General features: G+C 45.8%; 1 protein-coding gene across 1 annotated transcript; it reads left to right on the top strand.

Moving 5' to 3' along the window:
- Positions 1–62,455: 62,455 nt before the first annotated feature.
- On the top strand, positions 62,456–128,175 carry LOC143989031 (squalene synthase-like). Its single transcript, XM_077489032.1, has 9 exons — positions 62,456–62,611; positions 65,803–65,901; positions 80,447–80,544; positions 81,369–81,552; positions 89,663–89,791; positions 92,702–92,893; positions 118,899–119,075; positions 124,642–124,794; positions 127,634–128,175. The coding sequence occupies exons 1-9, from the start codon at positions 62,525–62,527 to the stop codon at positions 127,742–127,744; spliced, it is 1,230 nt and encodes a 409-aa protein (XP_077345158.1). The 5' UTR covers positions 62,456–62,524; the 3' UTR covers positions 127,745–128,175.
- Positions 128,176–144,179: the final 16,004 nt, after the last annotated feature.

Here is a 144,179-nt window from a genome sequence, read left to right as displayed (position 1 = left end):
CTCCAACAGAGCCCTCCAGCCCGGGTCCGGAGGTTGGTTCACCCACTGAGCTGGGGGATCCCTTCTTGGCACCGCCAGTGCCCATTCCAGTCGACCCTGTTTCCTCCGATCCCGAGTCGATGGGTGCCCGTCCTCAACGACACTGTCGCCCTCCTGACCGGTTTCAGCTTCAAGACCGGTTACGAGACTTTCGACGGGGCCGCCGAAAGTGATCCAATGACATTGTATCCCCGCAACTGTCCCTGGAATCTTGCTCTCACATCTGGATGCAGGAAAAGTCCTGTGCATCTCCTGTGTTTGGAGGACTGTTATTGGACAGTTATTAGTTAATGTTTTGTGCCTTTTCTCGTTTTGTTTTTGTTTGTTTTTTTTTTTTTTGTGTTTTTTTTTTTTAGGGATGGATGGAAGGTGTTATACCTGAAGGGTTTCACATGTACTGCCACTTTAAGGCTGGCTCCACCCAGGAGTGATGCCAAGGGTCAAGGGATATAGTAGCCATCTTGGACACATGTAAGCAGCCTAATAAGATGTTCTGTCCTGAGATGCATGTTGCAGTGTACAGTGAGTACTGGAAATAAACTTCAATTGTTCCAGACCAGAGTCTTCTGTCTCTCACAACACAGAGGATATAACACATATCATAACATGTCTTGTAGCATTAGAAACATGAAACAGAAACAAGAAGCATATGTAGCGCCGGCTCCTGAAGAGCACGCGCTATGCTTTTTGAAAGTTATGGTTACACCTGAACTGCAGTTTGGTTTGGGTACAATTGTTCTAAATTTGGACCTCAGCATCAGTCTGACTGGACTATAGCATGTTCAGCCTGGCCAAAATGGGCACTGTCTCTTCTGGCAGGCATGGAACCACAGTCTGGTTGGGTGCTTTAAGTTTACTCTCTCTCGGAGCCCGCCCAGTGGGAGTGTCTCTCTTACTGTGCTTTCTGGGAGAGGGTAATTAAGATGCGGATGTCACGTGATTCGGGGGTTCCGGTCCAGAAGGACATTCTGACTCCATGGTCCTGGTCCTCCTGACCAGCCCACAGGAAGGCTATGGCCTGGGGTGCTGATCCACCCGACTTATTGTCTCGGAGCTGGCTAGCCCGAGGCAAGTAAATTAAAGAGGGATTCTGAGGTGTTCCGGTGCCGTCTCCGGTAGTTGGAGAGGCCCAATAACTTCATAGCTATCCAGGGGAAGACTCTTCAGAAGATGGCCACCTATGGGTTGGCTTCGTAGCAAGAGCCTGGAAGGGCTGAAGTACCTAAGTGAATCCTGTCTCATGGGTATCGCCAAGCTGGCTGAAAGATTCAGGTATCACACAAGTGTTCCACAAGTGTTAGTTTCCTGAAGTCTACAACACCGTCTGTGGCAGAGACGTATTCCTGTATGTTCTACAACATCGTCTGTGGCAGAGACTTGTTCCTGAGTAAAGCACCTTGTTGGCTGCTAGGCCTTGTGAGAGAGGGACGATCCAACTTGAGTGAACATCCAGTTGTGAATGTGGATCAAAGCAAGCAAGTCCTTCATTATTGACACTAATTGTTCCTGAACTTCCTTCCTAACCCTCTGATCCTATTTTAAGAGACTGTTCGTTGTCTACGTTTGGCCAATAAAAATCTCTTTATTCAGATCTGTCGTCAGTCTCTGAGTTTACTGGGCCATCTACCACGGGAACCCCTAGACACAGATCAAGGAGGAGAAGGTAACGGTAAGCCCAATCAAACCAGCAGCTCCTTTGAGGGTCAGTGCTACACATGCAACAAAGGAACAAAGGTACTTCCTCTAAATACATTACCATAGAATACACATTATAACCCTGCAGTGCCACCTACAGGTATAGATAGGTATAATGCCTACAGTATTGTCAGTTTATTAACAACCATGCTGTTGTTCTTTCCAACACTCCTTCTCAACTGCATGTGCTTTGTCAAATTATATTCAGCTTCTTTTGGGTATAACTATGATGTTCCTTCAACATAGGCTTGGTGAGTGCATCGGCAGTCATCTCCTCCGATGGGCAATATTGAATGTCAATAACACCTAGTCCAGTTAATTTGGGGGTTATGAGCTTGTAACCATAGCATACCCAGGATGATTGGGAACAATGGTGAGGAAATGACATCTAAACATAGCAGTTCTTGGTGGTGTGGCAAGATGTTGGCAGGCAAGGGCTGCGTCTCATGGCTGATGGACCCAGATTTAATACTTGATCAGTCAGCTAGCTGTAAAGAAAGTCTCTGTTGTTTGGGTTGCAGCGGGATTTTATGTTGCTGGGCGAAGGCATGATCGATGAAGCAGCTATAGGCGCCGGAATCAATTATAGCCCGAGCCCCGGAGTGCTCCTCCTGGAAGCTGTAGTGAAACAGGAACAGAAATGTGAGCAGATCTTGTCACGGTGAGGGGACAGGAATCATAAGGAGAAGAATAAGACTTACGGGCTTTGTTAGGGCAAGTGTTGGCATAGTGACCGGCTCCTCCACAGTACAGACAGAGGTTATTCTGGCGACAATGTAGTTTTTCTTCTGACAGCAGTGGATAAAGCAGGCCTAGCTGCATCGGTTCAGGTGCTTCAGTAGTGGCAAAAGGTAGTGAAGGAGCAGGAACAGGTGGATTAGCAGATACTTTTGGTAACATCTACATGGGACAAAACTGGCCTGTTCTGTCAGTTCTTTTCTCTCTCAGACGACGATTAATCTGAATAGATAATTGAATAAGAGTTTCCAAGGAGCTGGGTACCCCAACTTGAGCCAGTTCATCTTTTAGTGCATCTGAAAGTCCCAGGCGTAGTGCGGCATCGTTTCCATCAGAACGTAACCACTTAAAGTCTGATGCATAAGCCTCTGCTGGTCTTCAACCCTGCTGGAGAGTGTGTAAGCTGGATTCAACTGTTGCTGTACATTGTTGATCATCATATAGTTTAGCCATTTCATCCAGAAAGGAGTTCATGGTATTCAGAAGAGGGCTGGCTTGTGCCATCAAGCGGTGGGCCAAGGTTTGAAGCCCCCCCTGGAGTAGCGAGACGATGAACCTCACTTTAGTGCTTTCCAGCAAGAAGGTGCGTGGTTGCAGCAGGAAGTATAACTGACAGGCATTTATAAAGGCACAGAACTTGTTGTGATCTCCTGAAAACTTCTCAGGTGTAGGGACTCGGGGTTCTGGAGGTGGAACCACTAGTGTGGGTGCTTGTGCTGTGGCTGCTTGAGCATAGGCCGTGGGTGATGTGGCTGTCTGGTGCATTGAGGTGGATGGAGAGAGAGACTCTACTCTTTGCTCCAGTTGACGGCAGCCATCCTGCCGGCCTTGGACTGCTTGAGTAAGGGCAGCAATCTGCTGACACAGAGCTTCCAAGGGTGAGAGCCCCCTTTCGGGCTCCATATGGCTGGATTGTACTATTATGTACTTTACTATGGAGCCCGAGGTGATGAGGATGGCCTCTTGCACAATTCCCGTCCAAGCACCCCTGGTAGTGGGGACAGGGGCTGCTAGGGCAGTGGTAGGGTGCAGGCGCCTGGCAGCTGCAGGGGTGAGCTGAAGCTTGAAGACACAGGAGTCGGTAACGTGCTGGCGGTAGGATATGAAATCAGGAGGCAGAGGCGTAGTCATAAGTCGGCATCAGTAATATAAGCAAGAGGCAGGTAAGCAGGCAGGGATGATCCAAGAGAGTAGTCAGAGGAAGACGGGTTAAGGAACCAGGTCAGTAGATAAGAATAAGCGTCAGGAGTACAGGAACCAAGCCCACACAGGTGTGTTAGATAGCAAATTAGTATTCACTATTCTCACACTGAATCACCTCTCCACCAATCAAGAAGTTCGGGTCTGAGGCACCTTTCCCCGATTGGCCAAATGGATAAGTGTTCTGAGGAGGAGGGAGGAGGCAGAAGCCACCGAGCAGGGGAAGGAGAAGCTTCTCGTGATGAGAATCCACCTTCCAGTGTAATGTATTTTGATGTTACTTGTGCAAACAATACTTGTAACCCTCCACCAGTGAAATACCACTCTCACCTTCTAAGGTGGACCCAATATTTATCAGGTCAACTGCATTTTCTTCCCCTTTTTATTATAGGGTTTCTGTAATCCTCTGTATGTCTCCTTCACCATCAGTATAGATGTTGGAAAGCAAATTCACTGTCATCCTGGGTCATCTCAATGAATCCTCAAGTGTTTGGCCCAGAAGAGAATAATACTATTAGTGCTCACTGTATATCAAATACAAAAGATTCCAATCACACTATATATGAAAAAAAGGCCTCTATATGACCATAATGATGCAGCCCCTGTGTACTTCCAACAAAATAGTGTTCCGCTCCCTTTCAGTTGTGGCGTCACATTATCAGCTCCTCCTCCCTATGTGTTATGCCACAATATCACACAACTTCATCAGGTAGCCAACACAAGGTAACCAACCCTCCCGGATGCTTTGAACAGACAGAGGCTGCAGCCCTGCCTGCACTGGAAAAGGTAGGATGCATGGTGTTTGACGCCCATGTGCCCATTGTACACTCTGATTTCCTCCTCCAACAGTACATATTTGCTGAGCCCTGTAAAAACATAGGTGGTAGGAGAAAGAAACCACAGTGTTTAGATAAAAAATAAAAAATAAACCCCCCTGTAATCTGGTCAGTAATGCAATCTGTGTTCCATAAACTGTAGTAAAGGCAGAACTAGTTTAAACAATAGGGCATCAGCCTGGTTATTGCGTAGACTCTTCCATTATTAGGACTTGTGCACAGTATACAAACTGTATCCTGATCAGGCTTCTTGCTTTCCAATAGATTATCAATTACCATAAGGGGGTGACAATCAGCTTTGTAGATAAAGTACTATTATCTATTTTGTTGCTTTTTACTACCAAGCCTGATTTGTGTATGAAATATAACATTCTGGTTAGGGATGCACTGAATGGGTTTTTTGGTGCCGAAACCGATACCGAAAATGAAAAATACACTAGGCCGAAAACCGAAACCGATACCGAAACAGCACCGATACCGAAAATGACTGTTTTTAAAAAATATTTTTATACAGGAGGTGGTCAGAGACTGGGGACATGGTACAGGAGGTGATCAGAGACTGGGGACATGCTACAGGAGGTGGTCAGAGACTGGGGACATGGTACAGGAGGTGGTCAGAGACTGGGGACATGGTACAGGAGGTGGTCAGAGACTGGGGACATGGTACAGGAGGTGGTCAGAGACTGGGGACATGGTACAGGAGGTGGTCAGAGACTGGGAACATGGTACAGGAGGTGGTCAGAGACTGGGGACACGGTTCAGGAGGTGGTCAGAGACTGCATGCATGGTACAGGAGGTGGTCAGAGACTGCATGCATGGTACAGGAGGTGGTCAGAGACTGGGGACACGGTACAGGAGATGGTCAGAGACTGGGGACACGGTACAGGAGATGGTCAGAGACTGGGGACACGGTACAGGAGATGGTCAGAGACTGGGGACACGGTACAGGAGATGGTCAGAGACTGGGGACACGGTACAGGAGATGGTCAGAGACTGGGGACGTGGTACAGGAGATGGTCAGAGACTGGGGACGTGGTACAGAAGATGGTCAGACTGGGGACATGGTACAGAAGATGGTCAGAGAACGTGGTACAGGAGGCATCCCCCATTGCAGGCCAGTGTCCCCCATTGCAGCCAGTGTGCCTGTGCCCCATTGCAGCCAGTGTGCCTGTGCCCCATTGCAGCCAGTGTGCCTGTGCCCCATTGCAGCCAGTGTGCCCCATTTTGCAGCCAGTGTGTCCCCCTTTGCAGCCAGTGTGTCCCCCTTTGCAGCCAGTGTGTCCCCCTTTGCAGCCAGTGTGTCCCCCTTTGCAGCCAGCCTGTGCAGGGAAGAGAGCCGCCTCCGTCGCCTGTTTGATCACAGCGCCGGGAACATCACAGCTTTCATTTCAATAGCTGTGTGTTCCCGGCCGCGCGCCGTCACACACAGCCCCTCCCCCTTGTTCGGGCACTTTGATAGACAGATCATCCGTCCAATCCTGCGGATGATCTGTCTATCTAAGTGTCCGGACAAGGGGGAGGGGCTGTGTGTGACGGCGCGCGGCCGGGAACACACAGCTATTGAAATGAAAGCTGTGATGTTCCCGGCGCTGTGATCAAACAGGCGGCGGAGGCGGCTCTCCTGCGCTATGCACCCCCCATGATGGGCATCACCAGGGGCGGGGGCGGAGCCCCGCCCCCACCCAGGCCACACCCCATTTTCGGCTCCATTATCGGCCGTTTTTCTCTTTCGGCAAATTGCCGAAAAGGGCATTTTCGGCCGATATGTTTCGGCGGCTGAAATTTCGGTGCATCACTAATTCTGGTGTCTGTTTATGAAACTATGATCAGCAGTGATCCCAAGGATCACCCAAGGATTACCGCTGATTTCAGTCCATTAACGGTTTATGAAACAGAGATGATCGGGGAGAACATGTTCTCCGCTGATGATCTCCGCACACTGAGAAGCTGTAATTAACTGACACAGAAATGGGCAGTTTATGAAGCTGCGATCTCAACACTTCACTGGTGATCTGTGTCAGAATTCACACACCCCGATTTACCAGCTCAGAGGTGCAGAATCGGGGAGAGAGAATAGAGAATCCCGGGGGGAAGATTTTTGACTTCCTCCTTTCTCGTTCAGACCCCCAAGCCACTACCATGTCCCCCTGCCATGTCTATGTATATGTGTGTGTATATTTATATTGTATGTGTGTGTGTGTGTCTGTGTGTCTGTGTGTGTGTGTATATATAGTGTAGAGGGACAGATATTTTGTTAACTACGTGGGCGGTCTCCTCTGGGTATGTCCGTGTACTGAACAGTGATAATTTATCACTGCTTAATAAACTGACATCTCTGTGTTTCTGTGAAATTCTGGTACTGTAATCTCGTAAAGTCTCACGAGATTCCAGTATCAGGGGCTGTTCACTGTTTGAAGAGTTTTGTAGATTGCTTCACTCCTCCAAAGCGGAAGCGATCTACACTAGAGGTCGACCGATATATCGGCCGGCCGATATATCGGCCGATATTTGCCGTTTTTTAAATAATCGGCATCGGCCGATTGTGTTGATAAAAAGCCGATTCTACAGCAGGACTTTGAAATGACTTCTGTAAGAAGTCAGTGTGAGTTGCCTGAGTCGTCATAGCAACCCTTTCCTCCTCTCTGGGCAGACTGCCAAGAAAAGAACTAAATGATACATTGTTTACACTTCTGAATGAATGAAATCATCTCTGTGTAGAAGTTCTCAGTTTAACCATTTAAAGACTAAGGCCGCGTACACACGCGCGGACTGTTCGCCCAACTTTGTCCGCTGAACAGTGTTTGGGCGGACAGTCCGCTCGTGTGTGGGCTTTCAGCGGACAGTTTCAGCGGACAGTTTGACGGACAAGGTTTTTCGGAAATTCCGTAAAACTGTCCGCTGAAACCTTGTTTCAGCGAACAGTCCGCTCGTGTGTAGGCTTGTTCGTCAAACAAAGTTGCGCGCATGCTCAGAAAGGATTTTCACGCCGAAAGCTATAATGCAGTGTATAGGACGTCGTATTTTTCGTCCCGTCGTACGTGCCGTTCACGTCATCGCGCACGGTTTCAGCAAACTGTTCGTCCGTCGTGTGTGGCCATGTCCGTCCATGCTAAGTTTGAGCGGACTGTTTGCCGAAACTGTTGGACGGACAAAGTTGGGCGAACAGTCCGCGCGTGTGTACGCGGCCTTAAATCTTTTCTGACACTTGTTGCTTACAAGTAAAAATCCTGTATTTTCTGCCAGAAAATCACTTAGACCCCCCAAAAATTATATATATTTTTTTAGCAGAGATCCTAGGGAATAAAATAGCGGTTGTTGCAATATTTTATGTCACACGGCATTTGCACAGAGGTCTTTCAAATGCATTTTTTTGGGAAAAAAATACACCATTTAAAAAATAAAAATAAAATAAAAACAGTAAAGTTAGCCCATTTTTTTTTTTTTTTTGTCCAAAAGTTTTGACTACCCGTTTTTATTTAATATATAGGTTTTTTTTTTTTTTTTATCTAGATCATACATACAAGTAAACTGATTGGAGGTTTGTTTTGTTGAATAAATGTTTAAAGCGGGAGTCCGCCGGTACTCCGCGTTTTTTTTTTTTTTTTTTTTTAAAGCCAGCAGCTACAAATACTGCAGCTGCTGACTTTTAAAATAGTGACACTTACCTGTCCAGCGCGCCCGCGATGTCGGCACCCGAAGCCGATCTCTAGATCGACACTCGAGTGCTGCCGCCGCCATCTTGGGTATGGGAATCAGGAAATGGAGCCTTTCGGCTTAATTTCCCGGTTCCCTACTGCGCATGCGCGAGCCGCGCTGCGCAATGAGGACGGTCCCCGCTGCCTCTGGGATCTGTGTGTTTCCCAGCAGGCAGCGGGGCACTTGCGGAAGGGGGCGGGCACTTGCGGAAAGGGGCGTAATGTACGCCCCTTTCCGCAGAGAGCTAGCCCGGAAGTGGGTAGAGTTACCTGGATTATCCAGGTAACTGCACCCCCCTCCCCCCTGAAAGGTGCCAATTGTGGCGCCGGAGGGGGGGAGGAATCCGATGAGCGGAAGGTCCATTTTAGGGTGGACCTCCGCTTTAAGTGTAAGAAATTTTCTGTATCACTTATGAAGGCTGCTTTCACACTGGAGCGGGGCAGGCGTTGATGGTAAAACGCAAGTTTTAGCGTCTCTTTACCATCATTTTAGCGGTGCTATTTGGCTGCTAGTGGGGCACATATAACCCAGCTAGCGGCCAAGGAAGAGGTTAAATGCGCCCATGAAGCACTGCTGCCAAATCGCATTGCATGCGCTTCGGCAGTGGTGCCCATTCATATCAATGGGCAGGAGTGGTGAAGGAGCGGTATACACCACTCCAAATGTGCTGCTTGCAGGACTTTTTTTTTTTAAGATCCTGCCAGCGCATCGCCTCAGTGTGAAAGCACTCAGGCTTTCACACAGACTGCAGGGGAGCCATTTTGCAGGCACTTTACAGGCGCTATTTTTAGCCCAAAAGCGCCTTAAAAAACGCCCCAGTGGGAAAGGTGTGTTAGATCAAGGGGGATTAAAAATAAATAAATAAAATAAAATCGGCCTAACATATCGGCCCAAAAAAATCGGCATCATATATCGGCTATCGGCCGCCATGATTTCTAAATATCGGCATCGGCATCGGCCAGAGAAAAACCCATATCGGTCGACCTCTAATCTACACCACTTCATAAACTGGCATCCAGAGGCGAATGCTCTCCTATGTGAATGCCGGAGAATGGAGCAGTAAAAAATTTTCACTGCTTCATAAACAGACACTTCTGTGTAATCAAGAACACAAGTAAATTGCACATTAGTATTGCTGTACCCCATCTAGACTCCTGCCTTCCTCCAATAACTACTAATTTTTCTAGTGAGAAATGCTCACCTTTACTATTTGGCATTGAATGGGAGTCAGATGGAAGGCTGAGTTCCTAAAGGATTTAATCGACAAAATTATTAGCTATTGAAATTAGTATTGAAATCCTGTGCTGTAAGCTTCTTGGATGCAGAGAATACTTTACTGTCATAGAGACATATTGTTATACCTGAAGGGTTTCACATGTACTGCCACTTTAAGGCTGGCTCCACCCAGGAGTGATGCCAAGGGTCAAGGGATATAGTAGCCATCTTGGACACATGTAAGCAGCCTAATAAGATGTTCTGTCCTGAGATGCATGTTGCAGTGTACAGTGAGTACTGGAAATAAACTTCCATTGTTCCAGACCAGAGTCTTCTGTCTCTCACAACACAGAGGATATAACACATATCATAACATGTCTTGTAGCATTAGAAACATGAAACAGAAACAAGAAGCATATGTAGCGCCGGCTCCTGAAGAGCACGCGCTATGCTTTTTGAAAGTTATGGTTACACCTGAACTGCAGTTTGGTTTGGGTACAATTGTTCTAAATTTGGACCTCAGCATCAGTCTGACTGGACTATAGCATGTTCAGCCTGGCCAAAATGGGCACTGTCTCTTCTGGCAGGCATGGAACCACAGTCTGGTTGGGTGCTTTAAGTTTACTCTCTCTCGGAGCCCGCCCAGTGGGAGTGTCTCTCTTACTGTGCTTTCTGGGAGAGGGTAATTAAGATGCGGATGTCACGTGATTCGGGGGTTCCGGTCCAGAAGGACATTCTGACTCCATGGTCCTGGTCCTCCTGACCAGCCCACAGGAAGGCTATGGCCTGGGGTGCTGATCCACCCGACTTATTGTCTCGGAGCTGGCTAGCCCGAGGCAAGTAAATTAAAGAGGGATTCTGAGGTGGTCCGGTGCCGTCTCCGGTAGTTGGAGAGGCCCAATAACTTCATAGCTATCCAGGGGAAGACTCTTCAGAAGATGGCCACGTATGGGTTGGCTTCGTAGCAAGAGCCTGGAAGGGCTGAAGTACCTAAGTGAATCCTGTCTCATGGGTATCGCCAAGCTGGCTGAAAGATTCAGGTATCACACAAGTGTTCCACAAGTGTTAGTTTCCTGAAGTCTACAACACCGTCTGTGGCAGAGACGTATTCCTGTATGTTCTACAACATCGTCTGTGGCAGAGACTTGTTCCTGAGTAAAGCACCTTGTTGGCTGCTAGGCCTTGTGAGAGAGGGACGATCCAACTTGAGTGAACATCCAGTTGTGAATGTGGATCAAAGCAAGCAAGTCCTTCATTATTGACACTAATTGTTCCTGAACTTCCTTCCTAACCCTCTGATCCTATTTTAAGAGACTGTTCGTTGTCTACGTTTGGCCAATAAAAATCTCTTTATTCAGATCTGTCGTCAGTCTCTGAGTTTACTGGGCCATCTACCACGGGAACCCCTAGACACAGATCAAGGAGGAGAAGGTAACGGTAAGCCCAATCAAACCAGCAGCTCCTTTGAGGGTCAGTGCTACACATGCAACAAAGGAACAAAGGTACTTCCTCTAAATACATTACCATAGAATACACATTATAACCCTGCAGTGCCACCTACAGGTATAGATAGGTATAATGCCTACAGTATTGTCAGTTTATTAACAACCATGCTGTTGTTCTTTCCAACACTCCTTCTCAACTGCATGTGCTTTGTCAAATTATATTCAGCTTCTTTTGGGTATAACTATGATGTTCCTTCAACAAAGGCTTGGTGAGTGCATCGGCAGTCATCTCCTCCGATGGGCAATATTGAATGTCAATAACACCTTGCTCTTGATTGTCCCTCAGTAGGTGATACTTGACATCGATGTGCTTAGTCCTAGGATTGACCCTTACTGATTGCATAAGCTTTATACATTCCTGGTTGTCTTCAAAAATGGGAATTGGTTTTGACATGTCTATCCCAATGTCCAGAAAAAGTTGACAAATCCATATCGCTACTTGACATGCGTGTACTGCTGCAATGTACTCTGCTTCAGTTGAAGATAGAGCAACAGTTACTTGCTTTTAACTAGACCAACTTATAGTTCCTTCACCATATTGGAAGATGAATCTACTTGTGGATTTGCAGTCTGTGCAGTCACCGGCCCAGTTTTGGATTGGATGTTGCTGGTAACTGTAACTTCATCTGAATTGTTTGTTTGAGGTGTTATATCACTTTTTTTACCGTGTTCCAGTCACGCTGACAGGGAGCTGAAACTTTCCTGCATAGTATGTCCATTTGCTGTGGCTGATCTTGTCACAGTGTCAACATATAGCAGCTTACCGATTGTTCTGTGATACATATCATTGTTGGGTAGCAAGCTTTCTGCTTCATTGCTCTTTTGATAGCCTGGTTCCATAGGAGTTTTCCCTTCCTTTGCATATGGGATTATTCCAAGATTTCAGAGATGTTCTGAGACTGGTGGAGAAGATAACTTCCATCTTCTCTCGCTATTTGGATTGCCAGATAGTAGTTAATGTCCCCTAGCTCTTTGATTTCAAAATTTTCTTTTAGCTTGGGAACGATCTGATTGTAATCCCCTTCAAAACCAATTATAATGTCATAAACATAGATAAGGATGTACCCCCTTCTTGATTTTTTTTTTGTGCATATTTCTCACACTTAAACGATTCAGATCATCAAACGCATTTTAATATTACACAAAGATAACCTGAGTAAATCCAAGTTGCAGTTTTTAAATTATTATTTCATTTATTAAGGGAAAAAAGCTGTTCAAACCTGCCTGGCCCTATTTGAAAAAGTTTTATGCTCAATCATGAATGAACTGTGATTAACCACAATTTTTTGGAAAGCTGAGTTAAATTTCACTTCCAGATCATAGCTTTTGGTCCACCTAAAAGCACCCCTGTCAGTGACTAAATGAGTGTGTTTTGAGTTGTCACTTATGTTTTTGGGGGGAAGATGCCCTTGTTGTCTCCCCTGTTGGGGCCAGAGCGAGGGTACCCTCCCTTTTGTGCATTGTGGTGGCTTGGCTGGTGCCTCCTTTTTTGGTGCTTCCCTGTTGAAAGAAGATTAAAAATTTTGTTTTGGGGCATAGGTGGTTAGCGCCCTATACTGCTTAGATTGAGGCCTAGATTGGGAGCAGCTTATGAGTTAAGACAGACATTATGTTTTGTCTTGTGTTCTCTCTTGCAGGCATCATATCATTTATCATGATGGATAAATTTGCTGCGCCTGATTTTTTGCCCCAATTCATTAACCTGTACCAGGAGCTGCCCTGTCTCTGGAAGGTCAAGAGTCGAGACTACTCAAATAAAATCTTGAGGAAGGCAGCGTTGGAGAAACTGCTTGAGTTGATGAAGCCAGTGTACCCCAGGGCAGACATCAGCCATGTCAAGACAAAAATATCAAACCTGAGGAGTACTTTTTAAAGGGAGCACAACAAGGTCATGGACTCACAGAGAGCTGGAGCATCAGCGGATGACCAATATGTCCCCAGGCATAGCCTGCATTTTTTTTTTGTTCAGTAAATTTTTATTGAAAGCATATTGTACAATACAATAAAATGTCGCCAACAGACGGTGCTTATAAACTTGTGACTAGGGATGGCCGAACGGTTCGCCCGGCGGTCGTTTCGCGGCGAATTTCGGCTGTTCGCCTTCCGCCCGATCGGTGAACTATTGCCGCCGTTCGCCCGGCGGACTTCCGTGTTTACTGTGTAAAAGAACTTTGACCTATGATGACACATCCATCATGGGGTACAGGACAGCCAATTGAAACATTACAGCACATGGACACTTGGACATTCCCCCTAACTTATAAATAGACCCGATCCGGCAGCCATTTTACATTCTTTCTTCTGTCACTATAGGGAGAGGTTGCTGTGTGGAGCAGGGAGAGACTTCAGTGACCCAAATCGCTAGCTATTAGGTCCACAAAAGTTCTTTTAAGGACTGGTATCATGGTATAGGTGTTAGGTGTAGTTCAGGATATAGGTTTGAGCCAGTGCTGTGCTAGTGATTGTTGCAGAAGCCTGAGTGTCTTTTGTCAGTGTAGAGAAAGGGACAGGACTCTGTGTGCTGCAGGGACAGTCTGTTTAATCATTAGCTGTTACTATTAGGTCCACAAAAGTGCTATTCAAGTTATTGTTCCAGCAGCCTCTGTTTAGTCAGTTTAAATAGGGACAGGCAGGAAGCTGTGTGTGAGGCAGTGAGGGACAGTCAGTTTAATCAGTAGCTGTTACTATTAGGTCCACAAAGGTTCTTTTCAGGATTGGTATGGTAATAGGCTTGTACACGTATAATATTCTTTCTTCCAAATATAGAAAGAATATTATACTTGACTGCTGCCCTTCTGCTGCAGTAGTCCTTTATCAGTATAGGGACTGAGGTACAGTCTGCTAATCATTCACAACCTACTTGTTCCACAAAGGTCCTTATAAGGACTGGTTAGGTCTAGGGTACTACAGTACATAGGGTTGAGTGAGGTACAGTCTGCTATTCCTTAAGGACTGGTATAGGTCCACAATATATAGTGTTGAGGTGCACTACTGCTGACTGCTGCCCTACTGCTGAAGTAGTCCTTTATCAGTATAGGGACTGAGGTACAGTCTGCTAATCATTCACAACCTACTTGTTCCACAAAGGTCCTTATAAGGACTGGTAAGGTCTAGGGTACTACAGTACATAGGGCTGAGTGAGGTACAGTCTGCTATTCCTTAAGGACTGGTATAGGTCCACAATACATAGGGTTGAGGTGCACTACTGCTGACTGCTGCCCTACTGCTGCAGTAGTCCTTTATCAATATAGGGACTGAGGTACAGTCTGCTAATCATTCACAACCTACTTGTTCCACAAAGGTCCTTATAAGGACTGGTAAGGTCTAGGGTACTACAGTACATAGGGTTGAGTGAGGTACAGTCTGCTATTCCTTAAGGACTGGTATAGGTCCACAATACATAGGGTTGAGGTGCACTACTGCTGACTGCTGCCCTACTGCTGCAGTAGTCCTTTATCAATATAGGGACTGAGGTACAGTCTGCTAATCATTCACAACCTACTTGTTCCACAAAGGTCCTTATAAGGACTGGTAAGGTATAGGGTACTACAGTACATAGGGTTGAGTGAGGTACAGTCTGCTATTCCTTAAGGACTGGTATAGGTCCACAATACATAGGGTTGAGGTGCACTACTGCGGACTGCTGCCCTACTGCTGCAGTAGTCCTTTATCAGTATAGGGACTGAGGTACAGTCTGCTAATCATTCACAACCTACTTGTTCCACAAAGGTCCTTATAAGGACTGGTAAGGTCTGGGGTACTACAGTACATAGGGTTGAGTGAGGTACAGTCTGCTATTCCTTAAGGACTGGTATAGGTCCACAATACATAGGGTTGAGGTGCACTACTGCTGACTGCTGCCTACTGCTGCAGTAGTCCTTTATCAGTATAGGGACTGAGGTACAGTCTGCTAATCATTCACAACCTACTTGTTCCACAAAGGTCCTTATAAGGACTGGTAAGGTCTGGGGTACTACAGTACATAGGGTTGAGTGAGGTACAGTCTGCTATTCCTTAAGGACTGGTATAGGTCCACAATACATAGGGTTGAGGTGCACTACTGCTGACTGCTGCCTACTGCTGCAGTAGTCCTTTATCAGTATAGGGACTGAGGTACAGTCTGCTAATCATTCACAACCTACTTGTTCCACAAAGGTCCTTATAAGGACTGGTAAGGTCTGGGGTACTACAGTACATAGGGTTGAGTGAGGTACAGTCTGCTATTCCTTAAGGACTGGTATAGGTCCACAATACATAGGGTTGAGGTGCACTACTGCTGACTGCTGCCCTTCTGCTGCAGTAGTCCTTTATCAGTATAGGGACTGAGGTACAGTCTGCTAATCATTCACAACCTACTAGTTCCACAAAGGTCCTTATAAGGACTGGTAAGGTCTAGGGTACTACAGTATATAGGGTTGAGTGAGGTACAGTCTGCTAATCCTTAAGGACTGGTATATCACGGTGCTGGTGTCAGTGCTTTATGTCACGCTGCTGATGTCAGTGCTCTCTATCACGGTGCAGGTGTCAGTGCTCTATATCATGGTGCTGGTGATCATCTCCTGCACCCTCTTCTTTGCCTACCCTGACCTTCCCTCGCCTCCATTGTCTCAAGAGTCCTGAATTGTCAGAATTTCACATATAATAAAAGAATGCTTGTAGTTGTCGATCCCAGATTCACCTCATACATGTGTTATGTCATTGGCCATGTGGTGGGACTATGTGTGCACAGCTAGTAATTATTTTGTGGCTGCAAATATGACCTGTAGGTTTGTAAAGTTCACCATCCCTGTGCTATGCTGACTTCCTCCTGGGGCTGCTTATTATGAGGGGCTCCCACCATCCCTGTGCTCTGCTGACTTCCTCCTGGGGCTGCTTATTATGAGGGGCTCCCACCATCCCTGTGCTGTGCTGACTTCCTCCTGGGGCTGCTTATTATGAGGCGCTCCCACCATCCCTGTGCTGTGCTGACTTCCTCCTGGGGCTGTACCTCTGCTGTGCATATTATTAGGGGCTCCCACCATCCCTGTGCTATGCTCATTATGAGGGGCTCCCACCATCCCTGTGCTATGCTGACTTCCTCCTGGGGCTGCTTACGGTGCAGGTGTCAGTGCTGTATATCACGGTGCTGGTGTCAGTGCTGTATATAACAGTGCTGGTGTCAGTGCTGTATATCACGGTGCTGGTGTCAGTGCTTTATGTCACGCTGCTGATGTCAGTGCTCTCTATCACGGTGCTGGTGTCAGATCACTCTATCATGGTGCAGGTGTCATTGCTGTATGTCACGCTGCTGATGCCAGTGCTGTATATCACGGTGCTGGTGTCAGTGCTATATATCACGGTGCTGGTGTCAGCGCTTTATGTCACGCTGCTGATGTCAGTGCTCTCTATCATGGTGCTGGTGTCAGATCACTCTATCACGGTGCAGGTGTCAATGCTGTATGTCACGCTGCTGATGTCAGTGCTCTCTATCACGGTGCTGGTGTCAGTGCTGTATATAACGGTGCTGGTGTCAGTGCTTTATGTCATGCTGCTGATGTCAGTGCTCTCTATCATGGTGCTGGTGTCAGATCACTCTATCACGGTGCAGGTGTCATTGCTGTATGTCACGCTGCTGATGTCAGTGCTGTATATCACGGTGCTGGTGTCAGTGCTGTATATCACGGTGCTGGTGTCAGTGCTCTCTATCACGGTGCTGGTGTCAGATCACTCTATCACGGTGCAGGTGTCAGTGCTCTATATCATGGTGCTGGTGATCGTCTCCTGCACCCTCTTCTTTGCCTACCCTGACCTTCCCTCGCCTCCATTGTCTCAAGAGTCCTGAATTGTCAGAATTTCACATATAATAAAAGAATGCTTGTAGTTGTCGATCCCAGATTCATCTCATACATGTGTTATGTCATTGGCCATGTGGTGGGACTATGTGTGCACAGCTAGTAAATATTTTGTGGCTGCAAATATGACCTGTAGGTTTGTAAAGTTCACCATCCCTGTGCTGTGCTGACTTCCTCCTGGGGCTGCTTATTATGAGGGGCTCCCACCATCCCTGTGCTATGCTGACTTCCTCCTGGGGCTGCTTATTATGAGGGGCTCCCACCATCCCTGTGCTGTGCTGACTTCCTCCTGGGGCTGCTTATTATGAGGCGCTCCCACCATCCCTGTGCTGTGCTGACTTCCTCCTGGGGCTGTACCTCTGCTGTGCATATTATGAGGGGCTCCCACCATCCCTGTGCTATGCTCATTATGAGGGGCTCCCACCATCCCTGTGCTATGCTGACTTCCTCCTGGGGCTGCTTACGGTGCAGGTGTCAGTGCTGTATATCACGGTGCTGGTGTAAGTGCTGTATATCACGGTGCTGGTGTCAGTGCTCTATATCACGGTGCTGGTGTCAGTGCTTTATGTCACGCTGCTGATGTCAGTGCTCTCTATCACGGTGCTTGTGTCAGATCACTCTATCACGGTGCAGGTGTCATTGCTGTATGTCACGCTGCTGATGCCAGTGCTGTATATCACGGTGCTGGTGTCAGTGCTATATATCACGGTGCTGGTGTCAGTGCTTTATGTCACGCTGCTGATGTCAGTGCTCTCTATCATGTTGCTGGTGTCAGATCACTCTATCACGGTGCAGGTGTCAATGCTGTATGTCACGCTGCTGATGTCAGTGCTCTCTATCACGGTGCTGGTGTCAGTGCTGTATATAACGGTGCTGGTGTCAGTGCTTTATGTCACGCTGCTGATGTCAGTGCTCTCTATCATGGTGGTGGTGTCAGATCACTCTATCACAGTGCAGGTGTCATTGCTGTATGTCACGCTGCTGATGTCAGTGCTTATGTCAGTGCTGTATATCACGGTGCTGGTGTCAGTGCTGTATATCACGGTGCTGGTGTCAGTGCTGTATATAATGGTGCTGGTGTCAGTGCTTTATGTCACGCTGCTGATGTCAGTGCTCTCTATCACGGTGCTGGTGTCAGATCACTCTATCACAGTGCAGGTGTCATTGCTGTATGTCACGGTGCTGATGTTAGTGCTGTATATCACGGTGCTGGTGTCAGTGCTGTATATCATGATGCTGGTGTCAGTGCTTTATGTCACGCTGCTGATGTCAGTGCTCTCTATCACGGTGCTGGTGTCAGATCACTCTATCTCTGTGCAGGTGTCATTGCTGTATGTCACGCTGCTGATGTCAGTGCTCTCTATCACGGTGCTGGTGTCAGATCACTCTATCATGGTGCAGGTGTCATTGCTGTATGTCACGCTGCTGATGTCAGTGCTCTCTATCACGGTGCTGGTGTCAGATGACTCTATCACTGTGAAGGTGTCATTGCTGTATGTCACGCTGCTGGTGATCATCTCCTGCACCCTCTTCTTTGCCTACCCTGACCTTCCCTCTCCTCCATTGCCTTCATGCGCTCCACAGTCCTGAATTGTCACAATTTCACATATAAAAAAAGAATGCTTGTAGTTGTCGATCCCAGATTCACCTCATACATGTGTTATGTCATTGGCCATGTGGTGGGACTATGTTTGCACAGCTAGTAATTATTTTGTGGCTGCAAATTTGACCTGTAGGTTTGCAAAGTTCGCCTCCCATTGAAGTCAATGGGGCCCGCCGCGAACATTACGGTTCGCGAACTATCGGCCACGTTCGCGGTCCGCGTTCGCGAAACATCCCGTTGGAAGTTCGTCCATCACTAATCTTTACATTATTGTATAGCTAGAGTAAGGACAGTTCAGATAGCATCAGTGTAGTGACGGTTGAACACAGTCTATTTGACTGCGTTACTGCCAGTTTAACGCCATATAGTTCTGTGTGCAATACTGCCAGTTTAATGCCATATAGTTCTGTGTGCGTTACTGCCAGTTTAATGCCATATAGTTCTGTGTGCATTACTGCCAGTTTAATGCCATATATTCCTTTGTGCGTTACTGCCAGTTTAACGCCACTTAGTTCTGTGTGCGTTACTGCCAGTTTAACTCCATATAGTTCTTTGTGAATTACTGCCAGTTTAACGCCATATAGTTTTGTGTGTTACTGCCAGTTTAACGCCATATAGTTTTGTGTGTTACTGCCAGTTTAATGCCATATAGTTTTGTGTGCCTTACTGCCAGTTTAATGCCATATTGTTTTGTGTATGTTACTGCCAGTTTAACACCATACAGTTCTGTGTGCGTTACTGTCAGTTTAACCCCATATAGTTCTGTGTGCGTTACTGCCAGTTTAACGTCATATTTCTGTGTGCGTTATGCCAGTTTAATGCCATATAGTTCTGTGAGCGTTACTGCCAGTTTAACGCTATATAGTTGTGTGCGTTCTTGCCAGTTTAACGCCATTTACTTCTGTGTGCATTACTGCTAGTTTAACGCATATAGTTCTGTGTGCATTACTGCCAGGCACTGTTTGTTTGGCACATTATATTGCAGTAAATTATAGTATATTCGTGGAGTGTCTGTGTAGGGTGAGATCTCAAATTAAAGTGCACCAAACACCACTTTACATTGATTAAAGTGCATCCACGTACAGATTTCAACTTCTTCTTTAACTTCTTTATTTGCTTATAAGTACCGGCCCCTCCTTCCCAATGTCTGGGAGGACAACAAGGGGAGACAGACATTCCCTTGGCACTGTAAGGGGGCCAGCAACAAATGTGTCCACAGGCAAAGGTGGATGTGGTGGTCAGTCTTCAGACAGGGCATAATTTCCTCTGTTTAGTGAGTTTGCCCATACTATCCAGCCACAGCATGCAGAGGAGGTGGTGGACTTGCTTACTAAACCTCCCTCATCCTCCACATCCTCTGTCACACAAGCAGAGACAAGTGTGCAGTCCCCTGCAGTTGCCAGAAGGGGGCAGAATCCACCAAACTGAAAGGCAGAAGTTGGAGAGCCAACAGCTTTGACAAGCTTTCATTTAGAAAAAGCTGAGCATGTGGGTAGCAGGGACTGTATATTCTCTAATCATCTGCCAGGGCAGCATCCGAGAGATAGGCTCCTCCTCCCTGAAACAGGAAACACAGTCCATTATAAATTTCACATTCTTACCTGCGTACCAGTTGTTTGTGTTTCCTCCGGACCCACAGGTGCTGCAAAAAAAGTTTATTATTTTACCTTGTCTCTGTGCTAGTTGCAGGAGACATCCCATTCAGCCCAGCGGGCCTTTGGAGTGTGACCAGGAGCAGCAAATTTGAGCAAAAAACTTGCTTTGCCTGAGATTTCACCCATACAGAGGGGTCTGCAATCATCCCCCCAATCTGAAAACAAATGCCCTGACATTTTTCCCAATACCGCATGCTGGAGGTGTGCGATAATGGCTCAAACCTCCTGTTCCGCTCTTAGATAGGGAAAGTTGACACTTGTGCCATGCCTGGCACATGTCCTCAATTTGGTGGTGCAGCCTTTCTTAAATATGTACCCAGGGTGGCAAGATGTGCTGAAGCTGGTCAGAAGAGTCTGTAGCCATTTCAGGCAGTCATACACAGCCAGTGCTTGGTTGGTTGAAATTCAGGGGGAAATCCACCTGCCCATAAACCGCCTGATTTGTGACATGTCCACCAGGTGAAACTCTACTTTGGCAATGCTGCAGTGGCTAAACATGCAGTAGAGGGCCGTCAATGAGTACCTGTGCGAATACAGCACAATGTCAGGCTCATGTCGCCTCGGCTTTTTTTTCCCCATGCCAAATGGCTGATCATTAAGGATGCATGCACTGTATTGTCACCATTTGAGAAGGCCACAAGGATGGTGAGCTGTGACAGTGCATGCATCAGTGACACAATCCCTGTAGTGTTCCTGCTGGAGCAGACTCTGCGTGGCATTATGGACAGAGCACTGGAGGCAGAGCAGCAGGTGGAAGAGGAGGACTTCCTTTCCTCTCAAGGCCCACTTTTTCCAGACACAATCATTCCTATGTCAAAGAACACACAGGAAGAGAGAGGAGAGGAGGATGAGAAGGATGATTCTGGCACTTTCATAGGCTTTGAAGAACAGGAAGATGTGTCAATCTGTAAGCGATGGCTTTCCAACCCCAGGACCCTTGGGAGTAGTACATGGCTGGAAGGAGGAAGTTCCAGATGCTTCCACATCCCATCGGCAGCGTCTGCATCACATGGTGGATGATTACCCCGGAGACAAAACAGATGGAGAGCTTTCCAGCTGACGATCCACTGACTTACAGAGTCATGAGAATATACCACTGCCCAGAACTTGCCCAGTATGCTATGCTATTGAGTTGTTGGGCTGCCCTGCATCCAGCGTGCTTTCAGGATGAGCATTCAGTGCTGCAGGAGGTTTCGTTACTGATCATAGAACGCGTCTGTCCATAGACTCCATGGACCATTTGACTTTTATAAAAATGAATCAGTCCTGGATTACCAGCTATGAAGCCTCTGATTACAATGTTACTGATTAAGTCATTTTGGGATGTGGAATCTCTGCAGGACTTCGAGGCTACCTAGCTTTGAGGGTGTTCAATCATTTCATCTGGAAGAATGATTTTGGTATAAGTTTAATTTGCACAATTAACACCCAAAGACCAATTTTTCAGCACCTGTTTGACAGGTGCATTCCATTGCAATTTTTTTTTGCCTTCATCAAGAGCACCTCTATAGAGCTATTGTGGGATGGCGCCCCCGACACCCAAAGAGTAATTTTTCTGCACCTGTTTGACAGGTGCATTTCATTGCAATTTTTTTTTTTTGCCTTCATCAGCAGAACCTCTATAGGGTTATTGTGGAAAGGCACCCTCCACACCCAAAGAGTAACTTTTCTGCACCTGTTTGACAGGTGCATATCATTGCAATTTTTTACAGCAAGGCCAATTCTTGCTTTCATCAAGCGTACCTCTATAGGGTTACGGCGGGAAGGCACCACCGACACCCAAAGACCAATTTTTCTGCATCTATTTGACAGGTGCACTCATTGCAATTTTTAACAGCAAGGCCAATTCTTGCTTTCATGAAGCATACCTCTATATCTCGTGGGCATGACTGGATGTCGGGGTGAGAGGTCGATGCGTTCCCAGGCCTCCCGCCCGCTTCCACGCCTGATGCGCTGAGGTGGAGGAGGAAGGGGGAGAAGGAGACGCTGAGAGACGGCTGACCGGGGAAGAGTGGAGCAGCGGAGACACGGCTGAGGAGTGCTGCGAACCCCCCTACAGCTCTCCCGCGGTGGATCAGCAAGCGCGCACCCCTGTGAGAGAGGGAAAAGCGGCGCATTCGCGGGATAGAGCGATAGCCCTCTAAGAACGTGGACTTCAGACTCCAGGTATGACCAGGAGAAGGGGGGTGGAGGAGGCAGCCACACAAGATAGAACACAGACGCTGCGCAGCTCTAAGGAGAAAACAGGCCAGGCATCAGGTCAGACTGCTGCTGCATAGGGATAAGCTTCGTGTTCGAGTCGAACATACGTTCGACTCGAACAGCGGCTGTTCGTCCGTTCGGCGAAGTCCGAACATTTTGGTCCGTTCGCACCAAATTCGTGTGGCGCTCACGGCCCACAATGCACTGCGATGGCGCAGTGCATTGCTGGCTTATGATTGGCCAAGCATGCACTGTGACCCCGCATGCTTGGCCAATCGCAGCGCCAGCAGCGAGGAGAGCCGTGATTGGCCACAGGCAGGATGCCTGTGGCCAATCATAGCTCAGGCTGTGTAGTGCACGCCCCACACTATATAAGGCCGCCAGCGCGGCGGCCTTGTGTAGTGTGTTGGCGTCTGAAGCAGTGGGTGTTCTGTGTACCTTCAACACAGTACACACCGATCGATTTCGGCCGATTTTCGATCTTGCTGTTGTGTAGTGGTTATTGTCTGCGTGCCCTGACCGCAGTATACACCGCTATATTCACCCCACCTATATAGCTAGTGATCTATCTTTTATAATAGAGCTTGCAGTCAGTAGTGTTAGGAGATAGTGCGTGCTGTCTGCATGCTCTGTACCCAGTACACACCGCTATATCCACCTACATAGCTGTTCTCTATTTGAGCCCACTTGCCATCTGCAGGAGTTATTGGAAGTTGTGTGTGCCTCCAGCACAGCACAGTATACATCTGTATATACCCCTTTATCTCTGGTGTTCTATAATAAAGGCATCTGCAGGAGTTAGTGGGTGTTGTGTGCCTCTAGCACAATATACACTACCCAACTGCTTTTTTACCCAACTCCCTTCAGGCCATTACCATGTCTGGAAGGCCAGCAAGGAGAGGCAGACAGGCGCAAGCCGATAAAAGAGGGCAAGCAGGCTCTGTGTCTAGAGACAACAGTGCTGGTCGTGGACGCGGTGCATTGTCATCAGCACGTGGCCATGGGACACGCTTGTCTTTCTTTTCGGCAGCTGGACATGTTGAACCGCAACATGCCAGCGACTTGGTAGAGTGGATGACCAAGCCCTCTTCATCCTCCTCATCCTCTCTCACCCAGTCTCAGGGTACTAGCAAAGCAGCTGCCAACGCATCGTCTTCCCTCCTCTCAATGTCATCATCAGTTACTCCTTCCCTAGACCCACCACGTTCTCCTGAGGAGTCTCCTGAACTCTTTGAACACAGTGTTGGGTACATGCTCCAGGAGGATGCCCAGTGTTTTGTGGGCTCTGATGATGACACTCAGCTAGAGGAAGGCAGTAGCGTGAGCGCAGAGAGAGGGGATGCTCAAGAAGGACAGCAATCTGGCAGTCATGTTCCACAAGCTGCAGCATACTGCCAGGTTTGCTACAGCGATGAAGAGGGAGGGGATGATGAGGGCACTGACTCCACGTGGGTGCCTGGAAGGAGAGAGGAGAAGGAGGAGGAGGAGGAGGAGGCAGGATGCCCTCCGGGGGCCAGCTTAGGGGCAGCACACCGACTGAATCACACCGCAGAGCTCCGCCTGTGCAGAGCGCTGCCTCTGCGCGCTATTCTAAAAGTTCTTTGGTGTGGGCCTTTTTTTAGACGAGTGCATCAGATTGCACCGCTGCTATTTGCAACATATGTCTCAAGCGTATCTCACGTGGCCAAAACATCAGCCGCTTGGGCACCACATGCTTGACCAGACATATGTTGACCTGCCATGCAGCTCGTTGGCAAGCGTACCTCAAAGACCCACACCAAAGAACAAAGCGGACCTCTCCTTGCTCCTCATCAGCTGGCATCTCCAACCCCACTAGACCTTCAGTCCTCTCTGAAACCTGCTCTGAGAGGAATGAAGGTGTAGAATTAGGTGTGTCACAGCCAAGTGCTTCCCGGGAACTCTGCTAGCGGTACACTCACGTCCGATTATAGCAGGCAAATGTCCCTGCCCCAGCTGCTGGACCGGCGAAAGAAGTTCACTCCCAGCCATCCACATGCCCAGCGGTTGAATGCTAGCTTGGCTAAATTTCTAGCACTTCAACTGCTGCCTTTTCAGTTGGTAGACTCGGCCCCCTTCCGTGAGTTTGTACAATGTGCGGTTCCTCAGTGGCAGGTCCCCAAACGCCACTTTTTCTCACGGAAGGCGATTCCGGCTCTCTACCGGCATGTGGAAGGCAATGTCCTTGCCTCGCTGGACAGGGCGGTCAGCGGTAAGGTGCATATTACCACTGACTCATGGTCCAGCAGGCATGGACAGGGACGTTACCTGTCTTTCACGGCCCATTGGGTCACTCTTCTGGCAGCTGGGAAGGATGCAGGACAAGGTGCAGTAGTGTTGGAGGTTGTTCCGCCACCACGCCTCCAAAATGCTACTATTGGTTGTGACACACCTCTCTCCTCCACCCCCTCCTCTTCTTCTTCCTCCATGGCCTCTTCCAGTGCTCTGTCCTCAGAACCAGCGGTGCTCCGTAGGCGTTCCAGGGGCTATGCAAGTACGCAGGCAAAACGATGCCATGCCGTGCTTGCGCTGGTTTGTTTGGGGGACAGGAGCCACACTGGGGCGGATGTTTTGTCAGCTCTGCAGGGGCAGGCCGAGAGGTGGTTGACGCCACACCAGCTTAAGCCAGGAATGGTCGTTTGCGACAATGGCACCAACCTCCTCTCCGCCCTCTGACAGGGACAACTGACCCATGTGCCCTGTGTAGCTCACGTCCTTAACCTGGTGGTGCAGCGGTTCTTGGGCAGGTATCCGGGCTTACAGGATGTCCTGAAGCAGGCCAGGAAAGTCTGTGTGCATTTCCGCCGATCATTTAATGCCTGTGCTCGGCTGGCTGAGCTCCAAAAGGAGTTGAACCTGCCCAAGAACCGCCTTATATGTGACATGCCCACCAGATGGAACTCAACATTGGCCATGCTGCAGCGGCTGCACACGCAGCAGAGGGCCATCAATGAGTACCTGTGCGACTACGGCACCAGGACAGGGTCAGGGGAGCTCAGTTTTTTCTCACCACGCCAGTGGGGCATGATCAGGGATGCATGCACTGTCCTGTCACCGTTTGAGGAGGCCACAAGGATGGTGAGCAGTGACAGTGCATGCATCAGTGACACTGTACCTCTTGTCCACCTCTTGGAGCATACGCTGCGTGGAATAATGGACAGGGCACTTGAGGCAGAACAGAGGCAGGAAGAGGAGGACTTCCTTGCCTCTCAAGGCCCCCTTTATCCAGACAGTGTTCCTGCTGTGCCACCCATCACACAGGAAGAGGATGAGGAGGAGGAAGAGGAGGAGGAGGATGATTGTGTCAGCATGGAGGTGGAGGCTGGCACTCAGCATCAGCAGCAGCAGCAGTCTTGTAGGGATGATTTACAGTCCCAAGAAACACGTGGACTTGTACGTGGCTGGGAGGAGGTAGCTGCGAATCATGTTGTCCTTAGTGACCCAGAGGACTCCGGACCGAATGCCTCAGCTAACCTACGCTGCATGGCCTCCCTGATCCTGCAAAGCCTGCGGAAGGATCCTCGTATTCTTCGGATCAAGGAGAGGGACCATTACTGGCTGGCCACTCTCCTTGATCCACGGTACAAGGGTAAGGTTGCCGACCTTATCTTGCCATCGCAGAGGGAGCAGAGGATGAGACATCTCCGGGAGGCCTTGCAGAAAGGTCTGTGCAACGCGTTCCCAGAGACTGGGAGGTTACAAACTCCTGGTCCTGGACAACGTGTTGCTGAGGCATCGGTCAGAAGGAGCGGTGGAGAAGGTGGCCGTCTGACTGATGCTTTCAGACAATTTTTTAGTCCGCAGCCCCAAGGTATGATCGGTTCCAGCACCCATCGCCAGCGTCTGATTTACATGGTGCAGGAATACCTAGGTGCAAGGTCAGACTTGGACACCTTTCCCACCGAAAATCCTCTGGCTTACTGGGTCTTGAGGATGGATCACTGGCCAGAGCTTGCACAGTATGCAATTGAGCTGCTGGCCTGTCCTGCATCCAGCGTTCTTTCGGAACGCACCTTCAGTGCTGCTGGTGGCTTTGTTACCGATCACAGGGTGCGCCTGTCCACCGAATCAGTTGATCGACTGACCTTCATCAAGATGAATCAGTCTTGGATCACCCACAGCTACCAAGCACCTGAAGCTGATGTAACAGAATAATTTGTTTTGAAATATCACATCCCTTCAAGACTGCCTATGCTGATGCTGAGTGACTGTCCTGTTATGTTGATTGTCTATCCTCTTCCTCCTCCGCTGATATGTTTAAAGAACATTTCTGGTTCTGGGTGATGCCATCAGCCCAATTTTTCTGCCCCTGTTTAACAGGGGCGTTTAAGTACAATTTTTGATGCAATGCTTTGCAGCAGGGCTAATTCCTGCAATCAAACAAGAGTATATGGGAGAGATTGCAGTGTGGTGGCACCAGCACCAGTGCCTAAGGCCCAATTTTTCTGCCCCTGTTTAACAGGGGCGTTTAATTAAAATTTTTGATGCAATGCTTTGCAGCAGGGCTAATTCCTGCAATAAAACTAGAGTATATGGCAGAGGTTGCAGTGTGGTGGCACCAGCACCAGTGCCTAAGGCCCAATTTTTCTGCCCCTGTTTAACAGGGGCGTTTAATTACAATTTTTGATGCAATGCTTTGCAGCAGGGCTAATTCCTGCAATAAAACTAGAGTATATGGAAGAGGTTGCAGTGTGGTGGCACCAGCAGCAGTGCCTAAGGCCAAATTTTTCGGCCCCTGTTTAACAGGGACATGTAATTACAATTCTTGATATAATATTTCACAGGAGGGCCCCTTCCTGTGCCCACCCAGAGTAACGGTGAGGACTTATAGTGTTGTGGCACCAGCACCACAACCACCAAAGGTCAATTTTTCTACCACTGTTCAACAATGGCATGTAATTACAATTCTTGATATAATCGTTCACAGCAGGGCACTCCAGCGCCCACCAAGAGTCACTTTGAGGGCTTACAATGTTGTGGCAAAACCAGCACCTTGTTCCGCCATTTCTGCAGAGCATATAGGGCAGGCCCCTACTTTCAAACATCCAACTTACAAACATCTCCTACTTGCAAACGGAAGGAGACAACAGCAAGTGAGATGAAAAAATATGGATGACAAAACAAATTATACAGGGGTTATAACCCTTCCCTATGTTTTCCAAAAAGCTTAAAGCGGAGGTCCACCCTAAAATGGACCTCCGCTCATCTGATCCCTCCCCCCCTCCGGCGCCACAATCGGCACCTTTCAGGGGGGAGGGGGGTGCAGTTACCTGGATAATCCAGGTAACTGCACCCACTTCCGGGCTAGCTGTCTGCGGAACGAGCGTAGGTTACGCCCCCGTTCCGCAATGCCCCGCCCCCTTCAGCAAGTGCCCCGCTGCCTGCTGGGAAACACACAGCTCCCAGAGGCAGCGGGGACCGTCCGGATTGCGCCGCGCAGCTCGCGCATGCGCAGTAGGGAACCGGGAAATGAAGCCGAAAGGCTCCATTTCCTGATTCCCATACCCAAGATGGCGGCGGGACCCGGCAGCCGAGCGAGCGATCGGCTTCGGCTGCCGACATCGCGGGCGCGCTGGACAGGTAAGTGTCACTATTTAAAAGTCAGCAGCTGCAGTATTTGTAGCTGCTGGCTTTTAAAAAAAAAAAAAAAAAACGCGGAGTCCCGGTGGACTCCCGCTTTAAAAAATGTTTTTTTGACTGGAGCTACACTTTAAAAATGTACCAGTTGAAAATTACAAACAGATTCAACTTAACACAACAAACCTACACAGTCCCTGTCTTGTTTGCACCGCCTGTATACTGCTGTTCTGAGTATATAGGGCCTGGGGGCCACACGCATTTCCTTTTTTTAAATATGGGTACAGGGTTCCCCTTAATATGCGTACAAGACCCAAATAGGCTGGTAATGGCCAGGGAGGGCTACCCATGCCATTTTTCTCAATGATTTTCAATCATATTGCAGGAACCAGATATAACATTAAAACTGCAAGCAGTTTTAAATGGTGATATTTCCGTTCAATGTCATTTTGTGCAGGGACTGTTCTAAACACGGGAAACACGTGGCACTTCACAGGCATCCTACAGACACCCCCCAGGCACCATATTTAAATGAATATTGCACTTTTTTTTTTTCACTTTAATCGTCATTAAAATCGGTGCTCCCGCCAAAACGGCCATTTTTAAAAACATTTTAGGCATTGACCCATGTCCCCTGGGGCAGGAGCCAGGTCCACAAACCCTTTTTAGGACAGTATCTTGCATATTAGCCGTTAAAATTAGCACTTTTAATTTCGAACGTTCGAGTCCCATAGACTTCAATGGGGTTCTAACGTTCGTACGAATTTGGGGTCCGTTCGAAAGTTCTGGCGCGAACCGAACCGGGGGGTGTTCAGCTCATCCCTACTGCTGCAGATGCTACCAAGTTACACCCAAGAAAGGTACTCAAATGAGAGAGGTGCAGCAGCAGGCTACAGCAGCAGCATAAATGGCTGGGAGGAAAAGCCAGAGTTCGGTGGCAGAAGTATCAGTGAAATCTGCAATCAAATCAATTAAAACGGCAGCGCCAATAGCTATCTCAGTACTAGCGGGTGTAGCAACAGAGGTACCGGAACCAGTGATAACGGCACCCATAGCAACGGATAGTGGACAAGGTTCAAATAAGGGTGCAGGTGGATGTATTATTGCAACAGAAAAAAGAGCCATCTTTGAAGGATATTTTATCTGCGATTAATAATTGTAAGTTATCTTTAAATGATCTATCAGACCAATTGAAGCATATAAGGGAGGATGTGTTACTACTGAAAAATTACATACAAGAGGTCTCCACCCGGACTATAGTTCTTGAGGGGAGAGTCAGCCAGGTAGAGGATGAATTATATCCGTTGACACAGGAGATGCAGGTGATGCGGGAACAACTGAGTATGTGCATGGACAATATGGAAAACGGGATACGCAGGAAAAATATAAGGGTACTAGGCCTCCCCGAGAAAAGTGAAGGAAGCAATCCTATAGAGTTCATGGAAACATGCATAAAATATCTGTTTGGAGGAGAGGCATTTTCCAGGGATTTTGCGATTGAACGGGCACATAGAATCCCTTTCAGGGTATTGTCTGTAAGAAACCAGCCAAACCAGTGGCGGAACTACCGCCATAGCGACCCACGCGGGCGCTATGGGGCCCGCAGCCGAGTTGGGGCCTGGGGAGTGGTGTTAGCGGGCGGGTGCTGGCCGCTCCGGGTGACACCCGCCAGAGGGGTGACACACTGGGGTAGCGGCAGCTGCCCGCATCACTAACACTGCTCTCCGCTGTACCTCGTGCCGGGACAGGGACACAGCAGCACGGACCTCAGCCGCCTCCCCCTCCTCTCTGTTTACATCCACAGAGGAGGAGGAGCCTACGCTCGAGGGACACACACTGCACTGTGTATCAGCGCTGTTCTGAGGTATGTAGGGGGGGTCTGCACTACTGAGGGGGTCTGCATTGAGTGGGGGTCTGCTGCACTGAGGGGGGTCTACACTACTGGGGGGGTCTGCACTATTGAGGGGGGGTCTGCTGCACTGAGGGGGGTCTGCACTACTGGGGGGGGGGGTCTGCACTACTGAGGGGGGTCCTGCACTGGGGGGATCTCCAGCACTGAGGGGGGGTCCTGCACTGAGGGGGGTCTGCACTACTAGGGGTTCTGCACTACTGAGGGGGGTCTGCTGCACTGAGGGGGGTCTGCACTACTGAGGGGGGACCTGCATTGAGAGGGGTCTGCACTACTGAGGGGGGTCTGCACTATTGAGGGGGGGTCTGCTGCACTGAGGGGGTCTACACTACTGAGGGGGGTCTGCTGCACTGAGGGGGGTCTGCACTACTGAGGGGGGGTCTGCTGCACTGAGGGGGGTCTGCACTACTGAGGGGGGGTCTGCACTACTAGGGGGTCTGCACTACTGAGGGGGGGTCTGCTGCACTGAACGGGGTATACACTACTGAGGGGGGTCTGCTGCACTGGGGGAGTCTGCACTACTGAGGGGGGTCTACACTACTGAGGGGGGTCTGCACTACTGAGGGGGGTCCTGCACTACTGAGGGGGGTCCTGCACTACTGAGGGGGGTCCTGCACTACTGAGGGGGGTCTGCACTACTGAGGGGGGTCTGCACTACTAGGGGGGTCTACACTACATAGGGGGGTCTGCACTGAGGGGGAGTCTACATTTCTGTGGAGGGGGGTCTGCACTACTGAGGGTGAGGGTCTGCACTACTGAGGGGGAGGGTCTGCACTACTGTGGGGGGAGCTTGCACTACTGAGGGGGAAGTCTGCACTACTGAGGGGGGGGTCCTGCACTACTAGGGGGGTCTGCACTACTGAGGGGGATCTGCACTGAGGGGGATTCTACATTACTGTGGGGGGGTCTGCACTACTGAGGGGGAGGGTCTGTGCTGAGGGGGGGTCTGCACTACTGTGGGGGGAGCCTGCACTACTGAGGGGGGGTCCTGCACTACTAGGGGGGTCTGCACTACTGAGGGGGGTCCTGCTCTGAGGGGGTCTGCACTACTAGGGTGGTCTACACTACTGAGGGGGGTCTGCACTGAGGGGGAGTCTACATTACTGTGGGGGGGTCTGCACTACTGAGGGGGAGGGTCTGCGCTGAGGGGGGGTCTGCACTACTGTGGGGGGTGCCTGCACTACTGAGGGGTAAGTCTGCACTACTGAGGGGGGGTCCTGCACTACTTTGGGGGTCTGCACTACTGAGGGGGGTCTACACTACTGAGGGGGGTCTGCACTACTAAGGGGGGTCTGCACTACTGAGGGGGGTCTGCACTACTAGGGGGGTCTGCACTACTGAAGGGGGTCTGCACTACTGAAGGGGTCTGCACTGAGGTGGGGAGTCTGCACTACTGAGGGGGGAGCCTGCACTGCTGGGGGGGGGTGTCTGCACTGAGGGGAGTGTCTGCACGGCTGGGGGGTCCTGCACAGAGGGGGGTCTGTAATGGGGGGGTTGTCTGCACTACTGAGGGGTGTCTGCACTGAGGGGGGTCTGCACTACTCAGGGGGGGTGTCTGCAATGCTGGGGGGTGTCTCCAATGCTGGGGGTGTCTGTAATAAGGGGGTGTCTGCACTGGGGGGTGTCTGTACTGCTGGGGGGTCCTGCACTATGTGGGGGTCTGTAATGGAGGGGTGTCTGCACTACTGAGGGGGGTCTTCACTGAGGGGGAGTCTGCACTACTGAGGGGGGGTCTGCACTGAGGGTGGGTGTCTGCACTGAGGGGGGTCCTGCACTGAGCGGGGTGTCTGCACTGGGGTCGGTCTGTACTGAGGGGGTGGTCTGGCCTGGGGGGTGTCTGCACTGGGAGGTATTTGTACTGCTGGGGTGGTCCTGCTCTGAGGGGGGGGTCTGTAATGGGGGGGTGTCTGTACTAAGTGGGGTGTCTGCACTAGGGGGGTGTCTGCACTGCTGGGGGGTCTGTACTACTGAGGGGGGTCTATACTGCTGGGGGGTCCTGCACTGAGGGGGGTGTCTGCACTGGGAGGGTCTGCACTGGGGGGGTGTCTGTACTGCTGGGGTTCTGCACTGAGGTAGGGGGTGTCTGTACTGCTGGGGTTCTGCACTGAGGTAGGGGGTGTCTGTACTGCTGGGGGGTCTGCACTGTACTGATGGAGGTCAGCAATCTGTGTCCTTCAGGGGCTGCATACAGTATACTGCATACTTTGTTGTTCGAAATGAATATAAGCTGTTGCCTGGGTACTGTGCCACATGGGTGTGGTAATCTGTTGTTCAATGGCATTAGTTATTTTTTTTTGGGGGGGGGCCCCATACAACATTTTGCTATGGGGCCCTGTGATTTCTAGTTACGCCCCTGAGCCAAACCCTTAATTATTAAACTCTTGTGTTTTAGAGACAAGACTGTTATTCTTCAGAAGGCAAGAGAACTGAGAAATATACAATACAAAGGCGCAAGGATCTCACTATATCCTGATTTTTTCCCCTGAGTTGCAAAGACAGAGAGCTAAATTTACAGAATGTAAACACAGACTGGAACAGCTTAAAGTTAATTATGCTCTACTTTATCCGGCGTGTTTAAGCCCTTGTACACACGGTAGGACATTCTGCCAACCAAATCCGTCGGATTTTGTACGACGGATTGTGTCCGAAACTGTTGCATACACACGGTCGGACCCAGCTGTCGGATTTTGCGGTTGCCAAGAATGCGGTGACGTAAGCCGTGTACGGTGGGACTAGAAAAGGGAAGTTTAGCACCACGTCCGGCACCCTTTGGGCTCCTTCTGCTGATCTCGTGTTAGTAGAAGTTTGGTGAGAGACGATTCGCGCTTTTTAGATTTGTGATTCAGATCGCTACTGCTCTTCGGTTTGTGCTTGTCTTTGCGTATCTGATAATCAGTGCGTGCAGTCAGTAAGTATTTGTTGATCATTGTGGACTATATCTTGGTATAGTACGCTTTGAAAGGCATTTTTTATTGTCTGCTTGCTTCTGCTATTCAGGTTGTTCTTTCAGGCCTTGCTGTTTATCGGTGCTTTCTGGTGTCCGTTCTGACGAGCCGACTGTTTTCAAACCATGTTTCGTCTACGGACTCGTCGTAGAGTTTGTGCTGTGCAGGGGCTTCATGTTGGGGTTGTTACTTTGACACAAGCCCGGTCCATGAACAGGGAGGGGAGGCGTTTGTGGACCAAGAATTGGTTGCGCCAGCATGACCAGTTCTCGCACATGCCTTTGCTCCGTGAGATCCGCGAGAATAATCCTGATGATTTCAGGTATTATCTCCAGATGACGGACCCCGTTTTTCACCGTCTGCTGGCTTTGCTGACCCCTTATATTACCAGGCAGGATACCTGCATGCGGCAAGCCATCACTCCGGAGCAGAGGCTCATCGCCACATTGCGCTACTTGGCGACTGGGAGAAGCCTTCAGGACCTCAAGTTATCTACAGGCATCTCCCCCCAGGCTCTGGGGATCATTATTCCAGAGACCTGTTCTGCCATCATTCAGGTCCTGCAGAAGGACTATATGAAGTCCTTTAAAGTTTTATCCTTTAAAATCACATTCTATGTATTTCATGATTGCTAATGTCTTGCATTTCTTGCCTCATTCCCTAATTACCATCACTGCAATATGCTCTAATTCATATGCTCTGCCCCTTTGTCCTCAGGCATATTTGCCTCACTAACTTCCCCACCATGCTCTTCTTGGCCCATAACACTATAGTCTAGTCACTTACCAATGTCTTTTGTCAGCTCCATAGTATTGCTTTCCCCTATAATGTCTACAAATGTGATGTGTATGCTTCAATTCATGTAGAGTGACATTTTTTTTTTTTTGGGGGCCAAACTCATTAAGAACCCCCTCTCCCCCCAACTGCTAGCTCAGCTGATAGCAATCCTCTATCTGCTGACTTTACCAAACCTAATACGCACTCTACCTACCTTTTTGATGCTCACATTTATGGATGAATTCACCAAAGCATGTAGTGCAAGGGCCTGCCTCAATACTTTCAAATGCTATATTTTTTTTTTTAACCTATTAATTATCTGGATATGTAATAGCAGAATGTCAAAAAGTGCTTACATTTTGGTTTCTTTTTGTTATTATGACACTTCTTACCTGTCCGGTGGGCTGCAAATAGTGTAACTAAGGAGGGGCTTCCCAAAGTAGCGCACATTATTTAGCCATTCAGCTCTCAATCAAGTGGAGAGGGTTACCTGTCCTAAAACCCCCCCTCATTTTTGAGCAAGGGCCCAACAGATGGGGGATATGGGGGTGGGGGAGGGATGGGGGGGTGATGACTCTCATAAGAGGACATTAGACTTAAGGCTTTAAATACTCAGTTCCCAAAATGTTATATTAATTTTGACCAAAAATGTTGGTGTCTAATCTGCTTGCAATGTTGATTTGTCAAATTACTAATTTTTGTTCTTGTTTCACTCCACAGTGTCCTTCAACGCCACAGGAATGGCAGACTGCGCCCTCCCACCTTGCCAGTCGTTGGGACTTTCCCAATTGTGGAGGAGCAATAGATGGGAAGCACGTCCGCATCGTCCCACCACCCAACTCGGGGTCGTACTATTATAATTATAAGGGGTTTCATAGTATCGTGATGTTGGCAGTGGTGTCTGCGACATATGACTTTTTGTATGTGGACGTGGGGCAAAATGGACGGATGTCAGATGGTGGAGTCTTCGCACGGACGGAGTTCTACTGGTGTCTCCAGAGTGGCAGTCTGGGCTTGCCACCACCAGAGGAGAATCAGGAAGGACTCCCGTTCGTCTTTGTCGCGGATGAGGCGTTTGCCCTGGTGAACCATCTGATGCGGCCTTTCCCCATGAGGACCCTCACCCCAGACCAGAGGATTTTTAATTTCCGCCTGCCCAGAGCCCGAAGAGTGGTGGAGAACACTTTTGGTATACTGGCCAGCTGGTTCCGCCTTTTTCTTACGCCTATTCACATGGCGGAATACAAACTGAATCACATAGTGCTGGCGTGCTGTGTTCTGCACAATTTTCTTAAAAAAGTTTCTGTGAACTATGCGGTCTCAGTTGGCCAACAAGAAGCAGACTTGCTGGAAAATGAAGATAACCTCAGGGGCCTTGAACATGCTCATCCTGGCTTGCCCCCCCAAAGCGCCCGTGAGGTTAGAACACAATACATGGACTACTTTGTGGGTAGGGGGGCCATTGATATGCCAGACAATGTCTGAGTGGCATTTTAAGAATACATTTTTATCTGAAACTCCTTCATTTACTGCTTGGCTTGGTTTTAGGTGTCTCCTAGGTATATTTAGGTTTTTTCAAGTTGTGCCTTTTTCACCAACAGTGCAAACCCAAGTTCAGAGCGAGATGTGGGGACAGTCTCTTCTTCAGATAATCTTATTATGTTGTGGGTCTGCTACACACACACCTTGTTTTTGTAAATAATGTATGTAGTGCATTACTGACCAAAATCGTGCTCATTTTCTGCACCATGGCAGGAAAATGGCATGATTGTCCAAATTTACACCTCACTGTGGGCGTTTTTTTTTTACTAAAGGCACATCCACTATGCACTATAAGTACACTGCAAAAGTACACCTGAAACTGCACTTGGAGTGCAAAGTGGAGTTGCCTTTAGTAAATCACACTCCTTCTCAGCACAAACTAAAACTAAAATTGTACTACAAATACATTTTTGGTGCAATGAAAAAGGAAGCCACACATTGTTGATAATTCAACTTTTTAATCCAAGCACATTCACATGTGCGTTTCGAAAAGGTTTTTACAACAAACCAAGAAATTGTGTGTTTCAAAAACAGAGTTTAATCAAAATTTGGTTTATCAGACATGAGTATGTACAAACTGGGCTGATATTGCTTTCATCACATGGGGTGTCACCCCTGAAAAAAACAAATTTGGAAGATGCACACAGTGTGTCAACATGTGCTATCTCCCATCATGGGGGATCAATGTACATGCTTTGGGGCTGCAACCCCTTCATCTCAGACACTTTACACAAAACACGTACATTGATCCCCCATGAAGGGAGATAGCGCATGTTTACACACTCTGTGCATCTTCCAAATTTGTAATTTCGAGAAATACAACATTTTGTTTTTAAAATAGCAAAAATAAAACCCTATCTAGTTTTTGGTGTTTCACACTCTCCCCAAAACATCAGTGATGTTCTTCATTTTATTTTTAACATCATTGATTGAGCAGGATATTTTCCAAATCCCGATTGCACCCCATTATCTCCCCAATCTGGATCTGGGCACTTTCACTGGTAAAACGGGAATCTTCTTCCACATCACCTACAAAACAAAGCAAAAAAACACACCATGTAATAAAAATATTGTGACATACATTGATGAGCTTACCGGAAGCTGTGTTCTCCGACACTCACCTGTTGTGGTGGGAATTTGCCCAACCTCCACGATCTCTTCTTCCTCCTCCTCCTCCTGCTCCTCTGTTTCTGCTTTTGGAAGTTGGCCTTCTTTGGGAGGGGTGTGGTCCCTGGTGTCCTCATACTTGCCGAGTCTTCTCTCCCCTATGATAATTGAAAAAAATAAAGAATTAGCACACAGAGGGCAGAATTAACAATATGAAACATTCTTTGGAAGTGTTGTCCAATTGTTTATTTTGGCCGAGCTTCAAGGTCATAACATTATTGGGGACACTGTGTTCAGCTAGAATACTTATCTGCAGAACGATGTTTCCTACGAACGAATGAAACCATGAACTTGAAAGTGGCCATTTTAAAATGCACAACATGAAATCAAAGCACATGGAGCAGGATGCAAGCAATAATAATCATATGAACACACGACAACTACTTACTTTTGTCAAGAACACGCTTGATCCTTAGGTACTGCTCGTGCTCCCTCAGTTTCAGGTCTGACCAGCGTTTTCTCAGTTGATCCATGGATCGGTGTACCCCAAAATTCTTATGAAGACTCTTCACAACTTTATTCATGATCTTGGCCTTTCTGATATTTGAGTTTGGCTAAGGTCCATACTTCCCATCATAGTCGGTCCTGTTCAATATGTCGACCAGCTTCAACATCTCTCCAAAAGACATATTTGAGGCCTTAAATCTTCTCTTCCTGGATCGGGGCGTTTCAGGCTCCGGGCTTTCCTCACCCTCCTCCTCGTTAGTGGAACTATTATTAGTGCGCACCTGTGTTCTCTCCGCCATGTGCTCTCCCCACTGCACCGGAAGCGAAGGGGCGGGGAATAGTCTGGAAAGAACGTCAGGGGCGGGCGGAGTTTCACGCATGCGCACTGTATATAAAACGCAACACGCGTGTGTCGTCCGTACGATCGGTGAACAGAGAGAGAAGCTGACACGACGAACGTGCAAACGAAGGTAAAATTTTGAACTTGGTACATCACTAGGCTACACTGCTTCTAGATTGAGGCCTGCATTAGTGGAGTTTAGACTGACATTAGGGTTTGTCTTGTGTTGTGTCTTGCAGACATTATGGACGGCTTCAATGACCATAGCTTCCTCCCTCTGTTCATCAATAAACACAGAGACATGCCCTTACTGTAGCAAGCAACACACCCACTATATAGTAACAGACAAAAGAGGCAGGCAGCAATGTTGCAACTGGTTGAGTTTGTGAAGCCGGTGGTCCCCAGGGCAGACGTCAAATATTTAAAAAAGAAAATTGGTAGCCTCAGGAGTACATATATGAGGGGGGGGAGCAAGGTGCTGAAGTCCATGCAATCTGGAGCTTCAGCAGATGACGTTTATGTTCCCACCCTGTGGTATTATGACAGGATGCATTTTCTGCCAGACCAGGCTGATGTCAGGGAATCCCTCTCTACTCTTCCTTCCACGCGTCCTTCTATGCTCCATTCCACATCCGATGAGTCTTCTGACGCCCAACCTGGGCCTTCCACTCAGGAAGAACTGTGGGAGCCCAGCTTGAGCCAGGTATAGTATTGTTGTACATATTTGTGGAGTCAAAATGAATGATGTTAACTTGATTTTTGCTCACTAATTGCTGAGTTTTGAAAGTGTTTCACATATCAATAGACAGTAGTGGCCAAAACCTTTGGGACAAGAAAGAAAAATGCTGGGCTCAGAATGATAGTCTTTTCTATTGGTTAACAATTTGCAACAGTGTTGATGTGAAAAATGTGTGTGTTTGATGAACCAAAAACTCAAACTATGTCCCTTTTTCATACACAGGAAGAACTCAGCCAGGAACAGGAAGGTGTGGAATGCAGCAGCCAGGAGCTGGCTGTGGAAAGTGGCAGCCAGGAGGAGGCAGGGGTAAGCGGCAGCCAGGCGGTGGGCAGCCAAAGGAGCCTCACTGAATGCCAGGTCCCTCCCCTCCACCTTCCACGCAGAAGGGCGAGAAAGGGGGGGAATGTTGAGGAGTCGGCCCTGAGGCTGATTGGTGAGGCTTCTGCGGCACTCCAAGCAAAACCCACCGACCAAGAGGCCTTTGCCGCCATGGTTGCATGCAAGCTTGATAAAATGGAGCAGGGCAACAGATCTTGTGTGAGGAGGTTATTCTCCACACCCTCCACAAGGGTCTGTTGGGCCAAATGACACCAGAAACACACTTGTGTGATTTGGCCCATGCCCCTCCTCCTTCTCCTCCTCCTCCTTCTGCCACACGCCCAGCACCACAGCCACAGCCTGGAAGGAAGCAAGGAAGGAAGACCAGAGAGTGATGACCTGGGTTCAGTCTGGTCTGACAGAAGATGCAGCCTGTTATAGTACCACAGCCTGGGAACATAGATGTCATCTACTGCTGTTCCGGGTTTCATGGACTTCAGGACCAGACTTCTCTCCCTCAGTCATGTACTCCTCAGGCCACCAATTTTTGCGTTAAAATAGTTGATGTGTGCCCTAGGGGCCAAAGGCTTCGCTAATCTCCCCAGTTTCAACATTGCTGCTTCCCTCTTTATTTGTTACACCGAAATAAAGGTATTTTTTTGTTTGAAGAAATACTTGCGTATGTGTTTTCCTTCCAAAAGCCCAGCTTATTTGTGAGCAGGCAGGTACATTTCAAAAATACAAAGTGAAATAAATAACAAGGGGTACCAACACTAAACAACCTCCTCTAGATTAAAAAAGAAAAACAAAATATCAAAAATAGAATAATGTTGTTGTGGTAAGTTTACACACCAAAAAAAAAACAAAAAAAGGAGAAATGAGAAAACTGTCTTTAAAGGAGATTTTTAGGGAATCCAAAAAAAAAAGCATCCAAAAAAGAATAAACAAAATCTAAAATTGTGTAGATGTGACACAAACTAAAATTGGATTGCTGAAATGGTTAAAAAAGAGTAATGAAATACGTTCGGGAGAAGTGTGTGTGACTATGAGCATCAAAAGAAGTTCCTTCTTGCAGCATTGTAAAGAACAAGAGAATGCGCTTAATTAAATAATTTTTAACATTGCAGCGTGACGAATGTGCTATATCGATTACGAGCAGTAGTTTTACCTGAACGAGCGCTTCCGTGTCTGAATTTGAATGTGAGCATGCGTGGCACCTTGTCCGTCGGAGTAGGCTACACATGATCGGAGTATGTCCGATCGGACCAGTTTGTTGGAAAATATTTCCAGCAAGTTGGAAAACTTGGTCCGACGAATATTCCGACGGAATCAGTCCGATGCATTCCACACACAGTCAGATTATCCGACAACACGGTCCGATAGGACACATTCCGACGGATTCTTCAACCGTGTGTACAGAGGCTAAGAGTAATGGCACTTGGGGAAACCAGGTTCTTTAATAATCCAGCAGAAGTGACATTATGGTTGGAAAAAAATGAACGTCAGATACAACGGGGGAGGAGATATGAAGAAGAGAGGAAGGAAGAAAGGAAGCTGGAATTGGATATAGATTGCGGAGTTGACTGTTAAAAATTATTATATATTATTTTTTTTCTTCTTCTGCCATGCCTTAAATTATTAAGAAACCAGGCTAGAAACGGGCTTGGTGACCAGAGACTGGGATCGTGGTCTTTTTTGTTTTCTCTCTTTCTCCTTTTTTTGTCTTTCCCTCATTATTAATAAGATATGGATATATTTATAGAGAAATGGGAGTGGGGGAGGGTATGTGGGAAGGACATATCACCTTGGGAGGGAAAAACGGTCAATTTGGAAGCCCTCTAAATGTGCCCCGAGAGGGGCGGGGAGAGGGTGGGAGGGGATGGAGGGGAAGGGAGGGGAAAATTGGAGGAAGGCGACCCAAAAGGGGGGTGGAGAGAGAATGGGGTAAATGTAAGGCCGCGTACACACGGGCGGACTGTTCGCCCAACTTTGTCCGCTGAACAGTGTTTGGGCGGACAGTCCGCTCGTGTGTGGGCTTTCAGCGGACAGTTTCAGCGGACAGTTTGACGGACAAGGTTTTTCGGAATTTCCGTAAAAATGTCCGCTGAAACCTTGTTTCAGCGAACAGTCCGCTCGTGTGTAGGCTTGTTCGTCAAACAAAGTTGCGCGCATGCTCAGAAAGGATTTTCACGCCGAAAGTTATAATGCAGTGTATAGGACGTCGTATTTTTCGTCCCGTCGTACGTGCCGTTCACGTCATCGCGCACGGTTTCAGCAAACTGTTCGTCCGTCGTGTGTGGCCATGTCCGTCCATGCTAATTTTGAGCGGACTGTTTGCCGAAACTGTTTGACGGACAAAGTTGGGCGAACAGTCCCCGCGTGTGTACGCGGCCTTAGGATGAAAGGGTAGGTGTGCGAAGGTATTAGTATGATAAGAATGAATGTCAGAGGAAAGGGGGGTGGGTGGAGGGGGTACAAGGATAAAAGGATGTAAAGGAAAACACGGTAAAGGTTTGGAGGATACACGAGAGGTTAAATCATTAAAAACACTGGATAGGAAACACAGGAAACAGAAGGGAAAAGAAAGAACACTTTAGAACACAAAAAAAGGATGGTGCACGGAAAAGAATCAAGGAATAATTTTGTTAAAAGAATAAGTGAAAAAATTATGAATTAATGGAAAATAAGGAATTAAGAAGCAAAGTTGTAAATTTTACCAAAAGAGTTAAAATATGCTCATGGAACAGGCGGGGGGGGGGGGGGGGGGGGGTAAAAGACCAAGCCAAAAGGCGGGCAATTTTTTCTATATGTAGCACGGGTGATTACGGAATTCTTTGCCTGCAGGAGAAGCATCTTGAAAAAGAAACAACCTGTGTTGTTTCAACACAGGAAATATAAGATACAATACCACTCCACGTATACCCCCTATTCAAGAGGAGTGAGCATTTTGAAATATTCTGGAATAGGCTTCTCCTGCAGACAAAGCATGGTAGATGATAAGGGTAGATATGTTTTTCTTTTTTGTAGGATGGAAGATAAAGAATGTGTTATAGCCAATGTGTATATTCCTCTGCCATTTAATACAGAAATCTTATGTGATCTGATGAGGTTCATCGTGGACAAGCCGGGGGTGCCGGTCATAGTGGCAGGAGACTTTAATATGACAATGATTTAAAATATAGATAGGTTTCCACAGAAGGTACCCGGAAAAGCAGGACCCAGTGGCCCATTATATCAATTTTGTGAAGAGACAGGGATAGTGGATATATGGAGGAGATGGTACCCTACAGTAAAACAGTACTCCTGCCACTCTAGGACGCACTCTTCCTTGTCCAGGATTGATCTGGTATTATGTAATGAGGAGACCTTGAAGATAATAGAAAAGGTGGATTATGAACCAAGGGGAATTTCAGACCACTCACTGGTAACCCTCTCAATAAAAATAGGGATAAGTTACAGCAGAAAGGATTGGAAGGTAAACCCTTTCTGGTTATAGATAATGGAGAATATGGAGGAGGTCACAGTTAGTTTGAAGGAATTTATAAGATTTAATGCAGGGTCTATGTCATTGGGGATAATGTGCGATACTGATAAAAAAATCTCAGGTTAAGAAGCAGTCAACATCCAAAGAAACAGTAGCAAAAGAGAGTGTAAGGTGGGCAGAAGTGAGGTATTTGAGGGTACCGACGGTAGATAGTCACAGGGAGTGGGTGGAGAAACTAGTAGAATATAAGAGATTAATATTGGAGAAAGGAGAAAAAAAAGGCTATTTCAGAGGCAGAGTTTTTTTGGAGAGGGGGAACAGCTTGGGAGAATCTTGTCTTTAATAGCCAAGGCAAATAGTCCATCTGCTATCATACCAGCGGTCCTAGATAGGGAAGGTAAAATCAAGAGGCCGACCCCGGAAATAGCGAATTAATTTAAAAAAGATTATGAGGAACGGCATAATGTCTCAAACTCTAATGTAGAAGGAGAAATGTGGGATTTTTTTCAAGAAAATAAAAGTACCCCAACTAACGGAGGAAGATAGGGAGGGATTGGAGGCCCCACTGACGCTTGAGGAGTTAGAAAAAGTAACAGCAGAAATGGCAAATCAGAAAGCTCCAGGACCGGACGGACTGCCAATAGAGATTTACAAAAAATTTGGGGATATATTATTACCCAATCTGTTCCAGGTGTTCAATGGAGCCTTTAAAGAAGGGAAGTTACCATTATCAATGACTGAGGCTACAATAGTTGTATTGGCAAAAGAAGGGAAAAACCAGCTGGAGACAACTTCATACAGGCCTATATCATTACTGTGCTCAGATGTAAAAATCTTGGCAAAAGCACTTGCAACAAGAGTAAATAAAATAATAGCTTAAGGTGGTGCATCCAGACCAGACGGGTTTTATACCAGATAGATCCACAAGCACGAATGTAAGACGTACGTATTTAAATATGCAGATTCCAACAGAAAATGAGGGAAATACAGCAGTCTTGTCCCTTGATGCGACTAAGGCCTTTGACAGCCTGGAGTGGCTTTATTTATGGAAGATTCTAGTAGAATTTCAGTTTGGGCCGAGGTTCGTACAATGGATAAGATTGCTATATATGGGACCCAGGGTGAAGGTGAGGATAAATGGAGAGTGCTCTGATTGGATCCAGCTGAGGAGGGGGACAAGACATTGTCACCCCTGCTTTTTGCCCTTGCAATGGAGCCATTGGCCAATGCTTTAAGAGAGTCACAGGAGATACAGGGATTTAAAAGGGGACAAGGAGAGGAAAAGGTCGCTATGTATGCAGATGATGTGCTATTGTTTCTTGGGCATACAGGGTCCTCATTGGTGGCAGAAATGAGGACGGTTAATGAATTTGGATATTTTTCTGGATTAGCAATTAATTGGGAGAAAACAGTACTTTTGCCAATAGATCCCTTAAAGGAACCATTGCTACAACAGGTAACTCAAATAAAAATAGTTAGCAAAATGAAATATTTAGGCGTGAATATGACAAGAGACCCAGGGCAGTATATAACAGGGAATATGGTTCCACTTATGACAAAGCTGAGACGTAAAATCAGAGTATGGAAAAACCTCCCCCTCTCAGTAGCTGGTAGGTGCAATCTAATCAAAATGGTGTGGATGCCACAAATACTATATGTGATACATAACTCCCCAGTCTGGATCCCGAAGCACTGGTTTAAGAAAATAGAAAGTATGTTTAGAGAATTAGTATGGAAGAATGGGGTGGCAAGGATTCGCCTACATGTGTTGCAAAGGCCAAGGGAAATGGGAGGCCTGGCATTACCAAATATGAGGTATTACTTTCTGGCAGCCCAATTACAGTATATGAAGGGAAGTAACTAATCGGAAGAACAGGAGGTAGGCAATAAGCTTCTGTTGAATGATACCCCTCATGATACAGTACTCGGCTGGCTGAGCTCCAAAAGGAGTTGAACCTGCCCAAGAACCGCCTTATATGTGACATGCCCACCAGGTGGAACTCAACGTTGGCCATGCTGCAGTGCCTGCACGCACAGCACAGGGCCATCAATGAGTACCTGTGTGACTACGGAACCAGGACAGGGTCAGGGGAGCTCGGATTTTTCTCACCATGCCAGTGGGGCATGATCAGGGATGCATGCACTGTCCTGTCACTGTTTGATGAGGCCACAAGGATGGTGAGCAGTGACAGTGCATGCATCAGTGACACTGTACCTCTTGTCCACCTGTTGGAGCATACACTGCATGGAATAATGGACAGGGCACTTGAGGCAGAACAGAGGCAGGAAGAGGAGGACTTCCTTGCCTCTCAAGGCCCCCTTTATCCAGACAGTGTTCCTGCTGTCCTGCCCATCACACAGGAAGAGGACAAGGAGGAGGATTGTGTCAGCATGGAGGTGGAGCCTGGCACTCAGCATCAACAGCAGCAGTCTTGTAGGGATGATTTACAGTCCCAAGAAACCCGTGGACTTGTACGTGGCTGGGAGTAGGTGGCTGCGGATCATGTTGTCCTTAGTGACCCAGAGGACTCTGGACCGAATGCCTCAGCTAACCTACGCTGCATGGCCTCCCTGATCCTGCAAAGCCTGCGGAAGGATCCTTGTATTCTTCGGATCAAGGAGAGGGACCATTACTGGCTGGCCACTCTCCTTGATCCATGGTACAAGGGTAAGGTTGCGGACCTTATCTTGCCGTCGCAGAGAGAGCAGAGGATGAGACATCTCAGGGAGGCCTTGCAGAAAGGTCTGTGCAATGCGTTCCCAGAGACTGGGAGGTTACAAACTCCTAGTCCTGGACAACGCGTTGCTGAGGCTTCGGTCAGAAGGAACGGTGGAGAAGGTGGCCGTCTAAACGATGCGTTCAGACAATTTTTTAGTCCGTAGCCCCAAGGTATGATCGGTTCCAGCAACCATCGCCAGCGTCTGATTTACATGGTGTAGGAATACCTAGGGGCATGGTCAGACTTGGACACCTTTCCCACCAAAAATCCTCTGGCTTACTGGGTCTTGAGGATGGATCACTGGCCAGAGCTTGCACAGTATGCAATTGAGCTACTGGCCAGTCCTGCATCCAGCATTCTTTTGGAACGCACCTTCAGTGCTACTGGTGGCTTTCTAACCAATCACAGGGTGTGCCTGTTCACCGACTCAGTCGATCGACTGACCTTCATAAAGATGAATCAGTCTGTGATCACCACCACCTACCAAGCACCTGAAGCTGATGTAACTGAATTATTTTTTTGGAAATGTCACATCCCTTCAAGACTGCCTATGCTGATGCTGAGTGACTGTCCTGTTATGTTGACTGACTATCCTCTTCCTCCTCAATGATCCCACTGATATCTGGGAAGAACATTTTTGGTTCTGGGTGATGCCACCGGCCCAATTTTTAAGCTCCTGCTTAACAGGGGCATGTAATTACAATTTTTGATGCAATGCTTTGCAGCAGAACTCATTCCTGTACTCCAAATAGAGTATATGGGAGAGGTTGCAGTGTCGTGGCACCAGTGCCTAAGGCCCACGTTTTCAGCCCCTGTTTAACAGGGGTGTGTAATTACAATTTTTGATGCAATGCTTTGCAGCAGGGCTCATTCCTGTACTCCAAATAGAGTATATGGGAGAGGTTTCAGTGTCGTGGCACCAGTGCCTAAGGCCCAATTTTTCAGCCCCTGTTTAACAGGGGCGTGTAATTGCAATTTTTGATGCAATGCTTTGCAGCAGGGCTCATTCCTGCACTCCAACTAGAGTATATGGTAGAGGTTGCCGTGTATAGGCCCAATTTTTCAGCCCCTGTTTAACAGGGACATGTTATACAATTTTTGATGCAATGCTTTGCAGCAGGGCTCATTCCTGTATTCCAGCTAGAGTATCTGGGAGAGGTTGCAGTGTAGTGGCACCAGCAAGCAGTGCCTAAGGCACAATTTTTCAGCTCCTGTTTAACAGGGGCATGTAATTACAATTCTTGATATGATATTTCACAGCAGGGCCCCTTCCTGTGCCCACCAAGAGTAACTGTGAGGACTTATAGTGTTGTGGCACCAGCACCACCACCACAACCACCAAAGGCCCAATTTTTCTACCACTGTTCAACAATGGCATATAATTACAATTCTTGATATAATCGTTCACAGCAGGGCGCTCCAGCGTCCACCAGAGTCGCTTTGAGGGCTTACATTGTTGTGGCAACACCAACACCTTGTTTCGCCATTTCTGCAGAGCATATAGGGCAGGGCCCTACTTTCAAACATTCAACTTACAAATGTCTCCTACTTGCAAACAGAAGGAGACAACAGGAAGTGAGATGAAAAAAGACGGATGGCAAAAAAAAATTATACAGGGGTGATAACCCTTCCCTATGTTTTCCAAAAAGCTTAAAAATAGTTTTTTTGACTGGAGCTACACTTTAAAAATTTACCAGTTCAAAATTGCAAACAGATTCTACTTAACACAACAAATCTACACAGTCCCTGTCTTGTTTTCACCACCTGTATACTGCTGTTCTGAGTATATACGGCCTGGGGGTGTCACGCCTTTCCTTTTTTTTATTTGGGTACGGGGTTCCCCTTAATATACGTACAAGACCCAAAGGGGCTGGTAATGGGCAGGGGGGCTACCCATGCCATTTTTCTCAATGATTTTCATCCATATTGCCGGAACCAGATATTACATTAAAACCGCAATCAGTTTTAAATGACTTTTTTCCGTTAAATGTAATTTTGTGCAGGGACTGTTCTAAGCACGGGAAACACGTGCCACTTCACAGGCATACTATAGACACCCCCCAGGCATGATATTTAAAGGAAAATTTCACTTATTTTTTTTTTCACTTTAATCGTCATTAAAATCAGTGCTCCCGAAAAAACTGCCATTTTTAAAAACAATTTTGGCATTGACCCATGTCCCCTGGGGCAGGAGCCAGGTCCCCAAACCCTTTTAAGGACAATATCTTGCATATTAGCCACTAAAATTAGCACTTTTTATTTCGAACGTTCGAGTCCCATAGACTTTAATGGGGTTCTAAAGTTCGCTTGAATCTTTGGTCCATTTGAAAGTTCTGGTGCGAACAGAACCGGGGGGTGTTCGGCTCATCCCTAATTGAGGCTGAGGCTGAGTGCCATATGCAGAAGGGTGGCAATCAGTGGTGTAGTATAGTCCTTTTGCAGATCACAGGGTATCTGGCAAGCGGACACACCAGCCACTTCCAGGACTGGATCTTAAATACTCTCTTTAAAGGACATGCCAAGTGTCATTTTAGGAAACTGGCAGGAATTTTGCAAGTACCATTGAAGTGCTGGGAGGGCATTTGTGAGCACCACTGGAAATCTTGGCAGTAATTCTGAGTGCAAGAGTTCTCAAAGTCCAACTACAAGCACCATAGGAAGTACTGGCAGAGATTGAGAAGTCCTAGCAGAAGGTCAGGTGGACCTGGAGTCCCTGGGAATCCTGTGTAGCACCCCAATAGGTTACCATTGTTAAAATGTATCTTTTTTTTTTTACCTCCCTGTAGACAGGGAGAGCAATGTCTTTCAATAGTGTCCGTTCTAAGTCCTGTTGGTGCAAGCTGCGTTACTTTCCCCTGCATCCCACGGTGCTATGAGATATAGTGTGGGAAAGGACTCAGACCCTGGCCTGCATATTAATACTTCTCCAGCCAATCCTTGGTCAATGAAATGAGTTATCAGCAGGGACTGAGAGGGCTAGGATTTAGAACAGAGGTCTCTTGTTCTTGGGGGAGTAAGTACCAGCCAGGAGGTTGCGGCATTGCTTGGAGACAACTTGAAGCTACAAGAATCCTACTTGTGGTCTCAGCTTCTGTTTGTCTGGGGGACATCTGGCCTAGCCTCCTAAAAATTGCAGAGAGCTCATCTAAGGATCCAGGACATAGGCAAATCAAGTACAGAAACTAACTGATACTGCAGGCAGCTACACAGTACATAGTATTCAGGAAACGGCATCAGCCTATTGGACTTGGAGGTTTTCTTTAGCTTGATTTGGGAAAGCTTATTCTTGGTACATCCAGGACTATTCTCCTGTTGAGGAGTACCTGTTTAGTACCACCACCATACCTTCATTTTAAAAGGGGGTGCAGACAGTGCAATAGTTCAGATTTAGTGTCCTCTACTGCAAGTTGTTAAAGTTTCTTGAAGTATCCTTAGCTCGCCCTCAACCTATCCCAGTTCTTTAACAAAAATAAAACTATAAAAAGAAATGTACAGACTGTTCCATGATTTGAGTGACTGTGGATTACAGTGTGCCTATCAGGGAAAAGAACCTGGGACCAAACAGCAAGACAAGTCCTGGCTCTGCGCTACACCTGGAAATTGAGAGATGGTAAGTATAGAAGTGTGCCCTGGAAATGCAGAGGAAGGTGATAAGACAAATCTCTTCCTCCACTGACCATCAATATAAAAAAACACTGCAATGACCATTTAAGGGGGCACTTCACCACTAGGCACCAACAGAAAGGGGCACTTCACCACTAACCACCAATATAAGACGATCCTAGTAACAATCATTGTAAGGAGGCAATACACTGACTATTGCTGTAAGTGGACAACAACTAACATTAATTCATACACATGTAGCACCGGCTCCTGAAGAGCACGCGCTATAAGTTTTTTTGAAATTTAATGTTACCCTTAAACCGCAGTTTGGTTTGGGTTTCATTACTCTAAATTTTGACTTCAGCATCAGTCTGACTGGACTGAAGGGTGTTCTGCCTGGCCATAGGGGATGCTCTCACTTCTGGCAGGTATGTAAACACAGTCTAGTTGGGTGCTTTAAGATTACTTTCTCTCGGAACCAGCCCAGTGGGAGTGTCAGTCTTGCTGTGCCTTCTGGGAGGGGGTACTTAAGATGCGAATGTCACGTGTTTCGGGGTTCCGGTCCAGAAGTTCCATGGCCTGGGGTGCGGATCCACCGGACTTTACATCTCGGGGCTGGCTAGCTCAAGGCGAGGAAACTAAAAGGAGGATTCGGAGGTGGCCCGGTGCCATCTTGGTTAGTGGAGAGGCCCAGCAACTTTGAAGTTATCCAGGGGAGGACTCTTCAGGAGAAGGCCACGCAAGGGTTGGCTTCTCAACAAGAGCCTGGAAATGCTGAAGGACCTAAACGAATCCAATCTCGTGCGGTATCGCCGGACCGGCTGCAAGCTATTGGTACCACACGAGTGTTCTACAAGTTTCAAGTTTCCTTTACATATTCTATAACAAAGTCTGTGGCAGAGACTTATTCCTGACTCAAGCACCCTGTTGGCTGCTAGGCCTGGTGAGAGAAGGACTATTCAATTAGGGTGAGGATCCAGCTGTGAATGGCTATTCTCTGGATTTATTCAAAGTAAGAGAGTTATTTTTCATTTTGACTTTGATACTTAAGAGTACCTGGACTTTTCACCTAAACCCTCTGATCCTATACTGAGAGACTGTTTACTTTTTGCAAATAAAAATCCCTTCAATGGATCTGTTGTCAGTCTCTGCAGTTTTTGGGCCATCTACCTTGGGAAACCCCTAGACGCATATGAGATGAAGAAAGTAACGGTAAGCCCAATAAAATCGGCCGCTCCTTCGGGGGTCAGTGCTACACAGGGCTGATGCGATCTCCAATAAACGTGCTTTGAAATGAAAAATAATGCCATGGTAGCATGGTTCACATAAATGAGTCCATATCTTTACTCACACTTGGGAAATCCTCAAGCACTTGGCGACTAGACATGTGCAGAGTAAAATATTTTGTTTTGGAATTTCGTTTTCGTCCGAAAAATTAATTTATTTAGTTACTCCCGAAATTCGTTTTTATTTATTTCGTTTTTCGTTCAAAAATTGCATTAGTCCGAAAATCCACATGAATTACGGTCGAATCTGTCTTTAAAGGCTTATGGTGTCTGTCAAATGTATAAAGAAGATTCAACGGAGCTAGTATATAGCATACTTCGTGTGAAGTTTAGAACCATATTAAAGTCTATGGGACTCCAACGTTCAAAATCTAAAGTGCTAATTTTAAAGGCTAATTTGCAAGTTACTGTCCTAAAAAGTGTTTGGGGACCTGGGTCCTGCCCCAGGGGACATGTATCAATGCAAAAAAAAGTTTTAAAAACGGCCGTTTTTTCGGGAGCAGTGATTTTAATAATGATTAAAGTGAAACAATAAAAGTGTAATATTCCTTTAAATTTCGTAGGGGGGGGGGTGTATATAGTATGCCTGTGAAGGGGTGCATGTTTCTGGTGCTTAGAACTGTCCCTGCACAAAGTGTCATTTATGCAGGAAAAAAGGTCCTTTAAAATCACTCGCAGCTATTATGAATTGTCGGCTCCGTAATACAGAGAACACTCATTGAAAGTCATTGATAAAAAAAATAATAATAATAAAAATAAAAAGTGTGGGGGTCCCCCAAATTCAATTACCAGGCCCTTCAGGTCTGGTATCGATATTAAGGGGAACCCCGCGTCAAATAAAAAAAAAAATTGACGTGGGGGTCCCCCTAAAAATCCATACCAGACCCTTTATCCGAGCACGGAACCTGGCAGGCCGCAGGAAAAGAGGGGGGACGAGAGAGCGCCCCTCCTCCCTCCTAAACCGTACCAGGCCACATGCCCTCAACATTGGGAGGATGCTTTGGGGGTCTGTGACCCCTCAAAGCACCTTGTCCCCATGTTGATACAGAGAAGGGCCTCATCCCCACAACACTGGCCGGTGGTTGTGGGGGTCTGCGGGCGGGGAGCTTATCAGAATCTGGAAGTCCCCTTTAACAAAAGTACCCCTACCATTTCACAAAGAAAGTGTAAAAAATAGTTAAATAAGACAAACACACTTTTGAAAAATTCCTTTATTAAAAATAAAAAAAAATAAAAAAAATATTCCAGCGGTGGTAATCCACTCTTGCTATCCAGCGACCGACGATCATCTCTCCGGGGTCCAGCGATGGCTCATCTGAATCAGCGCAGCGTATCCATCCATCTTCTGTCTCCACTGAGGAGACACTGCGGGGATTCCGGCGGCCTGACGTTTGTTATATGCAGAGGGCGGGTCCACCCGTCACCTGACCCGACCCCTCTGACGCAAGGGGAAACCCGGGCTTCCCCGGGATGTATGGGTGACCCCACCCCCCTCTGATGTAACGGAAACCTGCCTGTGTTACATCAGAGTAGTGCGGGGTCACCCATACATCACGGGAAAGCCGGGTTTCCCCTTGCGTCAGAGGGGGGCGGGGTCTGGTGACGGGTGGCCCCTCCCTCCACATATAACAAACGTCAGGCCGCCGGAATCCCCGCAGTGTCTCCTCCGTGGAGACAGAAGATGAATGGATTCGCTGCGCTGATTCAGATGAGCCATCGCTGGACCTCGGAGAGATGATTGTCCGTCGCTGGATAGCAAGAGTGGATTACCACCGCTGGAATCTTTTTTTTATTTTTTTTAATTTTTAATAAAGGAATTTTTCAAAAGTGTGCTTGTCTTATTTAACTATTTTTTACACTTTCTTTGTGAAATGGTAGGGGTACTTTTGTACCCCCTTACCATTTCAAACAGGGGGGGCCGGGATCTGGGGTCCCCTTGTTAAAGGGGGCTTCCAGCTTCTGATAAGCCCCCCGCCCGCAGACCCCCACAACCACTGGCCAGGGTTGTGGGGATGAGGCCCTTCTCCGCATCAACATGGGAACAATGTGCTTTGAGGGGTCACAGACCCCCCAAAGCATCCTCCCAATGTTGAGGGCATGTGGCCTGGTATGGTTCAGGAGGGAGGGGGGGCCGCTCTCTCATCCCCCCTCTTTTCCTGCGGCCTGCCAGGTTGCGTGCTCGGATAAAGGGTCTGGTATGGATTTTTAGGGGGACCTCCACGTCAATTTTTTTTTTTAATTTGACGCGGGGTTCCCCTTAATATCCATACCAGACCTGAAGGGCCTGGTAATTGAATTTGGGGGACCCCCACGCTTTTTTTTTTTTTATCAATGACTTTCAATGAGGGTTCTCTGTATTACGGAGCCGACAATTTATAATAGCTGCGAGTCATTTTAAAGGACTTTTTTTCCTGCATAAATGACACTTTGTGCAGGGACAGTTCTAAGCACCAGAAACACCCCTCCCCCTCTACGAAATTTAAAGGAATATTACACTTTTATTGTTTCACTTTAATCATTATTAAAATCACTGCTCCCGAAAAAACAGCCGTTTTTAAAACTTTTTTTTGCATTGATACATGTCCCCTGGGGCAGGACCCGGGTCCCCAAACTTTTTTTAGGACAGTAACTTGCAGAATCTTTTCTCTCTGTCAAATCTTTTTTCTCTGTCGAATATTTTCTCTATATAATCTTGGACTAATAGAGGTAAGGTTAGGCACATTCGACCACAGGTTCTATAGACACAGATTGTTATTGTCAGAGTCACGTCGAATCTCCTATTCTATATCGAACTGTTGTAACAATGAAAACGAAAATAAAGCATTTATTTATGTCGGATCTTTCATTTTTCGGATTCTGTGCTTTCGTTATCATTTGTCAAAACGAAAACGAAAATAGCTGAAATTCGGACGAAAATGCATTCGGACGAAAACGAATGCACATGTCTATTGGCGACTATTCTTCTTGTTGTCCATGAATTTCCAGTCAGGCAGGTACAGTAGATTGTGAACGTTTTTCAGAATGGGGATCTTGGTCTCCAGACTGATAGCCCTCACAACCAGGTAGAAGATACAGAATATGTGCCTAAGGAGTACAGACAGAAGACATCTCCTTACAATCTAATAATACAATTGGTGCAACCCATTGCAATCCGCCCTCTAGTGATGCTCACTTCTGTTTAAATCACTAGTACATGCTACTTCTGTTGTTGGCATCCTAGGGTGGTATTTCCAGCTACTTAAAATGAAATACAATGCCCATAGGCTAGATGGACCCCATCAGATGACATGTTGCTAAGTGCTAAGTGCTAAGTGCTAAGGCACTGATGCTTGTGCAACAAAAAAATTTTTAAATAAATTCCCAAATTTTCGAAAAACAGTATTTTCTAAAAATCGTATTTAACAGACAATACAGACAATACACTCACCGAAGTTCCCCTTTCGAGGCCTGGGTGACTGGCGAGTAGCTCCTGCCTGTCTCCTTCAAGTGTTTGTAGCAGGTCTGCCAGCTGTCACTCATGGGATCCTGTTGGAAAAGAGAATGGATGGAACCTACAAAGCAATTGTACACAGCCTTCTATGAGCAGTTCCCTCTCCCGCACCCTGATGACTGCCAGTAATGACCACTGATTCTGCACTTCCGGGTCTACAGCGCACACGTGCGGCGCCGCCAGCCCGCTCCCACTGTGATTGAACACAGCGAAAGCCTATCAGCGTGTCCGACGGACCCGATGTCTGCCGTGACCCGACAATCATTCCCAACAGAGGCAGAACGGTGGTCTGTCTATGTAAACAAGGTAGATTGCCGTTCTGTTAGTAGGGAAGACGGAGATCCTGTGTTTCTGCTAAGCAGGAATAGGGATCTCTGTCTTCCCACAGTTAAAGCACCCCCCATACAGTTAGCAAGCACTTCCTAGGAACACATTTAAACCTTTGATCGCCCCTGATGTTAACCCCTTAACTGCCAGTGTCATTAGTACAGGGACAGTGCATATTGTTTAGCACTAATCACTGTATTGGTGTCACTGGTCCCCAAAAATGTATCAAAAGTGTAATTTAGGCTTCGATTTGTCCACTGCAATGTTGCAGTCCTGCTATAAGTGGCTGATCGGCACCATTAATAGTAAATAATAAATAAATAAAAGTTCCATAGAAATATCCCATAGTTTGTAGACGCTATAACTTTTGCGCTAACCAATCAATATACGCTTTTGTCATTTTTTATTTACAAAGATTTTTATTACATTTTCAAAGAAATTGGTAAAAACAATTCTGTGATGGATTGTTGACAATTCAACACAGCAAAATGTTCTAATCAGGCACGGTTAGATATACACAAATTAAAGGATCATAGTCTAAACATAAGCACTTGTATCATCGCTCTCGATATTCTATAACTTTACTAACACGAGTAACAGTGTACAACAAAGAATAGCAGGTGAGTAGCAATAATTTTTTGTGTGAAATTGAGCTATCTGTGTACCGCAGGTATAAGTGGTAGGTGTCACCAGACTGCCCAACGTATGGGTCTGGTTTTCTTAGGAGGAAGGGGGGCTGAACTTACTAAGGTGGTGGGTAAAGGGGTAGCTGAGTGGTGTGGCGAAAAGATGGAGGTAAGGTGGTGGGTGAATGTTGTGTATGGAGAAGAGGGATGGACAAGGGTCTGATGTGGACCTAGGGGGGGACCCCCACGGCAATTTTTCGGCGTTGGGGTTCCCCTTTAAGTCCATACCAGGTGACGGGGCCAGCGACGCCTCCTTCGCTGGCCCCGGCTACCTGAAGACGCGCTCAAAATGAGCGGACTTTTCTCAGCGCGGGAAAAGTCCGCTCATTTCAAAAGTACGGCGGACTGGCACACACACGGCCGTACTGTCCGCCGAAAAGTGAGTCCGGCGGACAGATTGGAGTGCAAAAATACTTTCTTAGTACGCCGGACTTTTGGGTAAAAAAAGTCCGCCGGAGGCTACACACGGGTGGATTGTCCGGCGGACTTGCGTTTGCCGGACTTTTCCACCAGATTGTTTGATCGTGTGTACACGGCAGTAGAAGTCATAAGACTGCTATATACTGCTGATGGGAAAAGGTATTTAGCCGTTTATATTTACTAAAATAGTTGCATTTCCACATTCTGTGTACTGTGGGAGATCAGATATAGTGAATGCAGGCTCCTGGGTTTAGTAACAATTTAAAGTGATTCTAATGCCGCGTACACGTGATCGGACTATCCAGCGGGCTTAATTCGTCCGTGTGTGGGCTCCGGCGGACTTTTTCTTCCCAAAAGTCAGACGGACTTAGAAAGAAGACTTGACTCAAAACTGTCCGGCGCACAATCCGCTCGTCTGTATGCTAGTACACCGGACTTTTCAAATGAACTTGACTCCAGGTAGACGGGACTAGCAAAGGAAGTCAATGTTCCCGCCTCCATTGGCGAGATTGACACCTTGCTAGCCCCATCGCCTGGTATGGATTTTAAGGGGAACCCCTAAGCCGAAAAAATGCCATTGGGGTCCCCCCAAAGTCCATACCAGACCCTTATCCGAGCACGCAGCCCGGCCGGTCAGGAAAGGGGGTGGGGATGAGCGAGCGCCCCCCCTCCTGATTCGTACCAGGCTGCGTGCCCTCAATGCGGGGGGGGTGGGTACTTTGGGGAAGGGGGGCCCTGCGGTGCAGCTCTGCATAGAAACCAATCAGCTTCCATGTTTTAGGGCCGGTTCACACTTGTGTGATGCGAGCACCCTGCGAATCCACTGTGGGTTCCCGCATCGCACCTGACACGCACGGCAGTTCACACTACCATACGCAAACTGCTGGGGATTGTCATTATATGTTAACGACACCCCCATTTCAGCTCGCATATCGCACTACAAACTAACAGTTCGGACATGAATCGGATCGCATATGTGTGATCCGATTCTGGTCCGAACAGAAAAAAGGGTCCTGTGTGTGTTTGGACCAAATGCGGTGCGATATCAGCCATACTATGGGGGTTATTTACTAAAGGCAAATCCACGGCTGGGCTCTTAAAGAGCAACGTACCTGTAAATGCCATTTTGCTGACATATATCGGCGTGAGGCCGTCCTTAAGGCCGCGTACACACGCGCGGACTGTTCGCCCAACTTTGTCCGTCCAACAGTTTCGGCAAACAGTCCGCTCAAACTTAGCATGGACGGACATGGCCACACACGACGGACGAACAGTTTGCTGAAACCGTGCGCGATGACGTGAACGGCACGTACGACGGGACGAAAAATACGACGTCCTATACACTGCATTATAGCTTTCGGCGTGAAAATCCTTTCTGAGCATGCGCGCAACTTTGTTTGATGAACAAGCCTACACACGAGCGGACTGTTCGCTGAAACAAGGTTTCAGCGGACAGTTTTACGGAATTTCCGAAAAACCTTGTCCGTCCAACTGTCCGCTGAAACTGTCCGCTGAAAGCCCACACACGAGCGGACTGTCCGCCCAAACACTGTTCAGCGGACAAAGTTGGACGAACAGTCCGCCCGTGTGTACGCGGCCTAAGTGGTTAAAGGTCGGCCGAAAAACCCACCTGGAGCTAATGAACTTCGCCGTCGCCAAGCTCAAATTATTTCCTTCATCCATGTGTTTTTCAACTCAATCAGTAGTTCTGTCACAAGTCAGGAACAAATTTCCCTGAACTAACATATTATTTGTTATTGTCGAACAAAAGCTGCAATAATAAAACTTGCCATTTAAACAAACTATTTACCCACTTCTTAAAGGGCAATATGGCACTGCGTTACACGGACCTGCAACGTTGTACCCAAACAAAATTGGCGTCCTTTTTTTCCCACAAATAGAGCTTTCTTTTGGTGGTATTTGATCACCTCTGTGGTTTTTATTTTTTGCGCTATGAACAAAAATAGAGAGACAATTTTGAAAAAAATGCAATATTTTTTACTTTTTGCTACATTAAATATCCCCCAAAAATATCTAAAAAAAACTTATTTTTTTTCCTCAGTTTCGGCCGATATGTATTCTTCTACATATTTTTGGTAAAAAAAATCGCAATAAGTGTTTATTGATTAGTTTGTGCAAAAGTTATAGCGTCTACAAAATAGGGGATAGTTTTATGGCATTTTTGTTAATATTTTTATTTTTTTACTAGTAATGACGGCGATCAGCGATTTTTATTGTGACTGCGACATTATGGTGGACACGTCGGGCAATTTTGACACATTTTTGGGACCATTGGCATTAATACAGCGATCAATAAGATTAAAAATGCATTGATTACTGTAAAAATGTCACTGGCAGTGAAGGGGTTAACACTAGGGGGCATTGAAGGGGTTAAGTGTGACCTAATGTGTGTTTCTTACTGTAGGGGGGCGTTGCTTGGCATGTGACATCACTGATTGTCGTTCCCTATAAAAGGGAACAGACAATCAGTGACAGGCAACTAGGAAGCACAGGGAGAGGTTTGTTTACACTTACCTCTCCCCGTTCTTCAGCTCTGTGACCCGATCGCGGGACACCGGCGGTGATCGGGTCCGCAGGTCCCGCGGGCATGGTCACGGAGCTCAGGACCGGGTCGTGAGCATGCCGCCGGCTGCGCGTGCACGACCCACGGCTGGGCTCTTAAAGAGCAACGTACCTGTACGTGCCATTCTGCCGACGTATATCGGCGTGAGGCGGTCCTTAAGTGGTTAAAGACCGGCCAAAAAACCCACCTGCAGCTAATGAACTGCGCCATCGGCAAGCTCAAATTATTTTCTTTCATCCATGTGTTTTCCAACTCAATCAGTAGTTCTGTCACAAGTCAGGAGCGAATTTCACTGAACTAACATATTTGTTATGGTCAAACAAAAGCTGCAATAATAAAACTTGCCATTTAAACAAACTATTAACCCACTCCCTAAAGGGCGATATGGCGCTGCGATTTTTATTTTTTGCACTATAAAGCAACAATTTAGAGAAAAAAAACAATATTTTTTCATTTTGCTATAATAAATATCCAAAAAAAACAATAACACATTTCTTCATCAGTTTAGACCAATATATGTTTTACATATTTTTGGTAAAAAAATCGCAATAAGTGAACACGCCCCCTATAGCCCTTAAAGCGGCCGCTGTACAGCTATGACAATTCGTACAGGGGAGCCAACCTTCAGGTCTGGTATGGATTTTAAGGGAAACCCGCGCCAAATTTTTTTTAAAAATGGCATGGGGGTCCCCCCCAAAATCCATACCAGACCCTTATCTGAGCACGCAATGGGGGAATGAGAGAGCCCGGTTTAAAAGAATAAAATCGCAATAAGTGTATATTGATTGGATTTCACAAAAGTTGTATCGTCTACAAAATAAGGGATATATTTATGGCATATTTAGTATTATTTTCTTTTTTTACTAGTAATGGTGGTGATCAGCGATTTTTAGTGGGGACTATGACATTGGGATGGACAGATCGGACACTATTGACACTTTTGTGAGACCATTGACATTTATACAGCGATCAGAGCTAAAAATAGCTACTGATTACTGTGGCAGGGAAGCGGTTAACACTAGGGGGTGACCAAGGGGTTTTAATGTATCCTAGGAAGGTGTTTCTAACTGTGGGGGGAGTTTACTGACAGGGAGTAGAAAGAGATTGCTGTTCCTGATCACTAGGAACAGCAGATCTCTCTTTACTTCCTTGACAGAATGGGGATCTGCCTGTATACATTGACATATTCCCCCTTCTGGCTCCTGAGGAGTGATCATGGGTCTCCAGCGGACACACGCACATGCCCCCTATAGCCCTTAAAGTGGCCGCTGTACAACCATGGCAATTCACACAGGGGAGCCAACCTGCTGCCGTATAACGATGGCGGATGGTTGGCAAGCAGGGATGAGCCCGATGTTCGAGTTGAACGTGAGTTCAACTCGAAAATCGAGTGTTTGCCCATTCGCTGAATACTGAACATTATGGGGCGTTCCCGGGAAGTCCGTCAATGCACTGCGAGGTCGCAGTGCATTAACGGCTGCTGATTGGCCAAAGCATGCACCTGACCTGCATGCTTTCCAATCATAGTGTGCTCTGCTGTGAGAGCCATGATTGAGCAAAGGCAGGGTGCCTTTGGCCAATCGTGGCTCAGGGGGCTGAGTTCCCGCCCCACACTATGTAACGGTGTTTACACAGCAGCTGTACATAGTTTTATGAATGAGAGCAGCAAAATGACATTTGTAAGGGAAAAAATGTCATATAAAACTGCTCGCGGCTATAAAGTATTGCCAGATCCCAACAATATAAATAAAAATCATTGAAAAAACAGCATGGGTTCTCCCCCCAGTCCAATACCAGGCCCTTTGGGTCTGGTATGTATATTAAGGGGAAACCTGTGCCAAAATAAAAAAATAATGGCATGGGGTCCCCCCAAAATCCATACCAGGCCCTTATATGAGCACGCAATGGGGGATGAGAGAGCCCCCCCTCCTGAACCATACCAGGCCACATGCCCTCAAGATGGGGAGGGTGTTTTGGGGTCCCCCCCAAAACACCTTGTCCCCAGGTTGATGGGGACAAGGGCCTCTTCCCCACAACCTTTGCCTGGTGGTTGTGGAGGTCTGTGGGCGGGGGGGGGGGGGGGCTTATCGGTATCTGGAAGCCCTCTTTAACAAGGGGAACCTCAGATCCCGCCCCTCCTATGTGAATGGGTATCAAGTACATTGTTCACCAACACATTCACCAAAAAAAGTGTCAAAATGGTAAAAATGACAATAGACAGTTTGGGACAAGTTCTTTGTTAAAAAGGGGGTGTCAGAAGGGGGTGGGGTCAACCGTTTACATCACAGAGTGGCCCCCCTTTAAGCTATATAAAAGCTGTCATTGCAAAAAGCCTGCAGTCGCGGGACAACTCCCATTGAGGCGGAGTTTTTCTGTGTTTTTTTCTCGGGTCGTCTGTGCTGTCATCGAAGATGGAGTTACATCACGGAACACTTTTTTGTTTTAATAAAGGACTTGTCCCAAACTGTCTACTGTAATTTTTGCAATTTTGACTCTTTTTTTGGTGAATGTGTAGGGGTACAATGTACCCGATACCCATTTACATGGGGGGGGGGGCAAAATACCAAAATACCCTCCCCATGTTGAGGGCATATGGCCTGGTATGGTTCAGGAGAGGGGCGCTTTCTCATCCCCCCTTTTTCCGCTGCCTGCCAGGTTGCATACTTGGATAAGGGTCTGGTATGGATTTTTGGGGGGATCCCACGCAATTTTTTACAATTTTGGCACGGGGTTCCCCTTAAAATCCATACCAGATCTGAAGGGTCAGATATGGATTTTTGGGGGACCCCCACTCAATTTTTTTTTACATTTTGGTGAGGGATTCCCCTTAATATTCATACCAGACCCAAAGGGCCTGGTAATGGACTGGGGGGGGGGGGGGGGGGGGTGGCATGCCATTTTTTTCAATGATTTTTATCTATATTGCCGGGATCCGACCATTCATTACAGCCGGGAGGCACTTGTCTTGGTCTCGGCCGTGGCATTTACCTTTCCACATCATGGCTGGGTAAGACTGAACCCCTCCGCAGCCTCTGACTGCCTCTTGTTGCTCTCCTGTACCATGTAGGCGCAGCCTTTGACCACCCCCTGTACCATGTCTGCACAGCCTATGACCACCCCCTATACCATGTCCACACAGCCTATGACCACCTCCTGTATCATGTCCGCAGCCACTGTTCACCTTCTGTATCACATCTGCAGCCTCTGTTCACCTCATGTATCATGTCCGCAGCCTCTGTTCACCTCCTGTATCATGTCCGCAGCCTCAGTTCACCTCCTGTAACATGTCCGCAGCCTCTGACCATCTCTTGTCTTTTATCATGTTTGCAGTCTCTGAGGGGGAGTCTGGAGAGGAGAGCGCCGCTGGGATGGGGGTCATAGGAGGAGTCAGTCGTCTGTGGACTGTAGAGAGGACACTATAGGATAAAACCAGAGCCGCCAAGCTGGAGCCATCTGACTGAGCCCTGCACGGTGCACCTGAGAGGAGGTCGGTAACAGCGCCGCCAGGCCAGTCTGAGGTGGGGGGTCTCTGATGTACGGGGTGAATGAATACAATAATGGAAGGGGGCACTGATATAAAGGTTCCCCCTATATTAGTAACCCCCCTTAGTGTATTCACTCTGCGGAAGGTAGTCTCTAGTCACCAGAGCCCCCATTACAGTAGATCATGAACTGCTGTGTTTCCCTTTACATGAGAGTTTCCTTTCACTGTAAGGGGAATTCCTTTAGACTCTGATGTAAAGGAGAACCCTGTGCCAGCTGGGTTATAGTAACCTGACCTTCATGTCAATGGAGAAATATGTTTTTTGACTTTTGTTTAACTTGGACATATTGCTAATAGCACTAGTGATGTGTTTATAGTTTAAATATTGATATTTACACTGTTTAGCACTGAAAACTGTAATTTTAGGTACTTTTTTGCAGTGTCAGTGTGTCAGTAAATTTCATGATTTTTGCCAGTAAAAAATTGGTGCAGTTTGTAAATTTTGGCATCCTGCCAGTAAACTTCACTTCGGGGGGTTGGCAACACTGGTTATCGGGGCCCAGCCAATCACAGATGTGGAGAGCTTTATGTACTGACAACTGCTCCATCTCTCAGCTCAAGGTGATACATTGAGCAATGTAAGCCACAGGAGATGCCGAGATGAAAGGAAGGGTCCGATACGGCATCCATTCTCGGGTAGCAGACAAATAGCCACATCTTAGATTGCTGCATTTATCTACATTAATGGATCAAGTGATGCTGAATTCCCAAGAGCCACCACTGAGAGTGTAAATCTGACCACTTCTGCCCAGATTGGCTCATGGCATCTAATACTTCACTTGGAGCATACAAACTAATTTTCAACAAAGAACAAACAATAATGACATTATCCATTGCAAATTAAGATATAAATCACAAACCACATACAGTATATACAATATACCTAAACGCAAATTGTACCAAAACAATCACAGGTTGCATACCCAATACAGTATGTGTGTGAATAAAAATTGTCTACAAATGATGAATAGATAAATAGCAGAAAATAAAAAATATAACAAAAATGAATGATATACAAAAAGGAGGGGGGACAGAGGACACCACTGGGAGGGGAAAGAAGAAAGAAGGGGACTATAAATCACTGATAAAACAATTTAGATCTATCTCCAGCCGCTCTCCTCGCCCAATCTAAGGGCTACAGTAGGAAGGGCTGAGATCCCCCTCTGACATTAGCCGGGAGATCACGTGACCACTGTGCTGTCCGTTCAGCTTCTCCCACCATAGTACTTAGATGGGGTGAGGAGGAACTAAAATGATCTGAAATAAGGTGTTTTGAGGCATAATTTTATAAAGACATTTACACTGTGTAGTATATTTGTTCTTAGAACAGAGAGAGGCTGGCATAATCTTTCTTTGACCTTACTGCCAGCTACTAATAGGGGTAGGAGGGGAGGGGCGGGGAGGAGATCGCTCACACACAGGAGCTGACAGGCAGGGAGAGAGGGGAGAGAGGAGAGCAGTGGGATTATGGAGGCACATAATCTGAATGAATGAATGAATGAAATACTTGTATAGCGCACAATGCGAACTGAATCGCCTCTAGTCTGATCATGGTATCATGGATCAGCAGCCATGATTATCGTGGTCAGCACACTAAGGGGAAAACAGGAACAGGCAGGATCATTTAGGTATTTTACAGTTTAGAAAGGGACAAATTAGACAGCACCATCACTATGCTGTTTAACCTGCCATAAGGGAACATGGTTTTTTTAGGGTCCCAACTACTTTAAGTATATTTGACTGCATTAAAAAAAAAATCATCATCCTCCGTACAGTTTCTTGTCACCCTGGGAATTGTCCTCCGGGGATGTAAGAGAGCCAAGCAGGATGTTAAATACGGGTCTAACATGTAACCTTACCAAGGAGAATTTATCCTTTAACCAGCTCAGCACAGCAGGTCAGGAGCTACAGAGAGCAGCTGCAGTCAGTGTTTTCTCACTCCCATTCTTAGCCAAGCAGCTGGCTACATTTCTGATATCCATCAGCTCAATAAATGAAGAAATTCCTTGAGAAATCCTTCTCCTGGGTTTGTGAGTGCATTTTTTTTTTTTTTTTTAACATCTATATGGGAACAATCTAACGATTCCAGTCTCTCACCACGAGGATACATAATAAAAGCTGAGCTGGTGCTGCCCATGGCCATCGATGTGCTGTCTCCTCCCCAGAAACATGAAGAATGCAGCTACACAGAACTCAGGATTTCCTGCCAGTCTCCTGTATGGCTGCACCCGCGCACTGCAACCTGCACAGTCTCCACGCCTCTACATCACCCCTCCGCACAGCCATTGGCTGCTGATGACAGATGAGGGCAGGATGGCTGCTGCTACTATAAAAGTGGCAGGAGCGTGTGGATGCAGCAACTGCAGAAAGTTGATCATCCCCGGTCATGGAGTTCCCGAGGTCGCGCTTCCACCCCAAGGTGATCTACAACCTCATCAGTTACAAGATGGGCAGCCTGGCCAAGGTGGAGCAGGTAAGGCTGAGCAGATGGGCACATATTGGAAGAGGACAATGCTTGCTTATAAGGTTATTTGCTTTTTTTTCACCAGATTTATTGCATTTATAAATTGGGTGTGATGCCCACTAAAGTCAAATTCACCCCCATTTGCCCAACATCTAGATTTATCTTCTTCCATTTGGAGTCTCTATTAAAGTTGCTGTATTTATTATCATGCTCGCTGTTCACTTTTAGGGCGTGGGAAGGGGGTAATTGAAGCAGGTGTTAGAGATGCAATTTTTCTGCCCATCTAAAGAAGGACATGCGGCTGCTCAGGGTAGTACACATGCCACAGAAAAAGAAGAACAAGGCACACCAAACAAAGTGCAGCATTTGTGGCGAACAATTTATTTAGGGGTTAAAAAAAGCCAAATGGCCACTCACATAAAGCCATGTGAGTAGCCATTTGGCTTTTTTTTTACTTATGAATAAATTGTTCACCACACATGCTGAACTTAGTTTGGCGCGCCTTGTTCTTCTTTTACTTATTTTCCAGAGTTTGTTTCTACTCCCGCTGCTGCTGGTGCAAATAACTGACCCCCTTCATCAACTGCTGGGACTAGTATTCATCATTATTATTATTATTATTTATTTTTTCATCGACTATTATCTTATCTAGACTGCTGCTATTGTTGATATATTGTTTGGTTGGTTCTTGTGCCATTTTTTTCCTTTTCTGTCACAGACATGCCACAGACCCTATTCTTTGCGTTGAAAAAAAATAAATCACCATGGGTGAATCAGGAGTCCCATTTTTTTTATTGTAAAATTGTATAATGTTTTATTATTATTCAGGTCTGCAAATAATTGATTTAATCAATCCATTATCTCAGTAGCACTTACATTTTGTTAGGCCTACCAGAAAAGAAGACTAGAGATGTATGTTTAAATGTGTATTTCTATATTTTTGGTATAAGTGTAGCACTAACCCCCGAAGGAGCTGCTGGTTTTATTTGGGCTTACCGTTACCTTACCTGCTCGCTTCTGCGTCTCAGGGGTCCTGTTGGAAAGTAGCCCAAATGATGATGAATCCGACACTTTTTTTAACATCTATTCAGGATAAGCACAAACGTCCTTCAATAGAGGGTCAAAGGGTAAAGGGGGAGTTCAGGCACCTAGTAATTGCGGGTTAGAGGTATTGGTCAGATCCAGAGGACAAACAGCTCCACAAACTGGATCCAGCAACCATCACATAGGCCCCTCTCACTTGACCTAGCAGCCGATGAGGTGCTCAACAAAGTCTCTGCCACAGACTTGTCAATTGAACTAAGAAATCTTGAGAGTTTTAAAGAACTACCATATAGTATCAGTTTCTTTCAGCCGACCCGGCGATACTGTATGGGTGTTGATCCGGGTTGCATCCTCCAATTGAGTTTCTAGGCTCCTCCAGAGACACCAGCCTTGCGCTCGGTCCTCTACTAGAAAAGTCCTCCCCTGGATCCTCCAGTTTTCTTGGCCTCTCCCCACAAGTGAGACAACACAGGACCACCCTTGGATCAGTAGGCCCCAAGACTTTTTTGGGCCTACCCTCTCAGTTGCAGAGCCTCGGGCCAGCCAGCCCTGAGGCGCAGGACCATGCGACACAGACCCCAGGCCAGGAGGGCCATGAGTTCAGGATAGCGGACCCTGGAAAACAAACCACCAAAAATGGCGTCGGTACCTTAAATACCCTCTCACAGAATGCATAGCAGGGAAACCACTAGAACGATTGTACAGATATATTTTCTATATGTCAATTTTACACACGTTATATCATTGAATAACCTTCTATATTGTATTTTTTTTTATTGGAATTCTCTAATTCTACCACAATTTACCTCAAATAAAAAAGTTTGTAAAAAATAAATAAATAAATAAATCACATGCTATATTTGCCAGGCAGTACTGCCACTAAAAACAACCCATTTAGATGTATGGAGCCGTGCTGCAACTGCCATGAACTTCATGAAAAATGCCCTCTGAAAAGCAATGCACCAGATATAGTTGTTGAGATGGGTAGCATGGGCTGCTGCACTGGAGAATGAGCCCTTAAAGGGGTTGTAAAGCTTATTTTTTTATTTTTTAAATAGGTTCCTTTAAAGTGGTTGTAAACCCCTACAACACACTTTGACCTACAGGTAAGCCTAGATTAAGGCTTACCTGTAGGTCCAAGAAATATCTCCTAAACCTACACGGTTTAGGAGATATTTGCCGAAAGACAGGCCCGGCGCGCAGGTGCACTGAGCGCGCCGCGGTCAACGGCGATATGCCACGCGTGGCGGCTCCCGTGCGCATGTGCGGGAGTGACGTCATCGCGGCTTCGCCGAATGACAGCGGCGGAGCAGCGAGACCCACCGAGAAGATGGATGCTCCGGACTGCAGGGGACAGCGGTGACTTCGCTGGCTCCTGTGTCAGGTAAGTGACACATAATGGACTACTATGCGATGCATAGTAGTCCATTATGCTTTACCTTTGCAGGGAATGAAAGAGGAAGTAAACTTATCAGGGTTTACTTCCTCTTTAAGCTAGTGCATTGTTGGTTCACTTAACTTTTCCTTCGATTTCCCTTCTAAATGTTTTTTTTCTTTGCCTGAATTTCTTACTTCCTGTTTCTCCTCAGTAAACTTCACACCATCATCTGAGCAGTGTTTAGTCAGCCATAACAGCTTACTGAACAGCTTACTAAGGAGGAACAGGAAATGAGAAATTCGAACAAAGAAAACAAAGAAAAAAAACATTTAGAAGGGAAATCGAAGGAAAAGCTAAGTGAACCAACAATGCACTAGCTTAAAGCAGTGTTTCTCAACTCCAGTCCTCAAGGTGCCCCCAACAGGTTATTTTTTCAGGATTTCCCTCAGATGAAACGGCTGTGGTAATTACTAAGGCAGTGAAACTGATCAAATCACCCGTGCATAATAATGGTAAAAAACAAAACATGAACTGTTGGGGCGCCTTGAGGACTGGAGTTGAGAAACACTGGCTTAAAGGAAACACTGGCACTTTCCTTCTGTATCTGCTGTGCACTCATGTACAGTGCAGGACTGTAAGCTTGTAGAAGGAGTCTGGATAGTGCTGATTGGCCCTGCGCTGATCACATGCACCATCCCAAGAAAAAAAAACAATCTCTCTAGCAATACACACCAAACTGAGCATGTTCAGCCTGTCCCCTAATGCTTTGTTCTATCAGGAAATGGTCTGGAGTCAGTGGAAGAAGAGGAGGATCTCTGGATACAGGATTACACAACCTTTATACACGACGCAGGGAATTAACGTCTTAGGCTCCACAGTGAGTATAACAAGCTTGCTCTTATGCATATACAGACTGATTTTACTGTTGTGGGTTTAGTAACACTTTAACCACTTTAGCTCCAGAAGATTTACCCCCCTTCATGACCAGGCCATTTTTTGCGATGCGGCACTGCGTTATTTTAACTGACAATTGCGCAGTGGTGCAACGCTGTACCCAGATAAATTGATGTTCTTATTTCCCCACAAATAGAGCTTTCTTTTGGTGGTATTTGAGCACCTCTGCGGTTTTTATTTTTTGCGCTATAAACAAACAAAGACCGACAATTTTGAAAAAAATATATATATTTTTTACTTTCTGCTATAAAACACATCCAATAAAAAAAAAATGAAAAAATCGAATTTCTTAATAAATGTAAGTCAATGTGTATTCTACTACATATTTTTGGTAAAAAAAAATTCCCAAAAAGCCTTTACACTTTACAGCCTTCACCAACATCAACCCTAAACTAAACAAGGCCAGCCAACGCTGGGAACAGGGGCTTTCCATAGACCTACCATTGGAGGCGTGGGAACACATCCTCACCTACATCCACATAAAGGCTCTGCCAACGTCTCAGCCCAGGAAAATGGTTTTAAGATATATTCCAAGTGGTATCGAAACCCAGATTTAATGAACAAATTCTGTCCCACCGTCTCTCTCACTCTGTCCCACCATGGCTCTGTAACATAGAGAAAGGCTCTTTTATCCATATATGGTGGTCCTGCCTTTTTGGAAGGAGGTCCACCAACGCATCTCCAGTAGGGATGAGCTTCATGTTCGAGTCGAACATATGTTTGACTCGAACATCGGCTGTTCGCCCGTTCGGCGAATTACGAACATTATGGGCCGTTCGTGCCAAATTCGTGTGGCGCTCACGGCCCACAATGCACTGCGATGGCGCAGTGCATTGCTGGCTCATGATTGGCCAAGCATGCACTGTGACCCCGCATGCTTGGCCAATCACAGCGCCGGCAGCGAGGAGAGCCATGATTGGCCACAGGCAGGATGCCTGTGGCCAATCATAGCTCAGGCTGTGTAGTACACGCCCCACACTATATAAGGCCACCAGCGCGGCGGCCTTGTGTAGTGTGTTGGCGTCTGTAGCAGTTAGTGGGTGTTCTGTGTACCTTCAACACAGTATACACCGATCGTTATCGGACGATTTTTCGTTCTTGCTCTTCTGTAGTGGTTGTTGTCTGCGTGCCCTGACCGCAGTATACACCGCTATATTCACCTATATAGCTAGCGATATATCTATCTTTTATAATAGAGCTTGCAGTCAGTGTTAGGAGCTTGTGCGTGCTGTCTGCGTGCTCTGAACCCAGTATACACCGCTATATCCACCTATATAGCAAACTATCTTGCTCGTTTTAAATAGAGCTTGCAGTCAGCGATAGGAGCTTGTGCGTGCTGTCTGCGTGCTCTGAACTCAGTATACACCGCTATATCCACCTATATAGCAAACTACCGTATTTGCCGGCGTATAAGACGACTGGGCGTATAAGACGACCCCCTATTTTTCAAGTGAAAACATAGGTTTTGGGCAATACTCGCGGTATAAGACTACCCCCCTTCTGAGGCAACACCATTTAAAAAAAAAAACATTAAAACCATTAAAAAACACAAAGCAAGAATGCCAACTACTCATCCGCCATGCTGTGATATGTCATAAAGTAAATCAAACAATAATAACACAAACAGATCTGTGGAATGCCACAACTCTGGAAAGTCGAATTTTTCACTAACCAAACCTATACCACTTTTGGGTTACATTCTATGGGAATTGTCCACCAAAATGCATTTAATAACCCCCTGTCATATGTCCCAAATTTACCTGTCCCTCTTGGGTGCCTGGGACCTCAAAGGCAAACAGCAGGATGTATAGTAGTAGGAGATCAGTGAATGGATTTACCCAGGGAAGTATGGTAAGCGGTGTATTATTTAATGAATACAACGCCTGCTTGGATTGGCAGAGGCTGTAGCATTATCAGCCCTTGCCTCTCTCTCTCTCTCAAAGCCAATCCGAGCAGGCTACTCTATGTTCATTAATAGAATACATCGCTCGCCGGTATTGGCTCAACGGCGTATACTGTTTGTAGCTGAAGCCACATACAGTATTAGCAGACATTTGGGGGCTGACATCCATCGGGCAGCATTGTATACCCGGCGTATAAGACGACCCCCGATTTTTGGGCATTCTTTTTAAGTGTAAAAGGTAGTCTTATACGCCAGAAAATACAGTATCTTGTTCGTTTTAAATAGAGCTTGCAGTCAGCGGTAGGAGATTGTGCGTGCTGTCTGTGTGCTCTGAACCCAGTATACACCGCTATATCTACCTATATAGCAAACTATCTTGCTCGTTTTAAATAGAGCTTGCAGTCACCGGTAGGAGCTTGTGCGTGCTGTCTGCGTGCTCTGAACCCAGTATCCACCGCTATATCCACCTATATAGCAAACTATCTTGCTCGTTTTAAATAGAGCTTGCAGTCAGCGGTAGGAGCTTGTGCGTGCTGTCTGCGTGCTCTGAACCCAGTATACACCGCTATATCCACCTATATAGCAAACTATCTTGCTCGTTTTAAATAGAGCTTGCAGTCAGCGGTAGGAGCTTTTGCGTGCTGTCTGCGTGCTCTGAACCCAGTATACACCGCTATATCCACCTATATAGCAAACTATCTTGCTCGTTTTAAATAGAGCTTGCAGTCAGCGGTAGGAGCTTGTGCGTGCTGTCTGCGTGCTCTGAACCCAGTATACACCGCTATATCCACCTATATAGCAAACTATCTTGCTCGTTTTAAATAGAGCTTGCAGTCAGCGGTAGGAGATTGTGCGTGCTGTCTGCGTGCTCTGAACCCAGTATACACCGCTATATCCACCTACATAGCTCTTCTCTATTTGAGCCATCTGCCATCTGCAGGAGTTAGTGGAAGTTGTTTGTGCCTCCAGCACAATATACACTGCCCAATTGCTGGTTTTCCCAACTCCCTTCAGGCCATTACCATATCTGGAAGGCCAGCAAGGAGAGGCAGACAGACGCGAGCCGATAAAAGAGGGCAAGCAGGCTCTGTGTCTAGAGACAACAGTGCTGGTCATGGACGCGGTGCATCGTCATCATCAGCACGTGGCCATGGGACACGCTTGTCCTTCTTTTCGGCAGCTGGACATGTTGAGCCGCAACATGCCAATGACTTGGTAGAGTGGATGACCAAGCCCTCTTCATTCTCCTCATCCTCTCTCACCCAGTCTCAGGGTACTAGCAAAGCAGCTGCCAACGCATCATCTTCCCTCCTCTCAATGTCATCATAAGTGACTCCTTCTCTAGACCCACCACGTCCTCCTGAGGAGTCTCCTGAACTCTTTGAGCACAGTGTTGGGTACATGCTCCAGGAGGATGCCCAGTGTTTTGTAGGCTCTGATGATGATACTCAGCTAGAGGAAGGCAGTAGCGTGAATGCAGAGAGAGGGGATGCTCAAGAAGGACAGCAATCTGGCAGTCATGTTCCACAAGCTGCAGCATACTGCTAGGTTTGCTCCAGCGATGAAGAGGGAGGGGATGATGAGGACACTGACTCCACGTGGGTGGCTGGTAGGAGAGAGGAGGAGGAGGCGCATGTCCAATGAGGCAGGATGCCCTCCGGGGGCCAGCTTAGGGGCAGCACACCGACTGAATCACACCGCAGAGCTCCGCCTGTGCAGGGCACTGCCTCTGCGCGTTATTCTAAAAGTTCTTTGGTGTGGGCCTTTTTTGAGACGAGTGCATCAGATCGCACTGCTGCTATTTGCAACATATGTCTCAAGCGTATCTCGCGTGGCCAAAACATCAGCCGCTTGGGCACCACATGCTTGACCAGACATATGTTGACCTGCCATGTAGCTCGTTGGCAAGCGTACCTCAAAGACCCACACCAAAGAACAAAGCGGACCTCTCCTTGCTCCTCATCAGCTGGGATCTCCAACCCCACTAGACCTTCAGTCCTCTCTGAAACCTGCTCTGAGAGGAATGAAGGTGTAGAATTAGGTGTGTCACAGCCAAGTGCTTCCGGGCACTCTGCTAGCAGTACACCCACGTCCGATTATAGCAGGCAATTGTCCCTGTCCCAGCTGCTGGACCGGCGAAAGAAGTTCACTCCCAGCCATCCACATGCCCAGCAGTTGAATGCTAGCTTGGCTAAATTGCTAGCACTTCAACTGCTGCCTTTTAAGTTGGTAGACTCGGCCCCCTTCCGTGAGTTTGTACAATGTGCGGTTCCTCAGTGGCAGGTCCCCAAACGCCACTTTTTCTCACGGAAGGCGATTCCGGCTCTCTACCGGCATGTGGAAGGCAATGTCTTTGCCTCGCTGGACAGGGCGGTCAGTGGTAAGGTGCATATTACTGCTGACTCATGGTCCAGCAGGCATGGACAGGGACGTTACCTGTCTTTCACGGCCCATTGGGTCACTCTTCTGGCAGCTGGGAATGATGCAGGACAAGGTGCAGTAGTGTTGGAGGTTGTTCCGCCACCACGCCTCCAAAATGCTACTATTGGTTGTGACACACCTCTCTCCTACATCCCCTCCTCTTCTTCTTCCTCCATGGCCTCTTCCAGTGCTCTGTCCTCAGAACTAGCGGTGCTCCGTAGGCGTTCCAGGGGCTACGCAAGTACGCAGGCAAAACTATGCCATGCCGTGCTTGCGCTGGTTTGTTTGGGGGACAGGAGCCACACTGGGGCAGATGTTTTGTCAGCTCTGCAGGGGCAGGCCGAGAGGTGGTTGATGCCACGCCAGCTTAAGCCAGGAATGGTGGTTTGCGACAATGGCACCAACCTCCTCTCCGCCCTCCGACAGGGACAACTGACCATTGTGCCCTGTGTAGCTCACGTCCTTAACCTGGTGGTGCAGCGGTTCTTGGGCAGGTACCCGGGCTTACAGGATGTCCTGAAGCAGGCCAGGAAAGTCTGTGTGCATTTCCGCCGATCATTTAACGCCTGTGCTCGGCTGGCTGAGCTCCAAAAGGAGTTGAACTTGCCCAAGAACCGCCTTATATGTGACATGCCCACCAGGTGGAACTCAATGTTGGCCATGCTGCAGTGGCTGCACACGCAGCAGAGGGCCATCAATGAGTACCTATGCGACTACAGCACCAGGACAGGGTCAGGGTTTTTTCTCACCAAGCCAGTGATGATCAGGGATGCATGCACTGTCCTGTCACCGTTTGAGGAGGCCACAAGGATGGTGAGCAGTGACAGTGCATGCATCAGTGACACTGTACCTCTTGTCCACCTCTTGGAGCATACGCTGCGTGGAATAATGGACAGGGCACTTGAGGCAGAACAGAGGCAAGAAGAGGAGGACTTCCTTGCCTCTCAAGGCCCCCTTTATCCAGACAGTGTTCCTGCTGTGCCACCCATCACACAGGAAGAGGATGAGGAGGAGGAGGAGGAGGAGGAGGAGGATGATTGTGTCAGCATGGAGGTGGAGGCTGGCACTCAGCATCAGCAGCAGCGGCAGTCTTGTAGGGATGATTTACAGTCCCAAGAAACCCGTGGACTTGTACATGGCTGGGAGGAGGTAGCTGCGGATCATGTTGTCCTTAGTGACCCAGAGGACTCCAGACCGAATGCCTCAGCTAACCTACGCTGCATGGCCTCCCTGATCCTGATCCTGCAAAGCCTGCGGAAGGATCCTCGTATTCTTAGGATCAAGGAGAGGGACTATTACTGGCTGGCCACTCTCCACGGTACAAGGGTAAGGTTGCCGACCTTAACTTGCCATCGCAGAGGGAGCAGAGGATGAGACATCTCCGGAAGGCCTTGCAGAAAGGTCTGTGCAACTCGTTCCCAGAGACTGGGAGGTTACAAACTCCTGGTCCTGGACAACATGTTGCTGAGGCATCGGTCAGAAGGAGCGGTGGAGAAGGTGGCCGTCTGACCGATGCTTTCAGACAATTTTTTAGTCCGCAGCCCCAAGGTATGATCGGTTCCAGCAACCATCGCCAGCGCCTGATTTACATGGTGCAGGAATACCTAGGGGCAAGGTCAGACTTGGACACCTTTCTCACCAAAAATCCTCTGGCTTACTGGGTCTTGAGGATGGATCACTGGCCAGAGCTTGCACAGTATGCAATTGAGCTACTGGCCTGTCCTGCATCCAGCGTTCTTTCGGAACGCACCTTCAGTGCTGCTGGTGGCTTTGTTACCGATCACAGGGTGCGCCTGTCCACCGAATCAGTTAATTGACTGACCTTCATCAAGATGAATCAGTCTTGGATCACCCACAGCTACCAAGCACCTGAAGCTGATGTAATATTTTTTTTTGAAATATCACATCCCTTCAAGACTGCCTATGCTGATGCTGAGTGACTGTCCTGTTATGTTGATTGTCTATCCTCTTCCTCCTCCGCTGATATGTTGGAAGAACATTTTTGGTTCTGGGTGATGCCATCAGCCCAATTTTTCTGCCCCTGTTTAACAGGAGCGTTTAATTACAATTTTTGATGCAATGCTTTGCAGCAGGGCTAATTCCTGCACTAAAACTAGAGTATATGGGAGAGGTTGCAGTGTCGTGGCACCAGCACCAGTGCCTAAGGCCCAATTTTTCTGCCCCTGTTTAACAGGGGCGTTTAATTACAATTTTTGATGCAAAGCTTTGCAGCAGGGCTCATTCCTGCACTAAAACTAGAGTATATGGGAGAGGTTGCAGTGTCGTGGCACCAGCTCCAGTGCCTAAGGCCCAATTTTTCTGCCCCTGTTTAACAGGGGCGTTTAATTACAATTTTTGATGCAATGCTTTGCAGCAGGGCTAATTCCTGCACTAAAACTAGAGTATATGGGAGAGGTTGCAGTGTCGTGGCACCAGCACCAGTGCCTAAGGCCCAATTTTTCTGCCCCTGTTTAACAGGGGCGTTTAATTACAATTTTTGATGCAATGCTTTGCAGCAGGGCTAATTCCTGCACTAAAACTAGAGTATATGGGAGAGGTTGCAGTGTCGTGGCACCAGCACCAGTGCCTAAGGCCCAATTTTTCTGCCCCTGTTTAACAGGGACATGTAATTACAATTCTTGATATAATATTTCACAGGAGGGCCCGTTCCTGTGCCCACCAAGAGTAACTGTGAGGATTTATAGTGTTGTGGCACCAACACCACAACCACCAAAGGTCAATTTTTCTACCACTGTTCAACAATGGCATGTAATTACAATTCTTGATATAATCGTTCACAGCAGGGCACTTCAGCGCCCACCAAGAGTCACTTTGAGGGCTTACAATGTTGTGGCAAAACCAACACCTTGTTCCGCCATTTCTGCAGAGCATATAGGGCAGGCCCCTACTTTCAAACATCCAACTTACAAACATCTCCTACTTGCAAACGGAAGGAGACAACAGCAAGTGATATGAAAAAAGATGGATGACAAAACTAATTATACAGGGGTGATAACCCTTCCCTATGTTTTCCAAAAAGCTTAAAAATAGTTTTTTTGACTGGAGCTACACTTTAAAAATGTACCAGTTGAAAATCACAAACAGATTCAACTTAACACAACAAACCTACACAGTCCCTGTCTTGTTTGCACCGCCTGTATACTGCTGTTCTGAGTATATAGGGCCTGGGGGCCACACACATTTCCTTTTTTTAATATGGGTACGGGGTTCCCCTTAATATGCGTACAAGACCCAAATAGGCTGGTAATGGGCAGGGAGGGCTACCCATGCCATTTTTCTCAATGATTTTCAACCATATTGCAGGAACCAGATATAACATTAAAACCGCAAGCAGTTTTAAATTATGTTATTTCCGTTAAATGTCATTTTTGTGCAGGGACTGTTCTAAACACGGGAACCACGTGGCACTTCACAGGCATACTACAGACACCCCCCAGGCACGATATTTAAAGGAATATTTCACTTTTTTTTCACTTTAATCGTCATTAAAATCAGTGCTCCCGCCAAAACTGCCATTTTTAAAAACATTTTAGGCATTGACCCATGTCCCCTGGGGCAGGAGCCAGGTCCCCAAACCCTTTTTAGGACAGCATCTTGCATATTAGCCGTTAAAATTAGCACTTTTAATTTCGAACGTTCGAGTCCCATAGACTTCAATAGGGTTCTAAAGTTCGTACGAATTTGGGGTCCGCTCGAAAGTTCTGGTGTGATCCGAACCGGGGGGTGTTCGGCTCATCCCTAATCGCCAGTATCATGACTAGGGATAAGCTCGTGTTTGACTCGAATGCATGTTCGACTCGAACACGGGCCGTTCGCCTGTTCGGCGAATTCAGAACTTTGTGGACCGTTCACACCAAATTAGTGTGACACGAAAGGCCCACAATGCACTACGCCATCGCAGCGCATTGCTGGCTCATGATTGGACAAGCATGCACTCTGACCCCGCATGCTTGGCCAATCACATCGCCGGCAGCGAGGAGAGCCATAATTGGCCACAGGCAGGATGCCTGTGGCCAATTATAGCTCAGAGGGTTTAGTACACACCCCACACTATATAAGGCCGCAAGTGCGGCGGCCTTGTGTAGTGTGTTGGCGTGCAGGGAAAGAGCAAGATAGGCAGGCACAGTGTCTTTTTGCTTGGGAACCTAATGCTGTTACAGTGGATGTTGTGTGCCTCCTGCACAGTATACACCTGAAGCTACCCCTTATTGCTGGTGTTGTTCTTTTTCTGTAATACAGGCATCTGCAGCAGTTAAAGCGGGTGTTGTGTGCCTCCTGCACAGTATACACCTGAAGCTACCCCTTATTGCTGGTGTTGTTCTGTTTCTGTAATACAGGCATCTACAGCAGTTAAAGCGGGTGTTGTGTGCCTCCTGCACAGTATAAAAATCAGAATTTTACGAGGTATGTATTGAAGTCCGCTTGTTAATAGCCAACATCCCAAAATAGAATACTATAGAAGTTTTCCCCTTAAAAAAGGCGGGACTTTTTAGGCATAGACTGTGACACCAATTATGGCTTATTGAAAATATATAAAAATTACTTTTATTTAAACATAGAAAAAGAGAACAAGTTCTATATATACATGCATTTACAGAAGAAGAAAAGAAAACATTACTTCCTCCATATAATCATATTCATAAAACCAAATAAATGTTTTATACTTATTTTTCCGGAAACATACTCTTATCACATTGTATATAAGCACATTCGGAAAATGTACAGACAGTAGAACAAAATTGAGCAGAATAAATATTGTGCGTCCAATGTAACCTACGCGTTACGGAGTCATACACTCCTTCTTCAGGGATGATTCATTTTTGCACATTTAATTTGAAAAAAAGTAGAATCTACAAAACATAAGAAAAAGATATATATACATGCGTACAATTCTTCAATGAAAGAGGAGGGGAAAAAAAAAACACGCACCACCTATACGTTCTTCGCCCCAAGACGTAGATATGGGCCCAAAGGGGGGTCAACTCACTGGATGAAAACCAGGACCGCAGTGATAGGTTAACTGTGGGGGAGGAGATGTGAGAGTATATATAGAATATAGTATAGTAGAGTATAGTAGAATAGATGCATGAAAATTTCACATGCCTAAATTCAAATAAATGTTACATATATTTTACTGCAACACATTATAGCTATGGAGAGTTTTGTATGCATTTACCCTCCCAATTGGCTCCCATCATTGTCCTTACAAAAAGAGGACACCCTTGAAAAAGGAAATTATATATAGAAAGCTATATTGTAATGACAATCCCCTAAACCGATAATATCAAGGTACCTTTCGCTGATCTTGTACCGGAAGCGTCTTTTAAGATGATTTCATATGTCCAAACACGACTGAGGTTATCATGCTCAGAACATGTAATTTTGGAGGAGATTCCCCAAATTTATTGTTCATATGTACGAATGACGCTATATACTGACCACATCTGGATGTGGGTCAGATATATTGATGACGTTTTTATGATCTGGGACGGGCCGATAGAGATCCTTCCCGACTTCTTGGCAAGGTTGAATAGAAATCATTTCAATCTTATGTTCACTATGTCTCACCATCCTGACGAGATAACATTTCTGGATGTCAAGGTCCTCCGGGGTGAGGGCAATGCCATCCAGACGTGTCTCTTCAGAAAGCCCACAGCAGGAAATTTGATCCTGCACGCATCGAGTTTCCATCCGAAGTCTCTTATAGCATCTATACCTTTTAGTCAATATTTGAGGACTAGGAGAAATTGTTCAGACGAAAAAAGTTTTCAGGCTGAAGCCAAAGACCTACAAATCCGCCTTCTGGAGAGAGGATACTCCAGGACTTCTCTCAAGAAGGCATACAAAAAAGCCTTGGAAAAAACAAGGTATGAACTTCTGTATTCTCAGAAACAGAAGGCTGACAAACGTGGAGATAACGAGAGTGTGAGTAGAATCATACTGTCATACTCAAATCAGCATAATAAAATACGCAATATTATAGAAAAATATTGGCATCTTCTACACATGGATCCAAATCTGGGGAGATTTGTACCAAACAAACCACCAATCACCTTTAGACGCGCAACGGCAATAAGGGACAAGATTATTCAAAGCGAGTTCAAAGGGGAAAATCGGAAAGATCCGTGTACAGTCAAGGGAACATATACATGTGGGGGCTGCACCTTTTGTAAATATTGTGGGGGCTGCACCTTTTGTAAATATCTGCAGGTGGGACCCATGTGTGTATTGCCCAATAGAAAATCCCTGAAAATGATACATTTCGCCAATTGTAAGACGAAAGGAGTGATATATCTACTTCTATGTGAGTGTAATTGTTTCTATATAGGAAAAACCAAATTGGAATTGCGATCACGGATATCTAAGCATATATGGAGCATGAAAAAAGCTATTCCTGATCTACCCCTGGGAAGGCATGTTATCTCACTGCATGGAGGTACCTTTCCCAGGGTTAGATTTATGGTCTTAGATAGAGTGCACCCCAATAAAAGAGGGGGGTTTGGAATAAGGCTTTGCTGCAAAGAGAATTAAAATGGATCTTTCAATTACAAGCCACAACCTTCCCCGGCCTAAATGAGGCGGTAATCTATAGACCCTTCTTGGAAGGCTTCGTATCAGGGGGTATGGAGAAGTAGATATATGAAGATACAATAATCTCCCCTTTTTTTTTTGTTTGTTTGTTTGTTTGTCTGTCTTCTCCACCCGTATTTCTCTTCTCCCTTCGACGAGAAGGGTCCCCTTCTTCTTCATATCATGGGGGTCTGCTTTGGATGGGATCCTGGCACGCACAGGCCACCATGGGTGGGATGACACTGTCTTTGATTGATTTCAATTGGCAGGTACTGTTCCGTCCTGGTGGCCTTTCTTTTCGCAGTTCTGTTCACTTTTTGAACAGCGATGAGATGGGTGTTACATCACCCTACCCTCCTGTTTCTTTCTCCCTCATGGGTTTTGTTTACGTCCGCCCTGTAGACACCTTGGGCGGACGTATTAGTTGAATGTATTGACACATCTGACATGAGTGCGCAGCCGCCAGTCTATTCAACACCACTCGTTGTCCATCTGTAGGGTACAAGGAACGATCTGCGCATGCGTGTCAGTGGGAACATGACGCATGACGTCACTCCTCCCACGGTGCCATTTTGGATGTGGGCACGGGGCGACGCCATGCGCCGCGCACCCGGGGGACCGCCCTTAGATGTGATAGGCTATACAGGTGAGTGATACCAACTTCACCTGTAAGGGGAGGTAAGAAGGCGGGGTTGTGGGATATATTAATGGACCATGAGCGGTCTGTGTTCAGTCCGCAATGGTCAACGAGGAGGCGACTTACTAGAGATACAGCTGAAGGTAACAAATCTATTTTTCACGCCGCTTTGTATGCGTTTCTGTTTGATAATGAAGGGGAACTAATGGATGTAATATCCTTTCCTTAGGCTGGACTTGATGTGTATGCCCCAGGTGTAATCCTCTATACAGTGCTAGAAACTCTTTGACCACTTAGGCGCTGCGGCGAGTGCAAGTTTTATACTACCAAAGTATGTAAACAGACTGCTTTGTGCACCGAAGTCTGTGAACAATACATTTGGGGAATTTCCTCCAAAATTACATGTTCTGAGCATGATAACCTCAGTCATGTTTGGACATATGAAACCATCTTAAAAGACGCTTCCGGTACAAGATCAGCGAAAGGTACCTTGATATTATGGGTTTACGGGATTGTCATTACGATATAGCTTTCTATATATAATTTCCTTTTTCAAGGGTGTCCTCTTTTTGTAAGGACAATGATGGGAGCCAATTGGGAGGGTAAATATATGTAACATTTATTTGAATTTAGGCATGTGAAATTTTCATGCATCTATTCTACTCTCACATCTCCTCCCCCACAGTTAACCTATCACTGCGGTCCAGGTTTTCATCCAGTGAGTTGACCCCCCTTTGGGCCCATATCTACGTCTTGGGGCGAAGAACGTATAGGTGGTGCGTGTTTTTTTTTCCCCTCCTCTTTCATTGAAGAATTGTACGCATGTATATATATCTTTTTCTTATGTTTTGTAGATTCTACTTTTTTTCAAATTAAATGTGCAAAAATGAATCATCCCTGAAGAAGGAGCGTATGACTCCGTAACGCGTAGGTTACATTGGACGCACAATATTTATTCTGCTCAATTTTGTTCTACTGTCTGTACATTTTCCGAAAGTGCTTATATACAATGTGATAAGAGTATGTTTCCGGAAAAATAAGTATAAAACATTTATTTGGTTTTATGAATATGATTATATGGAGAAAGTAATGTTTTCTTTTCTCCTTCTGTAAATGCATGTATATATAGAACTTGTTCTCTTTTTCTATGTTTAAATAAAAGTAATTTTTATATATTTTCAATAAGCCATAATTGGTGTCACAGTCTATGCCTAAAAATTCCCGCCTTTTTTAAGGGGAAAACTTCTATAGTATCCTGCACAGTATACACCTGAAAATACCCCTTATTGCTGGTGTTGTTCTGTTGCATATCTTGCATATTAGCCTTTAAAATTAGCCCTTTTGTTTTCGAACGTTCAAGTCCCCTAGACTTTAATAGGGTTCTAAAGTTCATACGAATTTTAGGTCCATTCAAAGGTTCTGGTGCGAACCAAACCGGGGGGTGTTCGGCTCATCCCTAATCATGACTTACACGCTAGACTACTGCCCAGCCCAATATCTCTTACATCGTACATCTCTGTCGCACACCGCATACAACCGATCACTGACACTCTACCTTATTAACACAGCAAAAATGTGTATACTTACTCTTTGGCACACACAGTCCCTTCCGTCACTAGTCGACTGGGTTAACTGCATCAAGACTATTGCAGTAATGAAGGAGCTCATACACCATGCCAAAGGGACACCTTCCAAATATTAGAGAACCTGGGCATGCTGGATAAACTTTATGAATTCCACAGAATTCTCTCAAATCATGGACATTTCCATGCAGAACCCTCGACCCTGAAATGAACCGGGGGAAAGGTACCCTTCTCCCTTACCCCGTCTCCCCCCATCCCTCTTCTCCATACACAACATTCGCCCACCATCTTACCTCCATATTTTTGCCACACCACTCGGCTAACTCTTCACCCACCATCTTAGTAAGTTCAGCCCCCCTTTCCTCCTAAGAAAACCAGACCCATACGTTGGGCAGTCTGGTGACACCTACCACTCAGTACCTGTGGTACACAGATTGCTCAATTTCACAAAAAAATGATTACTACTCACCTGCTATTCTTTGTTGTACACTGTTACTCGCGTTAGTAAAGTTATAGAATATCGAGAGCGATGTTACAAGAGCTCATGTATAGACTATGATCCTTTAATTTGTGTATATCTAATTGTGCCTGATTAGAAAATGTTGCTGTATTGAATTGTCAACAATCCATCACAGAATTGTTTGTACCAATTTCTTTGAAAATTTTATAAAAATTTTTGGAAATAAAAAATCCCAAAAGCGTATATATTGATTGGTTTGCGCAAAAGTTATAGCAAACTTTTATTTATTTATTTTTTATTATTAATGGCGGCGATCAGCGACTTATAGCATGACTGCAACATTGCGCTGAACAAATCAAACACTAAAGGACACTTTTGATACTTTTTTGGGGACCAGTGACACCTATACAGTGATTAGTGCTAAACAATATGCACTGTCACTGTACTAATGACACTGGCAGTTAAGGGGTTAACATCAGGGGCGATCAAAGGGTTAAATGTGTTCCTAGAGAGTGCTTGATAACTGTGTGGGGTGCTTTAACTGTGGAAGACAGAGATCCGTGTTCGTGCTTAGCAGAAACACAGGATCTCTGTCCTTCACTACTAACAGAACAGTGATCTACCTTGTTTACATAGGTAGACCGCCATTCTGCCTCTGTTGGGAATGATTGTCGGGTCGCGGCTGACATCGGGTCCATCGGACCCACTGATAAGCTCCTGCTGTGTCCAATCACAGTGGGAGCACGCAAGCGGCGGTGCAAGTTCAGAATCAGTGGTCATTACTGTCAGTCATCAGGGTGCGGGAGAGCGGGCTGCTCATAGAAGGATGTGTACAATTGCTTTGTATGTTCCATCCATTCTCTTTTCCAACAGGATCCCATGAGTGAGAGCCTACAGACCTGCTACAAATACTTGAATGAGACAGGCAGGAGCTACTCACCAGTCACCCAGGCCTTGGAAGGGGATCTTCGGTGAGTGTATTGTCTGTTAAAGTGGAGTTCCAGGCTTTTTATGTTTATTAAAAGTCAGCAGCTACAAAAAGTGTAGTTGCTGACTTTTAATAAACAGACACTTACCTATTCCATGGTCCAGCAATGAGGCCGAATGGAGGGTCGCTCCTCTCCCCTTCCTCTCCGCTGGCGCCTCCATTGCCACTCTGGGCACCCGGCTGTGACAGCTTTCGGCTTCACGGTCGGGCACGCACAGCACATGCGCGAGTCCCGCTGTGCTGCTGGAGTGGACAGGCGATCTCATGGGACCTGTCACGTGTCCCAGGAGATCGCCTAGAGAGAGCGACCGCCTAAGGCGAAAGGAGGAGTCGCCTTGGCGGTCCCTGGGCGGAAGGATGAAGTGGGACAGGAAGTCCCCCTCCTAATAAAGCCCCCAAAAATGGGGACGAGGAGTGCTTAAAGCGGAAGTTCCATTTTTGGGTGGAACTCTGCTTTAAATGCGATTTTTAGAAAATACAGTTTTTGGAAAATTTGGGCACAAGCATCAGTGCCTTAGCATTGATGGGATGTCATCTGATGGGGTCAATCTAGCCTATGATTGCTGTATTTCATTTTTAATTAACTGGAATAGCACCCTAGGATGCCATCAACAGAAGTAGCGTGTACTAGTTTATTTGTATTTCATTTTTAAGTAGCTGGAAATACCACCCTAGGATGCCAACAATGGAAGTAGCATGTACTAGTGATTTAAACAGAAGTGGGCATCACTAGAGGGTGGGTTGTATTAGGTTGCACAAATTGTATTATTAGATTGTAAGGAGCTGTCTTCTGTCTGTACTCCTTAGGCACATATTCTGTATCTTCTATCTGATTATGAAGGCTATGGACACTGTGGAGGATGACATGACTATCAGTCTGGAGACCAAGATCCCCATTTTAAAAAACTTTCACAATCTCCTGTACCAGCCTGACTGGAGGTTCATGGACAGCAAGGAGAATAGTCGCCAAGTGCTCGAGGATTTCCCAACTGTGAGTAAAGATAGGGACTCATTTATGTGAACCATGCTACCACGGCATTATTTTTCATTTCAAAGCACATTTATTGGACTAGTCAGTAGATCGAGTTATGACTAATTTCTGATTGGGACTCTAAAGCCTTGTACACACGGTCGGAGAATCCGTCGGAATGTGTCCTATTGGACCGTGTCGTCGGATAATCCGACTGTGTGTGGTATGCATCGGACTGATTCCGTCCGAATCTCCGTCGGACCCAATTTTCCAACATGTTGGAAATATTTCCCGACCAACTGGGCCGGTCGGACCTAATCCGATCATATGTAGATCATGTGTAGAGCATTTTGATCAGACCAAGTGCCACGCATGCTCAGATCAAATTCCTACATCAAAGCTATTGGCTAGTTGCCTGAATGTAGTCCCATCGTAACAAAATTACGTCATCACGTTCTGAAAGATCGGATTTTTCGCCAACTTTGTCCGACTGTGTGTATGCAACAGTTTCGGACAAGATCCGACGAACAAAATCCGACGGGCAGAATCCGACGGATTTGGTTGTGGAAATCTCCGACCGTGTGTACAGGGGCTAAAACAAAGTTAATACTGTAGGAACAGATTCACAGGACTCAATCACTGTGTTTAAAATGTCTGCTCAATGTCAAAATGTATTAATACATGTTATTTTATACATAGATAAGAAAGGGGTGGTGTGAGATATTATTAAAAACGAACAAATAGAAATATGTTATTAAAAGCTAACAAATAGAAATATATTATTAAAAGCTAGCAAATAGAACAATTGCAAAAGTAAAACCTTGAGAGGGGAGGGGGGAGTAGAGAGCTTCTAGCAGAAGATGTTTCTGTGTGTTAGGTGAAAGTTACAGAACACATTTCAACAGTGAGAACAAACTGGAGTCTCTTGTGCTTAAATGAACAATACAGTGAATGTCCATGCCATTTCCCTCCTTTTGTTTATTTGACACCATTCTTCTCCAAGTTACATTCAGCCGATTGCTGGTAACTCCTGTTACATTGGCGCAAAGAGAGACAGCATCCTGTTCAGATCTCTCCTAGCTTTATCACAAAAATAGGTTCATCGGGGCTGGTGGACCATTTGTTGGTGTAGGGAGTAGTCACACAGAGGCATAGCCTGATGAGGAAGTAAATGACAAATATGAGAATTAAGAACATCACAATGTAAGCGCCTAGTTTCTGTAACCATGTTGCTACGCCATATAAAAAGTCACCAAAAACCTCCTAAACCCTTAAAGGGGTTCCACCAATCTTTAGCAATATCTCTGGCCTTATTCTGTAGTTCTCTTATCTTAGCAAGATGCCCTTTAACCACTTGCCGACCAGTGCACGACGATGTACGTCGACAGAATGGCACGGGCAGGCAAATGGGCGTACATGTACGTCCCTTTAAATTTGCCGCCCTGCCATCGGGAGCACGCCGCCGGCGGCGCGCTCCCGCGCTGGTCGGGACCTCCGTGAGTCCGGTCGCGGGACCCGCGGACTCGATCGCCGCGGGCATCCCCGCGATCGTCTCACGGAGTGGCCGAATGAAGAAATGCCGTTGTAAACAACATTTCTCCATTCTGCCTAGCAACTAGTGATGCTGATCTCTGCTCCATGTGATTGGAGCAGAGATCAGTGTTCACTAAATGAAAGCCCACCCCCCCCACAGTTAGTAACACACCCCTAGAACCCCTACACTGCCAGTGTCATTTACACAGGAATCACTGCATTTATATAGCAGTGATTATTGTATAAATGACAATGGTCCCACAAATGTGTCAAAAATGTCCGATGGGTCCCCCACAATGTCGCAGTCACAATAAAAATCGCTGATCGCCGCCATTACTAGTAAAAATAAAAATGCTATAGAACTATCCCTATTTTGTAAACGCTATAACTTTTGCGCAAACCAATCAATAATCACTTATTGTGATTTTTTTAACCAAAAATATGTAGAAGAATACGTATCGGCCTAAACTGAGGGAAGAAAACGTTTTTTTATATATTTTTGGGGGATATTTATTATAACAAAAAGTAAAACATAATGCGTTTTTTTTTTAAATTGTCGCTCTATTTTTGTTTATAGCGCAAAAAATAAAAACCGCAGGGGTGATCAAATACCACCAAAAGAAAGCTCTATTTGTGGGAAAAAAAGGACGTCAATTTTGTTTGGGAGCCACGTCGCACGACCGCGCAATTGTCAGTTAAAGCGGCGCAGTGCCGAATCGCAAAAAGTGGTCTGGTCTTTGACCAGCAAATTGGTCCGGTCTGAAAGTGGTTAATAATGTCCTCATTATCAGAAATGTAAATACAACAGTCTGTGCGAAATACCTTACACATCCCACCTTGAGCTGCAGTGAGATAATTTAGCGTTAATCTGTGCTCAAATACTACTTATTTAAGCTGAGCCATTTCTTCACTTAATAAACCTATATCCGTGGTGGTAAGGTTAACAATCTCATCTACAATTTTAGTGTAATTATTTATTCTTTTCATTGCTTCAATTCCCCATCCTGTCCAGGAAGGGAACCATGACCATGCCATGTCACCTTCAGTGAACAGCTCTATTTTGAACAATAAAAGGGTATACTGGACTTTGATCTGGTCACACTGTATCTTTGCGTACAGCCAAAGCAGGTGCTGACTTCCCAATATAGCATGTTCCTGTAACATTAGTAGGAAGCCAGGCGTAAGCTTTATTTCCACATATATAATATAACCCTCTACGTATGGACGGTACACCTGCTCCTAAAAAACTGGAAGCAATAACATGGAATCTCAGGTAACTGATATTTTCACATATTGGGTACTGTGAGCAATTTGTACTATAAAGGGTTCTATTTAGTTCTGGATCTGGAATATAATAATATTGACCATGGCATTGCTCTCAAGGGTATTGTTCCTGTTTGGGGATGTAAGTGAGAACACACCCAGAAGTTACTAGCATTGCTATGGGTTGCATACAATTTTAACATTTGGATGAAAGAGTTATTTTTACATGTCGCAGTCCTCACAAACAACAAAAATAAAAGAAACATCATCATCGTTTTTTCAAAGGATATCATCACTTCAGGATTTTCTTGCAGTGACTGACATGAATTCAGGTGGGCTTTCCTTACAACTTAAAGCGGTAGTAAACCCGCTAATTATTTATTTTTATTTTTTTACCACCTGCAAAGCAAAAGGCATAATGAGCTAATATGCACCACATACTAGCTCATTATGAAATACTTACCTTAGAACGAGGCCCCGACATCTGGCCCGATCCACGCCGAGGGAGCTGACATGCTCCCTCTGCGTTTCTTCCGGGTATCACGGCTCCGGCGCTGTGAGTGGCCAGAGCCACGATATCGCCACTCCCACGCATGCGCGCGGGAGATTTCATCCCGGACGGGTCCGGCCACTGCCGGACCTTCAGCCGAGAATCCCCTTGTGCGCATGCGCCGCTGCAGTCAGCGGCGCATACCGAGGGGAATATCTCCTAAACCGTACAGGTTTAGGAGATATTTTTTTTACCTACAGGTAAGCCTTATTATAGGCTTTCCTGTAGGTAAAAGTTAAAAAAATGAGTATACAACCACTTTAACCGGTTGTCAAAACCACCAAATGGGGTCAGTCAAATTTTGGTTCTAGCGGCTTTTTGACATGTCGCTTGACCACGACCCAATCACCTGGTTGGATTCTGTGAATACTTGAAACAGAATCTGGGTCGGGGATAGATTTATAAACACCTTCATGTATTTTATTCAATGTTCATTGCAAAATCTGTGTCAGGGCAGGGCTCAGCCCTTCCTTCTCTGAGCTGACCACTCGGCTGTCAGCTAATTGCCAACTCCCATCTCTCTCCACAGTTACCCAGCTGTTGTTGATTCTGCTTGTCAGTCCTGCCTACTTAAAGCCATCCAGCTCACTTGATCTCTGCATTTGCCTTAGTCACATCACAAGAAACTATCTCCTGCATTTCTGTTTAAAGACTGGCTTTGCTGACATCCCTCCTGGCTCCTTATCCTGCTTGCTGTTCCTCTACTTGGATCCCTGACCTCTGGCCTGGCTGATTACCCGATCTGGTTACAGAATTCTGTCTTGGACTCTGGCTATGCTTTGACTACACTTACTCTATTTACCTTTTTATTTTTATTAATAAACAAGTGTGATTTTACTGTACTTCTGTCTCGGTCTGGTTCATGGTTTCTGACAATCTGAACATATTCTAACAAACTAGAGTGAGAAGCCTGCAACTGTTGTGGAAAATATAGCCCTGTTTTGGGTGGCCCTCCAAATAAAATCTAATTTTATAAAATCTCATTTTATAAAATCTGAAGGGGACAGCCCATGTGGCTGTTTAGGGGTAGTTCGTGCAGAATATAGGGCTAATTGCAAAGCTTCCACCCATCCTTTTTCCTGTATCTGCTTTAATTTTTGCACATCTGTTTTTTCAAAATTCCATTAAGTCTCTGAACTTTGCCACTACTTTGTGGATGATAAGGTGTATGGAAAGCTTGCTGTATGTGAAGGGCTTCCATTACCTCTTTCATTACTTTCCCAGTAAAATGGGTTCCTCTGCCACAATAGTTTCAGAAACTCCATATCTACAAACTATTTCATTCAAAATTTTCTTTGCTGTTGTTTTTGCTTTAGCTACCAGGCAGCACTCAGGCCAACCTGAGAACATGTCAACACACACTAAAGCGTTCTCATAGGTGCCTATTTTGGGCATCTGAATGTAGTTTATTTGAATTCTTTGGAAAGTGAAATCTGGCTTAGGAGAATGCTTTTGGGGAACATGGATAGACCTCCCTGCATTGTACAAAGCACAAGTGAGACATGAAGCACAAAACTGTCTGCAAATGCGCTAAATCCATGTGCTATCCAATAGCAATCAGTAAGTGCCACCATCGTGCCCTTAGCAAGATGACTGATGCCATGTGGCAGTTGTGCTAAAGCTGGGTACAAACTCCTGGGTAGACACCACCTGTTATCAGCACTCCACAGGCCCTGCTGATTTTGGGTAGCATTACATTTGATCCACTTATCCTTCTCTTCATCAGGGGCCTGCTTCTGCAACTGAATTAAAGTTTCTACATCCCACTGCTACCTGGGGGACCCCTACAGCGGGCGTGACTCCAAATGCCATAAGGGCAGCATCCTTTGCCGCTTGGTCCTCTAAAGCATTTCCTCTGGCTGTCATGTAATTTCCCCTCGCATGTCCTTTTACCTTTAAGATGGCAACTTCTGCTGGTTTCTGAAAGGCCTCGAATAGCCGCTCTATGAGTTTTGCATGTCTCACTGGCTTCTCTACACTAGTCAGGAAGCTCCATGCTTTCCAAATAGGCCCAAAATTGTGAGCTATTCCAAACACATATCTGCTGTCAGTGTCTCTAGGAGATGACATGCTTTGACTACAGCACACAACTCTGCTTCCTGTGCTAACATCAGGGGTATCAATGCTTCCTGATGTAAAATGGTGTTTGTAGTGGTTACAGCAAACCCTGTGTGTGGCTGACCATCATCAGTCTGGAACCATCTACGAATAAGTGTGTGTCACAATCTGATAAAGGCTCATCTTTTGCTGGTGTGACGGAGGCCCTTTCTACCTCCATCAGAGCCATACAATCATGAGAAAAACTCTCATGTTCTACATCAGTACCATTTGTTGCATCTTCAATTATAGGAAGAAGAGTAGTCGGATTTAAAGTAACACATTGTTTGATTGTTAAATTTGATGGAGCAAAAACAACAGACTGGTACTTGTCAAATCTACTGGCAGACACATACAGGGTCAGAGCAGAATCTAGTACAAGCTCCGTTACTTTGTCTAGCAGCAAAATGCAGGCTGCTATGGCTTGCATACAACTGGGGGAGCCTTTGATGACAGGGTTTATTGTGGCTGATGCATACATCACAGGCCTCTGTTTGTCTCCATGTAGCTAAGTGAGTATACCTGCAACAAATCCATTGACTTCATGATAGAACAATGAGAAAGTCGTAGTATAGTCAGGAAATCCAATGGTGGGAGCTTCAGACAAAATTTGAATAAGCTCCATCTGCAATTCATTGTCCCATGTGAGCTTGAAAGGGTTTCTAGTTGTAGCCTCATATAGAGAAGCCATAAGTTCTGATGCATTTGGAATCCAGTCTGTACAATATCCCATTAACCCCAGGAAGGCACTTGGTTGCCATACATTTCTTGGCTTTTCAAAGTTTTGTAGAGTTTTAACTCGATCTGGGGTTAGGTGACGGATTCCATGTGAAATGCTGTGACCCAGGAAGATCACTTTCTCTTGGCAGTATTGTAGCTTATCTTTGCTAACTTTGTTGTTACTGTTATAGAGAACCATGAGAAGGCTTACTGTTTCTCTGCTACAAATGCCCTTTGTATCAGAACAAATAAGCAAATTGTCTATGTATTGAAGCAAAACGTTGTTTGTTTGGGTGTGATGGGGACTATTGGTCCAATACTTGCTTTAACACAGTATTATATTCAGAGGGGCTACTCACGCAGCCTTGGGGCAATCTTGTCCATGCTAACTTTTGGGCATCATGAAGGAGAAAATTGAGTACTGTCCATGATACTTTTTGTGTTTATACTGATCTGGACCCAAATGTCCTATGCCTAGTCCCTACTGTTAATTACTTTGTATGCTAAATTGTGTTATTACCATGGTTAATCAATGTATTGCTTGACAAGTTACCAACCCTATTGGGTGACAATATATTATGTTTGCCTTGATTATCTGGTTTGGTTCCTGTTTTTTTCTTTGATATAGCACTACTGTTGCTTACCAAGTATTACCTTTCAGTGAATTCCTGTGATATTGTATTTTTGTACACTTAACCAGGCAAAGAACAGAGGATTTATCCTATCCAGCGACTCCTACAGTAGTAGCACTACAGAAGTTTCCCTAGATCAGTGATGGTGAACCTTGGCACCCCAGATGTTCTGAAACTACATTTCCCATGATGCACATGCTTTATGCAGTGTAGTGGAGCATAATGGGAAACGTAGTTCCAAAACATCTAGGGTGCCAAGGTTTACCATCACTGCCCTAGATGATACTACATGGAAGGTGTTTTGTCCTTTTCCCAATATGGTATGGAGCAACATTTTGGCCTTGAGCACCCTTAAGGGTCAAATCTTGGCATTAGCCAACCATTTACATTGACCGCTGGCCTCACTCTTTTTGATAAGGGCTTTGTTCAGGGGATGGCTCTCATCGCTGCCCCTTGTTATACATCTGTGTAGCCTTGGTATCCCATTTTTGGTCTTGGTGGCTTTACAAAAGCCTCCCTTTGTGTCTACTTTGGATATCCTCTTGGCTGACTTTACTCTTGAGGTTTTTTTTCTCGTGGCTATTACGTCAGTGAGACTAGACCCAGAATTGGTGGCCTTTATCCTGCAAAGAATCTTTCCTTATTTTTCATAAAGACAAGGAGAATTTTGGAGCCTCTGGCATACTTTCTGCCTAAGTTGGTTTCCTCCTTCCACCTTGTTGAGGACCTAGTCCTGCCATTGTTTTGCTCCAAAGCATTCCAAAGAGGTCTCTCTACATTGTTTAGAAGTAGAACATGCGGTGCGAGTTATCTTTCATCCACTGTGTTCATCTGTACTTCAAATTCTCTGTTTGTTCTGCCTGTGGTCTCTCGCAAGAGCTGTCCTGCATTTTTATTTCCCCATTTCTAGGTGGCTTAGGCAGGTTATAAGTAAGTCTTACACCATGAGGGGTAGGAATACTCCTTTCCCTGTTAAGGCTCACTGCCTTCATATAGCCAGTGTCTCTTGGGCTTTTCAGCACCAGGCATCTGTTTCTCAGGCCTCTGCCCATGTCACCTTCAGCTGTGTTCTGTTCTTTTCATGGAATACAGTACAGGACACTCTGCCCTCTGTCCTGGTGTTTTCCTCTGATTGCCTTCTAAAAGACTGAAAATTGATGTGAGTGGGAGGGTTTATATGGCACTTCCTAACAACTTTGTTTGCCAGTGTCCTCAGTTGAATGATGTAAAGGTTCTAGAGTCCTGTACTGTACTCTCAAAATAAAAATTATTTTACAAATAAGTAAAACATCCTTATTATTTGATAATACTTTGTTTTCTTCTGGTCTGTTCTCAGATCTCTCGGGAGTTTAGGAACTTGGCTGTGGCCTACCAGGAGGTGATTGCCAATGGTGCTTGCGAGATGGCGGCTGGGATGGTGGAGTACCTACAGAAGAAAATAGAGTCTGTACAAGATTGGGAGAAGGTGAGAAATGACATTACTAGTGCAAAGGACACTTACAGTATTTGATTACTTCCACATCCCATCTGTTTAATCACTAGATGAGTTCATCCCCCACACAGATGTAGCCATAAAGGACTATAATTGAGGGAAAAGGGGGGAAGTTGGGACTTTAAATGAGGTTATGGTCTGGTAAGGTCATGTGCCTCCATCCCTTTCAATTTAAGAAGTGGTGGGTATAAAATGATTTATTATTCTATAAACACATATTTACATACGTTTAATAACCATATACATAGAAATGCTTACCTGCATATTGTCAATTTCTAAAGCAGTGGTAACTGATCATAACATGATTAAAAAATGAATCGCATGATAAGGTTTGAGGATTCCACCAAATTTTAAGATTGGATATACATATATTGTACGATAGCCCCTGCATGGTCTATGATCTTTCTAACCCCTGTCACAATATATAAGGTTAAATGTGTATTGGCACAATGATCTGATATAAATGTAATTATATAGTACATGGCCTCTGGTAGCTTGATGCGTTTTGTGACTTTGTTGTCTCTGAAAATGGAAAATATGTTGTCTAGGTAAGGTAACTTGTATCAGTAAAGGAGAGGATAGGTCAACAAACACCCCCTCCCCCCCAAAGATCACTTACAAGTATCTGTGCACTTGATGGCACAATGTCAGGGACTGTAGGCAACCCGAGGGCATCAATATTGGGAGCTGAGGCGGCGTGTTCAGTGGTGGCAACTACCACAGGCAACAGCCCGGGCGGATCTGGGCACACAGAGCACTCCTGGTATTGTGATCAGAAAATAAACCAAGTAACATATTTTCCAGTGTCTGTATTTTTTTTTTTTTTACAGTGCTTTCTTTTTTTTTTGGGGGGGGGGGGGGGGGGGGAGTGGACGGTTTCAGTGTTTATACATTTTTTTTTTATAATCAACCCTGTTGGGATGGGGGGCTTTGGTGAGATATCAGGGACCCCTAAACAGACCCTGACATCTCCCTTTTGAGACAGGGAAAGGGACTGAGGACACAGATTCCTGTTCATTAATAAACTAAAGCATCATAAACTCTGCTTACAATGCTCAGTTATAAATGAACAGTCAATGATCACTGACTGTGCATTCGGAAAAGGAAGGAGCTGGTAAATTACGCTCTCCATCCTTACAGATCCAGGACAAGGGTGGACTAGAGGAGGAGACGGGGAGGACACAGGGGACAACCGGGGATAATTGGTGCATTGGTGGGGGGAGTTACAAGCACCGATCACCCTGACAGCCATGGGGGGGGAGAGGAGGAGGAGCTATACAAGGGGATCGGTGCTTGTAACTGCCCCCACCACTGCACCGATCATCTGTGAGGCTGTCCTGAAGATGGCAGCAGCAACTACAGAGAAATGTGGGGGGCACATGGATGTGGCTCAACTGGAAAGCAAGTGTGCCATATCGCTGTGTAATAGCTTTTGTTAGCGTATTTTGTTTTTTACATGTGATCACATGACTTTAAAGCTCCAGGTCCTCTCTGCAATAGCTGCAGTAGTAAGGGGGCATGGCTTGGTCAGAGAACAGGCTGATGTTGCCACTCCATTCACTCTCCTAGGATCTCTCGGATGTACGGCATTAGGGGGCACCCCTTTCCAAGTAGTAAGCATGCCAGAGGGAAGTTGCAACGACCACCATTGTATTCTCCAGGGTGTTTGCTAAAAAAACATATATAATGTTTTGGGATTCTATGTAATTTTCTAGCAAATAAATGATGATTTTTACATGTAGGAGAGAAATGTCAGAATTGTCCTGGGTGCTCCAGAACGCCTGATGGCGCTCCCTGCATGTTGGGCCTCTGTATGTGGCCACGCTGTGTAAAAGTCTCATACATGTGGTATCACCGTACTCGGGAGTAATAGCAGAATGTGTTTTGGGGTGTAATTTGTGGTATGCATATGCTGTGTGTGAGAAATAAACTGATAAAATGACAATTTTGTGAAAAAAAAAAGTTAAAAAAATCTTGATTTTGCAAAGAATTATGGGAAAAAATTACAACTTCAAAAAACTCATCATGCCTCTTACTAAATACCTTGGAATGTCTTCTTTCCAAAAAGGGGTCATTTGGGGGGTATTTGTACTTTTCTGGCATGTTAGGGTCTCAAGAATTCAAATAGGCCGTCAGTACTTCAGGTGTGATCAATTTTCAGATATTGGCACCATAGCTTGTGGACTCTATAACTTTCACAAAGACCAAATAATATCCACCAATTTGTACTTATTTTTACCAAAGATATGTAGTAGTATAAATTTTGGCCAAAATGTATGAAGAAAAAAATGACTAATCTGCTAAATTTTAAAACAGAAACAAAGAAAAATTCATTTTTTTACAGAATTTTCGTTATTTTTTCTTTTATAGCACAAAAAATAAAAAAACGAGCAGTGATTAAATACCACCAAAAGAAAGCTCTATTTGTGTGAAAAAAAAGGACAAAAATTTCATATGGGTCCAGTGTTACATGACTGAGTAATTGTCATTCAAAATGTGAGAGCACCGAAAGCTGAAAATTGGTCTGGTTATTAAGGGTGTTTGAGTGCCCAGTGGTCAAGTGGTTAATGACGTTCAGGGGTACAGAACTATCAAGGAGGTGTAAAAAGGTGTAAGGCTTCAAGTGGGCTGCATATAGGTAGTAGAGGCTCTGGCAAGTATAAAATAAGATAAAAAGGCTGCTAACCTAGCTTAGAGCCATCTACAAAACCGTTAGAAGCAGTAAAAACGAAATAATTATACTGTATTTCCCTGACTATATAACTTTAAAAAAATGTTGATTAGTAATTTTATTTTTTAAATACCGAACATAATAATGCAATAAAATGCATTAAAAATCACTTTTTGTTTCCTGTAATGTCTTTCATCTTTCATCCCCCACAGTACTGTGACCGTGTATCCGCTTCGGTAACACGTGGCATGTCAGTAATATTCGTTGTCATGGGGCTGGAGGATCCCATTGTAGGAGAGGATAAGAAGCTCTCCACTTCTTTTGGTTTGTTCTTGCAGAAACCCAACATTATCCGTGATTTCCTGGAAGACCTGCTGAATGGCCAAGAGTTCTGGCCAAAAGAGGTGAGTACAGTCTTCTTCCCACTGCTGAAGAAAAAGTTGGTACAAAATAGTGTAATATATATATATATATATATATATATATATATATATATATATATATATATATATATATATATATAGATAGATAGATAGATAGATAGATAGATAGATAGATAGATAGATATTATTATTTTTAAACACACTTACTTTGCTTTACACTTTTTTACTCCTCTAGCTAAGGGGGGAAAAAAAAGAAAACCACAGGCGCTCTGTACAGTGATAGCTAATCACAGGCTATCACAGCGCTCATGTAAATAGAAATTCTGCCCTCCAGCTATAAACTGTGAATTAAGCTGCAAGCAAAAAGTGGATCACTCCATATGAATATAAGAGCTGCAGTACAAAAAATATGAATGTGTAACATGTAATATCATCTATAAAAATAAAACTGCAACTAGAAAAGTAATGTGGCAAACACTCCAAATGAATAACAAAATAGCAAGTGCAATAATAAAGTGTACACAACCAAATATAAATATGAATAACATAACATAAAACCATCCATAAAGAGGAGAGAGGTGGCTGCCTGCAGGCTATTGGTTCTCATCCATCCAGTGGCACACACCACTCCCTACTTAGGACAGCAGTGCTGCTTCATAAGATTTATATTAGCATACCTCCCAACATTTGAAATTGACAATCAAGCACAGCCCGAAAAGTGGATGTGGCTAAATTGCGTTGTATATTGCACGTAGCCTAAAGGAACATAGTTAACCACTTGCCGACTGTCTTACACAAATTTACGTCAGCAAAGTGGTTCGTTACCGCAAAACGATGTACTGGTATGTCAGCCCCTTTAAAAGCTATAGCAGGCTGGTGACCTGATGCGCTTGGCCAGCAGGCACGATCGCCACCGACCATCCATGATCGTGGGCACGAGAGCCAGAGCAGGGATTTGTGTGTGTGTGTGTGTGTGTGTCCCCCAGTTCTGACAGGGGAGAAGAGACATCTGCTGTTTGTAGTAATTACAAACAGAGATATATCTCCTCCCCCAGTCAGCTCCATCCCCCCCACAGTAAGAAACACTCATGGGGGAACATGTTTAACCCCTTGATCGCCCACTAGTGTTCACCCCTTCCCTGCCAGTGACATTTACACAGTAATCAGTGCATTTTTATAGCTCCGATCGCTGTATAACTGTTGTATAAATGGTCCCAAACATGTGTCAAGAGATAAGTGGGGCTTCTTTAGGGTAGAGCTAGGCCGGAAGCTTACTGTATCTAATAGAAGTTTTTTTACAAATGTCTGTACTAGCAGAGCAGGGGATTACAATGAGAAGAACAGCCTGTTTATGTGAGTAGGGCACAGATACAGAAAATACCTCTTCCATGGCTTCTCAGCAATGGCTGTAGCACTTTTCTATGATGGCCGGGAGGGGGGATTAGAAGTAGCAATATGCCCAATCCAGACTCTGCATGTACACAACACAGCACAGCACAAGGAGATCCTCCACAAATACAGCAATCCCGATCAGGAGCAGAGCAGGGGGAGAGGAGGGGGAGGAGAGTGGCTACAGCACACAGCTCCTCACTACAACCACTGTGTGCAAAACTGGGCTTACTTGTGATAAGAGACCAAGCAGAACAACAGCACAATGCTGCTGAGAGATAAAGACAAAGTCAAGAGATGACAGCTGCAGAGTTCCACTGGCGGGACACTACTGAGATCTGCATGATGGGACTCTGCTCAGTTTCCGGGACAGTCCCGCAAGATCCAGGATGGTTGAAACGTATGACTTAGGCTCTCATCTCATTACTTGTGATTGTGTGTGTTTTTTTTTTTTTTTATATTCAGCAGTGAGCACTATATTTTTGTATTACATTTTTTGAGCCTGGATACTAATATTATCTCAGTCATTGAAGGTGATCTGCTTGAACTGGCTGGGCTGATATTGGAGATCTTTGTGATGAGGGTAATATGAGGTGGTATCAAAAAGTTTCCGGACTAGCTCTGTTTACAAGAAAGTACTTTATTTATCTACATTTACACAGTACCACCTTCAAAATTCCAAACATACAAAATCAGCACAAACCCCACAGACAACTCTTGAATAAATACCAGTATGTGTAAAATTTCTCTTGGTCTAGGTGTTGCAGCTCTTTCAAAAATCCACTGGGTGGCAGACTAAAATCTGAAACACATGAAGAGAAGGAGAGAGAGACAGCACAGTATAATACTGTTTTATTAGTTAATATCATAGGTAGAAAATATTTCACTCACAAACGGAGAACGATTCTCGCATGGACACTGTCAGGAACCATGAAACAGACAGAGACAGAAGTGCAATCAAATCACACTTGTTTATTAATAAAAATATAAAGGTAAATAGGAAAAAGCGTAGTCAAGCAAGTCAGAGTCCAGTAGCCAGATCAGGTAGTCAGCCAGTCCAAAGTTCATAAACCAGATCGGGAAATCAGCCAGTCCAGACATCAGGGGTCTTGAAACAACAGCAGGAGATGGTTTATGGTGATGTGACCAAATGTGAAGGCAATGGAGAAATGATCTGAAAGACTTTATATAGGCAGGCTAGACGAGCATCATCGGAAACAGCTGGTAACAGTGGAGAGAGAAGAGAGCTGGCAATTAGCCGACAGCTGAGCGGCCAGCCCAGAGGAGGAAAGGCTAAGCCAGCCCTGGCAGACACCAACAAATAGCCTCCTCTTCCGGGCCTGTATGACTAGATAAGCTCCAGGACCCGATGAGCTGTGTGGAATGTTTATCCAATCCTAGCTGCAGCATCTTGCTGAGTGGTACAAGGAGCTGCCAATGCGCCCAGGCCAGCCGGCGCTGCATAACATCACTCGCGGTCGAGAAGGGGAGTGGTGGGAGTGGATCGTCTCCTCAGGCGGGCGGGCGGTTGCTATGGCTACATGTTTCGAAGGCTCGGCCTCCTCCTTCTTCAGGGTGACCATACCTATCTCTACCCTCACCAATATATGGAACCCCAGGCCTCTCCCCCAGAACAAATGTATCATGAACCAGGCTGGTAGTATGGAGTTCACAATAGGAGATATAGAGAAGGAGGGCCGACGATTAGCAAACTGGGTTAAATTGTTAACAATTAATTATGCATTCATTTACAATTAATAAGAACAATCACATCCTCTATCAGAAAGTTTAGAATGTGAAATATAAAATGTGAAATATAAATCACGTTTCAATAGTATTAGTGACAGTATTCATATAAAATACATTGAGAAAAAACAAACACATATATTTACATTTACAGGAAAATATCCTTATTAGATTTTCCAAAACTCATTCATAATCCATTATAATGGCATTACTTTTAATGTATACTCAATACATTTATTTAATTTTTAATTCAATATATTATAAAATGATTAAATTAACTAAAATTAAAATTAGGAGTAAAATTAAAATTAAAACATAACAGTCATTAACCAATAATAATACATTTTAAATTGTAATTAATTTTCAATTATAATTAGTGTCAGAAGACACCAACCAATAATTGTAAATATAAAAGAAAAATTATTAAATTATCAATAGACCAATATTCAAACACTCAATCATTTAATGAATTGATACGTTGATAATTCAATAAACTAACCAATCGGTCGATCAATCAGTTCATAAATGGTGGGTTGATTAGTAGACCTAGGTACCCAAAATAAAATCAATTATTAATAATCAATAATCATTTAAATTATTATTAAATCAGTGCACCTATCTCTAGTTCCTCGTTGAGCCCCTCAGGTGTCATACTATTCAAAGTAAATATCCAGAAGGATTCCCATTTACACAATTTACCCATTTACACAAATGGGTAAATATTACAGCTTCTGGAATTGACATAGATATAAACTCCATGCTAAACAGTTCCAAGCCCTCTGTACTGCCCCTATGTTTATGTTTAAATGGCATTAAAAGGTGCATGCGTGGAGCCGACTGAGATGGCCGTCTGAGCTCGAAGCTCCGTCCCATTCCACTCATCCGACGCTTCCTGCACGGAGCAACATCACCCAAAACAGGACCTAGCGGAACCGGATTACAGGGGAAGCCTGCGGGCATACTTTCATGCTGGTGGGAACGGTGAAGAGAAGTCTGGAAGCCCAGTTTCTATCCGCCTCAGAGACCTCAGCAGATTCCAAGATGGCGGCGGAACGGCCGCTACATGAGGCAGTCACCTCAGGGGCATCTCTCTCCTCTCCATGGTGGGACACCCTTCATGAGGAGGTATGTGGCAGAGCTCCAACCACCACCCCCACTGGGGGACCTTTATCTCCAGCCACCACAGTGTCTCTTCTTAATCATACCCTGGATGAGATGCTGATGTCCCCCTCAGCTGCAGCATCCCCTGGATAGACTGTGACATACCAGGACAGGGAGCCTCACCTCCAAGCACCAGGATATCTCTCTCATGTTTGCCAGATTTACTGAAATGTTAGATAGGGGTTAGCAAAGACTGCAGCCAGAATCACCACTGACATTAAAATGGATCTCCAGATGCTAGGCACTCGCATTGAAACCATTGAGAACAGAGTGGATTCCGCAATCACAAGGGTCGATCAAAATACTGATCGTATCCAAGACATGACCAGCTAGACACTGCCATGACTAAAATTGACGACCTTGAAAATAGGTCCAAAAGGCTTAACTTCTGCATCAGAGGCCTGCCTGAGACTGTTACAGATATACAGGAAGCAGTGCACTCCCTCATTAAATCCCTCGTTCCTGATGTCAGAGCGCACAAAATGGAGCTTGACAGGACTTATAGAGCTCTGGGACCTGATGGTTTACCCAAGATATTGTGGTCAAACCACACTACTATAATATCAAGGAAGAAGTTATGCAGAAAGCTCGTTCAACCCCGCAAATCCAAATAATGGGTTAACCCAGTTCAAATTTGCGCAGACATCTCGCCATACATGATCCAGAAACGGCGGGTGCTTAAACCTCTACTAACGGTACTTACGCAGAAAAACATCAATTACTGGTGGTTTCTTCAGTTTGAAGTTTGAGTACAATAACAAGCCCTTCAGATTTCCCTTGTTCCAGGAAGGTGAACATTTGCTACAGAAACTGGGCCTCATTTCTACGGATCCACCCTCTCCAATGCAAACCTCATCTTCAAGTTTATCCAAGCGTCCACCCTCATCTAGCCCACTCACGTCACTATGGCAGAAGCCTAAAAGCAAGAAGGCCAAAGAAGGACTACCTCCCTGAGTTAGTGGTCTGCACTTCATCTTTTCTACATTCCCTTCTCAGGGACTGGGTCCAATTGACCCTCTTGGCATTAATGCCCACCTGGACTCTCACATGAAGTGACCTCAGGGGGCTCACGCCCTCACTCTATGGTTGGAATCTACTGACCCCTGATTCTCTAATCCCCACCCATTGATTACCGGTTTGTAAACTAAACGCCTACAAGAACCCTACTATCTGGGTTATGGACACGCTCAAGATTTTCCTAGACTTCCTGGACTTTCTGAACTCTGCTTTAACCCTCACGCCAAGGTTCGAAATTTTTTCTAATTGTTTTTTTTTCCTCAGGCCCGGGTGGCTATATTCCGCATCCACCCTGAGGATTATCTCCCTAAACTTCCCTTTTCTCTCTCTTTTCTATTCACTTTTACATGTACTAATTATTTTATTCTTCCAGTGACGTGTGTGAACTCATGCTCCCGCCGGATCCTGGAGGCTGCTTCCCCTGGCATTGCTGTCTATCTGAACCCCGGGCATCCCACTGAGCTGAAGGTGGGTGACTGGGAATCACTAGCAATGATCTCTGTTCTGCTCCATGACTGAACACGCCACACCCCGCTTCTCTCTGCGCATTGCTTCACATAATATTCGGGGGCTAAATTCTCCCGTCAAACGGCAGAAAATTTTCCAGTCCTACCATGACCATAAAATAGACATTTTGTACTACCAGGAAACGCATTTTCCCTAATCATATTCTCCCTCCTTTATATTTACCGGGCAAATTCTGACAACAAATCTAAAGGAGTGGGCATATTTTTCTCCCACAATACCCAGTTCTATCTTCTCTCAGAGTTTAGGGATCCGGAGGGCAGGTTCTTGCTGGTTAAAGGTTTCATTGATGAACAGCTCTATTCCTTCATTTCCTATTATGCTCCAAATAGGGGGCAATCCAAATCTTTCAAGAACCTCTTTCACACCTTGAACTCATTTACCGAGGGCCTGACTGTGTACAGAGGAGATGTCACGATCGTCCTGGCGTCTCGTTTGCGCACGAGAGACTTACCCACAGAAGCTTGTTGTCAAAGACCCGTCGTGCTCCGTTAACGCGCGCTAGAGCGATCGGACGCACTCGCGTCGGCTTGAACGAACGCACGCGTGCACGTGGGGGCACGAACGGGCGCACGTCCACTCGCACACGCTGACTCGTCGTGCGACCGTTTGGCGCCCTACAGTCTTCTTAAGGCACTTGCTCCCTTCCACCCGTGCTGACCAGTCTACAGCGTGCTCGGAGATCCTGCTATCCTATACCCGTATCTGTTACCTTGGTTCCTGTTACCCGGCTTGACCTTGACCCTGATCCGTTGCTGCCTGCCTACGACCCCCTGCTTGTCTGACTACGCCTCTGCCTCATCCCTCTTGTACCACGTTGACCGCTACCTGCTGACCCGGCCTGTACCCGACTCTGCTGTTCCTACCTACCTGTTGGATATCCTGTGACTGCTGTACCCGCTGACGTCCGTCTGCCAGCCAGTCTACCACTTGTGCCTGCCTACACCAGTCTATTGTCTTCAGCTCCATCTACTCGCTGTTGGTGTCCTGCTGCCCATCCGGACCAGCATCTACCTGCCAGGCACTTGTGCCCCCTGAACTTTTGAGCTTCTGTTACCACCTCCAGGGGTTCTTTAGCCAGGGGCTACGAGGGGCCGCTTCCTGCATTCTGGGCTCGCCTACTAGGTACGTGACAGGAGACTCTAATACTGCCTTTGACTCGGGACTGGATAAATCCTGCCCACCAGGCAGGGACCGTCGGGACACGGTAAAGGGTTTTGTTGGAGACTTAATGCCTCAATTTTTAGTAATCTCACTCATGCTCTTGAAATTGAAAAGGTATTGCAGCAATACTTTTTATTAAATTATGTCAATAATATTTCCCCCACTACACTATGGGCAGCACACAAGGCCATTATTAGGGGTAAAATTATCTAAATAGCCTCTAGGATTCATAGGGCTCGCAAAGCAAACATTGAAAGGTTGGATAAGGAATTTCAGCTATTAAGTAAACTGCACAAGCGCAACCCCTGTCCAGTCTCAGCGAAAAGACTTTATACGGCACATACCACCCTGAATCTCTCCCTCACCGCCATAGAGGAAAAAAGTCTGCGCTGGGAGGGGAGGGGGGGGGGGGCGGGAAGGATAGGACGGGTACCTTCCTAGCTAATAGGCTGACCCCTAAAATCAAATGTCACGCCTTGCCCAAAATTAGACTTCGTGATGGCACCCTCTCACAAAACCTTCAAAAGATCCTGGAGGTCTTCCACAGCTTTTATAGCTCCCTATATAGTAACAAAGGAAAGGTAGCTTCCTCTATCTTTCGGGACTCAATTCTTGACTCCCTAAACATACCTAAGATCACAGACCAACACAGGGCTGAATTGGAATCTCCAATCTCAGCTGAGGAAGTGACTCAAGTTATTAAGAACTTCTGAAATAACTCAGCCCCTGGCCCGATGGCTTTTCCATTCCATACTACAAACATTTTTTAACCACCCTAACACCATTTTCTAGTTAGATTCTACAACCAACTACAAGCGGGAAGGCTTGATAAGGCCTTAAACTCCGCCTTCATCACAGTTATTCCCAAACCTGGCAAGGACACTAATTGTCCTACAAACTACCGCCCTATATCATTAATTAATAATGACTTTAAAATTTTGACAAAAATTTTAGCAGACAGAATCTCTAATTTTATCAGTCTTTACATACATAAGGACCAGGTCAGATTCATACCTGGGAGACAAGGCCCTGACCAGATCAGGAGTGCGATCAACATTATCTCTCTTCTTCAGTCAGGATGGGATGGGGGTCCTCCTCAGGCAGGGTTCCTGCTCTCATTAGATCTGATGAAAGCATTTGATTCTGTCTCCTGGTCTTAGCTGACTTCAATTCTGCAGAGGTCGGAATTCGGAAAATTCTTCCTTAACATAATTTTGGCCCTCTATGCCAACCTGAAGTCAAAGATCAAAATGCAAAGCTTTTACTCAGAATCCTTCCCACTCCACAAGGGTATGAGTCAGGGACAGGGCAGGACTTAGCGTGGTGGGGGCCCCTGGGCTTGGGTCACTTTCGGGCCCTACCTTCTATACATTACTGTACTTATTGGCATATAACACACGTTGGTGTATAACACGCACCCCAAGTTTAGGAGGGAATTTTAAGGAAAAAAACTTTTAGGAGGGAAGTTTAAGGAAAAAACTTACATTTAATTGCCCATCAATGCAGCCTTATCAGTGTCAATCTTCAGCCTTGCCCATCCATCTGCAGCCTTGTCCAGTGTCATTGCAGCCTTGTCAGTGTCATTTGCAGCCTTGTCAGTGTAGCCTTGTCATTTGCAGCCTTGTCATTTGCAGTCTTGAAGTTTAAAAATGGAGCTGCCGAAATACATAGTCTTTATCTCGGCGGCTCTCGGGTCCTCTCAGCGGCTCTCGGCGGCTCTCGGCGGCTAAGGGTCCTCTCGGCGGCTGAGGGTCCTCTCGCAGTCCCGAGCAGAACTGAGAGTAGCCGAGTGTACTTGGCTCGGCTCACAGTCACGCCCAGTCCCTGTGTTATGTCCATCATAGAGCGGGACTAGGCGTGACTGTGAGAGGAGCGGAGCAGAGTACACTCAGCTATGTATCTTGATTGGGGCCCACGGGGCCCCCTATTGGGCGGGGCCCATGGGCTTGAGCCCAGTCAAGCCCAATGGTAAGTCCAGCCCTGGTCAGGGATGTCCCCTTTCCCCACTGATTTTTTCCATTGTCATTGAGACCCTAGCCATCGCCATAAGGGACAACCCTGATATCAGCGGAGTGAGTTGTAGGCCCAAGACTCATAAATGTGCCCTGTTTGCTGATGATGTACTGCTCTTTGTCACTTTGCCATTAACTTCACTACCAAATATCTGCAGGGTAGGGTGCTCAATGACTTTGGTAAAATTTCTGGTCTTTGGGTTAATTATGCAAAATCTCTAGCCTTGAACATTAACATACCTGCCAGCCTGGTCACACAACTCAAAGAAAACTTCCAATTTCAATGGCATGACAAGGTGATCCCTTACCTAGGGATTAACCTGACGGCCTCAAATGACAGTCTATATGCTGCTAACTTCCCCCCAATGTTTCACAAACTAGGTAATGACCTTAAACAATGGGATACCCTGGGGCTTTCATGATTGGGTAGGGTTAATTCTATTAAGATGACCCTCTTGCCACGCATTTTATAATTGTTTAGGTCCTTGTCCATCCCTATTCCTAGGGACCAGATTAGAAATTTCCAATCTAAGATAGTCCGTTTTATTTGGGGAGCGAAAAGACATAGGGTGGCTTAGGGGACCCTCTATCGCACCAGAGATCAGGGAGGGGCTGGACTACTGAACCTTCTCTGGTATCATCACGCAGCCCAATTGTCTCAACTCTCTGTTGTTTACTCTAAAATAGCACACCCTGACTGGGTACATATGGAGCGGCAGGCAGTTCCCTAATATACCCTGGATTTCCTCCTATGGTGCCCTGCCAAAACTATACCAGCCGTAATGGCCCCAACGCTGTCCTACCTCCTAAGTCTTTGGGACTCACTCAAAGGAAACCCACTTTTGATATCACATTGGCACCCGCTTTCACGTATCTTCCGAGACCCTCTCTTTCCCCCGGGTATGGACATTAAGGCGTTTCAATGGTGGCTGGATAGTGGGCTTCATAGAATTGGACACTTTGTCAGCCCCTAACACCTGCACATTGCTCTAGCAAGCTGGAGATGCCCAGCACGGAGAGGTTCAGACTCCACCAGATCTCTCATTTTGTCCATTCTCTGGAGTCCTCTAAGCCCATCTCTATGATGGTTACGACATATGAAGTGTGGTGTGGTCAGGCTATGGAGCAGCGGTGAAGGGATAACAGTGATATACCGATCACTTGCCTCAGCTTATTCCAAAAATCTCTACATGAGGGAATGGTAAAAAGACCTGGGACAGAGCTGGAGTCTGGAGGAATGGCATAAAGCATCAACCTTCAAATACAAGGGCTTATTGCAACATAACACTGATTGAGGCTAATCTGAAAGTTCTGATGAGGTGGTATCTCGTTCCACTAAGAATTGAAAAATTTTACCCAAATGCATCTCCACTGTGCTTCCATAATTGCGGACACATGGGGTCGATGCTACACACCTGGTGGGAGTGTCCTAAGCTCAGAAGACTCTTGAATAAGGTTTTCCAAATCGTTAGGAAGCTTACGCCGGACCCATCTCTCAAACTCCTGAAATAGCTCTTCTTAACTTCTATCACCCAGGAACACCGAAACTGACTCAACGCCTCGCCTCATTATGTTCATTCTACTTGGTACTAAACTGACCATTGCTCGAGCCTGGAAGCAGCCTTCAGTTTCTCTCATCATGGTTAAAAGAAAAATTTAATGGATAATGACCCAGAAAAAGACAACTAGCATCCTTTTGGATACAGTTGCCAAACATGATGCCATATGGGAACCCTGGATTAAATACACGTCCCTGGTACCTGCCACCTCGACTTCCTCTGGTGCTGAGTAGGCAAGCGGGTTTTGCACCATCACTGAAGATCTTCTTGCCTCTTCTCTCCTTCTGTCTCTCTTTACTTTCCCCCTTTTTTCTTCTTCTTCTCTCCCTTCTCACTCTCTTATCTCCTCGGGTCTCTTGACCCGTGCTCTCCTCTTGATTGTTCTTTGGTTCTGTTTTGTTTTATCTCACGTGATTTATCATGGTTGATGCACAGGATTAATCTTTTAAGAACAGGCCTGTATCCCCTGTCTGATGAGAGCAGCAGAGGCACCACGGTTGGGTCAATTAATGTGACCGCTAGCTAACAGCCGCACTGATCACCAGACTGGCACCTATTGGCCCGCAGACGTACTTGCCTACAACCTCTGCTGGCTCGCAGTGGACAATTGGGGTATTTGGTAATTGACATCACACAAGGTGCATCTACGTCCTTCTCATATGGGCTCAGTCACCAATACACTTATTGTTTATACAGCAATATCCACCATTGATCACTCTGACACCTTTTGGATCTCCTGATCTGATTCTGGAACGACCATTTTCACAGTTTTCAAACACACAGAGTGCATTTGATTAATGGTCTACTATAGCTTTGGCCTGGACCAGGTCCATATCATTCCTCTTCCTCAATGTTACTTCCTTGGGGGGGGGGGGGGGGGGGCGGCCCTCTCCCCTGGCACAGCTAGATCCCATTGGGGGTGCCGGGGGGGAGCTGCTACCTGACTCGCCCATTTTTGAGGCACGATTGGGGACTGTGTCAGAGTCAGGCGGGAGACCACAGTATACTGCTGTATTTCTGGTGAATACTGATTGTTCTTTATGAACTTTTTGTCTTAAAAAGTTTTTTTTGTACCTGTGTATCTATGTTGCTTTTGATAAACTCAATAAAAAACTATTGAAAGTAAAAGGGCATGGAACACTATGCTGCTCAGTTTTCTTCTCTATAAACCTACGATGCTCACCAAAGCTCGTACGCATGGCTCGCACCGTCCTACCTACATAAAGAAACCCACAAGGACACCTCAACCATTGTATAATAAAGTGGGTGTTACAGTAAATGGACTGTTTGATATGGAAGACACGTCCATCTCTACTGCTAAAGGATTTTTGGCCATGGGAAATTAACTTGCAAGTTTTGCATTTTCTAAGTTTGCACTTATGGCACCAAACATATCTTTTGAGTAGGGATGAGCCGAACACCCCCCGGTTCGGTTCGCACCAGAACTTTCGAACGGACCGCAAATTCGTATGAACGTTAGAACCCATTGAAGTCTATGGGACTTGAACGTTCAAAATAAAAAGTGCTAATTTTAATGGCTAATATGCAAGATACTGTCCTAAAAAGGGTTTGGGGACCTGGCTCCTGCCCCAGGGGACATGGGTCAATGCCTAAAATGTTTTTAAAAATGGCTGTTTTGGCAGGAGCACTGATTTTAATGACGATTAAAGTGAAAAAAAAGTGAAATATTCCTTTAAATATCGTGCCTGGGGGATGTCTATAGTATGCCTGTGAAGTGCCATGTGTTTCCCGTATTTAGAACAGTCCCTGCACAAAATGACATTTAAAGGAAAAAAAGTAATTTCAAACTGCTTGCGTTTTTAATGTAATATCTGGTTCCGGCAATATGGATGAAAATCATTGAGAAAAATGGCATGGGTAGCCCCCCCTGCCCATTAACAGCCCCTTTGGGTCTTGTACAGATATATAGGGGAACCCCGTACCCATATTAAAAAAAGGAAAGACGTGGGGCCCCCAGGCCCTATATACTCAGAACAGCAGTATACAGGCGGTGCAAACAAGACAGGGACTGTGTAGGTTTGTTGTGTTAAGTAGAATCTGTTTGTAATTTTGAACTGGTACATTTTTAAAGTGTATCTCCAGTCAAAAAATCTATTTTTAAGCTTTTTGGAAAACATAGGGAAGGGTTATCACCCCTGTATAATTTGTTTTGCTGTCCATCTTTTTTCATCTCACTTGCTGTTGTCTCCTTCCGTTTGCAAGTAGGAGACGTTTGTAAGTTGGATGTTTGAAAGTAGGGGCCTGCCTATATGCTCTGCAGAAATGGCAGAACAAGGTGTTGGTGTTGCCACAACATTGTAAGCCCTCAAAGTGACTCTTGGTGGGCGCTGGAGCGCCCTGCTGTGAACGATTATATCAAGAATTGTAATTACATGCCATTGTTGAACAGTGGTAGAAAAATTGGGCCTTTGGTGGTTGTGGTGCTGGTGCTGGTGCCACAACACTATAAGTCCTCACAGTTACTCTCGGTGGGCACAGGAACGGGCCCTGCTGTGAAATATTATATCAAGAATTGTAATTACATGCCCCTGTTAAACAGGGGCTGAAAAATTTGGCCTTAGGCACTGGTGCTGGTGCCACGACACTGCAACCTCTCCCATATACTCTAGTTGTAGTGCAGGAATGAGCCCGGCTACAAAGCATTGCATCAAAAATTGTAATTAAATGCCCCTGTTAAACAGGGGCTGAAAAATTGGGCTGGTGGCACTGGTGCTGGTATAGGTGAATATAATGGTGTATAATGCGGTCAGGGCACGCAGACAACACGCATAATCTCCTACAACTGACTGCAAGCTCTATTACAAAAGAGCAATATAGCTAGCTATGTAGGTAGATATAACGGTGTATACTGCGGTCAGGGCACGCAGACAACAGGCACAATCTCCTACAAACTGACAGCAAGCTCTACTACAAAAGAGCAATATAGCTAGCTATATAGGTGGATATAATGGTGTATACTGCGGCCAGGGCACGCAGACAACAGGCACAATCTCCTGCAGATTGCTAACAGCTCAATTACAGAAGAGCAAGAACGCAAAATCGGCCGATAACGAACGGTGTATACTGTGTTGAAGGTACACTGTGTTGAAGGTACACAGAGAACACCCACTAACTCCTACAGACGCCAACACACTACACAAGGCCGCCGCGCTGGCGGCCTTATATAGTGTGGGGCGTGTACTACACAGCCTGAGCTATGATTGGCCACAGGCATCTTGCCTGTGGCCAATCATGGCTCTCCTCGCTGCCGGTGCTGTGATTGGCCAAGCATGTGGGGTCACAGTGCATGCTTGGCCAATCATGAGCCAGCAATGCACTGCGATGGCGCAGTGCATTGTGGGCCGTGAGCGCCACACGAATTTGGCGCGAACGGTCCATAACGTTCGTATTCGCCGAACGGGCGAACAGCCGATGTTTGAGTCGAACGTATGTTCGACTCGAACACAAAGCTCATCCCTACTTTTGATGTATGTTTTTCTCTGAGGCGACTAGGGACAATAAGGCTTTTAACATTTGTAGCCTGTCTGAACACTACCTGAGGTTTTTTGGGGAGAACTCTTCCTAGCGCTTTATCCTGCCCAAAATGGGCCAATGTTTTTGAACCGCTTTCTTAAAGCGGGAGTCCGCCGGGAGTGCGCGTTTTTTTTTTTTTAAAAGCCAGCAGCTACAAATACTGCAGCTGCTGACTTTTAAAATAGTGACACTTACCTGTCCAGTGCGCCCGCGATGTCGGCACCCGAAGCCGATCTCTCGATCGTCTCTTGGGTATGGGAATCAGGAAATGGAGCCTTTCGGCTTCATTTCCCGGTTCCCTACTGCGCATGCGCGAGTCGCGCTGCGCAATGAGGATGGACCCGCTGCCTCTGGGATCTGTGTGTTTCCCAGCAGGCAGCGGGGGACTTTCTGAAAGGGGCGTAATCTACGCCCCTTTCCGCAGAGATCTATCCAGGAAGTGGGTGCAGATACCTGTACTGTACAGGTACCTGCACCCCCCTCCCCCCTGAAAGGTGCCAATTGTGGCGCCGGAGGGGGGGAGGATTCCAATGAGCGGAAGGTCCATTTTAGGGTGGACCTCCGCTTTAAAGGCTCAATGTTGGTCATTGTATCTTGTAATAAACAGGGTACCATAGTGTTCCTTATCAGATGTGGGCCCTTCTATATTGGTAATACCCTCTGTATATCGGTCAACTGCCTTCTGAATGTGTTGAAGATCGTACCCTTTTTCTAGAAATTTTATGGTAAGTATGACGACTTGATCATCATAATCCCTCCCTATTGTTGGTTTTACGCACCTGGTAGAACTGGTATATTTTCCTTCCACTTTGAATGATGGCAACGCTTTCGATGGAGATAGGAGTTGCCAGCTGTTTCCTTGAAGTGGGTTTTGGATGTGATGTTACCATCTACATCACTAGCCATTCAAGGTCTAAGAAAACTAAAGATTTGGCATCCACTACATGGGTAAAATGTATGCCAAACTTATTGGAATTACAACACAAAACAAAAAATTGGCCAACAATTTCAAGGGAGCCATCCCAAATAATGAGGACATTGTCGATGTACCTCCCGTAATATACCAGATGTCTAGCAAAGGGGTTCTAGGACCAGAAGTGAGACTTCTCCCAGAACCCCATAAACAGATTGGCATAGCAGGGTGCAAAGTGTGCACCCATAGCAGTGCCTGATGTCTGTCTATAGAATTGACCCTGGAAAGAGAAATAATTCCTCTCCAGGGCAAACTGAGTGCACTGGAAAACAAACTCTGATTGTATTGGATTAATGTGATTTATCTCAAACAGGAAATATTCAACTGCCCGCAATCCACCATCATGGGGGATTGATGTGTATAGCAAACTTACATCCAAAGAGAGCCACAAGTAGCCTGATTCCAACTTATAATGCCATAGGGCATCCAAGACATGGGCAGAATCCTTAATATAAGCAGGCAGGGAAGTGACCAAGGGTTGAAGAAATGTGTCTACATACTGGGACACCCAACTGGTAATTCCATCCATACTGGCCACTATTGGCCAGTATGCCAGCACTGGCACTAGCGTTGAGATAGAGGTCACTGATACCAGCACTGAGAGCATTCCAGCACTGACACCAGCGTTGAGATAGAGGTCACTGACTCCAGCACGGAGAGCATGCCAGCACTGACAGCAGCGTTGAGCTAGAGGTCAGTGACTCCAGCACCAAGACAGAGTGCACTAAGAAAGTGCCACTGGCACCAGCTCCAAGTACTGAGATAGAGTGCCCCAACACCAGCACTGAGAGCACATACATGCCAGTGCTGAGAAGGTACACTGACACCAGCACTTTTAGGTTCTTAATATATGCAGTTTATACAGTTCATTTTTATTGCTTACACTTTTTTTTCCATTATGGGAGTGGGTGGGGCCCCATGTCTAAGTTTTGCCTAAGGCCTTACAAACCCTAGAGCCGATTCTGCCAAAAGAAACCTACCATCAGGGTCTCTGATTTCCTGTTTAAGAGTGAAAGAAACATGTTTTGAGAAGCATATAGACACCCCTTTAGTTTTATCAGTGGAATTAGTCATAAAGAATAGTGGGTATTGTTTGTGGAGAAAGGACCGTCAGTAAGACTTAGGAAAGTGAGTTTCTTGTAGAAGTATATCAGCCTTACAAGAATGATAGTATTGAAATGCCTTCCCGCCTTTAGTAGGGGAATTCAGGCCTTGAGTGTTGTGAGATATCACCCTGCAGGTGAGCCTCAGATGACTAAGGGTACTCATGGTGCGCAAAGGTAACAAGATCTAAATCGCCACTCACACCGTCACAAAGTATGGATTCCTGCTCGGGATAGACACTCATCGCGAAACATCCAGGATGTGACCTAATTCTCCAAATTGAAAAAAAAAGAAGACAGCTAAAAGAAATTAAAATAAGGGGGAGGGAGAAAGAAGAAGAGACCAACAAGTACCAGGGGGGAAAAAGAGGTCCCAAGACTAGGTCAAAAAGGAATCGTGTCCTAAACCAGCATGACAAGAAAGCCAGGTCAAAAGCCTGGAAACATCAGTGAATCAGCTCGAGTGAGTGCACATATCTACCCCGCCTGGCCTAAGCAACTTAAGCATATGTAACATGGAACTATAAAACATACGAGACTGCCTACATTGGTATGAGTTCTAGGATCAAGCCTGTGACACCCCAGAGTGAAAAGGGGAGGTTAACTGGAAGGGGCTAACTCTCAAGGGCCCCTATATCCGGATAAGCCCCACCAATCAAAAGAAAATCGCAACACCCCATCTGAGGCGTCTAGGCATCACAATGCAAACAGCCTCCAAGTATATAACAATAATAAACCTATGGAAGCACCAACGCTAGGAGGTGCAGACAAGTGAGTGGTCCAAAACCTAAAGAACTAAACCCATAAAATGCATAGAAGTTCCATGTAAATTCCAAGGGATAACCCAAAAGGATGACAAAGTTCCCGGCTATTCAAGGTGTAATAAGAAAGGGTGAACAGCAGGGGTTAACATAGGCTTCAGGGAGGCTTGGAAGTTCCACGACGACCAGAAGACACTTGCTGCCACAACCAAGAGAGTGGACGAGTCAAGCTCCCAGGGCAATCCAGATCGGTAGAAGGAGGTTGTCCCAGATCGGAGCCATCAGGAGAGATGATTCCCAGCCTCAGAAGAAGGGCTTCTCCCTCTGCAAACGATACGAAGGAGGGCTATCTGTTAGAGTAGGTGAAGGACAAGCAGAACGGGAATGCCCATCTGTATTTGATTGCTTTGTGCATGAGAGCCTCTAGGAGGGGTCTCGGGGTCCGACGCTTCTGGGCTGTAAAAGGAGAAATGTCCCCAAACACATGGATATCGTGACCCAAGAGGGACAAAGAAGAAGCCGCTCTAGCTTTCTGCATCACCAATTCCTTAGTCACATAGTAATGAGGCTTGACTATGGTGTCCCGTGGCAGACCCTTAGGGCACGGGGGTTTTAAGGCATTTTGAGCCCTATACAAGTCCAGACGATGAGGAGCAGAGCAGGGAGCAGGTCCCGGAGGAAGGTATGCACCGCAGCATCCACATCCTAAACAGATTCAGGGAGTCCTCTTATGTGGAAGTTATACCTCCAAGATCTATTTTCTAAATCATCAATTTTCACTAGGGCTTGCTCTAATTGTTGTTGGAGGCTCTCAATGCACATGGTGTTTTGATTGGTGCAGGCAATCGTCTCATCAACTTTATGTTTGACAGTGTTAAACCATGCCCCTAGCCCCTGCAAATCTGCCCTAATAGTGGTGGTGATTTCCTGTACTGTTCTGGCTAAACCCTGTTCCAAAAGTGTGTAAAATCTTGCAAACAGTCTGTTGGGCCATATCCACCACAGGGGAGCCAGGGCAGGGGTCTGATGCAGCTATGCTGACAGGGGAAGATGGTGCCTGTGCTAGTAACAATTCATCCAGAGTCTGCTCTAGCTGTTAATGCTGGGGACAGCGGGTCCCAAGGAGAGAGCTGCGAATCTGCACATGAAGCTGACTCAACTGAGCTGGCTCCACATGTCCCATCCTATACAGGGGCTGACGCCATCTCGGCAGCTTTGGCAGAGGAGGGGGTCGGCGGCGGCTGACGGCGGTAGCTGGCCCGATGATTGCCTCCCTCGACCATATGCGGGTGTCGCTGGGGAGATGTAGCAGCCCAGGAGAGCGGGATTATGAGGCTCCGGGGTCCCATGTAGGGCTTTATGTGGCCGGCCAGGTGCGTGGCTTCAAGACCAAGAGTCCATCTTGGATGCCGTGCGCATGAGCACTCTGGTCTATTGATAATTTAATAATTTTTCGTTTATATTTACAATTATTGGTTGGTGTATTCTGACACTAATTATAATTGAAAATTAATTAAAATTTTAAATGTATAATTATTGGTTAATGACTGTTATGTTTTAATTTTACTCCAAATTTGAATTTAAATGAATGTAATCATATGGTAATATATTGAATTAAAAATTAAATAACTGTATTGCGTATTCTTTAAAAGTAGTACCATTATAATGGATTATGGATGAGTTTTAGAAAATTGAATAAGGATATTTAGCTGTAGGTGTAAATATATGTGTTTGTTCTCAATGTATTTTATGTGACTACTGTCACTAATACTATTGAAACATGATTTATATGTCACATTTTATATTTCACATTCTAAACTTTCTTGTAGAGGATGTGATTGTTCTTATTAATTGTAAATTAATGCATAATTACTTGTTAATAATTTAACCCAGGGCTGTTTGCTAATCATCGGCCCCCCTCCTCTATATCTCCCATTGTGAACTCCATTCTCTCGACCTGGTTCATGATACAGTTGCCCCGGGGGTGGAGCTCCATATAATGGTGAGGGTAGAGATAGATAGGGTGGACCTGAAGAAGGTCGAGCCTCCGAAACATGTAGTCATTGCAACAGACATCACAAATCTCCCGCATTACTGTGGCGGCTCCCGCACAACTGCAAGCACCTCCCAATCTCCCGGGTATGATCGGGTGGGGAACAGCTCTAGAGACCAACTCTGTCCCTGCAGACGTCTCTGCAAACAGCTTCCGCTCCTAATATCCCCATCAACACTAAACAATCTGTCCTTGTAATTAGGGCTCCGAATGGCGGGCATTTTGTGGTGGACCAAATTGCACTGATTTTAATGGGAGAATTCTCAAACGCTAGAGAACAAAACGTTCTTCTTGTGTTGAGTCTCCAGCATCATTTTCCTAAGAAAAATACTTCCTTACAGCATAAAAAAAAATATTATATATATGTAGGACCCTCTACCAGAAGGTAGGTACTAGTAAGGGTTGTTTTACTAGGTTTATTCAGCACAGGCAAATTTAGGCAGGCTTATGCTGCAAGCTATTCCTGTCTGTTTTGATTCTGGGGCTGGGAGTGGTTAGAATATCAGTGGGTGTAACCACCTGGGCTCCACTCTGAGGCACCTCCCCTGCTTCCAGGAAGAATGTTCTGGAAGAGGAGGCTGGTCCTAGAGCTAGAGTGGCAGGCAGTACATGTGGGAGCTCTGACCAATCCCTAACTGGCATTGGCAGGGGACGGCCTCGCCTCCTATATATGCTGAGGTCACATGCTGCTGGGGTGGAGTAGTCGACTGGATGACATGTGGAATGGAGTGCTAGACAGCCACAGGATCACACCCCCGTTTGGGAGGGTGTGGGATTGCAGGAGGAGGCCAAGGGATAACTGTAAGGGAACATTGACTTTACACAGTCACTGGCAATATCTCTGTCACCACACGGTCTGTGGCAGGACACTCCTAGAGCAGAATGGGTAGGAGAAGCTGTCAGAACGCATGGTCCGGGAAAGTTCCTCATCAAGGACTCAGGGCTGGAAGGTTGGTGAGCGTTACCACAGTGGATAGCTGGAGGGTGTGCCAGGGAGTCTGTAAGGGAACTCTCCTATATGGTCACTAGCAGAGTCTTCATCATGCACACAGTGGATGGCGAAGAGTCCTGGACCAGAAAAGAGACTGTGGGGATGTGTGTGTCAAATCAGTGGGGCTGGGGAACACATGATTTGCAAGTTTGACTGGCTGGGAGCAGTAGCCAATTTCCTAGAACATAGACTTTAACCTACTAGGCGTCTGGGGAGAGGTTCTGCTTATTCAGAGTGAGTTTTTCATACCCATTAGAAGAGTGACACCGCCACTGCCACATACCCCCCACCCCCTTCCACAGAAGAACTGTGGAAAAATATTAAAAAGGTGATCTAAAAAATATTTTGCCACGGGGGTGGAGGGGTTACGAGCGCGAAGCACCACCTCACTGAAATGAGTTTACCACCTCCCTAAAATTAGTTTTTGCAGGTTGGGATGTCTGTAGCAACCGCCCGCTCGCCTGAGGAGACGATCCACATCCACCACTCCCCATCTTGGACGTGAGTGATGTTACACAGTGCCAGCTGGTCCGGGCGCATGCGCAGCTCCTTGTACCACTCATCGGGATGCTGCAGCTAAGATTGAATTAACATCCCGCACCGCTCTTCGGGTCCTTGAGCTTATCCAGTCATACAGGCGAGGAGAGGAGGCTATTTGTTGGTGTCCATGTATTCTGACTCCAATTGTTGTCAAGCAACTATCCCTTGTGAGACCTCTATTCCTGGCCTGTATAAGATATAATCACTGAGGACAATCCTCATCAGATAGTTTGAACTCGCCAAATACCGATTCCATCCAAAAGATGCTTTTATTCTGAACATCAGGTTACAGCAGATGACAGAATACAAATAGATGAAAAGGTTGTGGTATTTATGCGGCCTAAAGATGATATTGTCAGTAGCTTACAATACAGAATACATGTGCTCTGCTACATGAGGCTTGTTAGCTGCATCAATGACACAGGAAGTACAAACACAGTAAAAAGGGTGGAGCATTGCATATAAAGGAATTGTGTCATAACATCAGGAAAGGGAAAATGAGAAAGCGTGCATTACCACAAAAGGTCACTAGATGGCAGCATGTGAACTAAATATAAATGTCCATAGAAAATGGTTAGGAAAACAGTCTGTATAAATTCTATGCCCCGTTGGGGCAGCACACCATGCGAGAATTGTTCTCCGTTTGTGAGTGAAATATTTTCTACCTATGATTTTGACTAATGAAATGGTATTATACTAGGACAGCTGTGCGTTCTCCTTCTCTTCATGTGTTTCACCTTCAAAATTGCACATCAAATATTGCACAGCAATGGAGCGCTCCCAGCATTCCTGCCAGGGTGGCCCATCCATTAAGGGCACATGATCGCCACCCAGGGCCACCCCCTCCTTTCCATGCGCTCGGCCCCTTGCAGGATGCCGGACACATGAATTTCAATGGTGGGGGTGTTTTTTTGAAGCACAGAGGCTCTAATGGGCTTTAAAATAGGATGGGCTCGGGGCGCAAAGCACTGCACTCTGAGCCCACTCAGGTGTGTTACATAGCAAATTAATATTTGCTATTGTAACAATGACCCTCCTGGCCAATCAGGAAGCAGGTCTGAGACCCGCCACCCGATTGACTGAAGGTACAGGCAATCCTATTGCATGCCTAGGAGGAGGGGAGGAGAGAGTAAAGGAGATGCAGGGGATGCTAGTGGGCCGCCCGCCTGTCACCGGCAGGGAAGCTTGGCTGGCTGCCGAGAGAAGGAGAAAGGAGACCCGCCACTGGAGGAGACATGACGGTCGCCCGGAGGGAAGCCCGCGGCAAGTTTTTTGCCGCTGGGTGACACTGACCGACCGACTGACAGGGCGGGAGGGTGGATTGCCACCACTGGTTCCTGCTTCTTCTGGAATGTGTCCTGGAAGTTCTCTTTTGGAATCGTGTTAAGGAGATAGAATGCCCAGAAGAGAATAAAGGTGGTGGCCTTTTCCTGCAGACCCATACTCTTCACAGACTGTTTACAGATTGGAATAATTCGGGAACTTGCACCGTCTGTTTCAACACTGTTATTTGCAGAGCTTTATGTTATGTTATTCCCATTTATATTTGGTGCTATACACTTTATTATTGCCCTTGATCTTTTGTTATTCATTTAGAGTGCTTGTCACATGACTTTTCTAGTTGCAATTTTAGTTTATTTCTATATATGGTAATACATGTTATGCCACCTAAACACGATCAAACTATCCGGCGGACTTAGTCTGGCGGACAATCCGCCGGACCTTCCAGCGGAGGTCCGTCGGACTTTCCGAACGAGCGGACTTGCCCACACACAAACTGACTTTTCCAGCGGACTATCCGCTGGACTTTTGGCAGAGATCCGCCAGACTTTCCAAATTAATGGACTTGCCCACACACGGAATAAAGTCCATTCATTTAGAACGTGACTTCAGGTACGACATAACTAGCAAATGAGGTCAGTCAATGTCGCTGCTTCCATCGGCGAGATTGAAACCTTGCAAACCCCCGTCACCTGGTATGGCTTTTAAGGGGAAGCCCCTACACCGAAAAAACGGCGTGGGGTTCCCCCCAAAGTCCATACCAGACCCTTATCCGAGCACACAGCCCAGCCAGTCAGGAAAGGGGGTGGGGACGTGTGAGCGCCCCCCCCTCCTTAACCACTTAAGCCCCGGACCAATTTGCAGCCAAAGGACCAGGCCCCTTTTTGCGATTCGGCACTGCGGCGCTTTAACTGACAATTGCACGGTCCTGCGACCTAGCTCCCAAACAAAATTGGCGTCCTTTTTTTCCCACAAATAGAGCTTTCTTTTGGTGGTATTTGATCACCTCTGAGGTTTTTATTTTTTGCGCTATAAACAAAAATAGAGCGGCAATTTTGAAAAAAAATGCAATATTTTAAACTTTTTACTATAATAAATATCCCCAAAAAATATTAAAAAATATATTTTTTCCTCAGTTTAGGCCGATACATATTCTTCTACTGATCGTCCTTCCCTATAAAAGGGAAGAGGCGATCGTGACAGCCACACAGGGAAGCACAGGGAGAGGTTTGTTTACACAGGCCTCTCCTCATTCTTCAGCCCTGTGACCCGATTGCGGGACACCAGCGGCGATCGGGTCCGCTGGTCTCACGGCCACAGTCACGGAGCACAGGACCGGGTCGGTGTAGGCAGGTCAGTGTAGTGTAGTATAGTGGATAGTGTAGTGGGGTCAGTATAGTGGCCAGTGTAGTGTAGTGGACAGTGTAGTATAATGGTCAGTGTAGTGTAGTGCAGTGGACAGTATAGTGTGTAGTGGACAGTATAGTGGTTAGTGTAGTGGACAGTGTAGTGGTCAGTGTAGTGGACAGTATAATTTAGTAGACAGTCTAGTGGTCAGTATAGTATAGTGGTCAGTGTAGCGTAGTTCTCAGTGTAAAGGAGTGTATAGTGTAGTGGTCAGTGTAGTGGACAGTATAGTGTAGTGCTCAGTGTAGCATAGTTCTCAGTGTAGTGGACAGTATAGTGTAGTGGACAGTATAGTGGTCAGTATAGTGTAGTGGACAGTATAATGTAGTGGATAGTGTAGTGGTCTGTGTAGTGTAGTAGACAGTATAGTGGTCAGTATAGCTTAGTGGACAGTATAGTACAGTGGTCAGTGTACTTATCAGTGTAGTGGACACTATAGTGTAGTGGTCAGTGTAGTGAACAGTATAGTATAGTGGTCAGTATAGTGAAGTGGTCAGTGTAGCGTAGTTCTCAGTGTAGTGGACAGTATAGTATAGTGGTCAGTGTAGTGGACAGTATAATGTAGTGGACAGTATAGTATAACAAATGTAGCCACTGTGCCCCATCAAATATAGCCACTTGTGCCCATCATAGGAAGCCACTTGTGCTCCATCAAATTCAGCTACTGTGCCATCAATTGCAGGCAATGTGCCCATCAAATGCAGCCACTGTGCCCCATCAAATACAGCCACTGTGCCCCATTAAACGCAGCCACTTGTAATCATCATATGCAGCCAATTGTGCATCACCAAATACAACCACTGTGCCATCAACTGCAGTCATTGTGCCCATCAAAAGCAGCCACTGTGGCCCATCATATGCAGCCACTTGTGCCCTATCATAAGCAGTCACTTGTGCCCATCATATGCAGCCACTTGTGCCCCATCTTTTGCAGCCACTTGTGCCCCATCATATGCAGCCACTTGTGCCCCATCCTATGCAGCCACTTGTGCCCCATCCTATGCAGCCACTTGTGCCTCATCAAATGCAGCCCCTTGTGCCCCATCAAATGCAGCCACTTGTGCCCATCAACTGCAGCCACTTGTGCCCATCAAATGCAGCCAATGTGACCCCCACCTGCCCGGCACTTACCCAATGTTGGTGGCGAGTCAGGGTAGCAGGTGATGGCAGCGAGCTGTGAGACAGCTCCTGTGTCCTCCATGCTTCCCCCCTTTCTATCTTCTTTAGTTCTGCTAGGCGTCCAATAGGGGTGCCTGTGTCTTCAATCAATCAGGTGATGGGTATTAGACTCGTGCTTCCTGATTGGTGGAGAGGTGGTTCAGTGTTAGAAAAGCAAATATTCAATGCTTTTCTAACACATCTGGGTTGACTCCGAGCGCAATGCTCTGCGCTCCGACTCCACCTTTTTTGAAGGCTGTTAGAGCCTATGGCTCTAAGCAGGTGCTTAAAAAAAACACCCCTGCTGCTGTAATATAGGCGCCCGATGTCCGAAAAGGGACTGGAGGCCTGAATAGGGGGTGGCATCGGCAGCCATGGATAAATTAATGCAATGCATGAATCTATCCATTAGTCATAGAGTGGGGTGGCGTGATGGAGGGGGGGGGAGTTGCCTGGGCGCCCTTAATGGACGTTTGAGCATTTTTCCAAAAGCGCATTTGTGAGGTCAGGCACTGATGTGGACAAGGCCTGGCTCACAGTCTCCACTCTAATTCATCCCAAGGGTGTTCTATCGGGTTGAGGTCAGGACTCTGTGCAGGGCCAGTCAAGTTCCTCCATCTCAAACTTGCCCATCCACATCTTTATGGACCTTTCTTTGTGCATTGGTCCAAATCATTTAGTGGAGGGGGATTATGGTTTGGGGTTGAGCTTGGCCCCTTAGTTCCAGTGAAGGGAACTCTTAAGCCATTAGCATACCAAGACATTTTGGACAATTTCATGCTCTCAACTTTGTGGGAACAGTTTGTGGATAGTCCCATCCTGTTCGAACATGACTGCGCACAGGTGGACAAAGCAGGGTCCATAAAGACATGGATGATCGAGTTTGGGGTGGAGGAACTTGACTGGCCTGGTCTTGACCTCAACCCAATAGAACACCTTTGGGATGAATTAGAGCAGAGGCCTTCTCGTCCAACATTAGTGCCTGGCCTCACAGATGTGCTTCTAGAAGAATTGTCAAACATTCCCATAGTCACACTCCTAAACCTTGTGAACAGCCTTCCCAGAAGAGTTGAAGCCGTTATAGTTGCAAAGGGTAGGCCAACTCAATAGTGAACCCTACGAAAAAGACTGGGATGCCATTAAAGTTCATGTGTGTGTAAAGGCAGGCATCCCAATATTTGTGGTAATATAGTATAGATCTTATGCTTATTTCTTAGCTCTAATGTCTTATTGGCTTTCTGGACCTTGTAAAGTAGACGCGTTTGGTGTCTAATTTGTATGTTCTTTAACAGTAAGGTAAACACTTTTTATGTACTGTTGGACGCCATTATAGTATGAATTATGGAGATGGTATGAAGCATGGGATTTTTATGTTACTGTGTTATCCGCTCAAATGAGACATTAGGAGCTCACTGGATTTCTGGTAGGTCAGAGGAGATTTTTCTTTACTTGCAGTGTTTTTAAAGAGATTGTACATGGGGAAATGTGTATCTATTGCAGAGATGTACTGTATGTGGTTTTACCTGTCACATACAATACTGGAGGTGGCTCTTGCCCAATGCCCATCTCCTAGATGCAGTACTAGTTCTGGTGGTGGAATAGGTTTAAGACCTAAGATCAGGATCTGATGTCTGTCGCTCTACCTCTACCAGGTGTGGAGTAAATATGGGAAGAACTTGTCTGACTTTACCAAGCCGGAAAATAGTGTTCCAGCCGTGCAGTGCCTGAATGAGCTCATCACCAATGCCCTGCAACATATGCCTGATGTCTTGCTGTACCTGTCACAACTGAGAAACCAGAGTGTGCTCAAATTCTGCGCACTCCAGATGGTAAGTGAACATATTAGATAGTGGACGGTAGTCTAAGCACTTTTGCGGCAAATCAAAATGGATTTTATTCAGCTAACTGCATCCTTAAAAAAAAAAAAATGCAGTGCAAGGCATGGTCACCCTGCAGACACTGCCATTCAGCGCTGGTCTTCTTTTCGGTTGATAAACAGCATCATTCAACCCATTTCCCATGACCCAAGGGACGCCCCTTCCCTCTTGTGATCTGGACTTACACATAATGCTGCAGAGAACAGTGTGCAGGTCGTTACATGGCATTGTTCTTTGCAGTATTTAGGACCTGCCCATCCCTGGAGGAAGAAGTGAAGAAAGAGGAGCCTTTCCATCATGTGACCCAACCAAAGATGGAAAAAGGTATGTATGTTTTTTTTGTTTTTTTTTATGTAGAGATACCCCGCAGGGGCTACCGGTGAATGTGTTTCGTCTCCCACCCTGCACAGCCAGTCACACGAATTTCCAAACACACCAATTCAAGAAAGAGGGCCTTGCACTGTTTTTGTTTGTTTTTCTTAGGGGAATTAAACTTGGATGGGATGGGGTACATATGGGATGCCAACTTGATTGAAAAAATAGCACATACACTTGCTTGCAGACTATCACTCCCAGGATCAGCTAGCACTGACATGAGGACCTGACACTGACTCTGTCAGGCCCAAAGCAAATTCCCTTTGCAGGTAGGGACTACATACCCCTATAAGATATGGTAGTCCTGAGTGCTAGCTGTTCTACACATGGCTACTGCTCCCAGTACCACCTCTTCAGGCACTGCTAGCCCTCCTGGCTTCAGCTGCCCCTTTCCACTGCCCATGCAACCACACTTCTCCTGACTGGTTCTGCTCCCATCCCAGACTGCTCCGTCCCAGTCCTCTCAGGTGTGCCTCCCAGTCCTCCTGACTGTGTGTCACTCACCAGCCCTCTTGGCTGTTCCTATTCTCCTGGAGACTTGCCTGGCAGTGTTCTCCCGCTGTCCTCTTTAATCCCAGTGCCTCCTGACCAGGACATATCCGTGGGTTCTGAGAGGGTCATGTCCACACATAAGCCCAGGCCCAAGGTCACACCCACACCCCACACTGCATCTCCAGCTTCCACCAAAACTCTCCATCCCAGCTGTGCTGACCCAGAGTATTTGAGGGGCCTGTCTCCTGCCAACCCAATTTGGGGATTGGTCAGGGCCCCTCAGGAATACTACAGGCAGCTCCACCTTATTTCCCCTCCCATCTTTCTAGAAGGTTCCATCACATTCTAGAAATGGGGGGGGAGGGTCTCAGTGATGCTGCCTGTGATTCATCCAGCCCCCCCTGGATCTCTGCCCAACCCAGGAAAAAAGCAGACAGGCTTGGCTACCAGCCAAGCCTGCATAACTTTACCTGTACTAAACAAAACCTATTTAGACTTCTAGCACTAGAGAGTGCTACATTTAAATAATGGTAAGTAGGCTTAAGGCCCATACACACAATCTGAATTTCTGACAGGAAATGTTCGACACTTTCCGGCGGTGACAGCGACACCTTCTGTCAAGGAGAACCCAGTGCAAACCAGACAGACTGGTACTGAAACCATAAATTTAGTAAAATTAGCCCCAAAACCCAACTGTGGTTTCAGGAGAATTAACTTTGAAAAACATATAGCGCATGCTCGTCGGGAGCCAGCGCTACATTTATTTGTAAAAAATGTTGAAAGCCATTTATCATTTTCCTTCCACGTCACATTAATGTGCCACTTTGTGTTGGTCTACCACATATAATCCCAATAAAATACATTTATGTTTTTGCTTGTAACATGAAAAAATGTGAAAGATGTGTAAGAATACTTTTTCAAGGCACTGTATGTCATCCCGGGTTGCTAGGCCAGAAGCCTGTGGCCTATCCTGGGGACACCTGGCTGCTAGGCTGCCCAAGGCCTATCCAGGAGCTGGGGAAGCAGCATAGGGTTGGGACTTCAGGTTTGGAGTCCAATTGAATTACAGAGGTTCAGTATGGGGAACCAGTTGTGGTCTGGGGTAAAGGGGAAGCAGTTGCCACTAAGGGACCATCCACCTTATTACCAGAGACTACTGTGAGTAAGCCTGAAAAAGTACCAGAGCAGTCTTCTCACCAGCCGGAGACAGTGAAGAAGTCGGAAAGCTTCAGCAAGTGCCAAGCCAGGGACCCAGCGGGTCAGCAGGGGTGACGCTTGAGGTGTATACAGCTATTTATCTGCCCTTGTGTGAACCGCCACTTGCCTATGTATATGTATACTGTTGTTTATTTCATGTGGTATGCCACATGTATTGTTATTATGTTCTTTCCCTACCTATCCCAGTTTTGCCAGGACATCCACTCTCAGGCTTGAGAGTACATTTTGTTGTTTTTTTTAAAAAAACTTCGAGATGTAGTTTCCTAGGCAGGGGGAGGCTGTAGCACCCTGGTGTTTAGGCGGGGTTGCTCACAAATTTCGTTTGCCAGATAGTAAATATTCTGGTTAAAGCGGTTCTGCACCTAAAAAAAAAAATATTAAAAGCCAGCAGCTACTAATATTTCTTCTGACTTTTACTAAATGGACACTTACCTGTCCCAGGGTCCAGCGATGTCGGCGGCAGATGACGAGCGATCGCTCGTCTCGCTGCTGCCCCCGCCGCCATCCTCTGTCAGGGAATCGGGAAGTGAAGCATGTCGGCTTCACTGCCCGGTTCCCTACTGCGCATGCGCGAGTCGCGCTGCGTGTCTCTTCAGATCCCCCGCTGTGTCCTGGGAACTGTGTGTTTCCCAGAACACAACAGGGGGGGGGGGGTCTGCGGTGGTCTGCCTGGAAGTGGGTGCAGATACCTGGATTATCCAGGTAACTGCACCCCCCTCCCCCCTGAAAGGTGCCGATTGTGGCACCGGAGGGGGGGAGGGATCAGATTAGCGGAACTTCCCCTTTAGGGTGAAGAACCGCTTTAATTGTTGGAAGATCCACTGATCCCTCTCTAATTCTGGAGTTGCTGCACCTTTTCTCTTCTGTCACTGGGTGGCACCGTTGCTGGCGACATTAGATCGACAAGGGCATAGCAAGGTCAGATTATGAATGGATGGGGTGTCGCAGCCAATTGGCAGGGGTTTCTTTAGTCCCTTGGCCTGCTGGGAAAGCCTATTTATTTGGGTGGAGATAGGTGATTGGGGTTCTGTGCCACCTGGACAGCTGTCTGGGTGGACGTGTAAAAAGTATTTCCGGGTTGCTAGGCCAGAAGCCTGCGACTTATCCCAGGGACACCTGGCTGCTAGGCTGCCCAAGGCCTATCCAGAAGCAGGAGAAGCAGCGTAGGGTTGAAACTGCAGGATTGGAGTCAAACCGAGTTACAGGGGTTCAGCCGGACGGGGAACCAGTTGTGGTCGGAGGTAAAGGGAAAGCTGTGGCAACTAAGGGACCATCCACCTTATTACCAGAGACTACTGTGAGTAAGCCTGAAGATGTACCAGAGCAGTCTTCTCACCAGCTGGGGGCAGTGAAGACGTCAGAAAGCTTCAGCAAGTGCCAAGCCAGGGACCCAGTGGGTTAGCGGAGGTGACGCTTGAGGAGTATACAGCAGGTTAGCTGTGGAAGAGCTCAGGGGATCCAGTGGGCGGCTTGGATCTGGAAGTCTAGTGAGATACTGGGAGCTCAGTGATTGAAGATCTATAGTGGGAGACTGTGAGATAAGAGAAGAACCGTACTCTGTTCTATGTGTGAAGATCTTTGGAAACTGTTAAAGCTTTGTTGCCATAGGAGACAGCGGTCCTGCCAATACAGAAGTTGCATTCGGCTGGAGGCTTTGAACTGTATAGCTGTTTGCCTATTGTGTCTCGGAGTCTGATAGTTGTCATTGCATCTACCTAAGGGTGTTCTGGCCCTAACACTCTCTCCCACAGTTCTTGTTAAGAGACAATAAATTTCTTTATTTGCATTCAAAAAGTGACTGGCGCCCATCCTTTCATCTGGCGTTACTCCCACCATGCCTGGTAACCCACTCTATGAATATGGATGTCAGCTCTCCCTGACTCTGAAGGTCACCATCAGGCCTCTAGAGGTCCAGGAGGTTGCTACATACAGAAACATTTTAATCCAGCCACACCAGCCGTAAAAGAAGACTGGACATGCTTGCTTTTCTTGCTGCACCCACCACAAAACTCCTTTATGATAATTTGGAATCATCTGGTAAACTCAGCACTCTGAGGTTCCCCCACAGATCTCCCCACTTCCTCCTTCTGACCTCCACTGATCACAAGATAGAGGATTGACATGAAGGATAGCAGGATGAACCAGTGAGAGCTAATTTACACTCCAGGAAGTTTCAGTTTTAGTGCAGATTTTAGATTTCTCAGCATCGAAGCGGAGCGCAGCGGAAAGTAAGGTAAGTATGTCCTGTCTGCTTTTTACAGGTATAACTGAGCTGGAATTGTTCTTTTTTTTTGTTTGTTTGTTTTTGTTTTCTTGTATAGTGACATGATCACTTTGATAATGACTCTTTTAGGCTAATTTTAAGGTTTTAAGATAAGACGCTGTACCTCAGTAAGTGACTAAATCCGCAACTGAACGCTCTTAAAAAAAACAAGCTTACTAATGAGTATTATCAATAAGATTGTTAAATGTACACTTAAATACAAATAGGTTAAGCACCCGAATATCAGCCTCCTCCTGACATTCCAATACAATAAACCCAGACTGGGAGAGGTGAGGCCAGTAGAAGGAGCAAATGAGGGGCTGTTGCAGTGCACATGCGCTGACAGTGAACATGCCAACAGGAGATAAGAGCAGAGTTGTTGACATATCAATGTGTTGCTGCTCTTTTATTCACCATGCTGAGAGAGCAGTGTCACCCTCATTATTGCTTTGTTTAGCAGAGGTATAGAAGCAGAAGTGGTCCCTTCATTGCCCAGTAAGGTAGGCTGGGGGTATGATCTTGACCACCCTGTTCTGCTTGACTGCTTTGAGGAGTTTAGAACCTTGGTATACTGTCTGAAGGGTGCCATTGTAAGCCCTTGTACACACGGTCGGACATTCCGACGGAAAATGTCCGATCGGACCGTGTTGTCGGATAATCTGACCGTGTGTGGGCTCCATCGGACTGCTTCCGTCGGAATATCCGACCAACAACGTTTTAGAGCTGGGCTATAAAATTTTCCGACAACATGATCTGATCGGACTTTGTCTGATCATTTGTAGAGAATTCCGATCGGACAAAGTGCCACGCATGCTCAGATCAAATTCCTAGACCAAAGCTATTGGCTACTAGCCTGAACGTATTCTTGTCGTAACAAAATAACGTCATCACGTTCTGAACGATCAAATTTTCTGACAACTTTGTCCGACCGTGTGTATGCAACACCAGTTTCGGACAAAATCCGACCGATTTGGTTGTCGGAATGTCTGACCGTGTGTACAAGGGCTAACACATTTAAAAATGGAATTAGAATTCTTCTGGTACTTAATACAATTCTCATATATATATTTGAACAGTATTTTGGCTGCTTTCTGGGAGTTCAGCTTCAATGGGTATTTGTGTATTACTGCAATATCGCTTGACCTTAACTGTTGACCTTGTGTATTTTAGATGATAGCTATTGCTACATTGGCCACCTGCTACAACAACCAGCAAGTGTTTAAAGGAGTGGTGAAGATCCGGAAGGGTCTGGTTGCGACTCTGATGATGGACACCACAGATATGCAGGCTGTAAGAGCCATCACATCTCAGTATGTGGAAGAGGTATGCATGTTTTACATTTTTATAATAAAAGTGGTTGTAAAGGCAGGACATTTTTTTTAGGGTTACAACATCGAGAAATGTGCATGTATGGCTGAGAAGTACTGAATAGGGTGTTTTATTTATTTATTTTTAATTGTGTCTTGTAATACAATTTTGGGCTCGTTGCATTGGAAGGCAATGTACTGCAATGGTCATGCATTCACATCGCATTGCAGAGGGTTATGTCAAACAGCCTATTTAACATAAATCCCCCTCCCCCTGCATGACAATCTGGGGTAGGCTGCATTTTTTCTCAGTGCAATGCATAGGACACATCATGTTGCACTGTGGTGCATTTCAGCGAACCAACACATCTAAGGTGAGTTACAGTATGAACTCAAATTGTACCTAAGGGGGCCCATGCGGCCTCCCTGTCACTTGGGTTTCCATATACTCAGCAGGAGTCACCAACCTCCAGCATCAACAAAAACACCCAGAGGTGTGGCTGGCTACGCAGGAGTATCTCGCCTGCCTCTCTCGGCAAGCAGTGTTGAGGACAGTTGGATCTAGGGGGTGGTGTTTAAGCGGGTGTAGCGGCGTCATCAAGGGAATCGCACGTACTGACTATATAACCCAGGCAATGTTTATTACTGGAGATATGGTAGTAGAAAGAGTATTTACAGCAGTAATGCAAGTAGTTTCACTCCAAGTATGGACGCACAGATACACAGCACAGTCACTTCTGATTTAAGCGGCAGTTGTATTTGTCAGCACTATAGGCACTTTCCACTGACTGACACAGTATAAACCCAAGCACACAATGCGTATTGGTAGAGGCTGATATTCACACACGTTACCCGGTAACAGCGGAATTCCTTCAGCAGATGGATATAGGCATCTGATACACTTGTCCCTCTCTCAACGCGAGGACTCCAATTTTATTATCTGCAATGGAGAGTCTTTCATCTTCCCCGTTGACCCTTTCCTATGCCCCGATGATCCTGTCCCATGCCTTGCTGACCCCTGTACTATGCCCTGCTGACTCTTGTCCACTTCCCTGTTGACTCCATCCTATGCAAGAATCCCTGGGATATGTAGTCCGGGTGTATAGTTATGCAATGGAGCCCGCGGTCACAAAGACTATTAGTCCCACAATCCAGTGGGTTGGCTCACAAATATGATGACAGTCACTGGCGTCCAGCATTAAATTGACACAACTATAGATGATGAATGACGAAGAAGGCACATAACGTTACACTTATTTGAAAAAACAGAAGGTACAATCAGCGCAAAATTGAATAGGTGAAAAATTATATAACAAACCCCCCTTGTTTGCAAGCTGAACACTAAAGACTTTTCACAAAAAATCTAAAGGTAAAATTAAATACGGTATAAGTGCAGTGCAAAACCAAAAATTCAAAGCGTTGGTGAACAGTAAGTCCCAAATAAATTACAATCATTTATCAATGAAGTGATAACAAAAGTGATAAAAAAAAGTACAAAGAGTTGATGGACAACAAGTCCCAAAAATCCATGCGTTACGTTCATGTGAACTTCCTAAGTGGGGCATGGCTACGGCGTCACCCATCTCACCCCGCTGAGGAAGTTCACATGAACATAACACGTATGAGGGAAGGCTGCGTCTGACGTCACCCGCTGCTGTCCTTCGGAATCAGACTGACACGTTTTTATGCCTGTACCAAACTGCTAAAGCGTGAGTAGTCCCTGTTTTGGACACAATTACATTTTTTTTATTTAACATGCAATGAGCACTTAGATCCTTTTCTTTTTATCATTTATGGTTTGGCGTCTGTCTCTATTTCTGAGGAGTCTGGAAATGTGTGTGATTCGCTTCAACCCATTTGGTATATTGGGATCTGCTTGCATGACTATTTGTTAGCTCTTTTTATCACTTCATTGATAATTATTGTAATGTATTTGTAATTTTTTGTTGCGCGTTGCACTTATACCGTATTTAACGTTACACTTATTGTCCACCATCGTTACATGAATAACATTTATTTGAACATATTTATGAGATGATTTTGCAAATATAAATTCTACTTTTGACTAGATTTAGGTACATATGGAATAGTTTCTGCTCCTATCCCAGCATGCATTGTGTGTAACTTGCTTTTATCCATACACAGTGCTGCAAATTCCAACTTTCTGACAATCATTGTGATGCTGAAGATCAATGTCTAGCAGGATGTGAGCTCAGTGGGAGAGCTGTGTTTGTGAGCAGGGTGCAGCGTGGTGTGGCTGACAGTAAACACACAGAGTCCACGTTAGGCAATAGAGGTATATTGTAGAAAGGTTCAACGCAACTTAATCAGGCCCAGCAGGTAGACACGCCAATCCAGAGCCACTTACGAATTGTGACAGCGGTCTGAAATGAGGAGGGGAGGCTTCTACGAAGAGGAGGACCTAGTCCCTTCACTGTCCCTACTCCTCAGGAACCTTTCCCTATCTTTCCCCACCTCTAAGCACTGTCCCTGCCAGACGGGAACCTGTCCCTTTGCTAGCCACTCGCATAAAGTGTGCCAAACCCAGGAGCCAGCATTTTAAATAGACTCCGCCTCACCCAAGATGGCCAATGGATTCATGGGTGCCAGCGTTCAATCGGACAGCTGCCTCCTTGCGGCCACAGGAAGTTATAGAACAACCAGGTACCTTACAACTTCCTTCCCCTTCTGCATTGCTGCTTTGGTCAGGTGCCACCTGCAATGGGGAGGACAGACTGCACCTGCCTACATTTAGCACATTTACCAAGACAGGATTTTGGTTCTTTTTTTTTCTTCAGTAATGTATTACTGGTTTGATATTTAATAATTTTGACATTCTTTATGTCATTTTGCAGATCTACCAAAAGATTCCCCCAAATGACCCATCATCTGAACAGACACAAACCATCTTGGCTACTATCAGGAAATTAATTATGCTCGATGACACCACAGATCCACCCCAATAGATCTTCCCTGCACCATGTTGCAGGAGACCCTTAGCTGGCAGTACCTGAGCAAGCTGCAGGCATTAGAGAAGGCCTTAAAGAAGGTCACGTGGACAAAAACTCACCCAAGCTCTACTGCATGATTGTAGAATGATGAGCTGCATAACGGTGGTCAGGCTTGTTGTGTCCCATAAACATCAAAATAGAATAAAATGCCAGCAACTAGATTGCTTCTTCTTAAATCTTTATTGAGCACTAAAAGAAGGTCAATATGAGCCAGTGACTTAAGATAATGCACACATCTCAGTTCAGTTCTCTATGGTAGTAATCTCTTGGAGGTTCCAGAGGATTATGAGGCTGGAACCTTTCTGCAGCTGAGATCCTAGCACTCAAAGCAAATCTGTATTGCCTGCCACCAATCCAAAATAAAACTACTGCCAGAAAAACAAAAAGTGCTCCTCTCTACTTTCTCCATGCAACTCAGATTCACTTAAATGCCTACTTTATCTTCACCTCCCCGTCACTCTGTTCAACAACCTAGAGCAGGAGAAACCGTCCTGTGTAAGCATTGATTTACACACATATATGGGGCCCAGCAGGTAGGCACACCCATCCGGAGCCACTTAGGAATTGTGACAGCGGTGTGAAATGAGGAGCGGAATGCAGCCTGTAAAATCTTAATAATAATAATTGATTTACACACATCTATGAACTTTCCACATAAGATAGTGCTTGCCAAGCACCATCACAAAAGCACAGTCACAATGACTGAGGCACGGGCTCTTCTACACCTGAAGGTACATTGGAGGTACTTCCAACAGCTGCATGGAGGATTGAGGGAAGAATGTTAAGGTACAGTACAGTGCAAAATATTTGGGCATATATGAATGTTGTAAATTTTTTTTATCAATCACCAAAATGAGTAAGAAAACTAAATGAACAGAAAAGAAATCCAAGTCAAATCCATGACATTTGTCGGCCTTAAAGAGGAAGTAAACCCTTCCAAACAACTTGGACCTACAGGTAAGCCTAGATTAAGGCTTACCTGTAGGTCCAAGCAATATCTCCTAAACCTATATGGTTTAGGAGATATTTGCCCGAAAATGGGCACAGCTGTCTACGGCGCATGCGCCGTAGACAGCGGCGCGCAGGCGCACTAAATGCGGCAAGTCCAAGAATGGATTTGCCTAATTTGTCGACTCCCGTGCGCATCTGCGGGAGTGACGTCATCGCGGCTTCGCCGAATGGCAGCGGCGGAGCTGCGAGACGCGACTCCCGTGCGCATGCGCGGGAGTGACGTCATCGCGGCTGCGCCGCTGTGATTCGTCGGAAGCTGCGAGACGCCACCAGCAACATGGATGCGGCGGACTACAGGGGACAGCGGCGACTTCGCTGGCTCCTGTGTCAGGTAAGTGACACATAATGAGCTACTATGCGATGCATAGTAGTCCATTATGCTTTACCTTTGCAGGGAAAAAAAGAGGAAGTAAACCCATCAGGGTTTACTTCCTCTTTAATTTATTAACAAAATATACTTTAATAAAATATCATAAATAACTTTTTAAATAACTGTAAACATTCCTAACCTTTTTAAATGGGTCATGGGTAAAACATAACGAACACACTGGTCACTGCGAACGACATTCAACTTTTGACCTCTTGACCTCCAGACGGAATTCTCTGTCTCGGAGGCTATACCCAAACCATCGCAGTGACCTACCCCTTTTAACCCTTCCAGGTTAACCCCTCATAACCTGGAAGTACCATTAACCACCCCCATCCAATGGATGGGTACAACAGTTTTTCTAACTGTACCTCACATTACCTCTTCAAAAGCCCCAAGCACCGCCTAGCTCCCACCGGGAGCTGGGCTGTGAATAGGCAAACTCTCTGCTAATCTGTCTCTAAGGGCCCTCCCTGACATAAATTTCCAGGTGCTTTTACCTCCTGTGTCAGAGAGCTTGTCAGAAGTTATCATGCTGATAACAGAGGAATGGAGCAGCAGAAAGACACAACAGTTAGGGCTTTGAAAGAGACATAAGTACTGTGTTTCCCCAAAAATAAGGTCTTATATTATTTTTTTGCAACTAAAAACACACTAGGACTTATTTTTGGGGTAGGGCTTGCAATTTAATCCCCAGTGTGAACAGCGTAAAAGTGTTTGCAAACTGCCAGAATCCTCGCCACCACAGCAGAATATAATGCACAGGGTATGTGTCTCTGCGATCTAACAGTGTCATATACCTTCCCACAGCGCCGCTCAGCCCTTCTGTGGCCTGCTTTATTGGTCTTGCCTAGTACAAGCACTGCAGAGGCAGGGGGGCCCGAGATCCCCCAATGAAACCTGGCAGAAAAGGAGAGCAGCAGGGATCAGCTGAGCATAGCTTGGCGCTTCCGTGACATTCCTGAGCTCTTACCCACTATGAGCTTTGCAGGGAGGGGCGGTGAGATCAGCTGGCAAAAGAAGAGAGCAGCGAGGATCAGCTGAGCATGGCTCTGCGCTTCCGTGACCCGCATGAGCTCTTCTTCCCTCTCTGAGCCTTGCAGAGGGGGGCTGAAAAAAGGGAGGACTCCAGCAGCAATAGAGGAGTCCAGCAGCCCACAACCAGCCTAAATGAGGGCTTATTTTCAGGGTAGGGCTTATATTGCAGCCCTCCTGGAAAATCGGAGTAGGTCTTACTTTCAGGTAAACATGGTAAACACTACAGATACTGTATATGTGCCCAGGTCAGATTTCATGAATGGGGTTTACATCCACTTTAATGACATAATGTTTGGATTGTTGTCCTGCTACAGAATACATTTGGGGCAGATTACCTTCCTTGAAGGTATGGCATGATGGAATAGTATCTGCCTGTATTTCTCAGCATTGAGATCCGGATCAAATCTAAAACTTCATTTTCAGAAATACAGCCCCAGCCTTACAGAGAACCTCCACTATGCTTCACTGTTACCTGCAGACACTCATTATTGTACCGCTCTTCAGCTCTTCACCAACAAACTGTCTCCTGGTTAGTGATGGACGAACTTCCGACGGGACGTTTCGCGAACGCGGCCGATAGTTCGCGAACCGGAACGTTCGTGTCGGGCCCCATTGACTTCAATGGGAGGCGAACTTCGCAAGCCTACAGGTCAAATTTGCAGCCACAAAATAATTAATAGCTGTGCAAACATAGTCCCACCACATGGCCAATGACATAACACATGTATGAGGTGAATCTGGGATCGACAACTACAAGCATTCTTTTTTTATATGGGAAATTGTTGTGACAATTCAGGACTGTGGAGCGCATGAAGGCAATGGAGGAGAGGGAAGGTCAGGGTAGGCAAAGAGGGTGCAGGAGATGATCACCAGCAGCGTGACATACAGCAATGACACCTGCACCGTGATAGAGTCATCTGACAACAGCACCGTGATAGAGAGCACTGACATCAGCAGCGTGACATAAAGCACTAACACCAGAACCGTGATATACAGCACTGACAGCAGCACCGTGATAGAGAGTACTGACATCAGCACCGTGATATACAGCACTGACACCTGCACCGTAAGCAGCCCCAGGAGGAAGTCAGCATAGCACAGGGATGGTGGGAGCACCTCATAATGAGCATAGCACAGGGATGGTGGGAGCCCCTCATAATGAGCATAGCACAGAGATGGTGGGAGCCCCTCATAATAAGCAGCCCCAGGAGGATGTCAGCATAGCACAGGGATGGTGGGAGCCCCTCATAATAAGCAGCCCCAGGAGGATGTCAGCATAGCACAGGGATGGTGGGAGCCCCTCATAATAAGCAGCCCCAGGAGGAAGTCAGCACAGCACAGGGATGGTGGGAGCCCCTCATAATAAACAGCCCCAGGAGGAAGTCAGCACAGCACAGGGATGGTGGGAGCCCCTCAAAATGAGCATAGCACAGGGATGGTGGGAGCATCTCAAAATATGCACAGCAGAGGTACAGCCCCAGGAGGAAGTCAGCACAGCACAGGGATGGTGGGAGCCCCTCATAATATGCACAGCAGAGGTACAGCCCCAGGAGGATGTCAGCACAGCACAGGGATGGTGGGAGCCCCTCATAATAAGCAACCCCAGTAAAAATAGGACACCGCTCAACCTCTTCAAAGAGGAGGGTACGGGCATATAGTACGGTGTGCTTTTTTTGGACAAGGAAGTGAGCCAAATGAAGAAAGAAGGTCTCTGTGCTCGATTAAAAAAATTGTTTATAGACATATACATGGCTTACTGGTCACATGTGTTGAATTCCTCCGAGATCCATGCCTCATTCATTTTTAGAAATGTGAGGTAGTTAACACTGTCGTGAGCTAGGCGAGTACGCTTATCGGTCACGATCCCCCCCTGCTGCGCTGAACGTCCTTTCGGACAGGACACTGGATGAGGGGCAAGTCAACAGTTCGATTGCCAATTGGGCAAGCTCTGGCCAGAGGTCAAGCCTGCCCACCCAGTAGTCCAGGGGTTCATCACTCCTCAGAGCGTCCACATCGGCCGTTAACCCGATGTAGTCGGACATCTGATGGTCTAGGCGTTCCCTGATGCTGGATCCGGATGACACCTGTCGATGGGTCGGCTGAAAGAATGACCTCATATCCGAAGTCACCAACACATCTTCAAACCGGCCTCTTCTTTCAGGCGCTGTTGGATTGGTACCCGCAACTCCTTCTCTGGGAGTGGGAATTGCTCCTCTGCCAGCGCACGCAAAAGCAGAATGCAGCATTTCTTGAAGCAAGGCCTGGAAGTGCTCCATTCTGACAGCCCTCTGTGACTTCGGTAACATTTCCGCCATTTTGTGTTTGTACCGGGGGTCTAAGTACGTTGCCACCCAGTACTGGTCCTTAAACCTTATGCTTTTTATACGGGGGTCCCTATTAAAACACTGGAGCATGAAGGCCCCCATTTGCACTAAAGTGGAAGCGGTGTGGTGGCCTGGTTCCTGCTCATCATCCAGGATAATGTTGTCCTCTTCATTCTCCTCTCCCCATCCACGCACAACAGGGATCCCAGAAAGGTTTAAACCATGCTCTTCTTGCTCCTCCTCATCCGCCCCGGCACCATCCTCCTCTGACTCCTCTTCAGACTCCTGTTGTTGACTTGTCTCAGATAGAGTAGCCCCCCCCTGGGAATTCATCCAGCATTGCGACTTCCTCATCTTCCCGCTCCTGCTCCTCCACAGCTTGATCAATGACACGACGCAATGCACGCTCCATAAAGAAGGCATAAGGTACCATGTCACTGATGGTGCCATGGCTGCGACTGACCAGTTTGGTGATCTCCTCAAATGGGCACAGAAAAAACATAGACACCTGATGGAGGGGGGAGGAGCTGCTGACTAGGTGAGCTCCATGAGGTCGGCATGCTGACACGCTGGTGTAGGAAGCTGCTGCTGCTGCTGGTGCCTGTGCTGTGGCATAAAGAGATTATGGAGCCTATATATTAATATCTGCACAGAAGTTAAGCTACGTTATGGAGACTCTGAGTCGCATATGAAATCTCCCTGGAAGGACTCACTCAGGGATTGCTAACACAGCAAATTTCCGAGCTGCATAAGGGATATCCCTTTCACCCCCTCACCTGTGGCTAAGTGGATGGAGTGCCTGGCGTGATCACTGTGAGGAGGTGGAGAGCCCGTGGAACGCCGTTCTTTGGAGCCGCACGTCCGGTGGATTAGAGGACCCCGTGGAGTGCCGGTCCCTGCGCCGCCAGATCTGAAGCTGAGAGAGGCTGGGGGAGGGAGTGGATCCGAGCGCCGGTCCGTGTCTAAGGCTTGAGAGACGGAGCCGACAGATGTGATCCTCCCTTCGGAAGCCTCGGAAGTGTCACAGAGAAGTCGTGCAGAGGACGGCAGAGATCGGTAGATCCCGGAAAGATCTCGGTGAACCTCGGGAGAGCTCGAGAACCTCTGGGGGGTACGAAAAAGAACGGAGCTGGATAGTGAAAGGATGGTGAAAGGTGACAGGAGAAAGTAAAGCTGAACAAGCAAAATATGATGCTGACCACCACTCTATGGACACTGTTCAAGGTTAGTAAGGCAATAAAGTAAAAAGAAGTAAATAAAGTAAAAAAGTAAAAGGAGAAGCAATCTTGAACAAGGCGATACCGCTGAAAGCTCAGGGGGGGGCGCTTTTCTCTTTGAAGTCTAAAAATCACAGCTAACAGCTTGTGAGCAGCCTATATACTTGTGAATATTGGGGACTAAACTGCACTCTATTTTTCATCTGCTATCGCTGGTCGCTGCTGAATAGTATATGGGAGGTTTCAAGTTGGAGCACAAACTGTGATGCAATTTTGCATAAAGTGATATCACTGAAGGCTCAGGGGGGGCTGAGTGACTGCATGACTCTGGCATTTTTTGCATATCCCCATGCAGCTTGAAAATCGCTACCAATAATCTGTAAGCAACCTTTATATCTGCGATTACTGGCAACTTAATTGCATTTTTCTGTCATTTTTTGCATATCCCCATGAAGCTTGAAAATCGCTACCAATAATCTGTAAGCAACCTTTATATCTGCGATTACTGGCAACTTAATTGCATTTTTCTGGCATTTTTTGCATATCCCCATGAAGCTTGAAAATCGCTACCAATAATCTGTAAGCAACCTTTATATCTGCGATTACTGGCAACTTAATTGCATCTTTTCTATGTTGTTTTTTTTTTTGTTTTTCCTCAGCCATCTTAAGTAGATGCTTTTGAATAGTATATGAGAGGTTATATGAGAGGTTTTGATTTGGAGCATAAACAGTGATAAATGGGAACAGAGTAAAGGGGAGGAGGAGAAGAAAAGAAAAAAGAAAGGAAAATATATATATATATAAATAATGGCACCTAAAAAGGGTAATAAACCACTTTGCTCTGGAGGGAATAAAAAGGACAGTAAAGGTAAAAGCAATACAGAGGCTCAAGCCACACAAACCACTCATATTAAGGAATTTTTCCAACAAATACAGCCTCAAATATCGATGCAAACATCACATATAACACATTCATCACAGTTATCTCAGGAGGTAATAAACTCTGTGGAATCATCTTTAGTATCTGGTATATCAGGAGAAGAAATGGTAGATCATCCTAGAAATAGTTCCCCCATAGATATCCTGGAAATGGAAATAGATGACAAAAAGGAGAAGGAAGAATGGGATATTAAAGCTTATATAACCTCCTTACCCACAAGGGCAGATATGGATCACTATGTTCAGAGGATGGAGAAAGCGTATAAAACAGAAATCCAAGAGATAAAAACAATTGCGTTGGAAACGCATGGTAAAATAGAAGGTATGAATATAAGAATGGAAAGTTTGGAGAAGGAGCTAAAGCAGGTGAAGGAAAAAATGCAAGAGCAAGAAAAGGATTTAAAGCAAGCAGTAAGTACTATGGATGAGCAAGAAAACAGAAGTAGAAGGAATAATATAAGAATAAGAGGCTTAAAGGAAAGCGTGCCTTCAGAAATGCTCCCGGAAGTAATTCAAAAGATCTTTAGTAATATATTGCAGGACTTATCAAAAGCAGAAATATTAATTGATAGAGTGCACCGGGCTATGGCACCAAGGAAAGGGGATGTCAATATGCCTAGAGATGTGATATGTAAACTTCCCTATCCTCAAACTAAAGAGAAGATCATGGCGGCAGTACGGAAAAATAATCATATACAGTATGAAGGATCAAATTTGCTTTTTTTTCAGGACTTATCTAAATTAACATTGGATAAAAGAAGGGCTCTGAAACCATTGTTGGAGCAGTTAAGGATTAAAAATAAGCAATATAGATGGAAATTTCCCTTTCAGCTACAGGTTCAGCATGAAGGACAGACTGTAATATTTAGAGAAATGGCTGATTTAGAGGACTTTCAGAAGAAATTGCAGCTTCCAGAAGTGAAAATACTAGACTGGCCTAAGAAGGAGATTAGAAGGAGATAGGTGGAAGGGGTGGTGAGGATAGGTGTTGGGAGGGAGGGGATGTAGGGTGGTATAATGGTAATGGGTAAAAGGAAGTAAGTCGAAAAGGCAAGAAAGAGTCACTAAATTGTATGGATGTATTATATTTGGTATGTCACAGGCTTTAATAGTAATAATGAAATTGTTAACAAGATTATTAAATATACACAATGGGGTTGGTTATGTTAATTTAGGGTTAATAAAACACTATTGATATGGGAGGTTAATATACAGTTTGGATATGTTAGATATGTAGTGGTATATCTAACCTTAATTAAACACTTAGTAATGGGTGTGTAATATTACCCCCTCCCTTTTTTTTTTTTTTTTCTCCCCCTCTTCACTACTCTCCACCATATCCCTCTCTCCCCTGGTTTATTTTCCTATGGTCTCCTCATTATAGTTGGAAGGGGAAAAAATAGCTCAAAGCTTGATGGTAAGATGGAAGATGTATAAATAAATGATAAGGCAAATAGATGTATATAGAAAAGGAGAATAATTCGAATAGGAATGGAAAAATAGCATGTAACGGCCGAATGGTAGTAAAGTTAGATCAGCAGTATCAGATACCCCCTCAATAGGGACCTTATCTAGGGTAAGATAGACTAGTATAGTCAATAATTAGGGGATAAGAGGTGTCAAAAGGGTGGGTTGGAGTATATGTGGGTGTAAATTTTAGGGCGAATGAGTGGTAATGGATTGGGTAGGATAAGGAAGTAGATTGGAAGGTATTATGCCGCGTACACACGACCAGACTTATGTCCGACAGACTTTCGAAGGAGTTCTGCCGGAGTTCTGACAGAGTTCTGACGGACTTTCCGAATGAGCGGACTTGGCCACACACAATCACACCAAACTCCGACGGATTCGAACGTGATGACGTACGACTGGACTAGAATTAAGAAGTTCATAGCCAGTAGCCAATAGCTGCCCTAGCGTCGGTTTTAGTCCGTCGGAATAGCATACACACAAGCTAATTTTTTGGTAGGAACTGGGTCCGGCAGAGTTCTGGCGGAAAAATTTGAAGCATGTTCCATTTCTAAAGTCTGTCAGACTTTTGCGAATCAAAAGTCCGTTGCAGCCCACACACGATCGAATAGTCTGCCGGAATCATTCCGTCAGACTTTGGATGTTGAAAAGTCCGCTCGTGTGTACGGGGCTTTAAGTGATATTTGTGTTAGTATAGTAAGTGTTTGCGTGTTCATTTTTTTTTTTTTTTCCTTTATGGGAAATGTAAGGTTTTGCTCCTTTAATGTAAGAGGTCTAAACTCCCCCTCTAAAAGAAATCAAATATAGAATTTTATGAATAAACAGAAAATTGATATAGTGCTATTTCAAGAAACACACTTTCGATCAGATCACATACCTAAAATAAATAATAGAAATTATAGTGTGTGGATACATGATACATTTCCTTACTCTAAATCAAAAGGTGTATCGATTGTTTTTCATAGGGATATACCAGTCCAAATAATACAAAAATATGAAGGTAAGGATGGGAGGTTATTAATAATAAAACTTAAGCTGTATGGAAAAATATTTACAATAATAAATTTGTACCTTCCTAATTATGGGCAAATAGAGACTGGAATAAAAGCCCTATCAGACGCAATGGAGAAATCTGAGGGAATAGTAATTGTGGGAGGCGATTTTAATTTCCTGATGGATATAAAAAGGGACACTACAAATATTAATATGCAAAAAAAAAAAGAATAACATTAAAATAAAGGAATTTAAAAATGTCTTGAGAAAATACCAGCTAACTGATATATGGAGGGCCCAACATCAAATGGAGAAGAATTATACATACTATTCAAATATTCACAACTCATACCACAGATTAGATTATTTTTTTGTAAATAGGGAAGGTTTAATAATGAAGCCAATATCAGAGATAGGGGGATTTCTATGGTCAGATCACGCCCCAATATATCTAGAGTTTGCAGTAATTGCGACAAGGAAAAGGAGTGGGATATGGAGATTGAATGATAATCTAATCAAAGATAATAAATGTGAGGTAGAGATACAACAAACTATAAAAGAATTTTTAATAACTCATGAAGGAGATGAAACATCATTCCCAATTCAATGGGAAACATTAAAATGTGTATTGAGGGGAATATTCATCAAGCATAGAGCAAGAAGAAAAAATATTGAAACAATCTCAATTGGAAACAGAGATTAGAGAATTAGAGGAGATACACAAGAGGAGTATGAAACCGTCTGATAGAATAAGAGTAAAGGAAAAACAAATGGAAATGCAATCAATGCTTGATGAAGAGTCCCTACAGATAAGAGACAAAAATAGAACACAGTGGTATAAGTTTGGAAATAAATCAGGGAAAGTGTTGGCCCGAACATTAAAAAAGCAGCAACCCTTAAGTTACATAGAAAAAATTGTAAAACCAAATGGGGAAATGACATATGACCCAGTGGAAATATCTGAAACTTTTCATACTTATTACTCCAAGTTATATAATATAAAAGAAAATCAGGAATATAAGGAGAAAGGAAATAAGGGTGAGGCGATACGAAACTATATACGGAAAACAGCGGTACCCATGTTCTCAATAGAAAAAATTGAGGATCTGGAGCGTGAAATCTCAATAGAAGAAATAGAGCATGCAATCGCAGAACTTGCACTGGGAAAGAGTCCAGGCCCGGATGGGTATACCGCTAGATTCTATAAGACATTTAAGAGTTTAAGCACGCCTATTCTTAAGAAAACATATAACTCTATCTCTCAAACACAGCCATTTGCAGTACAGAGCACGGAGGCCCATATCGTATTAATATTAAAGCCTGAAAAGGATCAATCAATTTGTAAAAACTATAGACCTATATCTTTGACAAACATAGATATAAGAATATACTCTAAGATAATAGCGAGACGAATAACAGAAATTATATCAGATCATATAAATTTGGACCAAACGGGTTTTATGAAGGGTAGAGAAACAAGGGATAACATTATCAAGACATGTACACTGATGGAATACGCTCAGAGAAATGCCATCCCTGCCTGCCTTCTGGCTATAGATGCCGAGAAGGCTTTTGATAGGGTGGGATGGCAATTCTTGGAGGAAGTATTAAGGCAAATAGGAATGGGACCTAAAATGCTAGATAGGATCACTGCATTATATAAAAATTCAAGAGCAAAAGTTAGGACAAATGGGATGTTGTCAGATTATATAAAGGTATCAAATGGGACTAGACAGGGGTGTCCCCTATCCCCACTTCTGTACGTTATGATAATGGAACATCTTATGGAAGCTATAAGGGGAAATACGGATATCAAAGGGATAGAGGTTAAAGGTAAAGAATATAAGACGGCTGCATATGCAGATGATCTTTTATTATATATAACTAACCCTATAATTACAATACCAAATGTAATAAAAGAACTGGAAAGATTTGGGCAATTGAGCAACTTTAAAGTTAATTATGATAAATCTGAAGTAATGAACATCTCATTGGAAGAAGGAATGCAAAAGATAATACTAAATGATTTCCCATTTAAATGGAAACAAGACGCGATTAAGTATCTTGGAATATATATTCCAAGTGACTTAAAACTTCTACAGGACATGAACTATAATAAAGCAATTTATAAGGTAAAAAAACTTTTAGGAAAATATGATAAAATAACTTATTCCTGGTTAGGGAAAATAAATATTCTAAAGATGGTGATACTACCAATTATGCTATATATTTTTCAAACTGTCCCTATTATACCATCAGGAAAGATTATGAAGGATTTAAGAGAAGCTGCAGAAAGTTTTATATGGTCGCATAAGGTTCCTAGAATAGGAAGAGAAGTATTAATAAGAACAAAAAAAAATGGAGGACTGGCAATGCCTGACTTCTCCAAATACCTCCAAGCAGCGTCAATAATGAGAATTATAGATTGGCAGCATAATGCAAAAAATAAACAATGGGTAAAGTTAGAAGAAGATATAATAGGGGCTAGAATAAAACATCAACCATGGATAAAATCTAATTTAAGACCAGAAGAAAAGGAGTTACCTATTTTTGTAAAAACAACATTAAAAATTTGGGATGATATAATAAAAAAAGGAAATCTCTCCTCAATGAGTGGCCCTATGACCCCATTATTTGCCAACCCCGAATTTAGACCAGCAATAAAAAGCAAAACATTTCTTAAATGGAATATGGAGGAGCATGAGCGAATAATACAAATCCTGATAGATGGGAGAATGCCAACGTTTCAGGAAATGGGACATGAATATAATAATAAATGGCTGCAATACTCTCAGTTGAAAGCATATATAGATCCATTAATGATAAGTATTAATAGACAATTAACTGTATTCGAGCAAATAGTATTAAATAAGGATAAAGCGAATAAAAAACTTTCTAAGATATACAATCTATTACTCCCTTATGGTGATATTAAAAAAATAGCAGCAGTGAAAAAATGGGAGGAGGAAATAGGGAATGTGTTGACAGAGAAGGAATGGGAAGGGATATATGGAAGAATACATAAACTATCGGTAGCAATCAAGGACCAAGAAAAAAACTATAAAGTTGCAATAAGATGGTATAGAAGCCCAGTAGTAATGAATAGAATAAATAAAAGGAACCTTGAAACCTGTTGGAGATGCAAAATAGAAAAGGGTACTTTAGAACACATATGGTATAGCTGTTACAAGTTAAGAGATTTTTGGGGTAAGATAACAGAAATATATCAGCGAGTGACAGGTACTAGGATAAAGATAGATATAATGATAGTACTATTCTCTCTCACACCTAAATCATTAACACAGAAAGAGATAGAGTTTTTGCACTGTATGACTACAGCTGCAAAAGTTGTAATAGCGCGAAAATGGAAGAAGGAAAATGCTCCATTAATAATAGAGTGGAAATGTGAAATGAGTGAAACACACTATATGGAGAAGCAAATAAGAGAAGAAGGATATGTGGAAAATCCGATTTCAAAGCATTGGAAAAAGTGGGAGGAGTTTTGCACCTCAGGGAACCTTAAGGAATATTTGTAAGTGAGGAAGTGAGGAGCGATGGGGTAGGTGGGAGGGATGAGGGCTGATTTATTTATATATATATATATATATATATATATATATATATATATATATATATATATATATATATATATATATATATATATATATATATATATATATATTTATTTATTTATTTATTTATTTAATTTTTTTTGAGAAATATGTAGTAGTTGATGGATGTTAGGTATGTTGATGGATGTTTTGTATGTTTTATAATTATAAAAGAAATAATAAAGAAAGATTTGAAACAAATGGGCACAGAAGTCTGCATGGGTCGCGCATGAGCAGCCACTGGCGCGGTGAAAAAAACCCCAGCTCCCCAGAACCAGTTCTGCCGCAGAGTTCATACAGGTAGACGTTAACTGCACGTTTCTGCTGGAGCAGCCTATCAAGCATATAGAAGGTTGAGTTCCATCGCGTCGGGCAATCGCAAATAAGATGTCTGACCGGCAGATTGTGTCGCCGCTGAATGTCAGCAAGGCGAGCCATGGCCGTGTAAGATCTTCTGAAATGGGTCGAGATTTTCCTTGCCTGCCGCAAGATGTCCTGGACCCCAGGGTATTTGACAAGGAATCGCTGCACGACCAAGTTTAAGACGTGTGCCATGCATGGCACATGCGTGATTTTGCCCTGTTTCAATGCGCTAAGCAGATTGGCACCGTTGTCACACACCACTTTACCAACTGTCAAATTGAGCGGTGTTAGCCACTGATCTGCCTGTGAACGCAAAGCTGAAAGGAGTGCCGGGCCAGTGTGGCTCTTGACTTCCCGGCACAACAGACGCAGCACGGCATGGTAACGTCTCACCTGGCATGTCGAATAGGTTCTGGGGAGCTTGGGCGGCGCAGCAGAAGAGACGCTAGCAGCGGAAAAGGAGGAGTCAGCCGAGGAGGAGAGGGAGGAGGATGGAGTAGGAGGAGGAGGAGAAGAAGAGTCAGGCCTGCATGCAATCCGTGGTGGTAAAACCAAATCTACACGGGTGCCACGGGTTACATGCTTGACGGCCATCAGAAGGTTCACCCAGTGGGCAGTAAAAGTGATATACCTTCCCTACCCGTGTTTGCTAGACCACGTGTCTGTGGTCAGATGTATCTTGGCACCGACACTGTGTGCCAGAGATACATTCACTTTGCCGCTGAACATGACCATATAGCTCTGGATGCCCTTCTCTGAGAAATACTTCCTTCCTGGGACCTTCCATTGTGGTGTTCCAATGGACACAAATTTGCGAAAGGCCTCCGAGTCCACCAGTTTATATGGCAGTAGTTGGCGGGCTATGAGTTCTGACAAGCCAGCCGTCAACCGTTAGGCAAGAGGGTTATCCGGCGTCATAATTTTTTTACGCTCGAACATTAGGCCCACGGAAGCCTGCCTTTTTGCAGAAAAACGTGAGCTTGGCGTGATGGAAGGTGGAGTGGAGGACAATTGTGAGGAGAGAGGAGAAGGAGAAGTAGAGGACGAGGCTGGACGGTGAAAGCCTGGAGTGTGGCTTTGTGTGTTCCGTTGCTCCCACTCGGCTCGGTGATGGCTGCTCATGTGCCTTCTTAAGGCGGTCGTCCCTAGGTGAGTGTTGGGCTTACCGCGACTAATGCGTTGACTGCAAAGATTGCAGATGGCAACGCTATTGTCAGCAGCGGACACGTTAAAAAAAGCCCACACTGCGGAGCCATGTGCCGGTGTCCTGGGAGCGCCAGATGTGACCGTACATGGTCGATGACTCGCTCCTGATACATTTGCAGTCTGCTTTGTCCCTCCTGTGCAATGTAAGTTATTCCTGCTTCTCCTCCCTATCTGCTGGTCCATATCTCCCTCTGAACTCCCCTCCTCTTCCTCTCTTGTGGGCACCCACGTGACATCACTAGACACGTCATCATCGACGTCACCTTCCTTCCCCGCCGCTATAAGTAGAGATCTCGGAGTAGGCAGCAACACCGGGGACCAACCTCCTCCTTGGGCTGATCTGGGTACTGTCGTCAGACTGCTGAGTAGCGGTTGTTGCTGCCTCCTCTTCCTGATCCAATACCAAGAGTGGCTGCGCATCAGAAATGTCTTGATATGGATCGGAAAATAATTCCAGTGACTTAAGCGGAAGGTATGTGGTGGTGGTGGTGGTGTTGTTGGTGGTAGTGTCTTTGGGGGTGCACATAGCAGAGAGTGAAGAAGAGGGTGCAGATCGAGAGGATGAGGAGGGTGCAGAAGAGTAAGGCTGAGCGAGCCACTCAACCAAGTCTGGTGCGTCCTTTAAAGTAATTGAACACACCTTCTGCAACTTCCCACTTTGGCCCAAGCCTGTAGCTCCTGCCCTACCCCTACCACCCCTGCGGAAGGGCCTGCCTCTTCCTCTGCCTGTCATTTTTTAAATGACCCTGTGACAAAACTCTCAGTCCCTATACCGATGAAGGACTGCTGCAGTATAGGTCAGCGGTCAGCAGTAGTGCACCTCAACCCTATGTATTGTGGACCTATACCAGTCCTTATAGAATGGCAGACTGTACCTCACTCAACCCTATGTACTGTAGCACCCTAGACAGACCAAGTTACCAGTCCTTATAAGGACCTTTGTGGAACAAGTAGGTTGTGTGTGAGTGATTAGCAGACTGTAGGTCAGTCCCTATACCGATGAAGGACTGCTGCAGTATAGGGCAGCGGTCAGCAGTAGTGCACCTCAACCCCATGTATTGTGTACCTATACCAGTCCTTATAGAATGGCAGACTGTACCTCACTCAACCCTATGTACTGTAGCACCCTAGACAGACCAAGTTACCAGTCCTTATAAGGACCTTTGTGGAACAAGTAGGTTGTGAATGATTAGCAGACTGCAGCAGAAGGGCAGCAGTCAAGTATAATATTCTTTCTATATTTGGAAGAAAGAATATTATACGTGTACAAGCCTATTACCATACCACTGATACCAGTCCTGAAAGAACCTTTGTGGACCTAATATACTAACAGCTACTGATTAAACTGACCCTCACTGCCTCACACACTGCTTCCTGCCTGTCCCTATATAAACTGACAAAACAGAGGCTACTGGAACAATAACTGGAATAGCACTTTTGTGGACCTGATAGTAACAGCTAATGACTAAACTGACTGTCCCTACAGCAGGCACACCGTCCTGTGCCTTTTTCTAAACTGACAAAAGACACTCAGGTTGCTGCAACAATCACTAGCACAGCAAACCTATATACACCTAACACCTATACCAGTCCTGAAAAGAACTTTTGTGTACCAAATAGCTAGCGATTTGGGTCACTGCAATCTCTCCCTGCTCCACACAGCAACCTCTCCCTATAGTGACAGAAGAAAGAATGTAAAATGGCCGCCGGATCGGGTCTATTTATAAGTTAGGGGGAATGTCCAAGTGTCCATGTGCTGTAATGTCTCAATTGGCTGTCCTGTACCCCATGATGGATGTGTCATCATAGGTCAAAGTTCTTTTACACAGTAAACACGGAAGTCCGCCGGGC

The sequence above is a fragment of the Lithobates pipiens genome, unplaced genomic scaffold (genome assembly GCF_037356315.1).
Source record: "Lithobates pipiens isolate NorthernLeopardFrog02 unplaced genomic scaffold, aLitPip1_a1.2 Scaffold_18, whole genome shotgun sequence".
Taxonomy (NCBI): domain Eukaryota; kingdom Metazoa; phylum Chordata; class Amphibia; order Anura; family Ranidae; genus Lithobates; species Lithobates pipiens.
Note: the sequence above shows the minus strand (reverse complement) of the source record. Positions and strands in the feature narration are given on the sequence as shown.

Bases quoted from the DNA above. Each gene is read 5' to 3' on its own strand.
- LOC143989031 (XM_077489032.1), top strand. From the start codon at position 62,525: ATGGAGTTCCCGAGGTCGCGCTTCCACCCCAAGGTGATCTACAACCTC. The intron at 80,545-81,368 runs GTGAGTGTATTG...TGTACTCCTTAG, and splicing joins GCCTTGGAAGGGGATCTTCG to GCACATATTCTGTATCTTCT. The intron at 124,795-127,633 runs GTATGCATGTTT...GTCATTTTGCAG, and splicing joins CATCTCAGTATGTGGAAGAG to ATCTACCAAAAGATTCCCCC.